Below are 144,179 nucleotides of genomic sequence, written 5' to 3' on the forward strand. Positions count from 1 at the left end.
GGTTTTGGACTGCAAATAAGATATGTGCAGTGTGCATAGGAATTCATTCATATTTTTTTTTCAAATTATAATCCGGCCCTCCAACAGTTCGAGGGACTGTGACCTGGCCCTCTGTTTAAAAAGTTTGGGGACCCCTGCCCTAAACATTCATTCCATGAGGACTATGTGTGCTCTATGGGGATCTCCTATCAATTAAACTATATAGGTGGCAGGTTGTTTGGAGTCTTCTTGCCTGCAATCACAGGAGTATGGGGGTATTTGAATCACTGCTTTGACTGTTACTATAGCAAGAAAATTTTTGGTTGGACAGCTAAGGCAGATTGAATGTATTGTCGAAGGCTGTATCCTACAGTTTAAATGTTTTGAGGGAGGACTGTATGCTTGGGACATATTCCCATTGTCATAATTCCTTAGTCCCTACCTCTTGTCTGAGACGAATCATACATAACTTCCAGAGATAGTGAAAGCATGTCTTCCTCTGGCTCCTCCTCTGCTTCTTTTTCTTCTTTCTTTTACTTTTCATCCTTTTCCTCTTCCTCCTCCTCCTCTACTCTCTGGATGATATAGTCCCATGTAAAAGTTCAGAGGAACACAAAATGACTTAGAATCCCAGTTCAGTAGCAAGGACTGTGATTTGTCTCTTTATCAGTCCTTCAAGTGTCTGTTCAAAAAGAAACTTGCATTGGGGTTAGTGAGAATTTTGTGTGCAATCAAGTTATTTTGAATTTACGGCAACCTTATCATGGGTGAGGTTCTAGGTGAGATTTGTTCGGAGAAGCATGCCATTGACCTCATAGGCTGAGAGTATATGACTCACCCAAGATCACCCAGGCCCCTTCTACACTGCCACATAAAATCCATATTATATGCTTTGAACTGGATTATATGGCAATATAGACTCAATCCAGTTCAAAGCAGGTAATGTGGATTATCTGATTTGATAATCTGGATCATATGGCCTTTGTGCGTTTCCATGATGGAGTGGAGATTGGAATCCTGGTCTATCATGTTGCGTTCCAGCATGCAAACCACTAAACCTTGCTGGTTCTATTTATTGGGATTTACTCCCATGTTGGTGTCCATAGGATTGTGACTTAAAGGAAACTCAAAATAAGTGTGTACACGAATGTGTGAGAGCCAATTCAGCAGTCCTACATTAGATACTTATTGGAGAAATATCCATCCAGACAAACTTAATTACTGGAGGCTGAAGCTAATATTATAAAATATCATATATGATGAAGAAAAATGCTTAAGAAAATTTGTTCCATATCATATTACCAAGAGATTCCCCCACCCCACCCCAGAAACCTCAATTGCTGAAGACTAAACCATAAAGACTGTATTATTGCCTTTAAAACACAATGGCCCATTGATGAAGAATAGCTTTCAAGCCAATTAAAGAGTGGCAGTCATCCTACTCCTGCCAAAGTAATGCTTGTTAACAGTTCATTTTTGTGACACGGTTTTTCAGCATAATTATGCATTTCTAGAAAGCCTATTTAGTGCTTATGAGTATTTTGAAATCTACATTTTATAGAGATTTTTCGCCTTTACTTTCATATTGAGAGGCATTTTAAATGTTACAGGCACCTATATATTTAATATAGGGGAGACAAAAATGTTACAGTGTGTAGAAATAAACTATACAGTTAACAAGCAGTTAATGCCTATGTTTACATTTTAAATATCCTCCAGTTTGGAGAGGAAAATAGACCAGTCAATTTGAGAGACTGTATTATTAGTGGTAACTCTACCAATGGCGTGGACCCCTTTGGAACATTTTGTTTTGTTTTGTTTAGTAATGATATTTTAACACAGTAGTAAGCTTTCATTACAGCTTACTTGAAACAAAAAACAAAAGGCCAGCAAAATTGTTACATTTCATTTACAGCTAAGTCACAGCATACTATGTTTTGTGCTAATTTCTCACACATCATCTTATTACATTTCACTGCTGAAATCAATTATCAGGGGAACTGGAAATAGCTTTTAATGAATACCTGATTTCCAAAATATTAAAGTCAGAAACTATATTTTTCAAGGCGAAAAAATACCTAATATTTTCAAGTACAACATGCACAAGGATGTTTGTACAAACTACAACATTTTTTCCAAACGTTTGTACAATATATCCCCCACATTTGCTGTAGTTAGGGGCATGGGAAAATTGCAATTTAAAAGAACCCCACTGTTTTTTAAACTTTAGAGAAGACTTCTAGCATGACTCTATGATCAAATTCTGATAGAAGTTGATCATAGGGTTGCACTGGAGGACCTAGACATTCCTAGAAAGTATTGCTCAAATCTTTGAATAACTAAATCCACAGAAGTCAAAACTGCAAATGAGGAAGGCCAACTGTATTGTGAAATTTTGAAAATTAAAACCAGTGCTTCTTTATCTTTATGCAGACAGAATGAAGCAGTTATCTCAAGTAAAAGATCTGACATATAAATATATTGTGGTAATATCCCATTATCAGGGCGGAGTTTAAAAGGAGGTGCTAAATAAAGAAGGATAGTCCGTTTTATGGGGGGAGGGGGTTGGAAGGAGTACAACCATTTTCCCCTGATCTCCTGTTATTCCCTCCATCCATGTCGCCACGGTAGAAATAACATTCGTTTAGGAAATGTGAAGCAGGGAGGAGAAATAATCAGAAAAACTCCCCCTCCCCTATAAAATGGACTATCCTTCTCTGTCTAGTGCCTCCTTTTGGCCTCCACCCAGATAATGGAACACTATCCAAATTGTTATTTTGTTATTTACTACAGGGTGGATAAAGTGCTGGCCACCCCACGTGGTGCCCTCCAGGCCCTTTTTTGTAGTCCTGGAAAATCACCCAAACCACATCAGAAACTATACAAAATTATAGCAATTGAATTTAATTTGGCACTCCAACCAGGAAACTTTTAAAAACGAAAGAAAAAGGCTGAAAATCAAACGAAAACAAAGGTTAGCAAAAAAGCAGAAGTGATGTCAAAAATTGTTAAACTTTTATTTTTACATTGTAAACCAGTGCAGTAGCAAAAATGGACTTCACTCCTTGTGCAATTGTGCATATCCTTTAATATCTGCATGAAGCCGGCAGGAGGGACTGCAAAGAGTTTCTTTCATTCTTTCTTTACTTTCTATTTCATTCCAATTAAAGTTTTCTACTTCTAAATCAGTGTCTGAAATCAGTAATGAGCTATGTATGAATGGAACCAATTGAAGGTTAATGGACTTCAACCATCCCAATCTTGTAGAGATGGTCCTGTTTAATCCTCTGTTGTCTACATTTCCAGATGCTTTTAAAATGTCCAATTTTTTTTCCTCACCTCCTTCACTTTCCCCCGCTACATGGAGGTGACTTTGGAAAGATTTTTGAAACATCATCTTGTCATTTGACTACCTTGGCAAACAGCTTCATTGACTACTGCTCTCTTCTAAGCACCACTCGAGCGCTGATTATGAAGTATAACATACCATATGATTTGAACATATAGTAATTTGGGCTATCTAAATGACTATATGAACTTGCATGGACTTAAAGATTCCTGGTTGAGGTAGTTGTCTTGATTTTACCATCTCAAATTTGCCTGCTGTAAGGGAGGGCCTTTTTAAAGGCTGTAGTTAAGTTCTGACATTTTTTTGCCAAGGTATGCTGAGTTAATTTACTATTTATTCTTATCTTGACAATAGTTAAATACATACTGGTAGATATTTGGCACTGGAACTGGTTTGGTGACTCTAAGTGACTCTACATGAAGAAAAGTGGCAAAGTTAGCAACACACTAAGTATGAAATTCTAGGTATAGAAAAAAATTAATCGTGTCTTTATTTGCAATGCTAGAAATATGGAGACTGAAGGAAAATTAAATAGGAGGAGCAATGTCCTCATTGCTGACCTCCACAATTACGTACGTATATCTCTGCAACCATCTCATAGGCACATCAGCAGTTGTAGTCCATTCAGTTAAAATGAGTGGGCCATTATAGTGTTCCAGATGTTTTGGGCCCTCATCTGCTGTGAAGCCATGTTCTTGCTCTGAAGGGATTAAAGAATGACTTATGATAAAAAAGTAGAAAAGCAGGCAGATAGGACAGGAAAGTACATATATCCCCATAAGGAGAACAGAAACAAAACTCACTCACTATCACAAGTGAGTCTGATGGGGACGAGGAGCAGGGCCTTCTCAGTGGTGGCCCCCCACCTGTGGAACTCACTCCCGGGGGAAATCAGGACATCAACATCCCTCCTTGCCTTCAGGAGAAAGGTAAAGACGTGGCTATGGGACCAGGCCTTTGGGCACCCTGACAATTAGATATGGAATCCAGATGGATAGGACTGACAATGTGCGGAAAGTAGAACCTAACTATGAGTCTGTTAAACGCTGTCCAGCAATGAGGTTTGTATTGCTTTTATAGTTTAATTGTTTTAATTGCTTTTATGGGTTTTTTGGATGTTTTGCCGATAATAATCACTGCTTATGTTAATTGTTATCATTGCTATAATTGCTATTGTTATTGATGTTATGTTTTTGTTGTCATGTAATGCGGGCATCGAATTGTGCCTTGTTGTGTAAGCCGCCCTGAGTCCCCCTCGGGGTGAGAAGGGCGGGGTATAAGCGACCGTAATAAATAAATAAATAAAACTGAAATACAAGCAATTAGGAAATATGCGTAGGTTATCTCCTAGACCTGGAACATCAAACTGAACCACCAAACCATGCTTTTCTCTTTCTCCCTCACAGTCTCCTTCCCTGTGTCTGTTTGTTTAAAGTATTACAAATGTGAAGGCAAGAGCATTGTGTGTTTGCTTTCAACTTGCCCGTCGGCTAATGGTAACCCATGAATTTTGTAAGGTTTTCTTAAGTGAAGAATATTCAGAGGTGGTTTTGCTGGTCCTTCCCTTGAAATGCAGCCTAAAGCTGCTGATATAATTTGTCAATCTTCCATACAAGTTTCATACCAAGTTTGGCCCTACTTCACTCCAAAGGTCAGACAGGATCAGTTGTCTTTATAATTTAGACCAGGACTGAGCAAACTTGTGCCTCAGGCCCTAGGAATTGTGGGAGTTGAAGTCCAAAACACCTGGAGGGCCCAAGTTTGCCCATGTCTATGCACACTTTTTTATAAAGCTGCTTTGAGGGTGATTGGTTTATTAGTAAAGTAAAAGAATTGAATACACAATAAAGGATGGTACTGGGCGACACAAAAATGCACAAATCCAACAGAGAAAACAAACCATCCGTACTTTGAAGCAAACTTGGAAACTTTTAGGCTATGCCAGGATTCTGTGAATTGCAATCCAAAAGCATGTTTTCCAAAGCTCCCTTCAAAATTTTTATAAAACTCAATAGGGCTTATTCCTAAGTTTTAATTCTAACTGATCTGGAATCAAGCACCTGTGGTCATATAGACACTTTTTAAAAATACAGTCTGCTTGCGTTGAAAGTTGCAGGAATAATGGAGAAATGTGAATCACACTGATATTCTGATTGTTAAATGAGACTTCTGTCCAGGTATTATTAGCAGAAGGAGTACATTACATCTACAGAAAGAAGGCCTTTTATAAACCATTGGGCATAGAAGTTGGTTTGTAGAAACGTTCACCATGACTCCCACAGCCATGGAATCCTGTGATTTGGGGTTTGGCAGGGAAGGCTAAAGATCTTGGTGAAACTACAACTCCCAGGATCCCATAGAATTGAGCTTTTGTTGTTTATTCGTTCAGTCACTTCCGACTCTTCATGACCTCATGGACCAGGTTGCTCCAGAGCTCCTTGTCGGCCGTCACCACCCCCAGCTCCTTCAAGGTCAAGCCAGTCACTTCAAGGATACCATCCATCCATCTTGTCCTTGGTCGGCCCCTCTTCCTGTTTCCTTCCATTTTCCCCAGCATCATTATCTTCTCCAAGCTTTCCTGTCTTCTCATTTGTGGCCAAAGTACTTCATCTTTGCTTCTAATCTCCTTCCCTCCAGTGAGCAGTCAGGCTTTATTTCCTGAAGTATAGACTGGTTGAATTTCCTTGCGGTCCAAGACATTCTTAGAATTTTCCTCCAACACCACAGTTCAAAAACATCTATCTTCCTTCACTCAACCTTCCTTATGGTCCAGCTCTCACATCCATAGGTGATTACAGGGGATACCATTGCTTTAACTATGCAGATCTTTGTTGCCAGTGTGATGTCTCTACTCTTCACTATTTTATGGAGATGGGTCATTGCTCTCTTCCCGAGAAGTAAATATCTTCTGATTTCCTGACTGCAGTCTGTGTCTGCAGTAATTTTCGCACCTAGAAATGTGGCCAGGAAATCAGAAGACGCTTACTTCTTGGGAGGAGAGCAATGTCCAATCTCAATAAAATAGTAAAGAGCAGAGACATCACACTGGCAACAAAGATCCGCCTAGTCAAAGCCATGGTATTCCCTGTAGTAACCTACGGATGTGAGAGCTGGACCTTAGGGAAGGCTGAGCGAAGGAAGATCGATGCTTTTGAACTGTGGTGCTGGAGGAAAGTGCTGAGAGTGCCTTGGACTGCGAGAAGATCCAACCAGTCCATCCTCCAGGAAATAAAGCCCGACTGCTCACTGGAGGGAAGGATACTAGAGACAAAGTTGAAGTACTTTGGCCACATCATGAGGAGATAGCAAAGCCTAGAGAAGACAATTATGCTGGGAAAAGTAGAAGGTAAAAGGAAGAGGGGCCGACCAAGGGCAAGATGGATGGATGGCATCCTGGAAGTGACTGGCTTGACCTTGAAGGAGCTGGGAGTGGTGACAGCCGACAGGGAGCTCTGGTGTGGGCTGGTCCATGAGGTCACGAAGAGTCGGAGACGACTGAACGAATTAACAACAAAGAAATACGAAGTCTGTCGCTGCCTGCACATTTTCTCCCTCTATTTGCCAGTTATCCATCAGTCTGGTTACCATAATCTTGACTTTTTGATGTTTAACTGCAACCCAGCTTTTGCACTTTCTTCTTTCACCTTGGATAGAAGGTTCCTCAGCTCCTCCTTGCTTTCAGCCAGCATAATGATACCCCCTCACCACACTAGAGAATGAATCCACTTTAAAGCCTCCTTCTGGGCTTTGTAGTTTAGTGGGGCTGTTAAAGGCTCCTCCCTACACTACAAACCCCAGAATTCTGCAGGAGGCAGCAACTGGATTTAAAGTGGATTCATTCTCTAGTGCGATGAAGTAGTAAGGTTGTAGCATTGAGCAGTGGAAGTTAAAAGCGTTGTCAAACTGCATTAATTCGACAGTGCAGATGCACCCTAAATCAGACCTCTCTTAATTAAGAGTATAAAGGAGCAGCAACAATTACACCTAAGCTCTGATTCCCTCCGCCCCTCCAGTACAGTTGTTTTGGTTATCCCCCTAATTGTAATAAATTATTCCACATCACTCAAAAAAGGGCTGCTCTGCCTTGCCTGTCATGGGTTGAGCGTGGGAGTATAGCTGCAGCAGGTCACCGACAAGGAAGCGTCCCCTCTGATTGGTGCCGCGCTTGCTCCGGAAGCGCGGATTGGCCGAGGAGGCTGCCACTACGCAGCTTTGCCCCGCCTCTGCCCGGGCTCTGCTTAGGAAGCAACGCAGGAGGCGGTGCTTAAAGTGGAGGTCGCGCACCGGAGGCGGGGAAGCAGCATGGCAGCGGTTCTAATGCTCCGAGTCTCCGTCAGCATGCTGTACAGGCAGAGGCGAGTCTTTGCAGACAGCGTGGCCATGGGTAAGGCACAGGGAAGAAGTGGAGTGAGCTGGCGAAGTGCATAGGTTGCATTGCATTGGGTTGCAGCCTTTGCAAGTGACTGGGCCTCCTGCTCCAAACAGAAAAGTGAATTACTACCACAGCTGCTCTCCCACCTCACCTTGACAGATCCAGAGATCTGACAGCCCCTTTCCCCTCAATATAGGCCCCTTCTGCACTGTCACAAATTGCAGTTTGAAACTGGTCACCATATAAGTACCTTGAATTGCGTTATATGAACCTACACTGACCATATGAGTCTACACCAGGCATGGGCAGGCTGTTAGGGATTGTGGGAGTTGAAATGTAAAACACCCAGAGGGCCAAAGTTTACCCATGCCTGGTGTACACTCATATAGTCACTGTATACCATGTAAGTGCCTTGAACTGCATTATATGAACCTACACTGACCATATGAGTCTGCACCAGCATGGACAGGCTGCTAAGAATTGTGGGAGTTGAAATTCTAAAACACCTGGAGGGTTGCCCACGCCTGGTGTAGACTGATATGGTTAGTGTAGACCATATAAGTGCCTTGAACCGCATTATATGAACCTACACTGACCATATGAATGTACACCAGGCATGGACAGGCTGTTAGGAATTGTGGGAGTTGAAATCCAAAACACCTGGAGGGTCAAAGTTTGCCCATGCCTGGTGTCAATTCATATGATCGGTGTAGACCATCTAAGTGCCTTGAACTGTATTATATCAACCTACACTTACCATATGTCTACACCAGGCATGGGCAGGCTGTTAGAAATTGTGGGAGTTGAAGTCCAGAACATCCAAAGGGCCAAAGTGTACCCATGCCTAGTGTACACTCATATAGTCAGTGTAGACCATATAAGTGCTTTGAACTGCATTATATGAACCTATACTAACCATATGAGTCTACACCAGGCATGGGCAGGCTGTTAGGAATCATGGGAGTTGAAGTCCAAAACACCTGGAGGGTCAAAGTTTGCCCATGCCTGGTGTATACTCATATGGTCAGTGTAGAGCATATTTGAACTGGATTATATTAACCTACACTGACCATATGAATGTACACCAGGCATGGGCAGGCTGTTAGAAATTGTGGGAGTTGAAGTCCAGAACACCAGAGGGCCAAAGGTTGCCCATGCGTAGTGTACACTCATATGGTCAGTGTGGACCATATTAGTGACTTGAACTGCATTATACGAACCTACACTGACCATATGAGCCTACACCAGGCATGAGCAGGCTGTTAGGAATTGTGGGAGTTGAAGTCCAAAAACACCGGAAGGGCCAAAGTTTGCCCATGTCTGGTCTACACTGACCATATAATGCAGCTTTGAACTATAATCTATGGCAGCATAGCTCAGGGCCTTAGATGCACTTGGCATTGATAAGAAAAAAAATCAAATAGAGTGATGTGGAGATGAAAACAATCCTTAGGATCTCATCACACTAGAGAATGAATCCACTTTAAATCTGGTTTCTGCCTCCTGCAGAATTCTGAGGTTTGTAGTTTAGGGAGGAGCCTTTAACAGCCTCACTAAACTACAAATCCCAGAATTCTACAGGAGGCAGAAACCGGATTTAAAGTGGACTCACTCTAGTGTGATGAAGTGGTAAAATCCTTGCATGACTTTTTGCTGTTGTTGGGAGTAGGCGTTTGGAGTCCTTTAAGCTCCTTTGCTTCTTTTAATTCCTCAAACCTATTATGCCTTGTGTTTTATACCCTTTACAAGTATTGTACACTGCTGTTAAAAACCACATGAGTTGTAAAAATAATTATACTGGGCTAATATCAGACCGTCGATGGGTGTAAAAGGAGGCTGGTGTAATAAATATAATTTAACATGTTTACTTAAAATAACACATTTGGCATTAAAGCAGGCCACAAAAGTTTATGTGACACTAGTGACCTAAAAGTAATCGAGGTCATGGTTAGTATGATCTATATTCAGAGCTGCCTTTCCTATGATTCTGGGGTTTTTACCCATTATTCTGGTCCTGCAATTAAAACTTTGTCACTTTGTGATTTGCCACACCGTGCTTTGTGAAAAGTTAGATATAAGCATTGACATTTTGGACAACAGAAGGTGGTTCTCCTTTGTGGTCTCTGCGGCAATGAAAGTCTGTGCTTATCTACTAAGAAATAATTCCGACTGGGTTTAACAGGATTTACTCTTAGGTAGGTTTGTATAATGGAGCTAAATACCCTAAAGGCAGTCGATCCCATCTTATCTTGAAGCTAAGAAGGATCAGCCTTGGGTAGTACTTAGATGGGAGACCACCAATCATATCTATAGCTGTGGGCTATATTTCAGAGGAATGAACGGGCAAAACCAGTTTCTTGCCTAAGAAAATCCTATGGAATCCATGGGATCACAGTCAGCTGACAGGCATCTTTAAGGCATACACACACAGAGTGAAGCCTATCAGCACAATCCTATCTGCTTGCTCAGAATTAAGCCTGGCTGTGTTCAGTGTACAGATACACTGAATGCAGATACATTTGTATAGGCAGTAGTCTTACAGTGCGGTCTTATGTATGTTTACTCTGATGTAAGCGTCATTGAGTTCAGTGGATTTACTTTCAGGTAAGCATGTTTAGGATTATAGCCTTTGTGTATCATCTGCAAACGGATTATGAGGATTGAAGGCTTCTATTTGCAGTTGGCTTGCTTGAAGGAGCAAACTCTTGGTCAGCCGTAAAGCCGAACAGGGTATAGGGTTAAAGCCCATGTTGGACGGGGTTACAATCTCCCTGAAGACACAAGTTTGCAGCTTGGGGGTTCTCCTGGATTCATCTCTGAGCCTAGAACCCCAGTTTCAGCGGTGGCCAGGGGAGCATTCACAAAAATAAAACTTGGTAAGTAGTTGTGCCCGTACCTTGAAAAGTCAGACTTGGCCATGGTTGTCCACACTCTTGTTACATCTCGTATAGACTACTTTGACACACTCTACGTGAATTGTTTAAGCCAGTGGTTCTCAACCTGTGGGTCCCCAGGTGTTTTGGCCTACAACTCCCAGAAATCCCAGTCAGTTTATCAGCTGTTAGGATTTCTAGCAGTTGAAGGCCAAAACATCTGGGAACCCACAGGCTGAGAACCACTGGTTTAAGCATTAAACAAACCCTGAAGTAAGCTTTGCAGCAGAAGCAACTGGGCAATATGTGTTAAAACATTGCTTGTAGCTTTGAAGCATCATTTGCTTATTTTATCATTTGATCGGGGCCAGAATCAACAGTGGTGAGATAGCTGAACCAATGGTGTAATGTCCAACATTCCTATGGACTTCATTCAGTGTAGCGAACAAAGTAAAGATGATATACTATGGAGAACATGTAAGCCACTTTCTGGAGAGCTGGAATTATCTTTTCCTCTATTTCCTTAGTTTTGGAATTATCTTTTCCTCTGTTTCCTTAGTTTTGGTGGTGAATGGTAATGCTTAAGTAGCGCAAATTATTGGAAATGACAAACTTCATCAAGTCTTCTCTAGCAATTTGTTTGTCTGTGATCTTGTTGCTTACCGTTTCCTGTATGTATGTTCTGGGGTGCAGCTTCCTTTACTCTACAGTTTGTGAGAAGTTATAAAAGGAGATGTAGACCACATGCTCTTTTTCTCATTTTGACTATATGACCTGTTAATAGCTGAATGGCACAAAGAATTATCTCAAACATATTTGAAATTGGACTGATAAGTTTTTCACCTGTGTGTGCTGAACACATGAAGGTTGTGAGTAAACCAAATATGTTAATTTTATCAAAGTCTCCTTCAATTTTGTCTCATGAGTGCATAATGTGACACAAGTTGTTTCATGGGAGAGTAACTTTTTTTGAGACACTGAAATAAAAACACTTCTAAAGCTCTGCTGTTTTTATGCACTGGCAAATCTCTGTTTTCCTAACAGATTAGCGATAACAGGTTATTCAGTCTAACAACTGAAACTATTCCTTTTATAATTATATCTGGTTTTATACTACAAGAGAAGATTCTACTTTAAGGGGTTTTTGGCTCTTCTCTGAAAGGTCATGCTTTTCTAAAAAGTTATGATCTCCAAAAGGTGTTTTCCAAAAAGTTATAAATGCCATTTTCCAAAACAAATGGCATCAGTTGTACACAAAGGAAAAGTATGGATGCTGAACATGTCTAGTGTCCACAGACGTGTGGGAAGGTATGTCACAGTAACAGGAAACTTTGTAATGGCAGGAGAGAAGCTTGTTAATAGAATCCTTAAAATTAGCTATGTTCGCTACAGTAGATCCCACTTTTGCTCTGCACGAGACATTCTATGGAGTTTATATTATTGTGATAGTTATTTTAATCAAGTAGCAAAAAAACTTATCCTACCTCTCAGTTTATCCAGAAACCTAAAAATTGCTCACGGAATAAATTGCAACACATCAATAAAAGCAATGCTGCTATTACATGAAATGCACACAAAACTAATACGATTCAAAATAGTGTTCTGACAGAGGCTTCAGTTTACACTGTGTTGGTACTTTGCTGAATGATGGCTTCAGGGTTATTTTAGCAGCATAAAGTTATTCTGCGATGTTGATACAAGGATAACCTTTATGTTTAGAGGGACAGAGAGAATGTGTGTCCCTTTACCACCAAAGATAAAATGCTTTGATCTAGAGTTTATTCATAGGAGTCTTCTGCTAGGTTTGGAGACATCTGGATTGGAACAGAAGCCCTCGTAACTAACAGAATGCCGTTTCTTTCAGCAGAAACTATTTTGTGTGAACACCGAATTCTTCTTGTAAAATCAGTCATATTAAGTATTTAATTTGCTATACATGTGATGAGGATTATCTGATTTGATCTTTGTGACTTTTGCTAATATGCACATAGTTGACAAAGGAAAAAACCAAAGATCTAGATCTAATGAGATCTAGATCAATCTCACACAGTGTTTGGTAATTCTATATTTTTTAAACAAAAGATCTTGGTCACAGATATTATTTTTATATTGAAAGAACCATTATTTGAATGTGGTATCTATTCCTTACCCAGAGATGTAGTAGTTTCAATATTGGATTAGGGGCCCTTCTACACAACCATATAAGCCAGAATATCAAATACCACAATATTTGCAGGGCCCTTCCACAAAAGCCCTATATCCCAGAATATCAAGGCAGAAAATCCCACATTATCTGAGCGTGGACTCAGATAACCCAGTTCAAAGCAGATATTGTGGGGTTTTCTGCCCTGATATTCTGGGATATGGGGCTGTATGGAAATACTTTGTTTTAAACTGGGTTATCTGAGTCCACGCTGCCATATATTCCAGTTCAAAGCAGGTAATGTGGGATTTTATTTAGCTGTGTGGAAGGGGCCTAGAATGGAAGGAGACCAGGCTTTGAATGCCGAATGGTACTTTCTCAGCCTTAGAGGAGATCAGTAATAAACCATCTCTGAAGAACTCTTGCCTGTCATAACATTGCCATAAGACAGGTTCTACTTGAGGCTACATAACATCAAATCGTTATCTAAGTTTTATATGCAGCTTTGTATGAAATCCCCTTAATTTTCTTTTTGCATATATAGATTAATACAGAAACTCCATCCTTGTATTAAAAGGTGAGACAATGTTGCTCCGAAATCCCTCTGCACCAGCAAAGTTGTATTGGCACTAAAATGGTATGCTGGCAAGTGGAATGTAATTGTGGAATGCAATCAGTGAGAAACACAAAGGGTGAACTTGTTCCAAGGAAGGAATAAACCCACTTGCTTAGGAATTGTTTTTGTCTTCAGGACGTGGCCACTGCATACTGATGCCTAATGCAAAAGGGAAAATGTAACTTGTCCAAACGCATCTCCCTTTACGAACCACTGCGGAAACTAAGATCTTCTAGGGAGGCCCTGCTCTCGGTCTCACCACCATCACAGGCGCTTTTGGCAGGGGGGAGAGTCAGGGCTTTCTCAGTGATTGCCCCCCAGTTACGGAACTCCTTTCCTGGCAATATTAGATCAGCCCCTTCCCTCCTGTCCTTCAGAAGGATGGTGAAGACTTGGCTGTGGAACCAAGCCTGTGGGGCAGTGCAGTGAGGCAAAATGGTGTCCTGAGATGGTTCTAAGCAACTTTTAATGTGGCTATAAGTGATTTTAATGTTTGTATATATTTATGGTTTTATGTTCCAGCATTGAATGTTTGCCGTATATATGTTGTGCTCTGCCTTGAGTCCCCTGTGGGGCGAGAAGGGTGGAATATAAATGTTTTAAATAAATAAATAAATCTCCCTGCCCTGTCAATCCTATATAAAAAGCTGACCAGAGTAATATTTGAATCCTGTTTCAGCCCTAGCTGGGCCAATCATGCTTGTCTGCTGTGATGGCTAAAGTTGCAAAAGAGGTAGTGTATGCAGCATATTCAACTGAACAGTTAGCTCCAGGTTACTATTCGTCCCTCTACATTCCCATAATTACAGTGAAAAATAGAGGTCCCAATTAATTCCATAATAAATTACATCATACCACTTACAGGTCCTTTATGTGTAGTTAGCAGCAAGCATATATCTTTAACATATGAAGCAGAATGTATGTCATTGCATTTTCAAAATGAAACCTCTATCTTCTTAGCAATGCTAGTTTCTTCACAAGCAATGTATTCGTAACATGCAGCTAATATGCTATTTGTGTGTGAGAGAGAGATAGAACAATGTTTCCCACCATTTATCCTTAAAAATAATTTGTGAAAGTGTGTAATCAAAGTTGTTTGTGGCTCTTCTACACAATTTATTGGTGTTGTAAAAGAATATCATGACCTTGTCCCTTGCCTGAAATAACAATTGTAGATAATATTGTTAGTTGTAAAACTTCCTTTCTGAACATTTCTGCCATTTTCCATAGCATGAGATTGTTCCAAGCTACATTCCTATTGATAGAAACTAGATCAGAACCCTGAAAACATTTCATGTTGACTACACACTTTTAAGATGTGCATCACTTTGTGACATAGTAATTCAGCTTTCCTAGCAAAACCGAAGTTAAACCGACCCCTTATAAAATGTACAGACACATACATAAATCGTAATAAGAAAATGCATGAAAAAATTTCATTTATATTTTAAAAATATATGATTATTGCTTTTTTTTACATAGATTTAGATGTTTCTTGTTACTTTTGCGTGACACAACAGCAACTTCAGCCAACATGCTAATGTGTCATGAGACACAGTTTGGAAAGCTCTGACCTAGAGCACCCAACTGGAAAGTTATAGATTGAGCATCACTGGTCTTTCCATCAGTGAACCATCTTAGTGTATCTTGGTATGAGACTTTCTAAGTCTCTCCAGTTAGAAACTGAAGCTGAAATCCATTTTTCTCCGCTGGGCTAAAGCACCACACATAGGCCCCACTTTGGATATGATCTTTGGGAGTTATGGAGTATTTTTATGAATGAGACCATGGAAGAAATAGAAAGTCCTGTTGAGAATCTGGCTCTGCTATTGGAAGCGTAATTTGAGATTACAGGCTTAGCACAGCAGGCAAAATCACTGCAGAAAGATCCTGCAGATCAGAAGGTCAGCAGTTCAAGCTCTGTTTGGGGATGAGCACCCGCCGTTAGCCCCAGCTCACCTGCCCACCTAGCAGGGTCGAAAGCAGAAAAGCGAGTAGATAAAATAGGTACCACTTTAGCGGGTAGGTTATTAAAGGCACTTTTAAGGACATTGATCAGAATGAAGCTCCTTGGCATAGAGGTGGAGCAACAGCTCCCCCCCCCCCCTCCCAACCTTGCAGGAGTCAAGCACAGCCTCCAAAGATGCTGGAAATAAGATGAGGAAATACTGCCTTTGCCTCTTCTGTGTTGTCTGCCCTTGTTAATTGTGTAATCGGCATTTAATGTTTGCTGTATGTGTGTTCTGTAAAGCCACTCTGAGTCCCCTTCGGGGTTAGAAGGGCGGGGTACAAATACTGTAAATAATAATAACAACATCAGTAACAGTAATAAAAAGGAAATGTTGATTTCTAGCTATCAATCCTGCAGAATCTAAAGTAGTGCCTTATAGCATTTGTTTCAGCATCTCTCTAAATTCCCTTCTATATTGACAATTTAATACAGTTTGAAGCTAGCTGTGCTGGCCAAACAACAAACTCCACAAAAATGTGCAAAAGAAAGCCCTTGATGCTTATTTGTGGTTGGCGTAAAACCATCCGGGCCTTAAACTGGTTCCAGGGTTTCCTATGTAATCATCTGCACAGCGAAAATGCTTCCTTCAATACTGACTTGAAATTGCATGAAATAGTGTAGATGGGGCCTAAGACAGGATTCAGATCTCTTTCCATTGATACAGCCCTTTCATTTTGAGCTACAAGGCAGAAAAAATGTCAAATAGCCTCTTTGAAAAAGTAGCTGCATGTTATACTACTCATGTCTTTCCTGTTGGTTTTGAATTGTCTTAAAATATATTTTCTTCCAATGAGTTGCCTGTGCTGGGAGATAAACTGAAAATTGTTGCACATAATGTTTAAGGAGTAAATCCAAACTAATTTGTTAAATTACAAACTAAGTTTACTTTTGGGTAACATTACAGTTACTTGAAGCTGTCCAACAACACAAACAGTTGTTGGAGGCAGATATGGATTAGGATTTTAATCAGGAGGCATGATTCGGGAAATCTGTGTATTAATCATGAGACTAATGGTATTATCTGGAAAGCAGATGCATTTGACTTTGGCTTGCCTGAGGAAGAGATTAAAATCAAACCTCATACGATGAAGTACTGTATAACTAATCTTAGGAAATGATTTTCTAAGTACTCTGTCATTTCCAAATTCTTCAGTGTTAAGTATTTTTTTGTCTTCTTCGCATGTGCTGCTAAGCTCGAAGAGTTTGGTAAATTTTGTCTCCTTTATAAGCTTGTCCTTCATTCATGACAATACACAGTACTATTTCATTTCATTGATTTGTTTCCTTAGTAAATGTTTCTTATTGTAGGTAGTGGTTTATTGGTTCTGGTATATAGGCTCTGGATTAGGGCTGTAATGCCATATAGAAAAAGAAATGATTGTGCTTCTTGTTTCTGATTCATCTATGGCTATGGGTGCATCTACACTGTAGAATTAGTGCAGTTTGACACCACTTTAACTGCCATGGCTCAATGCTGTGGAATTATGAGAGTTGTAGTTTAGAGTGGTACCAGCACTTTTTGGCAGAGAAGGATAAAGACCTTGTAGAAATATAATTTCTGTGATTCTGTAGCCATGGCAATTAAAATGGTGTCAAACTGCAGTGTACATGCACCTTATGACAGAGAGTCTATATCAGGGGTCCTCAAACTTTTAAAACAGAGGGCCAGATCACAGTCCCTCAAACTGTTGAAGAGCCAGATTATAATTTGGGGGGGGGGGGGGGGAAATGAACGAATTCCTATGCACACTGCACATATCTTATTTGTCGAGCAGAAAACACTTAAAAACAATATAATAATGAACAATTTTAAGAAATATAAACTTATTAGTATTTCAATGGGAAGTATGGGCCTGCTTTTGGCTGATGAGATAGGATTGTTGTTGTTGTTGTTGTTGTGTGCTTTCAAGTCCTTTCAGACTTAGGTTGTCCTTGAGCGAGGACCGGGTAAATGACCTTGGAGGGCTGCATCCAGGCCCCGGGCCTTAGTTTGAGGACTCCTGGTCTATATGATATAGTGATATGAGTATTGGACTTTATTCATTTCATGTCAGAAGCATTGCATAAATCAATTAGTATAAAAACTGATAAAACAGAGGGAACACAAGCAGCTAAATAATTTTAGACCAAAAACGGGCAACAGCGACCGCATTGTCTGTAGCTTTAAACAGTTCTTCCTCTGGGAATGAGGCAGGGCATTGTGGGCAAGCATACAGATGCTGAATTGTTTTTTCTGCTCCACAATCATACAAGGTGGAAGTAGTGCCATTTAGCCAGGATTATCTTTTGATCTGCCAACTCCACTTCTGAGTCTATCCAGGGACTTCCAAGTTGCCCATTCTTGGTTTGCCCCTGGAGGAAGACCCTTGTGAGGGGGGTCCATCCAATTGGGATTTCCTGGTTTAGCTGCCCAGAGGGATACTCTTGCTGTGGAACATTAACAAGAGTGGTGGTTCTCGTGAAACTTTTCCTTCATTTGAGTCTAATGGGAGAAGGGTGATAGTCATGCAGTGGGTGGTTTCACAACGTTCAAACGTATTTCTCTCACAGTTGGCAGAAACTTCCAATTGCACTTGGGGGGGGGGGATGCTAGCTAGTTTACAGAGTATTGGTAGGTATAGGTTTGAGACATCCTGTGATTATTCTGCATGTTTCAGTCAGTGCTGTATTCACCTGCTTCATGTGGATAGACTCATGCCAAAGAGAGCAGGCATACTCAGCAGTTGAGTAAGTTGAGTAAGACACGAGAATAAAGACGAAGACCCACCCAGAGGAAAAGTGTTCTTGCCATACATCAAGGGAACCACTGACCGCATTGGGAAGCTGATGTGGGAATGCAACATACAAACAATCTACAGACCCAATAAGAAAAGCCAACAAATGCTACATTCAGCAAAGGACAAGAGGGATCCTCTCACCTCTGCAGGAGTCAACCATATACCGTGCAACTGTGGACAAGTCTTCATAGGGACCACCAAACGCAGCATTGCCCAAACACGAATCAAGGAACATGAAAGGCACTGCAGACTACTTCAGCCAGAGAAGTCAGCCATAGCAGAGCACCTGATGAACCAACCTGGACATAGCATATTATTTGAGAACACAGAAATGCTGGACCACTCTAACAACTACCATGTCAGGCTACACAAACATATGCACAATTTCAACAGAAAGGAAGAAACCATGAAAATGAACAAAATCTGGCTATCAGTTTTAAAAACTCTAAAATTAAAACGGTAAATAAAGAAGAAAACCCAAACACAGGCGAACTCTAGAGAAGAAGAAAAACAGGAACAGCTAATCACCTCTCAACACAGAATTCCCCCAGGCAGGAACAGGGCACACCTAAAAACTGTCAGGCCATCAAATGCTAATTAAGGTGGCCAATTGAAACATTCACACCTATCTCCAACAGACAAGAGTTCTTTCTCCCACCCTGGACTTCCCACAGATATATAAATCCAATTTTCCTAGTTTCCAACAGACCTCACAATCTCTGAGGATGTCTGCGATAGATGCAGGTGAAACGTCATGAGGAAATGCTTCTAGAATATGGCCATACAGCCTGAAAAACCTACAACAACTCAGTTGAGTAAGACAAGGCCAGGGCTGATGTTCTTATTAATTTTGGCTGTGTATCCCATGCACTACCAGTAAGTTTCTGCAGGATCTTATTGCGTGCAGCTACTTTGTGCTTAGTGCAAAGTAACAAGAGAATCTGTGTTCAAGTCCTTACTGCTCTATGAATCTCATTGGGCAACTTTGGGCCAATAACTCATTATAACCTAGTAAATATTGTTCTTAATTCTGTTGAAATCTGAATTAAATGGGAACCATGTAAACTGGAAAAGTGGAGAAAGGTGTGACAATTTTGAAAAACAGAGCAGAAAGCTATGTTCCTTCATGTTAGTCTCAGAAAGGATGCAAAAGGTTTGTGGGGTAGACTTGGCTGTGAATGAGGATAAATGCAAAGTGTTTAATGCCAAAGCTAGGAGATCCCCTTTTGTAATACCTTTTTGTTACTACTTCCCTTTTGAAAAAAAGAGCAGGTTTATGTAAATATTAAATCAGGTTATTCAAAGAACCCTCAATGCTTCATGGAAGGAGGCACCGTAGGTCAAAAAGTGACTTGGACTGGCTATAAACCAACAATTCCCCAAATGCAATATAATAGCTAGTTAAACTATAACTATTTATTGTAGGATGGAAAATTGAGTTATGAGTTCATTGGTTGTAATTATTTTTCTAAATTGCACAAACAGCATATTATAATTTTCTAAACAGTCCATATTGTGCTGTGGTCGATTTTTTTTTCTTGGCAGCTACTCTTGTCGTTCAAATATCTGTCGTCGTCCTAATTTACACAAATGCCAGAGGATAGGTTTCAGATGGCTGAGTTGGGTGATCAAATAACCATGGTGTGAAAGTTGTCCGTTATGCCTTTTAAAATTAATCTTTAGTTCATATAAGCAAACTGCCATAGTGGCTTGCGTTCATTTCAGCTTCTGGTGAGCAGCTGTTTGTATCTTGAATTATGGCTGATACTAACCGGCTGAATCAGCAGTCCGGAAAAGGAAAGGGCACAAATATGCATGGAATCTGAACAATCTCTCTTGACAATCCATAATAAGGATTGGACACATTCTCTATGTCTTGTAACTGGAGAATAATAAGTAATCGAAAGGTACTAAAGAACAATAAATCCAAAACAAACAACAAAGTAGAAGCCGAAACCACCCTTGCAAATGAACTGTAAAAACGAAACACACCCCAGCACACCCAAATAACAACTTTTAAAGAAGCCATATTCATTCAGTTAGAAAAAGTTTTATTCAGAATAGTAAAACTATCCATAATATTATTTGTCAGCTGTTTTCAAGTTCACAAAGATAAAAAATCATAAAATTTGTATGATGACTATTTTTAGGATATTCAAGTATGCCGCCTATGGAAGCAGCCACTTTTTTGTCCACTTCTGAATTTTCAAGAACTCTTACCAAAAAATATTTCATGCCAATAAAAATTACAGAAATGTAATGTTCTGCTGTCAGTTAAAATCTGTTTTTAGGGAAGAATTCTTTTCTTACAAAACCAACACCTGTATACTTCATGGGCTTCTTTGGCAAGTTCTTACTATCAAAGGCTGCAGTTAAGGATGGCATCTTATGCTATATTTTCACAAAGGCACTTGTCTATAAAGCATCTACTGTCCTTTTTTTGCTACTACAGTTTCCTGTGTCCCTCTTTGGAAGATTGGTAAACGTGTGGAAAGCATGGACGGATGGTTTAACTTACAGAGGAAAGTTGGGTACTTACTTAGGTGATCGTTCGTAGCCCAAGGATGATGGTCCTCCAAGTGTAGTGCCTTGGCAGTGAGTCCATAGGTGGCTGTGGAGCCCTATTCTTGATCCGCATGTTCTCCCGCAGTGAGGACATTGGTTTCCAGATGGATCGCTTCTCCCTTTTGCCCTCCATTCATGCCTCTTTGGATTCTGCAGCACTGCTGGTCACAGCTGACCTACAGTTAGAGAGCTCAAGGGCTTCCCAGTTCTCAGTGTCTATGCCACAGTTTGGTTGGGTAGAGATTATTTGGCTTGTTTGCAGCCCCAATCCTAATCAAGATGCCAACTTGCAATGTGTTTATTACGGGTATTGGCAATTCTGACTTTTACGGATTTGATTAAAAAGTTTTTCTAGGAATCTCTCTATCCTTCACTTTAACCTAGAGATTCATAGAAATAACATCTCTCTAGGAATACCTAGATCTGAGGTTTTCAACCAGGTGTTTTGCACTACAACTCCCAGAAATGCCAGCCAGTTTACCAGCTTCTAGGATTTCTGGGAGTTGAAGGCCCAAATATCTGGGGACCCACAGATTGAGAACCACTGCCTAGATCATCCAGTGTGATTCTGTATACATCTTCCAGTGGAAGTCAACCATACTGCTAGAAATTCCTGGAGAGGTGTTCTCGCAGGTAAAAAATGAAGCAATTTATTTATTTGCAGTTTTTCACATTCACAGGGTTCTTGTGTCTCTAAACCCAGCAAACACAGTTAACAAAGCTTCTGAAAAGAAGCCCCCTTTCACATTCCCCAGAAATAGGGAATGACAATAATAATAACAATAACTTTATTTTTGTACCCCTTCTCCATCTCCCCAAAGCGACTTGGGGTGGCTTACATAATAAGTTTATCTCCCCAGAATGTATGTGTGTCTGTACACACACATACATACATAGACACACATACATACACACACACCTATATGTTTGGCCACCAAAACAGAAATCATAAGGAAAGAATAGGTTGGTAAAGTTAAAAAAATCTTCCCTGGGTGTATTTAGAAGAAACTTTCAAGTAGTCATCCTTGGATGCATTTGAAAGAAATGTTCAGGTTTTAATTTACTCTCCGTATGTAAAGCTTATCTGGCTTGGTTGTTTCATTTCCACATGTGTTTATTGTTAGTTTTGAATAAATCTTTCATTAAAATATGTTGAACTTCTCTTTGATGCAGGAACCTGTCCCTATTCTTTGCATGTTTTTCTGCCTCTGGTACTAAATTTTGCTTTAAATCTGTAATGCAAAGGAACACATCTAATTTATTAATTGAGATATAACTATGTTTACATGTTATGTCTAGATCTCATTTGTTCTTCCCAGCCTCAAGGCAACATTCATGGATCTCTTTCTCTTGCTTTATCCCTTCTACAAAAACCCTGACAAATTGAAAGTCAATGACTAGCCCAAGATCATGTAATGACTTTGCTAGATCAGTTGGGTCTTGAATATGGCTCTCTAGTGTTCCTGGTGAACATGGTAAACACCTCATGACCATTTCAACTTCTCTGATGTGGATTGGTGTATACGTTATAGGTCAAATGTTTTTTGCAGTTATCATTGACTATTATTAAGTTTAAATGTACTTACCTGTATGTTGTGCTGAAATCAGTAAGATGGTTTCTTCTGTTGTGTATCACATGCAGAAGACACAGAAGAAACTTAGCTTATTGTCATTTGCTTTATCAATTTAGCAGCTCAGCTAGAGATCTAGCCGTCTATATTGTCAATCTGTGTTTTTCGGTAAGATGAAAGGTATAAAGACTATATATTGTAATGTAGATATGATATGTTTAGAAACTTGTTCCTGGAAAATAAAAATGTAATATAAACACCATGTTTTCGTTCTGGTAAATAAAATAATACCAAAACTTTACCTTATCTATACATATACATTGTTGAAATATTTTTGATGTAACATTATCATAGTAAATCTCTTGAATTCCCATTAGTGTCTTCTAGGGGAATGGCTTCTAAAACCTCTGTTGGATTCATTGGCTTGGGTAACATGGGAACTCCAATGGCGAAAAACCTTATAAAGCACGGCTACCCAGTTATCACATATGATGTCTTTCCAGAAGCATGCAAAGAAATTCAGGAGCTGGGTTCACAGGTATGGTAGTAGATATCTTACTGTTAATTTGGAGGGAGCATGCCAGGTGTTTTGCTGGAAAATTCCTTTAATGCTGTGTCAAGATATAGAAGTATTTCTAAAGCCTACCCTTAATATAGAGCATAATTCCCAAATTTGGTCATCTGGTTGTCGTTGCTTTTAATGAATGAAGACAGATGAGCATGCAAAATCATTGTGGTGTTTTTTTTTGGGGGGGGGGTTGTTTTTTGTGTCAGGAGCGACTTGAGAAACTGCAAGTCGCTTCTGGTGTGAGATAATTGGCTGTCTGCAAGGACGTTTCCCAGGGGACGCCTAGATTTTTTTGATGTTTTACCATCCTTGGGGGAGGCTTCTCTCATGTCCCAGCATGGGGAGCTCATCCGCACTCTCCCAGGATTCAAACCTCTGACCTGTTTGTTTTCAGTCCTGCCGGCATAAGGGTTTAACTCACTGCGCTGCTGGGGGCTCCTATTGTAGTGCTGCTAGATACTAAATTGCAAGTGAAACTGGTGTAGGGTTTGTTGCCAGGATAGCCACAGTATTCTTGTGTCGCAACAACAAAAAGCTTGTGGCACATTGAAACTAACATATTTTATTACGGCAACCACTGTCTTTAACTATATTGTGCTATAACACCATTCATTCATTCCTTAAGGTGACACAAGACTGTCATTCTGCCTGGGATGTTTTTCCTTATCTGAGCTACAGCGGGAAACTCATATGAAGACTAGCACATGCAATGAGTACAGAGGGAAGCAAGATAGGTTGGAACGTCTTGTAGAAATCAAGCACATGCTTCTCATACTGCCTTTACTTTAAAAATATGTAGAGGAACTGGTTGATCCATGGAGTTGGACTCAAACACAGAGTGCATCTTCACAGTAGAATGAATGCAGTTTGACCGCACTTAACTTGACTTTACTATGATATTGGCTATTCCTTGCCCCACTGATTACAGTGCATTTAGTGGTCTGCTGTCCAATTTTAGACAGCAAACCACAATGTCAATTTGGGTTTGTGGGCGGGGGGGGGGGGGGGTTCTTTGGATGCATCTACACTGTAGAGTTAATGCAGATTGGCACCACAGTAAGTGCCATGGCTCAATGCTATGGAATCTTGAGAGTTTGGTGAGTCACCACTCTTTAGTAGGGAAGGCCTTGTTAAATTGTAGCTCCCATGATGTCATAGCATTGAGCCATGGCAGTTAAAGTAGTATTAAAGTGCATTAATTCTGCAGTGTAGATGCAGCCACAATTTTATTTAGAGTAGGTTGACTTTAAAGCCAAATCAAATTAAATTAAAATAAGTCCCCTCCAAGGTGAGAAAGGCAGGGTAGAAATGTCGTAAATAAAAAAATTTAGTCCAGTTGGTTTGAATGAGCCTTCTGTAAGCATGAATCATTTTGGATCTGACACAGTGTTTGTCTATCTCTGGGAATTCATAGTTTGGTCACCAACTAAATCATGAGCACACTTTCCTTGTTATGTCTGCATGCCATCCATTAGCATCCATAATAATAGCAGCGTACTACAATATTTCATTACTGATTTGTGCAGCTTTGAGTACCTGGCACGGTCTGTGTTTGAGTTCTTTCTATTGAATTGCTTTACGACTTGCCTGAACTATTAAACACGAGAGAACAATTTCTATTTCAGTTTGCAACAGCTTGCTGACCTCTTTTTCACCCATCTCCCTTTCCTTAAAAGGTGACAGATTCCCCAGCAGATGTAGCAGAGAGAGCTGACAGGATTATCACAATGCTTCCATCTAATCCTAATGTAATAGAAGTTTACACAGGCAACAATGGAATTCTCAAGTAAGAAATTTCCTCTGCCTTTTCATTTAACATCATAAAAGGGAATGGTTGTTCTAAATCTTGCAAGAAGTGTTACATACTTGAAGTTTCTGCTCGCCTATTAAATTAACATGTTCCTTAATCCATAATGCAATTCAGCAATCAGTGCATGCCGATAATATCCCACTGTGCAACAGACCGTATCCAGCAATGGGATTATACATGTAGAAATGCATGTGTGTTCCATGCGGTAGTCCCAGACAAGGCGATTTGGCTGCATTTGCAATTCCTTGGAACGAATCAAATAGTCTAGAAGTTGATTAGTTCAGACTCATTTCTCTTTGCCAGTGAAACTTGTATGGCAAAGTATTATTGGAAGAAAAAAACAAGAGAATAACATAAAGTTCTTAAAATATGCAGAAATGAGCTGCTAGTGTTTTTTTAAACAGACCAGGATCAGAGATCTCATTCATGATTGGCTCCTTTTGCACACAATTCTAGCATTGAGATTCCACTTGAGCTACCATGGTTCCATTCTGTGAAATCCTGGAACTTGCAGTTTAGGGAGGAGTCTTCAGAATTCTCAGTAATATGTTTCTGTCCCTTTGGAAACTACACATGTATTTTACTGTATTTATTTATGTTGTGAGCTGCCCCAAGTCCCTTGGGGAGATGGGGCTGGGTACAAATAAAGTTTATCACCATCATCATCACAGATCCCAAGCTTCCATAGGGTGCACCCATGGCAATGGAAGTGAACTAATAATTTGTAATGTAAATGGGCTCAGTGACTGACTTTGGGTTACTTATAAAGCAGCCAGCATAATGTAGTGGTTTCAGTGTTGGACTAGGAGACTATGGTCTAAATTCCTTCTCAGCCATAGACATCCAGCTGGACCACAGTTCGAGTCCAGCCAATCTTCGTGACCGCATCTCTCCCTATAAACCGGTGCAGACTCTAAGATCGGCCAGGGAGGTCCTCCTATCAATCCCACTTCCGTCTTTAGTGCGGTTGGTGGGGACAAGGGAGAGGGCCTTCTCGGTGGTGGCCCCGCAACCCTGGAATGCCCTCCCCAGTTAACTTTGACAAACCCCTAAACTACAACTCTTTTAGGAAAGAGCTGAAAACTTAGTTTTTCCAGCAGGCATTTGATAATGTTTAGACAGTAGCCAGAACTTACTGCCAATCACTTAGCACTTTATATCTACATTTTGTGCATTCAGCTGGGCTGCTATATTTATTACATGGATCCTTTAACTGATTCTATTTTAATAGAGGTTGTTTTATCCAATTTATATACCTGGTTTATGTAATGTATTATTGTTTTCATGTTAATCTATTTTATTTTATGTATTATGTATTCTATGTATGGCATCTTTGTGTGCTATTTTGTAAGCCGCCCCGAGTCCCTATGGGAGATGGTGGCATGGATAAATAAAGTATTATTATTATTATTATTATTATTATTAGAAACACAACAAGATGAATCCACAGCAGATACTACGCTGGCCGTTGAATTGGATCACATGTCGGACACTTCCCAAGTGTCTAGGACTGTGTGATGTATCTGCATACAGATCCCAGTTAGGTGCCCTGCAGCTGGCAGATGGTAATTTTGTCAGCACCGATTTTGCTTAAGTGCAGGCCAAGGTCTTTAGGCACTGCACCCAGTGTGTCGATTACCACTGGGACCACCTTGATTGGCTTGTGCCAGAGTCTTTGCAGTTCGATCTTTAAATCCTTATATTGTGCCAGCTTTTCCAGTTGTTTCTCTGCAATCCTGCTGTCACCTGGGATTGTGACATTGATGATTCATACTTGGTTTTTTAACACAATTATGAGGTCAGGAGTATTATGCTCCAAAACTCTGTCTGTCTGAATCCGGAAATCCCAGAGGAGTTTGGCATGCGCATTCTCTGTAACTTTTTGTGGCTTGTGATCCCACCACTTCTTTGTCGCAGGCAGATGGTATTTGTGGCACAAGTTGCAATGAATCATCTGAGCACCGGTGTTATTATTGTTATTGTTATTATTATGTGATCTTGGGTAACACACTCTCAGCTTCAAAGGAGGGCAAGAGCAACCCCCCCCCCCCCCGAACAAATTCTTCCAAGAAAGCTTCACAATAGGTTTGTTTTAGGGCCACACTAAAACCAGAGATGGCTTGGCAACAACGACAGTGATGGTGTGTATCCCAGTGGTAGCAACTGGAATCCAAATACTAGTCCCAGTTAGAGTACAAGTCTTAAATCAGTGGGATTTACATGTATGTCATTGACCAGACAATAATTAAATAAATGATTACTCCAATTGGAATTAACAATTCGTTATTGACCAAAATTGTATTGCTGTTATTGGTGGATTATAGAATTAGTCAAGACATCCGCTAATGGAGTATTAGCTACAGTACTGGACTAGAACTGTGAGAGACTAGAATGGGTCTTAGAACCTGGCCATTAGGTTCGAATACCCATTGACCAGGAAAAATGATGAGGTGACCTTGGGCAAATCGCACTCTTTCAACCTCAGAGAAAGTAGCAAATCCCCTCTGGGCACTCCAATTTAAGGGAGATGTGGACAAATTGGAATGTGTCGAGAGGAGGGCAACTAAAATTATCAAGGGCCTGGAGAAAAAACCCCATGAGAAGCCACTTAAAGAGCTGGGTATATTTAGCTTGCAGAAGAGAAGGCTGCAAGGAGACATGATGTACAAATATGTGAGGGGAAGTTATAGGGAGGAGGGAGGGAGCAAGCTTGTTTTATGCTGCCCTGGAGATTAGGATGCGGAGCAGTGGCTTCAAGCTACAGGAAAGGAGATTCCACCTGAACTTTAGGAAGAGCTTCCTGACTATGAGAGCTGTTCAGAAGTGGAACTGTCCGCTCCGGAGTGTGGTGGAGGCTCCTTATTTTGGGTTACTTATAAAGCAGCCAGCATAATATAGTGGAGGCTTTTAAACAGAGGCTGTATGGCCATCTGTCGGTGGTGCTTTGAATATGATTTTCCTGCTTCTTGGCAGGGGTTGGAACTGTATGATTCTATGATTCTATTAACAAATCATGCCAAGAAAAGTCAATTATAGGGTTTGCCTTAGAGTTATCATAAACTGAAATTTATATTTGAAGGGGAAAAAATGGCACATAGCCACATCCAAAATAATTTCTTGTTTATTTTACAGAACGACGGCTCTCATAAAATTTGATTTCCTTCTTGTTCCTTTTTAGAAAAGTGAAGAAAGGATCTTTGCTAATAGACTCTAGTACTATTGATCCTGCAGTATCAAAAGACCTAGCAAAAGAAGCTGAAAAAATGGGAGCTGTTTTTATGGATGCTCCTGTTTCCGGTGGTAAGTACATTTTAAAACTGACACCAGTGCTTCCAGGATGACACTGCTTCGAAGGAATTGTTCAAGGATCATTGATCAGCAAAATCTTGCTGCTGTATGCTTTCATCCGCTAAAAGAGGCAGATTTGAATGTAAGGTAGTCGCAGTCAAGAGAGTGTGGGGATGGAGGAAAATGTGAAAGCTCAACCAGAAACAATTGTTTATACATGGCTTCCCAGAGTACTCTGCCTTCTATGTATTTCATCACCCATGATCCATTACTGTGGACTTCAATGGCTAATGGAAGCTACAGTTTACATCTGAAGAACTGCATTGTCCCTGTTCCTGCAAAAGGGAAAAAAAACCGAATAGTTGACTGTCAGCCCCTTCTCTCCTTCCAGATCTTCAGTGTTTGTAGCAGTGGTAGTCACAGGCTTACAAAGAAATAGATGTATTATCGAAGGCTTTCATGGCCGGAATCACTGGGTTGTTGTGAGTTTTTTGGGCTGTATGCTTCTGGAACATGGCCAAAGAAATAGAGAACATAATAGAGCACCTACCTTGCTCTATTATTAAAATTTAAGTAATCTTTGCTAATGTAAATCGGAGACTTCTAACAACAGAATACTCCTTCCTAAGAGATGGGGAAGTAGTTTTGCAAATAAGTACACGATACTAAATAAGTATATTATATAAGACAATTTTGCAAATAAGTACACAATATAAGACAGTGTGATGTTATGTTGAATAAATTTGGTATATTGTTCTTAGCTGTCCTTACCTATAACTGGTGAAAAGTTGGATTTCATTGAGGAACATGCTTTATTTTGGCCAGCGCTCAGTTTAAATTCTTGTGTCAAACATAAAACATTATTTAAGGGAGAATATAATCATGACTGTCACAATAGGTCCAATAGGTCTCGAAGCATAGGATATCCAATGTATAATAGCTAATTTAAGAAAATACAAGGTGTTTCAAAAAGATGAAATCACTGTATTTCTACAACTATGAACAGCTCTTTTTTGAAACAGACATGTCTTTCTGGTTTGTGTACCCAGAACTTAACATAGTATTCCACATGGAAACAGAATATTTTCTTCAGCCTGTAGACCAGGCATGGGTAGTCTTCAGCCCTCCAGGTGTTTTGGACTTCAACTCCCTACTGGCTGTTAGGAATTGTGGGAGTGGAAGTCCAAAACTCCTGGAGGGCCGAAGTTTGCCCATGCCTGCGGTAGACTCTGCTTATGAGCTCCAGCTCCCATCCATCAGCCTCAGGCAGTGGTCTATGGTGATTGGAGTTGTCCAGTAACATCTGAGTGGGACGTGCATTGAATTGGCATTGGCAGCAAACCCAACTGGATTGCGTCATATCAGATCTTCCTGAGGTGAAACCGTCTTAGCCCTAAAATGTCCAGAACTGGACATGAACCACTGTCTGAAATATTGTACAGCTTTGGAAAAGTAGAAGAAAGTTTTAAAAGTATCTCTTCTAAGAGTGTGTTTCTGTGAAAACACCCAGGGAATAGGAGAGGAGGATCAGGTTTAGTGGTTTGAGCATTGGACTATAACTCTGGAGACCAGTGTTTAAATCCCAGCTCAACTGTGGGGACCTATTGAATGACCTTTGATGTTGTTTATATGTTCAGTCGCTTCCAACTCTTCGTGACCTCATGGACCAACCATGCCAGAGCTCCCTGTTGGTCGTGGCCACCACCAGCTCCTTCAAGGCCAAGCCAGTCACTTTAAAGATAACATCAATCCATCTTGCCCTTGGTCGTCCCCTCTTCTCTTTTCCTTTCATTTTCCCCAAGATCATTATTATTATCTTCTCCAAGCTTTCCTGTCTTCTCGTTTTGTGGCCAAAGTTCTTCATCTGTGCCTTTAATATTCTCTCCGTGAGCAGTCAGGATTTATTTCTTGGAGGATGGACTGGTTTGATCTTCTTGCAGTCCAAGGCACTCTCTAAGTTTTCCTCCAGCACCACAGTTCAAAAGTGTCTATCTTCCTTCGCTCAGCCTTCCTTATGGTCCAGCTCTCGCATCCATAGGTTACTATGGGGAATACCATTGCTTTGTGAAGCTTCATTGCCAGTGTGATGTCTCTACTCTTAACTATTTTATCGATGACCTTAGGCAAGGCATACCCTCTCTGTCTCAGTGGAAGGCAAAGACAAACCCAAGAAAATGCCATGATAGGTTTGTACCGTAAGGGCGACGATAAGTTGAAAAAGACACGAAAGGAAATGACTAAAACAAGAAGAAAGGAGGAAAGGAAGAAATGGGCTTAAGAGATTGCAAGATGTACCTTTTTTAATCCCAGAGCACACACCTGAAGAATTCTACACGTGTTGTGTCCGGAGAAAAACAATATTAGTAAGCATTTTGGGGAAGATCTATCTTGGACGTCATCTCAATCCAGGGGCGTATTAAGATTGTAACATAATGTGACTATAAGATTGATTAGGTTCTTGTGGGTTTTTTCAGGCTATCGAGCCATGTTCTAGAGGCATTTCTCCTGACGTTTCGCCTGCATCTAGGGCAAGCATCCTCAGAGGTTGAGAAGGTCTGTTGGAAGTAGGAAAATGGGTTTATATATCTGTGGAATGGCTGGGGTGGGGCAAGGAGCTCTTCCCTGCTGCAGTTAGGTGTGAATGTTTAGCTGATCACCTTCATTAGCATTTGAAGGCCTGCCTGAGTCTGGGAAAATCTGTTGCTGGGAGGTGTTAATCTGTGCCTGGTTTTTTCCTCTCTGTTGTTTAGCTGTTATAATTTTAGAGTTTTTTAATACTGGTAGCCAGATTTTGTTCATTTTCATGGTCTCTTCCTTTCTGTTGAAATTGTCCACATGCTTGTGGATTGATTGTTTTGGGGCAGGAATTGCTAAATTCTAGGTTGCTTTGCATTTTGGGTGAGGGGGTTATTTTGTACAGCTTAAATTCATGCATTTGATTGTAGTTGTGTCTTAATAGAATATGATAAGGGCTTTTTCCCATTTCCTAATTTCTGAAAGAAAGATACAGGTTGCTTTTGCTGCTTAGCATAACATGTTATGCTACAAGGTTGTCTATCATGTGCTTTTGTCCCCTGGCTCTTTTAATTCTCTGCTGAACAGAAATATCCATGCAAGGTTCTTTTGCAATATTGTACCAAAGGCTCCAATTTCAAGCATGCTCAACATTTCAGGTAATCCCAGCTGAGTGCTAGACTTCTAGCAAAGAAATTAGGTGGTGACAGTGAAGCTCTAACAAGGGTAGTACTTGTTACTAAATAGTACTTGTGTGCTTGAGACTGAATGTGGACTTTGTGACCTCAGCATTAAACCACTTCTGTCCATTCCCTCTCTTTTTTTAAGACATCAATTCTGGGGTATTTTGGAGAACTTGGACAGTTTCTTACTGTGTTGTGAAATTTTTGGTTGGGCTGAAATAGCTGAACTATTCTGAATATCTCCCTAATGGATCGGCATGACTTTCCCCACTTGACATGTTTCTTAGACAGTATTGTGTACTTTCTATTTAGCTGTTCAGTAGAGGCATTGTAAAAAGGCAGGAGGATTTCCTACCACCTAATGAAGGATATTTATTAGAGGAAGAATAGTGTTTCCATGCCTTCCATCCAGTAGATAAGACTGTACAGTCTTGAAAACTCAGCTCTATATTTTTCTTTCCATTTGGTTAGTTTTTATAAAGTTGCACCCCTTCTGTGGATTTTGAATGGGCTTTACTACAATCTGGTGCTGTAAAATAGTAGAGAAAGCATGGCTAGGTGGGAGGATTTGGATTAAGATCAGAGCAGGACTAAGAAGTGTATATGTATACAGCAGTATAGGCAGCTGGCAATGTGAGACCCAGGAGGGGGTTGAAATAATGGCCAAGAAGCAAAATAGACTTACACCAAAATGTTATCTCAGCTGTGTCCAGCTGTGCTTATCTACTGTTATGTCAGAAATATAGTTACTGTATATAGCTATGTATAAATATAAAGGTTTTATTTAAAAAATTGACCCAAAAGACCCAAGTTGTCTTATCTGCAATCAATTTAAGTACGGTACTTTAAAACTTAGGAGCCTCCAGTGGTGCAGCGAGCTAAACCGCTGAGCTGCTGAACTTGCTGACCAAAAGGTTGGTGGTTCAAAGCTGGGGAGCAGAGTGAGCTCCCACTGTTAACCCCAGCTTCTGCCAGCCTAGCAGTTCGAAAACATGCAAATGTGAGTAGATCAATAGGTAGAGCTCCAGTGGGAAGGTAACAGCACTCCATAGAGTCATGCCGGCCACATGACCTTGGAGGCATCTACGAACAACGCTGGCTCTTCGGCTTAGAACTGAAGATGAGACCCCCCCCCCCCCCCCCAAAGTCAAGCACAATGATATTTAATGTCAAGGGGAAACTTTTACCTTTACTTTACTTTAAAACTTACCAAGAAAGCAACCATATCTGAATAGAGTAGTGAAAAGCAAGAGCTTACCCTATCCTGGTAGAACCTACAAACACTGACCTTTACTCTCTCTGTTGTGGTGCTCTTCTAGCCTTTGTGAATATCAGGCTACATTTAAAACTTTCCCTTGACTTTTAAATAAACCTTGAAGTATCCACAGAACATCTCAAAATCCATAATTTTGGCCCCAAAACCCATCCTCGACTTATACATTAGGAGGACCTATGCATGAGTATATATACTGTACTTATATTTGAGTTTCTCTCAGCATGGCATAATATCCTTTCAACATTAAAAAATTGTAGTTGCAAAGAATCCTCCAATAATTTTATATGAATCATTTTTTTTCTTTTCATGTCAGGAGCGACTTGAGAAACTGCAAGTTGCTTCGGGTGTGAGAGAATTGGCTGTCTGCAAGGATGTTGCCCAGGGGACGCCTGGATGTTTTGATATTTCACCATCCTTGTGGGAGACTTCTCTCATGACCCCACATGGGGAGCTAACAGAGGGAGCTCATCCGCGCTCTCCCTGGATTCGACCCTTCAACCTGTTGGTCATCAGTCCTGCTGGCACAAAGGTTTAACCTATTGCACCACTGGGAACTCTTATTATTTTCTGATATCATCAAACTTCTGAATGAACAGCAGATTTCTGCAGGCTTATCTGGGATTCTCCATGTTGCCTGGATAGGTTTCTTTCCAGCTGCATCTGTCCTGGATGAAGAGAAACAGGAATATGCTAAACCATTTATAGGTGCTGTAGTGACAAGTGTAAACTAAGAATGAGGAAAGTGGCCTTGGTAAGCACAAGAGCAGCTTTGTACACCCCATGTTACCAGTGTGGCATTTGCAGCAGTTGCTAATGTCAAGGCTAAAGTATCTCCTGTGGAATGCGGTGCAAGAATCTGAGTGTATCCGTGTGCATTTTCCCTCTTAATGGAAAAAGGAACATGTTGAATAGAGCCATTTTTACAAACTTTATAAATGATTCCTAGAAGATTGAAACAGTAGGCAGTGGAGCTTGTTAAAGACTTTTTACTTTACAAGCTTTCAAGAATTTAGAATATGGTTTAGCTGATTTTTTAAATATAAAAAACCCCAAACCCTCTTATAGACATCGTTTCTGAGCCAGCATCAAGTCTGTGCTGTGCTTGTCTTTTTAAAACACAAACATGCACTCTTGCTCTTTCTATTTACTGAATCAGAACCCTTCTGTTTCCACTAGCACTGTGTCTAATTTATGATGTGACCACAAAAACTAGAATTATTTATATGTTGGCACAAAACGGCACCACTGTAGTTAAGCGTCTGTTGGCATTTCCATTATAAATCCTCCCTTGGAGAAGTTTATAACTTGGCATTTTTACTTTGCTTCAGGCTCTCAACGTGCTGTTTCGGTCCAAGCACAATTGTGCATACTTTTTTTAATAACAAAATTTAATTTAACTAAGCTTGGGTCACTTATTTATGTTCGAGAGCTAGTATCACAGACTAGAGTTTGAGGCAAGGTATTTAATTTCAATTGCTTATACTTGGTCAAATCTGTGGTGAAATAAAATAATAGGGGTTTGTAAGTGCCTTTACAAACTCCTGACCCCCATACTAAAAGACGTTGGTCTACATCTAATGATCTTTTGTGCAGATTTTGGCACATTGCTACGTATTCCAGTTTTTTCTTAAGGAAATCTGAACCCTAACTGCATGTTGAATATGCAGTTTCTCTGTTAAAGAGGACTTTGTAAAAGTAGCCCATGGGTGCAGGAAATTGTGTTCGTCAGAATGCTATTAGCATAGTAGCTTGGATGTTGTATAGGGTCAAATCCTGTTTAGCTACGGAAACCCACTGGATGACCTTCGGCATGTCACACTCTCTTAGTCTCAGGTGGAAGGCAAGGGGCAAACCTTTCCAAGAAAACCCCATGTTAGGCTCACCTTAGTATTGCCATAACTGGGTTATGATTTGAAGGCATATGACAATTCAGATGACAGAAATTACATGGCATAAAATAAAACTGATAAACAGATAATACAATTACATAAATCATAGGCAATCCAGTAAATAAATACAACATATTCCACTAAAATTACCAGGAAATTATATTCATAAGAAATTTTTATTAAAAATCCTAAAGCTGTGTATGTTTAGGTTGTGTATCTATTATCAGGTCCAAGAAAGCTTTCATCGATATGCCTTACCCATTATGGGTTATCAGGAAAGGCCTGCTTCCATAGGAAGGTTTTAACTTATGCACAAAAGGCTAGTAGAGAGGGGGGCGATCACACTTCTTTGGAAGGGAGTTCCAGAGCCATGGGGCCACCATTGAGAAGGCCTTCTCTCTCATTTCCACCATCCATGCTTGTGACAGTGGTGGGACTGAGAGAAGGGCCTCTCCTGATGATCTCGGGGCTCGTGTGGGCTGGTAGGAGGAGCTCCGGTCCCTCAAGTAGACTTTAAAAAACAGTTCATCCCAGCTCCGGATGTTGCTCAGAACATCAGCTCCCAACCCCAGAAACCTTTAAAGCCTGGATATGTGCTGGGACCCTAGGAAGTGTTTGATGGTACCAGATGTTAATTCTATCTCATCTTTGAGACTGACAGCTGGCAGAGAATTATTGAAACTTTTTTTGACACAGAACAGTGGAAGCACCACAATGCCATAGAACAGATGTGTTGAATTCTGGGGGGATGGAAAAGAAAAAAAATATATGCGCTTCAAGTAGTAAATGGCTTCTTGGTCAACTTTATGTATTACTTCAGGCAGTTCCTTTCCAGCTGTTGACATCATTTCAGTTGGGTGATCCTTTTTCTTAATAGGTGTGTGTATGTGTGATGACATAAGGCAGCCCCATGAATTTGTACATTGTGTTTTTCTCTTCTGCTGCTGTTGGGGCTAGAGCTCAAAAATGCTGTTTCCAAACACATCTCAGTTTAAGAAAGAAATTGCATTCTCAGCATTTTATGCAGTTAACAACTTGAATATCTTCCACATCAGCTGATAAAGTGAAAGTGAGTATTTCCTAAATTATGTTTGAACCCTGAATCTCCAAAATATGTCCCCTTAAATGAAGAGACTTGTGAGTAGAGGAAGGTTTATGAGTCGCAAGGTACTTGTTCAGTAGGAGTAGACTGAAATATATCTTGAAATATAACATAACTTTATTGCTTTGTGGTTTGTCTGGAATTCTAGATGTGTTCCATGGCCAAGTACTGACACAATTAGCCAAATATTGTAGGTTTTGTCCCGAGTCCTAGTGCTGTTAGTTTACTCAGCTGGTTTTGCATTAGGTTATAGTTTTCATTGTCCCCAGCCTGTGTCATGACTCATCTAGAAGTGTTGGTGAATATAACAGAATCTTGACACATTCTGCCATCTTTGCAGGTTCAATTCAATGAGCTCTATTCAGGCATTGAATCTGAATGTGCAAGGAGGGTGAGAGAACCCGATCTTAAAGTGTTAAAGTTGTTAAATTCAATTAAAATTCCTCATACCTTTAGCAATAAAAGAGCTGGAGAATTTGGCCCTTGTATCTTTCAAGGCCAAACGGAGAACTGGAAACCACAGAAGCATTTGCCTTGTAGTAGCAATGAATGCCAGAAGAGGCAGTCAATAGCCTTTAACTATAGAGTAATTAAAATCTCTACCGTGTAATTCCAAGCAATCTACTAGTATGGGGTATTTTTGACCGTTCAGATATTTGAACTGCAGCTGCCACAGTTCTTTTCTATTTACTGTATATACTCGAGTATAAGCCTAGTTTTTCAACCCTTTATTAGGCTGAAAAAGCCCCCTTGGCTTATACTCGGGTGAGGGTGATGATGGCGGGACGGAGAGCAGGGCCTCTCCAGATGATCTTAAAGTCCTTGCAGGTTCATAAGGAGAGATTCGTTCGGGCAGGTAAGTTGGGCCAGAACCTTTTAGGGCTTTATAGGCTAAAGCCAGAACTTTGAATTATGCCTGGTAGCGAACTGGCAGCCAGTGGAGTTGGCGCAACAAAGAAGTTGTATGCTCCCTGAGAGCCACTCCAGTTAGCAATCTGGCTGCTGTCCGTTGGACCAGTTGAAGCTTCCAGACAGTCTTCAAAGGCAACCCCACGTGGAGAGCATTGCAGTAGTCTATACGGGATGTAACAAGAGTGTGGACTACCGTGGCGAAGTCAGGCTTCCCAAGGTATGGGCACAGCTGTCTCACAAGCTTTAACTGCGAATGCTCCCCTGGTCACCACCGAGACCTGGGGTTCCAGGCTCAGCGATGAGTCCAGTATCACACCCAGACTACGAACCGTGTCTTGAGGGAGAATGTGACCCCATCCAACACAGGCTGTAACTCTATGCCCTGTTCGGCCTTATGACTGACCAGAAGTAACTCTGTCTTGTCTGGATTCAATTTCAATTTGTTAGCCCTCATCCAGATCGTCACAGCAGGACCCGAACAGCCTCCTTAGTAGCAGATGGAAAGGAGTGACAGAGTTGGACATCATCTGCGTACAGATGACACCGCACCCCGAAACTCTGGATGATCTCTCCCAGCAGCTTCATGTATATGTTGAACAACATGGGAGACAGTATTGAACCCTGAGGAACCCCACAAGACAATGGTTGTGGGGCTGAACAGGTGTCTCCCAATGACACCATCTGGGTACGACCCTTCAGAAAGGACTGGAGCCACTGTAGAACAGTACCTCCAAGGCCCATTCCAGCAAGGCGTCCTAGAAGGATACCGTGGTTGACGGTATTGAAGGCCGCTGAGAGGTCCAGCAGAACTAACAGGGACACACTCCCCCTCTCTAGCTCCCGGTGTAGATCATCAACTAAGACAACCAAGGCTGTCTCGGTTCCATGACCGGGTCTAAAGCCAGACTGTGCCAGATCCAGATAATCCGTTTCTTCCAAGAATACCTGGAGTTGTGAGGCCACCATATTTCCACTGGTATAGTTGAGAAAACAGCTTTATTGAATAACAGAGTCGGAAGATGGAAATAAGATGTTGCATTATACTTTCCCACTTGAAAGAGATTCAGCTAGCACAACTTGGTCTAAGAAATTCTGTGAATGCAAACCACTTCTATTTTCTTGCTAATATTCAGACACACACACTTATCCACATCCACTTATACACAGTGTTCTATAGAAATATAATTTGCCTTCTTAATTTGGCTTATATTTATCATGCACAATAAAGCAATGTTTTCTTAACATGAGAAGGCATCGTATTAGTGATGTAGCACCACACTTGCTAGGCAAATTATTTGCCATACTGCAACAGATTTATTCTGTTGACTGTGGTGGAAGCAGAGTTGTGCATACAGCAACACTGCATGTTACAATTGCACAGCACACATTTTGCATTGCTTGGAAAATCGCAAATAGCTATCACTCAGGAATATTGTTCATCTGAAGCTACTCTAACTTTATGGTTGATTCTATCTATCTCTTATATTTGAGTAGTAAACTTTCCCACTGTCATCTGATACCAAATGCATACATAGTTGCCCCCCGAAATTATCAAGATGGAATCTCAGTGAATACAGCTTTTTAGAAAACGAAGGAGGGAAAATCCTTGCTTCACATTAAGGTTAAGGTCATTTGATTGTCTGCCAAATAGCTGGTTTTGCAACTGCAGGAAAATTGCAATTAAGTCAACATTCATATTTCCACAGGAAGACCTGCTGTATAAATCAAAATTCTTTTAAAAGCAATAAAATCACCCAATAAAATGCTAACATCAGCTCTCAATTTGCAACATTTTCCAGATTATTAGAATAATTATTTTGCTTCAGATATTTTAAAAGGCGACAGTTGGCTAGCACGCTGAAGTGCACCACAGATCAGGTAAAAAGAAGCAAAATCAATTTAAATATATGCTACAATGGCAGTTAACAGGCAACAATGACATTTTACATCTTCCATATATCTGCAACAGCATTTGTTCACAGATACAGGAGAGTTTCTGACCGGTCACACCTGTGAACCATTTTCTGAAAACAAATATTTTAGATTCAGAGGAGAGTTGCCTCAAATAATGCTGAAAGGTAGTGCCAAGTAGTATTGCCTATTGATGGCATTTTGTGTTGTTTTATCCTTTTGCATTACATATCTCAGTATTCCCCAGACACTAAATCATTTGGATATGGTGGAATTATGGGAGTTGCAGCTCAACAAGTAACATTTTCATGTCCTTCATGCACCCTATATGTAGCTTGTATGAGTTTGTTTGTTTTGTTTTTTTGTGTCAGGAGCGACTTGAGAAACTGCAAGTCATTTCTGGTGTGAGAGAATTGGCCACCTGCAAGGACATTGCCCAGGGGAAGCCCAGATTTTTTTGATGTTTTACCATCCTTGTTGGAGGTTTCTCTCATGTCCCCACATGGGAGCTGGAGCTGACAAAGGGAGCTCAACCCACTCTTCCCGGATTTGAACCGCTGACCTGTGGGTCACCAGTCCTGCTAGCACAAGGGTTTAACCTCCTAGCTTGTATGTAGAAAACTAGAAAATTGAAAGCTTTTCTCCCACAAAAATCAAAAATAGCCAGTTTCCACATTCATTACAACTGGGGCATAGAACCCCTGTGTAAATAGAAAACTGTGGATAAAATAATTGCTATTTGCTTTGCCTTAGAGAATACCTCTCCAGGAATTTCTAGGTTTTCCAACATAACTTTATGGTCAACATCTGCTGACTTTTGTGAATTTGATTATTTATGGATTTGTTTAAAATGTTTCTCTAGGAATCTCTTAAGTTCTCCAGTAGAATTTCCTCCGAAAGCTTGACCTACTGTAGGACCTTGAGATTCCTAGAGAGATATTCTCTCTAAGAATTTCTAGGACCTGCAGTTCTGGTCAACTTTCAAGGAAATTGGTTAGGAATTTAAGAGATATATAGAGATACAAAAAGGGATGAGACAAGGTTGCCCCTTGTCGACTTTATTGTTTATTTGGGTGCTGGAAATATTGAACATTAAAATTAGAAAAAAATAGTGTCATCAAAGGAGTGAAAATAAAAGGACATTAAATTAAAGGCATACATAGATGATAATGGTATGCATTTTAAGCAACCCAATAAGGAGTATCAAAAAGTTAATGGAGACCATCAATAAGTATGGCAACATCTCAGGATTCAAAATTAATAAAGAAAAATCGATGTTTTTAACTAAAAACCTACCCACAGGTAATATAGATAAATTGGGGAAATTATCAGCATGCAAGACAGTAACAAAAGTAAATTAATTAGGACTATGGTTAACTGTTAAGAATAAAAATTTATATCAAAATAATGATGAAAAATGGGAAGGAGGTAAAATAAGACTTAGAAAGATGGCAGAAAGTTCAATTAATCTGGATGAGGAGGTTAGTGGTGAGGCTTACATTGTTTGCCTGGATTTATCTTGCCGTTTTCCTGTTCATGGTTTCAGGATTTTGTCATGTTTCCATGGGACTTTCCTTTGCTGATGCCTTCGTGGATCTTGCTTTTAAGTGTTACCTTGTTTTGATCTTTGACACATTACTCTTGCTTTTATGAACTTTTTATCTTTTACTTTTAATAAACCATAAAGACTACAGTGTGCTGTTTGGTGTCTTAAGCAAGGTGATTCTACTCTGAGGTGCGACACTAGCTTCCTAAGCATCTGGAAGAGATATAAGGAAGGGATGGGATTAAAAACCCCTTTATGACTCCATCCATTGAAAGCAGTACTTAGACCAACACCCAATTAAGAAATAAGAACTTACAGGGAGTATCAAGAGATAGGAATATGTGACTGGTTCTGTTACCAACAATTGCACGATCAATTTAGAAAAGTTCTCAAAGTGGGTTTTGCTATCAGAAAATCAACTTTGCAAGGTATTCTTGAGAAGGGGAATAAAGGCTTAGTTTCTCAATAGCTGGCTCCATCAGATAAAATATGTATAAGATGTTTTATAGATGTGATATAATGCCAGAGACAAAGGCCAGAATGAATAAAACCCAGCTAGGGGGATGCTGGCGGTGTAAGAAGCAGAAGGGCACTTTCCCCCATGTTTGGTGGACCTGCAGGATGGTATAAGATTTTTTGGGAAAAGGTAATTAATGAAAGAAAAAAGATAATTATTAATAAAGTTAAGAAAAATCTAGACATGTGCCTTTTAGGAATATTTAGAAAGAGAATTAGCAAAGCAGATGAGGAAATTTGTCGATATAGTTTTGTTGCAGCTAGACTGACAATCGGGACATCATGGAAAATAGTTATTAGAATATGTTCAAATGGTAAAGCTATTTAATGGTTGTTGTTGTTCATTCGTTCAGTCGTCTCCGACTCTTCGTGACCTCATGGACCAGCCCACGCCAGAGTTCCCTGTCGGCCACCACCACCCCCAGCTCCTTCATGGTCAGTCCAGTCACTTCAAGGATGCCATCCATCCATCTTGCCCTTGGTTGGCCCCTCTTCCTTTTACCTTCCACTTTCCCCAGCATAATTGTCTTCTCCAGGCTTTGCTGTCTCCTCATGATGTGGCCAAAGTACTTCAACTTTGTCTCTAGTATCCTTCCCTCCAATGAGCAGTCGGGCTTTATTTCCTGGAGGATGGACTGGTTGGATCTTCTCGCAGTCCAAGGCACTCTCAGAACTTTCCTCCAACACCACAGTTCAAAAGCATCTATCTTCCTTTGCTCAGCATTCCCTAAGGTCCAGCTCTCACATCCGTAGGTTACTACAGGGAATACCATGGCTTTGACTAGGCGGATCTTTGTTGCCAGTGTGATGTCTCTACTCTTTACGATTTTATCGAGACTGGACATTGCTCTCCTCCCAAGAAGTAAGCGTCTTCTCATTTCCTGGCCACAGTCTGCATCTGCAGTAATCTTTGCACCTAGAAATACAAAGTCTGTCACAGCCTCCACATATTCTCCCTCTATTTTCCAGTTGTCAATCATTCTTGTTGCCATAATCTTGTTTTTTTTGACGTTTAGCTGTAATCCAGCTTTTGCGCTTTCTTCTTTCACCTTGATTAGAAGGCTCCTCAGCTCCACCTCGCTTTCGGCCATCAGAGTGGTGTTATCTGCATATCTGAGGTTGTTAATGTTTCTTCCAGCAATTTTCACCCCAGCTTTGCATTCATCAAGCCCCGCACATCGCATGATGTGTTCTGCATACAAGTTAAAAAGGTTAGGTGAGAGTATGCAGCCTTGTCGTATGCCTTTCCCAATCTTGAACCAGTCTGTTGTTCTGTGGTCAGTTCTTACTGTTGCTACTTGGTCCTTGTACAGATTCCTCAGGAGAGAGACAAGGTGGCTTGGTATGCCCATCCCACCAAGAACTTGCCACAATTTAATGGTATCCAGGGAGAAAATAATGAAGAGTTTGTTAAAAATGGAGGCTGGCATTTGAATATATGAAAAGGAAGACAAATGTGAACTTCAAAATAGCCACAAGGGCAATTTACTAAAAAAGATATAAGGGTAGATTTTATTAGATGTGGAACTCACAGTGAGTAGTATCGGAAGTCATGGGTGATGGGTTCATGAATGGGGAACACGAGGGGAAAGATTTGAGAGAATATTGCAACGTATCTGTTTGGGGGAACAACATACCTGCATTAGATGTATTTGACTATCTATAGATGTTTCTCTTTTTATATTAACTTCACTCAAATATTAAAAATATAAACAGTAAAAAAAAAAACCTTTCAAAGGAAATCATACTGGAGGACTTAGAAATTCCTAGAGAAAATACTTTAATCAAATCCATAAATAATCAAATCCTCAAAAGTCAGGCCCAAATGCTGTAGCAAGGGAGTGCTGCTTTCTCATTTATGACTCATAGCACAATTATTTGCTTTAAAACTTGTTGGAAGACATGTGGCGATTGAATTCCTGAATTTACATGCTACCACATTGTTACCACAGTATATTGTAAACTGTTATGAAGACAAAAGAGAAGCAAAGTTTGGCGGTAGAACAAACTTTTTTAACCAAAACAGATTTTCCTACAGGCATGATACACTACTTGGAAGTAGCTAGGCACAAACAGGGAGTTACTCTTCACTAATTCCAATTTCCAATAATGAAAAATAGAACCAAGTTGCGCAATGACTAATTTTGAAGGAATAGCTATTCCTTGTGCAATGTAATTATTTTAGTTATTTTTACAGTTATGTGGAGTGACCTTACATAATCGCTCAAGAAGAATATCACACGGTTCAAGAGATGGCTTAAGTTGCTACATTCAGTTTTTTAAAAAGTAAATAAGATTGAATATCCATTAGCTGAAATTCCAGAATCCAAAATATTCTGAAATTGTACAAATGGTGACTGAGATAGCGACATCTTTGCTTGGTGATTATTCAGTATACACAAACTTTGTCTTGTGCATGCAATTATTAAAAATACTGTATGCAGACAGTGTTTAAAATTTATTATTATTGACCTTAGTTTTTCCAAATGTACTTTAACCAGCTATAACTGGGATGGGGGACTAATAACTTAGGGGAAGTTTATTGGTTAATGATAAAATGTAAATATAAAAAATATGAAAAAAATTGTTTCTATTGTTTTGCTTTAAAAGGGGAGAGCATTCATGCTCGGCACATGGTAATGTGGTGCGCACGTTTGGACGAGGGAGAGCATGTGAGGCTATAGGGAAACTCGAACCAGCGAGTCCTTTCAAGGCATGAGGATTCTGTGTGAGAATTTGGCCCAATTCTATCATTGGTGGGGTTCAGAAGGCTCTTTGATTGTAGGTTAGCTATAAATCCCAGCAACTGCAACTCCCAAATGAAAAAATCAACCCTCCCTCCAATCCAACCAGTATTCAAATTTGAGTGTATCGGGTATTTGTGCCAAATTTGGTCCATATCAGATATTTACATTATAATTCATAACGGAGGCAAAATTGCAGTTACGAAGTAGCAACTAAAATAATTTTATGGTTGGTGAGTCACCACAACATGAGGAACTGTATTAAGGGGTTGCGGCATTAGGAAGCTTGAGAAACACTGATCTAAGATAACCATTCAATTGATATCAATCCCACTGAATATTAGTTGAAGAGGCTTTTTTACGCTAAAATTCTGGGCATTTCTATAGTTTCAGGTTCTCACTTTGATCTGTTATTTAAAGAATATTTTTTTAAAAACCTTAAAAGCAATTTGGAATAACATTTAATTTTCCACCCAAGGGTAAAAAATATATCACCTGACTCCTTATTTATTAGAATTGTCAAACCTTAGGCTGTAAAAGTCTATACTGTGATCTTATACATTCCTGTATAACAAAAGTACAAAATCTATGTCCAGAACTGCAGATCCTGTCAAACCTATCATTGCTTATGATAACAATGAGAACTCATTTGAATAGTATGTTGACCACTTGTGTGATGCACTGAAGTGTTTGATGGGATGAAACCCCATGAATTCTGTGAAGCTTGCTTCTGAGAAATGCATAGGATTATACTCAACATTTTTGGAAATGTATAAGGTGCAATGAGGCTAGTAACTATCCCTTCACAGAACACCCTGGGACTAATAATGATATGCCTTAACTTGCATGATCAGAAGTGGTTTCTTCTATTGTATAGGTGTCCTTTATAATCAACATTTTATGTGACGAACAAAGATTGAATATCCTTAAATGTTTCTTCACCTTAAATGCCGTCTTACCTCCATTGACGGTTTGTCTTAATGAAAACAAAGCAGTTCTCATATGACTGATTTAATGTCCCATTAATGTCGTCTTCACATGCTGATCCTACATCTATTTTTTAGTCTACCTTCTTTCAGTGTTAGCATAAAATTCAGTAACTACATCTGATTGTTTTCTCTCTCTCTTTGAGAGAAAATGCATAGACGATATTCATAAAAGAGTTCTGTTTCAAGACCAGCCTTACTATCAGATTGCTTTCTCAGGTGGCAAATGAAGTACATGCAAGCAGAGCAATACATGTTCAATGTCAGTTACCTATATCGTGTAAACCTATAGTGTAGTCTTAAGCTGACTCATGTGTAGAACCATTTCTCCATTCCCATCCAGTGACCAAACTCATATTTGTATGTATTGACTATAAATATTTTGTTCTTTCCTGAAAACTTGCTGTAGACTAGTACTTAATAGCTCTGATATTGTATATATATAATTTTTGTAAGCTACTTTGAGCCCTAAGCTGAAAAAAGATGGGATAACAGCAACCAATAAATAATAATGTTATTTTATCCACTTAATTTAAGAAATACTTTTCATCAATTCAGCATCCATAATAAAATAACTATCCATGTTTTGTTATTAAATCTGTTGAGAATAATGACATCTGAATTGCCAGTGGGAGTAGTTTGTTTTCTAAAGGGTACCCATAAAAAGGATCACGTCTTTAGGCCGATACAATGAGAATTAAGTAAGGCATTTATATCTATCTCTTTGAAAGAGTATTATTTTTATGACATCATTAAAACTTGTTTATAATTACTTTCTTTGTAATTCACCTCATCATGTGGCTGCCAAAACTACTTCAGAGATCGACATCCTGCTTCCCTTTAGGCGTTAGACTCAAGCTCCTATCATCCCTGAGCATTGATCTACACAAAGAATAAATAACACTTCAGTTCTTTTGGGTTTTGGCCAGTACAGTTACTGGTCAGCTATTTTATAAGGTGTAATTTAGAAGTCTCTAAAGGAGCATAAGTTGCCAACCCCTGCTGTGAGTGATCTCACACATTCATAGTGAATGTAGAATGTTAAAAATACTCTACTTTTGATATCCCATTCAAAAATGTTACTAATTATCTTTTAAAGCTCTCCATGGTCCAAAGCAGGATGCCAGAAATATCATCTCCTCCTACATGCACTCAGTTTACGAGGCCTCCTCATTGTGCCATCTCAAGGAGATACTGAGTTAATGGGAGAATATAAATTTTCCAAAGATCCCCAGATCTCCAAAGTGACCTACAGATTTTGCCCTTGGAAATCTCCACTCAGGCATGGAGACCCACTGAGTGATGTTGAAGAAACACTTTCAGCCTTAGAGAAGGGCAAACACGAAGCTCCCTCTGAAGAAATTACAAATCCAAAAACAATTTGAATGCATACATCAACAACAAAAACTACCTCTCCCTTTCCCTCCCTCATGAGATTTTCAAAACACTGTTAATGTTGATGATATTAGGGGCTTTCTGTGCTTTGTCTTTCTGTGCTGAGATCTATCAATCTATCCCTTCCCCATATCACCATTGCTAGTATAGTCTGTTGTGTTTTGATTTTAGCAGTCTTGGTTATAAATTGCCTTGGGTTATTCCACATAAAAGGGAAAAGGAAGTATCAGTGTTTTAAGTAAATGAAGACCTGGATTCAGTTCTTTGGTCAGTACTATTTAGAGTAGACTCACTGAATCAACAATAACTAGATAATTCAACCTTTATGTAAATGTGTATCCATCCATAGTACTTACATTTGCCACTTCAGCCAAAAGGGGATCCTAGAGCCACTTACAGATTCCTAATTTAATGGTTCCTTGCTCTCAGGTTTATTGTCCTAAAACAGAAGAAATAAGGAAAGGAAGATAGCAATGATGGAGGCAGAAGGTGGTTGCTCTTCTCTCCATGCCTTAGTCACATCATGCTTGGATTACTGCAATGCGTTCTACATGGGGCTGCCTTTGAAGAGCACTCAGAAGCTTCAGCTGGTACAAGGATCTGCAACCAGAGTACTAACGGGGGCTCCGTACAGGGAGAGAACCATTCCCATGTTACAACAGCTCCACTGGCTCCCAGTTTGCTACTGGGAGAAATTCAGAGTGCTGTTTATGCCTTTAAAGCCCTAAACGGCTCAGGTCCAGATTACCTAGCCAATTGCATCTCCCTTTATGAGCCAACCCCGGCGCTATGGTCAGCAGATATGGCCCTGCTCTCGGTTGGTGGGAACAAGCGAAAGGGCCTTTTTGTAGCTTTCGGCTTTTAAACACTTTAAATTTAATCTTCTAAACTTTCAATTTTAAAAAAATCTGTTAACTATGAAATGGTTATGTGAATTTGTTGGTCTGTGTTCAATTATCTGATTGTCTTTATTGCTTGTGTAAATGTAAATTGGATTTTATCTTTTGGTTTATGTTATTTTGTATTTTTATATAGCATTGTTTGCCTCTCTATAAGTTGCATTTATTTATTTACTTCATTTGTATACTGCTTTTCTCATCTCGGAGGGAGACTCAAAACAGTTTCCAAGATATATATGGCAAAATATGTTGTAAGCTGCCCTGAGTCCGCACTGGGGAGATAGGGTGGGGTAGAAATGTAGTCTCATTCATTTCATTAGAGAATTCATCACAGAATTGGCAGTTGGAATGGAGGAAAGACCACCAGCCACTGGGCTAAGGCTTGATGGAGTAAAGTTTCTCTTCTGTCCATCAGAGATCATAATAATGGCAATTGGAATAGAGGGATGGCCTCTCACCAGGCAGCGAGTCTAAGGCATGATAGATCTGTGCCTTATTCCCCTTCTGTCAATCAGAAACCACATAATTGGCAGTTGGAATAGAGGAAGAGCCCCAGTTACTGGACCAATGCACAGTTGAGCTGTGTCCTTCTGATCTTCTCTTCCTCAGTAGACAGAGCAATGGATGTTGGAGGGAAGGGGCAGGATGACATGGAACTAGGGAAATGAAACTAGATAGATGAGAGTTAGGAAGAAAGGAGTTGACAAGATCTAAATAGGGTTTGAGGGGCTGGGAATGTGGAAAGAATGTGTTGATGTCTAATTGATATATCTATTGGTGTTATTTTCTACAACTGCATCACTATTTTCCTTTAAGGACTGAAAGAAGAAGTTATCATATTCTACTACATTGAACTCATGGATCAACAGTGCTCCTTGTCCAGAATAGCAGCCATCAAAGGCCACTAGCTCTAAGGGGAAAATCCTAATGGTTAAAAAGGCAAGTGATTGGAGCCCAAGTGTTGGACATGCAGGGCCAACTTGGATGAGGGTTCTGTCACATATGCATAGTCCACTCTAGTCGGGACTGTGGCATTAAAGAGGAGGCTGTGATCCCAGAGTTCACATCAGGTCTTTAAAGCATCATATTTGATTCCCTGTTTCCTCCCATCATTCCACCATCATAAGAACCTTCTGAAGTAAGCTGAGTTGAAAGATAGTAACTAGCCCAAGGCCACCCAGTAAGCTTTATAGCCAAGAGGGTCTTTGAACCCTGGTCTCCCCAGACAAAGTCCAACATTCTGTCTACTTCACTACACCTTGCTGACTTAGTTTTTTATAGGTATACGCTACTAATACTTCAGACTGAAAATGGTAAAGCTACACTCTTCAGCTGGTCCGAGAGAGATTATAAACCATTTTGAACAAAATTTATTTAACCTATTAAAAAGCTGACACTAAACTGCAGTTAATTAGTTTACACTATTACCTCACGTTTCTGCCAAGGACTAAAATTTGCTCTGAGTAAAAGGAGCGGTATCAGGTGAGTTCACTGTTGTCCATATGGAACTTTAAGATAATGATGAGTTTAAATTTCCTCTTAGAACTAAGTGAGAATAAAAGTGAAGGCAATAAATACTGTTGGCCAAAGCCATTAAACCAAAAAGCTGGGAATTCTCCAGTTCTTGACTTAAATTGTTTGTTTATCAGCTGGCGCCTAGTCTGGAGTCAAGAGCTGGAGATTTCTATCTGTGACAGAACTTTGAAACTCTTGCAGGACACTTTCATTTTAACTTAAGGTAACTTGAGTTTATAGCTTTGGCTTTAAAGATTACTAATGATTTACTCATTTCCTTACCATTTAACCAGAGTGGACTTTTTTCCCAGGAAGGGATCTGTGTTTATTTAGGGTCTTTGTCTGCGTAGGGATTAAAAGGCAGCCCACCAGCATAGTGAACTTGATGGTAATAAAGGGTCACCAAAACACGCCATAAAAACATTCTTACTATGGAATTAATTATACAGTGTAATTTTACAAAGCAGTTCGGCAACCCGTCTTTTAGGCTTCAGCAACATTTTTATTTTTCTTCAAAAGTTGGAGGTGGGCACAACAATTTTTATTTAATGTTGAGAAACCTAATGCATACATAAACTAATCCAGACATTCAACTTACAGAAACTTGGAACAACGGGAAAATCCAAGTTCCAGTTTTTTGTGAATGTATAGATGTTTATATACTTCATTAGATTGTATGCAATGAGGATACAATTTTGTGACAGATGCAATGTTAGACATCTGCTGCAGTCTCTTTATGTGTGTGCATCTCATCCCACTATTGATGCCTCACGGTTTTCCTCCAAACATCTCAGTCTGTTCAAAGTAATCCATTCGTTTTCCAAACCACCAGGTGGCATTACAACCAAGCCTGGCTTAAAGTAGGAGATGGATGTACTTAGAAATATTGTGACAGCAGCAATGAAGACTTGGAAATTAATTCCTGTCATTTTTTAAAGTTTTGTAGTACCGATACTTGCTGTTTGAGACATATAGTTGAGATATTAGATCTTCATACATCATGCAGAGATGTACTTCTACATCCACAACCCAAATATAATTGCAGGTTTCTGGAGTGAAAAGTGAAGTGGCTGTTGATCTGTGTAAGGACTTTAGTAACGAATTGTGATTCCTGAGTTTTATAGAAATATTCTATATTGGTTTATAGTGTGCCTTCATTTATGACTTATGGCAACCCTAAGGCAAACCTGTCTCCGGGTTTTCTTGGCAAGCTTAATCAGAGGAGATTTGCCACCAGCCTTCTTAGACTTGAAGAGTGTGAGTTGCCAAAGGTTGCTTAGTGTGTTTACATAGTTGAGTGAGGATTTGAACACTTATCTCCCAGAGTCATAGACCAGCACTCTAACCACTGCACCTCTACATGGTTTCGCTTTTAGTATTACTGTGAGAGAAGGGTTTTGGAATTTACTCCTTGTTTTAGTTACTTTGATTTTTTAAACAAAACATTTTCAAGACAACTTCTTTTTAAAACTTCATTTCCTAATCCACTGGGCATGATGCAGGAGGATGGGATGGCTCTAACACCCTTCCTACGTAATCCACTTAGCGTAAGATCCAATAGCATAGATATAGAAAAAGTGGTTATAGAGATAAGACTTGCATACATACTAATGATTGCATGTGATTAAACAGCACATTATTCAGCTGGTATGTGTGAAGGAGAAACCAAACAGTGGAAATGAAATGTGCAACACAATAAATTATTTATTTAATTATTTACTTAATTTCTACCCCACCTTTCCTGACCTGATAGGGGACTCAAGGCGGCTTACAGATTTGGCAAAAATTCAATGCCACACAGGTAAACAATAAAACACAGCTCACAAAAATATAAACTGTCTAAGAATATAACAATTAAAACTCATAACAATCTATCAAGCAGATTATAAAAACCACATAAAGATAATGTCCCTGCCATGTAACTACTATAATGTTTTACTGGATTTATTATATGTAATAATCTTTATGCGGAAAAACTAGCATGTTGTAGTGGTTTGAACATTGGATAATGGAGACCAGGGTTCAAATCCCTGCTTATCCATGGAAACCCACTGGGTGACTTTGGGTAAGTCACACTCATCCACAGAGGACAGCAAAGGCAAATTCCCTCTGAACAAATCTTGCCAAGAAAACCTCATTATAAGTTTGTCTTAGGATCTCTGTAGGTTGGAAGCTACTTGAAAGCACCCAACAACCACAATTGTTATTTAAGGATACTAGTTGCATACAACGGTGTGTAACTAGAACAGATGTTTGGGAGAATATTGGTTTTTTTTTAATAGTTCATATGTAAGGGAAACTTTATAGTCACTCAGGAGGATGTGAGATTATTTTCCTCTACCATTCAAAGTTTGGATACATTTCCTCAGCTATTATGGCCAATGTTTTGATATGAAAGTGGAGATCTGGTCCCTGTAATTCAAAAAAGTAACTTTGCCTGGCATCAGACATATGCTAGATTGAGCCCAAAGTTTATCTGGATCATCCAGTTCCTTTTTTTCAAGTTCTGTAATTTAAACAAACATAATGAAATGCATATATCACAAATATCTTTTTTTCTGACAGGCCTATCCTTCAACAGGATTCTAATAAAAAAATCGCAGTTCTATCTTTTTACATTCCCATACTATGTTTTAAGACCCTTTGATTTTTTAAAACATTATTTGGAAAGGCTGTGCATTTTGCTAAATCAAATCAAAAAGGGGCAACAAGAAAGAAAATTTCTTTCCTGGGAGCCATATTTTACTCTGCCTGTGTTTTATTCTTGCTTAATTCATGAAGGTGATAATTTATCAACAGCTTTATGAAGTGCCATTCATCTTACACCATTACTCTTTCTCTTCAAGTATTTAATGTGTATAATCTGTTGAGAAATGTATATGCTTTCAAAGTAAGTGTCTCTGACCTCCCACCTTGTCCTCAGACCCAAGCATATATCTTCTGACCAGCTTGTACAAAGAGTAACGTGGACATTTTACATCTCAAAACCTAAAACCTCAAATAGCCAAAAAAAAAAAAAGATGCCATATTATAATTTTCATAGGTGGTGTGTTTTGAAATGCTTTTTTTTTGCTTAAAGCACACACATATTTGCCAGTTAAGAGCCGCAGTATAAGGTAATTGTGACTTTTGACCCTCTGCATTACACTTTTAAACTTGATACCGCAGTCTGTGTCTGAGCTTTGTTGTGTGTGATATTGCTACTTGTTTAACTTCAAAAAGCGGTGGTAGTTTGCCTTTATAGATGGTGCCTGTGCTCTGGAATGGCCTCCCGCTGTCCCTCTGCCCTTGCTTGTTTTTAACGTGTCATTTTTTCTCACCAGAGCCCTTAATAAGCAAGACTTTAGCTAACACACTGGGCTTTATCAGATCCAATTCTGCCGAGACTGGGCTTGAGCCACTGCCCCAATTCATTAACACACATAACAGCTTGGTCCCTCTCTCGGAGCTCTTAATGATAGCGTGGAGTAATGACATGCACATGCAGATTTTTACATTGCATGTAATCTTTGTGTTTTCCCACTTTTTTTATCCTTTAAGCAGGCATTGCTTTAGGTCTGGAGTAAATGAGTGTTTTTCTGCTAAGATTCCCCAAGTAAACTGGCCTCATTAAAAATAATGGTCGCTGCAGGAAAAAAAATCCCAAGTTACAAAGTGCAAGCATATAGAGCCACGTAAATCATTGTAGCTACAGTATAGATTCTCTACAAATTCTGTTTGCAATGGCACCAATTGCTCACATGTGTTGCTATGGGAACCTCTGTGCAGAGGTGAAAAAATAAGAAAGCTTGTGTTAAAGAGGAGGGAAAAAAATAAGATAATAGCACTCAGATTTAAGCAATCCATTGCCAACGTCTATAGTCACGATGGGGATGCAATAATATGTGTCATGGAGTTTTCTTCTCCTCCTTGAATATGGTTGAGGATACTTTTGAAAGCATTCCGACAAAAGAGCACATCTATATAAATAAAAATGTAATGTTCGTTTGTGGGATTAACGTAACTCAAAAACCACTGGACGAATTGACACCAAATTTGGACACAAGACACCTAACAACCCAATGTATGTCCTTCACTAAAAAAAATTGATTTTGTCATTTGGGAGTTGTAGTTGCTGGGATTTATAGTTCACCTACAATCAAAGAGCATTCTGAACCCCACCAACGATGGAATTGAACCAAACTTGGCACACAGTTCTCCCATGACCAACAGAAAATACTGAAGGGTTTGGTGGGCAGTGTCATTTGGTATTGGAGTTGTAGTTCACCTACATCCAGAGATCACTATGGACTCAAACAATGATGGATCTGGACCAAACACTACGCGAATACTCAATATGCCCAAACGTGAACACTGGTGGAATTTGGGGAAAATAGAATCTTGACATTTGGGAGTTGTAGTTGCTGGGATTTAAAGTTCACCTACAATCACAGAGCATTCTGAACCCCACCAGCGATAGAATTGAGCCAAACCTCCCACATGGAACCCTCATATGGGCCACAGCAACGCATGGCAGGGGACGGCTAGTCTATATAAATAAAAATGTAATGTTCATTTGTGGGATTAACATAACTCAAAAACCACTGGACGAATTTAGACCAAATTTCTACACAAGACACCTATCAGGCCAATGAGTAACCATCACTCATAAAAACACTGAAAAACGTAGCAGAAGAAACTTAAAAAGCCAAAAAAACACAAAAAATACATTACAACGTATGCGCAAAACCACATATATATGCAAACACACATACACACAAATATACACACATACATATGCACATATATACACACACACAAAACACATATACACAGACTGGGCCACAGCAACATGGCAGGCGACAGCTAGTCAGTAATATATATGAACATGAAGATTTTAAATAATTGCTTGTTTTTATTTGAAAAAATATTTTGGGAGGGGTAGTGGTGTATGGAATATACCTTCAGTAAAAAATGTAATTATCAAAATTATAAAGTTATATTGTGTAACTGTTGGTGTACAACTAGACATTTTAATGGATAGTGATGGCTGAAGTGAGATAGATGGTGATCAACAAGAGTCGCTTTGGTGTGACGCCTTGTTTATAAAATGCTCATCCAGCAAGACTTACCTTGCAGTAACCCCATTGTTTTTTCTGCAGTATATGAAGATGTTTTATTTGGCCAGGCATTCCAGCATGGAGTGTGAATTGCTTGGCTGAACAGGTCTTATCTATTTTGCTGACTTTTTGTACTGCTACTCCTGCTTTGCCGTTCGCCTTAATTGGGATTTTATATTGATGTATTTGCTGTTGTGTTGTATGCAGTTCTGAAGGCAACCAAAATATTTATGAAGGTTTCCACAGGGAGGGTTGTTTCTTCAGATGTGACTTATTGACTAATTTCAGTGGAAGTGCACTTGCAGGATTAGGATCCTTCATATGGAATATTGTCTTTAAATGACAGTGATAACAGGGAATCACTGACTGCATAGGGAAGCTGATGAGGAAATACAACATACAAACTGTCTACAGACCCACCAAGAAAATCCAACAAATGCTATGTTCAAGAGAGATCCTCTCACTTCTGCAGGAGTCTACCGTATACCATGCAGCTGTGGACAAGTCTTCATAGGGACCACCAAACGCAGCATTGCCCAAACACGAATCAAGGAACATGAAAGGCACTGCAGACTACTTCAGCCAGAGAAGTCAGCCATAGCAGAGCACCTGATGAACCAACCTGGACACAGCATATTTTTTGAGAACACAGAAATGCTGGACCACCCTAACAACCACTATGTCAGACTACACAGAGAAGTCATTGAAATCCACAAGCATGTGGACAATTTTAACAGAAAGTAGGAAACCATGAAAATGAACAAAATCTGGCTACCAGTATTAAAAAACTAAAATTACAACAGCAAAACAACGGAGAGGAAACAATCTGGGACATCTAATCATCTCTCAACAAAAGATTGCCCCAGGCACTGCCAGGCCATCAAATGCTAATCAAGGTGGTCAGTTGAAACATTCACACCTAGCTCCAGCAGACAAGAGTCCTTTGTCCCACCCTGGTCATTCCACAGATATATAAACCCCTTTTCCTAGTTCCAACAGACCTCACTACCTCTGAGGATGCTTGCCATATGTGCAGGTGAAATGTCAGGAGAGAATGCCTCTAGAACATGGCCATATAGCCCGAAAAAACCTACAACAACCCAGTGATAACATTGCTTTGTTTTGTTTTACAATGGTTTCATATCCATGAAAATAAAAAAAATGTGAAGTCGGTTGAGTAGCTGGCTGCTTGAGCTTTCTACTGAGATCAAAATTAATAAAACTTAAATTCAATAGACACTAGAAGTAAAAAAAAAAACCCGTTCAGAATAGTTCCATATCATGCAATGTGTTTGATGCGAATGTGGAGAAGAGCAAACCACAGACCACCTATTACAATGCAGTCTGAGCCCTGCCACCTGCACAATGGAGGACCTCCTTATGACAACACCAGAGGCTTTCAAGTGGCCAGCTACTGGTCAACGGACATTTAATATAATTGCCATTTTTTTAAACTTTGTGTTTTTTAAAATACATTACAACTGCACCCATTTTTCGCTTCTGATACAATAAATAAATCTGTGTTTGATAGTTTAACATGTAATAACTGAAATATTCTCAATAATAAGGAATATCTATGACCTGTTAGAGAATTTCTGTGTTTAATTGTATCACAAATCCCCTTTTTCGTATTTATGAAAATAGCAAATTTTCAGTAGATCCCAAAAAGGTCTGCAAACTGGATATTTATTTATTTATTTAGGCTATGATAAATCTGCAAGAAAGCAACATTTTAAACTAGTACGAAGTTAACAACTCAATCTTGGGGGATATTATTCTTAGCTTTGTATTAGTTGTTGCACTTGAAATGATCGTTAAAGTAATTGAAATGGAATGCAACATTAAAGTAATGGAAATTGTTATGAAAAACTGTTGCAGAACTAAAATCAATAAATCTACTTCTTCACTTCACTTCACTTCACTTTATTTCTTAATTAGTCGCTCTCCACCAAGGTGCTCCGAGCGACTTACAATTTAAAATAGCATTTACACAATATAAAAACACTCAACATAAAAACATACAACAGTGACTATTTGGCAAATTAGATCTGATCACTTTACTTAAATACTTCTCTCAAACTGTTTCTTGTAGCCATACCCTGGGTATCAGACTTAACAGTATAGTTCATATTGATGATAGTCTGGAACTATATTTCTTTGCAGAAACCATTGATGATATCTCTGGATGTTTGAAAAAAATCTTTTTTTTTGAGTGGCAACTTCCAAAATCCTTTTACAAGGAGCTGCAGTCCAAAAAAGGAACTTTTCCTAGTACTCAATATGTGATTGCTCCTCTTCCTTTTCCTTTTTTGACATTTATCTAGATCAGTAGTTCTCAACCTGTGGGTCCCCAGGTGTTTTGGCCTTCAACTCCCAGAAATCCCAGCCAGTTTACCAGTTGTTAGGATTCCTGGGAGTTGAAGGCCAAAACATCTGGAGACTCACTGCTCAAGATGATATACGTATTGTTGCTCTCTGATTTCTGTGTTGTTGGCAGCCTGGTTAAGATCGTCTGGGGAGGCCCTGCTCTCAGTCCCACCTCCTTCACAGCTGTGGTTGGTGGGAATGAGGGACAGGGCATTCTCAGTGGTGGCCCCTCGGTGGTAGAGTCCCTCTCCAGTGAGATCAGGTTAGCCTCCTGACATTCAGAAAGAAAGTAAAAGCATGGCTCTGGGACCAAGCTTTTGGCCAGTAGTACAATGCAATAAGTGAAGTTGGAATATGCTCAATAACGACTGAAGCAGCTTTTGACCATGACCATACATTAATTTTTAGAATATAGTTACGTAGCTTTCACGTTGGCACATAATTCAGAGGAGTTGCTCTCATTAACGGCCAAAAATTTGGTCCCAGGGCCATGTTTTCACTTTCTTTCTGAAGGTCAGGAGGGAGTTCTACAGACAAGGGGCCACCAGTGAGAAGGCCCTGTCCCTCTTCCCCACCAACTGCATCTGCAAAGGATGTGGGACCGAGAGCAGGGCCTCCCCAGACAAACTTCATTTCCGAGATGGATCATAGACAGATAAGTTGAGCTAGAACCATTTAGGGCTTTATAGGATAAAGCCAACACTTTGAATTGTGCTCAGTAGCAGGTGAGTTGTATGCTCCCCGTACAACACTCCAGTGAGAAATCAGGCTGCTGACCATTAGACCACTTGAAGCTTCTGAACAATCTTCAAAGTCAACCCTACATAGAGCATGTTGCAGTAGTCTGTTCTCGATGTCACAAGAGTGTGGACCACCATGGCCAAGTCTAGCTTCTCAAGGTATGGGTGCAACCAGGGCCGTAGCCAGAAATTTTTTTTGGGAGGGGTTGAAATTTTCGGGGGGGGGGGTTGAAACCTGCCTCCTAGCTCACACTGAAGCAAAGAGCACAGCAGGGGGCAGAGCAGCCTTCAATAGCCTGCAGCTCCGCCCCTGTCAACCACCTCCACCAAGTCTGGCCTCCTTAATGAGAGCATTCAGCACACACACACCCAACTTGGTTGCTTCACTACATCGGCTATTGCTGCAAATAATGACAGTGTGAATAAATTGTCAATATTTGCTTGAGATAGTGCTTGCAGTTCTGGAGGGACTCTTAATTTTTTGCATCTCATAGATTTAGCATGGGGACTTGGTTAACCAGTGAAAATTAATGAGTAAACCAGTTTTTTAAAAAAATCTGAAACATATCGGGGGGGGGGGTTGAACTCCTAACCACCACCACCCCTTGCTACAGGCCTGGGTGCAACTGGTACATAAGTTCTAATTGTACAAAAGCTCCCATGGCCACCGCCAAAACCTGGGGGTTCCAGGCTCAGTGATGAATCCAGGAGAACTCCCAAGCTGTGAACCTGTGTCTTCAGGAGGACTGTATGAGATATTCAAGTTGAGGTCAGATTATGAAATATCTGAATAGGCCAGAGAGAGTGGGCAGACTGGTTTTACATGTCATAAAGAATAGTATATGTCGTCATAGGGAGACATGCAAATAAAGAGCGGATCCAGTTTAAACTTGCAATGCAATACAAAGCCTTGGGTTTGGGTTTCTTGCCTACAATTTGTTCCAGATCTCCTCTCCACTTACCTTTTATGTTATTACTGACTTTTGCATTCCTAAGGACATCATGTTCTTAAAGCAGGACCTATGGTACTATCCACTGTTTCAACTGACCTCCTTACACCCCCCCCCCCCCCCCGCTTCCTGGCTAGTTCTATTCCTCTTAGAATGTATACATCAAAAATACAGAGAGCCTTTAAACACATATTTTGAGTGTATAGTATTGCATTAAGAGAGTCTTTGTTTTTGAGTAGTGGTGCAGTTATAAGGAATATCTCACAGGCAAACCATATAAAGTAGAGCCATCCTTTTATATACAGTGAGTATGTTATATTAGTAGAACCAAATTCACACCAAAATGATAAAAGATTTCCTTAGATGGACAAAGGAGCAAAGGGTGTTATTCCGAGCTCGTAAAAGTTGCGGTACTTTTTATCAATTCCCAAACCTGTTCTCTAGTTAATATAACTTTTATCATGAATGATCAGGTTGTTGTTATTGTTGTTATTATTATTTAGGATTCTCCTTACTTCCTGTATGTGTATATGTAAGTTTCAGCCTCAGAGACAATACATACTTATTATTAGGGAGTATGACAGTATGGCACTTTTTAAACTTAGTCATGTTTGCAGACTTCCCTAGGCATTTTTGGCCATTATATGATTTGGGGGGATATGTGGCAGGGGAGCAAATGTGGCGGGGGGGGGTGTATTTTGGAAACAAACAGGAGGGACCATATGTCTTAGGAATAGCTTTCTGTTCTTAGAGTGCATTAGTTTACTACTATTGCTGAAACTGTAAGAGTTTCCAGAATGTGTTAGACATCTTTGCCATTTGAACAGTATCTTGGACTAGATGCATCATTGCTGTGATTCTTTATGGTGATTCTTGTGTTTTTAGATGAATTTTGCAGGGGGCGAGGGATGCAAGTCTGATCAGTTCCTAAGAGAGGGGGCTCCATGTCCTATGGTAATTTATTACTAGTCTGTATTGATAAGATGTCATGAGTGATGTATACCATTTTTTCTGGTGCTTATGTATATTACGCCTATAAAATGTTAACATTAAACCATGCTTTAATCTCATCTTTCTATTATCTGCATACACCTTTTCCTCCAACCCACCACACAACTGTGATATCAAAAGCTTTCTCTCTCATTTTAAATTGAGCACATTTGATGGTTTTGTCTGATGACATGCAAAATAGCAGTTAATCCAACACGTTCTGGAAGCTCCTAAATTTGGTGGAAACGATTCATTTTCCTAAATTACAATTTAAAATATGTTTATTGCCACTCGATAAATTTAATATTTAAGAACAATTTGTTCAAATTCAGGTGACATTCTAAACTTCCACAGTAAAAAAATGTTGAACACTTCATAGCCATGCATCAGGCTGATTTTCAGTATGCTGTGCTTAGACCAATATTCTCTAAATAATATTGGCTGGGTTTTTGAAAAAAAAAGATTTTAATACCTTGAACAGGCAAATGTAAAGATTTACAAGACTACTGGGAAGATGTTGTCATCTCAGATTTCCATGTTCACAAGTTAATAGTATAATAAATATTACACATTTTATAGAGAGACTATTGCATCATTGTATTGGGTGGAACAGCTTGTTTTGTCTTCCAAGTCAGAAATGGCATTACGCTAAAGTTTTGCCCTTAGCAGGGATTTGTGCTTCAGTTGATGATTTCCTCCTCCTTCTTTTTTTTGGCATGGTTATGAAGCAAATTGGGTTGAATTTGGTCTTTATATCTTTTCACACTTAAAAGATCTAGCTGTCACTGCAGAGCAGATGGTTTGAGATGCGGTGATTATTTGAAAGATTTGTGTCAATATTTTATTTCAGGCCTTTTAGTGATTTTCCACTCGGCTCTTCATATGAGTCTCAAATACAGGTTTTTAAAAACAATGAAATAATCTTGAAGATTGTTGGGATACAAATGCCCCCCCAAAAGACCACATGCAATTCTATAAGGGGGTGGTACCTCTCTTCCACTTCCCTCAAAAATAATTTCCCACTGCAGAGAGGTTACAGAGCTACAGACTTTGACTGTCCTGTTCTGCATTAATGATACAAGTGAAGAGTTAAGCAGGAATAAATGAGGTACTTCTAGTAAGTAAAAATGTGAACTGACTGTCAGTGTGAGATTGGTTGAAGGAGCAGTTAGCCAGCAGTAATGGGGTACACTTGAGTAATTGAATTTGCATAACAAGGCTTGCTGAAAAGATCTGACAGGCGTAGAGATTTGTCTGGCTGGAGATCTCCAGATGGATGCGACCACACAGCAGCTGGGTGGCACGTAGCTCAGCATGGTCAACAATGCCCGGGCTGTCAGCTGCCCTGTGCAATTGCAAAGCCCTGGCAGGCCAGCTGGTGGCTTCCGACAGCCTCTGTCCCCGTTAGCAGAGTTTTCGTATTGCTTGTCAGCCTACTGGACCTACAGGGACTACTGGCAGCTAATATAAAAAGTCACTTCTGAGATTTGTTTAAAGGTTTGGTAAGTTGCTTCTGTTTGGTGAGTGCAGCTTTACTGCAGAGACACTAACTTCCAAAAATGCTTCCGATTCTTAAACAAAGGTAATGAAGCCCTCTTTGTATATGTTTGCACTACATTTGACCAGTTTTATGAAAAGCTTTTACTACTATAATGTTCACCTCTCCCAAGCAAAGGAATTAGGTAGATTTTAAATCTCTCCCCCCCCCCCCCCAATATATTTATTTGGCATTGACACAGTTAAAATGATTTAGATTAAAATTACTAACACAATAACATAATTAAAATACATTCAAAGTTAAAACACACCAAAGTCTAAGGCCATGCTGTAATCAGTTGCACATATTCCACATTAAAATTACTGCTACCTTATTTTTTTGAAAGCCGGCTCCTAGAGCTAGGTTTTTACTCTTCTTCTGAAGGCTAGGAGGGAGGGGGCTGACCCGGTGTCACTAGGGATATCGTCTGTCTGTCTGTCTGTATGTCTGTCTTCACCATTTTTACCTTTCCCTCATGTGGATGAAGAATACTATCGATTCAGATCCAACCTGCCAGACATTTAGAAAAGATATTTGAATCAATTAAGGTTGCCTACAGTAGGGGCCGTGGTGGTGCAGTGGGTTAAACCGCTAAGCCGCAGAACTTGCTGATCGGAAGGGTTGGCAGTTCGAATCCACAGATAGGGTGACCTCCCATTGTTAGCCCGAGCTTCTGCCAACCTAGCAGTTCAAAAATATGCAAATGTGAATAGAGCAATACCATTTCTGTGGGAAGGTAACGGCACTCCATGCAGTCATGCCGGCCACATGACCTAGGAGGTGTCTACAGACAATGCCAGCTCTATGTCTTAGAAATGGAGATGTGTCCCCCAGACCTGGACAAAATTAGACTTAATGTGAAAGGGAAACTTTTACTTTACAAGCGCGGGGGGGGGGGGGGGGGGCAAGTACTGTTTACATATTTTGTCTTTTTAAAAAAGTGACACATGTACATTTTAGGAATAGCCACATTTCTTTCCATAACTAGGTTTCTGTGTGTTTCACTTAAGGTAAGAGGCACAACTCTCTCCATCCCAGATGTTGCTGCTAGATGTAATTTGATATCTTTAGGCACAGCAACTCTACAGGCCTGTGTTCTCCAGCTTGAGATATTATTTGAGTGCAGCATTCATGGCTAAAACATGTAGCTGAATCATAGGACTGGAAGAGACCACAAGAACCATCCAGTTCAACTCCCTGCCATGCAAGAATACACAGTCAGAATACTCCCAACGGATGACTTCTTTGACTTCTGTATTTCTTCTCCCCTCCCATTTTTCAAACACCTGTCCCATGCAGTCTTTCAGATTTTGTTGGAGTTTAAGACCCAGTCGCCCTAGCCAATATAACCAAGGGTTAGTGGTAGTCCAACATCTAGAGACCTGTGTATATTCCTACTGCTCACTTAGTCTGAATAAGAGTTGTGGCGAACTCAACGTGCAAACATAATTTCCTCATGCCCTAATCAAGATATTGCATGCCTGTGGGATTTTTTAATTGCTCTTTTCTCCATGTTTGTGTTTATTCCAAATACATATTTTGTTTCTAGCTCAGGCACATGGATCTTAGGATTGTACTAAAAAGGATATTTTCTCCATGCCTGATGTTTATACACTGGGTTTAAAGGAACCCTTGGTAACAACATAAACAAACGTCTAAGCTCCGTATAAACTTGATTTCATGTACAAAAATAATACTTGTGTAGGAAGTTTAGGTTTGTGTGGAACAGCTGTCATTTTAAGGCTTCCACTTGTTATAACGGAGAACGGCAATGGAAAAATAGACAACAATTTAGTGTAGGGGCAGAGCTGTGAAATGTTCTAAAAGAAGACTGTTAAACAGTAAGAAGGAGTTGCTGGAGGAGGAGGAGGTTCACTTGGATTGCATATGATATATGCTATTGCTATAACCTAAAGTATTTGAACAGTGTTATCATTTTCCCACAAAAGCTCAGCACTCTTGTCTGATGTTTAAATATAGCCAGTTCCTGAGTTGTTGTGTATTTTCCAGGCTGTATGGCCATGTTCCAGAAGCATTCTCTCCTGATGTTTCACCTGCATCTATGGCAGGCATCCTCAGAGGTTGTGAGGTTTGTTGGAAACCTCGCAACCTCTGAGGATGCCTCAGAAGCTAAATGTCAGGAGAGAATGCTTCTGGAACATGGTCATATAGCCTGGAAAACACACAACAACCCAATGATTCCAGCCATGAAAGCCTTCAACAATACATAGCCAGTTCCTTTATCTCCCCCCCCCCCCCCCCATAAGGTTTCTTTTTTGTACCGTCATTATTTTCCATCAATGGTCACAATTCAAAAATAGCCATGTGCTTCTCAAAATAATTCCTGGGGAACATCTCTGAAAGAAGCTATTACCTGTTTGTGTGCTTCTGCTTGGCTATTGTGGAAATCAGATAGGACTTGATGGGACCTTGGCCTGATCCAGAAGCATTCATTTCCCGACTAATTAGCCATGCTAAAATGAAGGTATTTGTCACTGAGTACATTTTAATAAGCAAATTAGTATGTATTTGTCCATCCAGAGAGTTGGATCTCCTAGAAAAACTTGCACATCCACAGTTACTTAATAGGTAATTAATTCAGTTGTAAAATTCATTTGATAATAGCTGTATTACCTATCACAAGTTCTCTAAAATAATCATTTTTTTGTATGTTTAATTCTTGAGCAATGGAACAATGACAAATCAGTCATGAACCGTTACTACAAAGGAAACAAGATTTTTTTAGTATATGCTTTTGTTTCAGAATTCATATATATTTATGTATATATCTGGAGAGAATGCTTAGCAACAATAGCTATCTTGATTTTCTGAGTCCTGGTTCTAAACCTATGCTATATAGACTATATAAACATAAGGGACATAGGGGAGACCTTCAAGACAGGCATGGGAATGCAGAATAATAAAACAACGTAATGGAATTGCCCACATCAGGTGGAAGAACCCAAAACAGGATAATTCTTAGTCCTCAGAATACCCAGAAGCAACAAAATTGTTGACTGATGATTGGTTGGGAATTAAATGGGGGAGAAATGAGGATGAACTCTAATGCCTGAAATGTTGAACTACAGCATGCTACCTCATAATATTTTGTTGCATTTCCCAATAGTAGTCCAGGTATCTGTGCTATTTCTGTCAACCACTTAATTATTCATAACTGCCCAATTATTTTTGAGAAGCAGTTCTAAAGTATGGATGGAAAATATTTTTTTACATAGCCCTATGGAAATATCCATTTTGTACCTCCCAAGCCTTTCAAAAGAGTAAAATCGATAGAAATAGAATTCTATATGTAGCGTGACCTCTGTATGGATGGGATCAGTATTCACGGGTTTCTTTTATCCATATCCAACAAAATATGTTCTTTCCAGGTATTTTGTGGATCATCAAGGATGTCTTCATTTCAATAGAATCGTTACTATAGATGATTTCATGTATCCACACAAAATCTGAGACCATATTCCCTAGAGATACAGGGGTGGCACCATTCTCCCAAAGACTTAATTCAGTTTGGCCTGGTACAAAAATCATGGTGGTGTTTTAAAGTAGTATCCATCTAAAAATGTATATGTTTAAAAATGCAGATATATACATGTTAATGACTATAACCATCCTTAATTCAGAAATATGCATACCTTTGGAATAATATGTGCCCATATATTTCAATCTGGGGATAGAAATCAAAGTCTCGAATCTGTTACAAAAACAGGATAGGCATATCTGAGGGATTCACATGGCTATTTTTGGATGACTCATTTGGATTGAATCAGTCCTTACTAAAGATGACCATTGATCTTTTTTTGCTTTGTACAAGAGTGGTTTGACCATGGAATTAAATGCTGCATAGTGTCAACCAAATAATTACTTCAGGGCATAGCTAGCTAGTCTCAATAATATATATCTAAAACATATGGGAATTTGTGTTTTCCAGTTACCGACTGCATTGCATAGTTCATACTACGTCAAACCTCTGTCTTCTGTTTGACACAGTTTATAAAGAGTCCTCACTTTAACCAAATACTATTAGTTTTAAAACCTGCATTTGAAATCTATTCATATCAATCCTAGATGTAAGCAAATAAAGCCTTCAAATGTTTTTCATTACCAAACTGTGTGTAAAGTAGGGGTTTCCTAAATATATGTTCAGAGTTAAGATTATAGGCAACGTTCCTGCTTCTCCAGGATTGGAGAAGTTAGACAAACTTGATCTATACTCTAAACATTTGGGCAGAAATGCCCAAAACAGAACTTTTAGCCTTCCAGATGTTTTGTATTACAGTGCCCATAGTCTATGTTAGGTGGGGCTTATGGAAGTTGTAAGTCAAAACACCAGGAGGGTCCATGCATGGTGCATTGTTGAAGTCATTTCCAACTTATGCCAACTCTAAAGCGAACCTTCACTTCACTTCACTTTACCTTAATTAGTCGCTCTCCACCAAGGTGCTCCGAGTGACTTACAATTTAAAATAGCATGTACACAATATAAAAACATTCAACAGTGACTATTTGTAAAATTAGATCTGATCACTTTACTTAAATGCACAACCAAACAGCCAAGTCTTGAGCGCCTTTACAAAAGGTCGCAACTCTGACATTGCTCTAATATATGGAGGCAATGAGTTTGACAGAACTGGAGCATAGATCAAAAAAGCTCTACACCGTTTAGCTTCCAGGTGTACCTCCCTAGGGCCTGGTATGTATAGGAGATTTTCTTGGGTGGATCGAAGTAGCCACTGATGGGAAAAAGGAATGAGGCAGTCCTTAAGATATAAAGGCCCTTGGCCATTTTGAGCTCTAAATGTCAGGATCAGTATCTTCTAAGAGATCCGATGTTCTATTGGTAGCCAATGCAGTTGTAGAATCGGTGTAATATGGGATCTTATAGATGATCCCGCTAGCAGCCTGGCCGCCGCATTTTGGACCATCCGAATCTTCTGAGTTGTTGACTTCAGAAGGCCGGCATATAAGGCATTGCAATAGTCCTATCCTGGCAGGATTTGTTCAGAGGGGGTTTGCCATTGCCTTTCTCTCAAACTGGGTGTGACTTGCTCAAGGTCATCCAGTGGATTTCCATGGCTGAATGGGGATTCAGACCCTAATCTATAGAGTCATGGTCTGATTCTCAAACCACTACATCATTCAGGCTGTACATCATTTTGTACATACAGAATCATATAGTAGTATTGGCATGCTATCAGACATAATCATACCTGTTTGTTCATGCTCATGATAAAAAGTAAGATCAATATTTAGTATATGTTCATAGCCATATAAATTTCACCTTTTTCTAAAATGAGTATCAACTAGGAAAAAACTCTATCATTATTGTTTACTATCTTGTGTATAGCCATTAAACTATAGAACACTACATTTTATGACAGCTTTAATATTTTAATATTTCAAAATGCTTTTTGATATAATACTGTATTTGTTTTGAAATTTTAAAAAGCTCATTTCATTAACAATTTCAACAACCAGTAGTTGTAACATAACGCTTGTTGCTCTAGTATCTATTCCTAGGAGAAGCAATGTATTACAAGCTTGTGTTAGCATCTGAAATACCTGTATTAGGTAGTCCTAAAACGTATTCTCAGAAGAAGTGTTCAATATTCCTGATACCCATAATTTTTTCACTTTTAGTTAATATACTCTGTCAGTGTATTTATACTGTGAGACAGGCTAAATTATATCTTCACCGTTTCTCATGCATTGCATTTTCTTCCAGAACTGCTTATTAGATGGTAATGTGGAAGTAGTATAATAGGTTCCATCAAAGTAAAAATTCATGCCACTTTTCTATAAAATTACAGGTAATAGAATTGCTGCTTGCATAAATTATTATTCCATTCCATTCATCAACTTCCAAATGGAAGTTAAGTACTTTCAACCCATTTATCTTTATGATTAACTTTTAAAATGTTGCACAAACTACATAAACTTACGTAAATTTTTACCTACAGTCCTCTTTCTCCAGGAATTATACATGCATCAGTAGTTTTGAGTTTCTTTTCTACTGCAAAATTGCCTTTAGAAAACCTTAAGATGTACGACATAAGGAATCCAAGGAAATGCCTTGTGTTTTATTACAGCTCGTTGATATACATGCACTGTTCCAGCATATAGTGCTGTAGCCTCAGCTTGAGTAGTATACTAATTTATTCATTTATAAAGCAATTTATGTTAATTCTAGGGTAGTTTGTGTTGCTTTTCCATGTTGGTTTGTGTTTTGAAAGTACAAGTTCGGTATCACCATAGCAAAGAAGGTGCTTGCATAGAATTCAGAGTACTAAATTCCACATGCAGATCAGACTCTGTTTCTTCATTCCAGTCATGTTCCTTTTTTCCTGCAAGTCTACTTTTCAATAGTATCATTTTAAAAGATTTGATTGAAGCTTTTTTACTAACAGCAACTGTAAAGCTTTTCTTCCCTGTGACTCAAAAGGTTTTTAAACGCCCATAAAATTGAAATTAGTGTTTTCTCCCCAACATTCAGAAAAGATCTTAGGAATTTTTATAGGAAGCATATAAAACAATTACAAAAGTCTTGAAGTTCATGCCTATGGCATGTGGCCTCACTAGGTAGATTACAGAATGGTATTCCAATTTATTTGCTGCTTTTTGGAAATTGTACTAGTCGGGAAAGAATATTTCCTGCATTATTCTTCATCATCTGTGGTGGTGCAGTAAAAGAAATAGTAATTTATAGAGAAGGTTAAATTTGCAGGGGCCCTTCTGTATAAGACGTGAGAGTGAGTGAGTTCATCCTTCTGACATAACTGACTTGTTGTATAAAATTAAAGTATATCCAACTCAAGCATACTCTGAAGAGTTTCAGATTGTGGTGGGATGACTACTCTCTTCTCCTCCCTCCCTCCTTCCCTCCCCTCCTCCCTCCCTTCCTCCTCCTCCCTTCCTCCTCCTCCTCCTTCTCCTCCTTCAGTTTTTCCAAGAAAATCCTGGGATAGGTTCACTTCAGGATTGCTATATGTTGGAAACAACTTGAAGGCGCAGGGTAAAAAAAATCACATTTTTCATATGTGTCCTAAAGAGTTTGCTGAGATATAACTGTAGTCTTCCACTTCATTCACTCATATCTTCACTACTTGACAGTTCCATTCAAGTTGTGGATAAAAAACTGTTTTCACTACAATTAGTTAAACATATTCTTTCACTACAGTCTGTGGGCATAGGCAACTTACCACATTTTCTCTTGACTGCTACTACTCCTTGTGACTGAAAAGCAAGAGCTTTGTGAAATAGAAACAAGTGTTAATTTGCTAATCTGTTCTTCTGAGCGGTATGTTTTGTCAGTGCTTGTTCCCTTAGAAAGTGGTTTTCTAAAAATTTCGTGTTGCTGACATACCTTTTTAGACATGTATCATTTTGCAAAATAATAATTCAGTTTTACTAGCAAACTGGAAGTTAAACTAACTCTCATAAGAGATATGGACACACACATAAATTGTAATAAACTGTATGGGAACACAACATATCTCATGAAAACCTTTCATTTATATATTTTAAAATAATTGATTTATTTCTTAGTTTACAGACTCAGAGATTTCTCGCTACACTTGTGCAACACACCTACACACTGCAGCTGACACACTAACGTGTCATGGCACACAGTTTGAAAAACTCTACCTTAGAAGATTGAATAGAATTTGATATTTAGTGTATTTAATATCATTGATTGCAGTACATCTCAGACAACTATGGATAAATATAAACTGCATTCACAGGTACTTGTATTTTCTTTGTTTGTTTTATTAAAAGCATAGCTAGAGACTACCAGTCTATAGTTGATAACTGGATAATGTTATTAAAATGCTATTATTTCATACTAAAATTAATGTAAAGTGATTATTTTATACATTTTCCCTCTAGTCTTTGTTTTATTGTACCTGCTTATTCACTTCCCAAATGAGCAATTTAGACTACTAATGCTTTTCTTTTAGAGTCATACAGAATAATTTTCATAGCTCCCCTGAAATGTAATCTTGGTTCTTATATCTTTTGAGGGAATAATTATACATGGTTGAACAGAAGGTCTGAATTTCAAACCATAAGTCTGCCGTGCCTTCATGGAAGCATATATCTATATAGGGGCATAAACTGACTTCTGAAGACTATTTTAGCCAACAGCAACAGACAACCTCCATCCTTATTAATTTAAATATTAAATAGTACCCTGGGTTCATAGAAAATGACCTATACTGGGTCAAGCTAGAGTTAGACAAAGTTATTTTTAGAAAAGTGTCTTCCAGAAACTTCGTACTAGAATCCATGATAGCTGGAGGGTTGTGGGAGTTACAGTTTATACCGTTCTTTTTCAAACTCTGCATCAAATCTGTAGTCTATCTGTTTTAATACCATCTAAACCAAAGGTTGGAAATTGTAGCTTGATCCAGAATGCCTTCAACTTAACTTTAAGTGTGGAGGGCATTTCAATCATGTTTGGATGCCCTCGGGGTTCACAACAAATGTTGCATTTTTTGTAAAAAAAATTAAAAAATGTAGTTATGTCCCAGAAGGCATCAAAATGTCCACTAGGTCACAAGGACTCTCATTTCCACTAGATTTTGCAACTTCTCTGAAGCAGTTTAAGCACAGGATATATCTTTTTAAAAATCGGAAGTGAACAGGAAATGATTGCTTATTTTCCGTTCTTAAAAATGGCCTGGGAACAACAACAACAACAACAACAACAACATCTGTCTCCTCATGGCTCAAGGCTGGGTACAACTTGGTTAAAACACACAGATAAACTGTAACACTACTAAAATGCATATACACATAACAAGAACATACCTAGAACAAGAATGCAACCAAAACATGTTGAAAATATCTACCCTGGGTATATCTGGAGCCTAAATTATCCTACGGAAGCTGCAAAATCTCATGGAAATTGAGTCCTTGAAGTCATGTTCTCTGACTTGGCGACTGTGGTCTAAACAGACTGGCAATCGCTTTCTTTGGTTTCACAGGGATGTAGAGCAGATATATTTTCCACTGTCCTTCATTCAACTCCCCAGTAGTTGGAAGAAGAACGTACTATCGCTAGGAAACTAATAAAACTGTGGCAAAGAGGTAAAAAAAAATAACAGAGTAAGTTCAATTGAATAGCAAATGTGCATCTACATTTTTAAAATAGCCAAAGAATGTATATCTTCCTTTAAAATAGACTCGTGCTGCTGGGATTGAAGACTAAAAGAAAGATTATATTGGCATTGTTACTAAACATTTAAGGCAGTCTCTGTAACATTGCTGTAGATACAGTCTATATGTTTATGAGATGTATTACTAAATAGGCATGTGCATGGATTCGGAGTGGTCAGTTCCCTTCGGTCAATCTGACTTTTTTGGCTTGGGCTAGCCATCACGTTTTCCTGTCCGTAATGGGACCACGTGGGAGGCAATCACGGCTCCCCCTCCCCTATTCAGCATCATCGTTGCGTCCTTGCTTCAGTATATTTTTTGGCTTGGCTTCTGGCTTGGCCTCTCTCTTGAATCTTTTTGATTTTTCTTTGTTTTCTTGATTCTTTATATTTAGTGGGACTGACTGGGAGTTGAGAACATGCATGTTTGGGGCTTGGAGAGTCACTCTTTTAGCTTCTTTATCTCCTCCCCTCCTCTTCTTCAGAAAATGCTTCTAAAAGATAATAATAATTATTAATAGTAATCCCAGCAAACAAAAAGAAAAGCTTCATTCTTAGAAAATTACTACCACCTAGTTACCTCTCCTCTAGAGTGGAAAATAGAAACAGCTTTAAGGAAGCAGAAAGGTGTGAAAGGGTAAAAAGGCACCACTCCAGGCAGGGCCTGCAGTGCAAATCAAGAGAAAAGAGAGGGCTTTTTAAAGGAAGCCCAGGGTAGGATTGTTGGGTTTCATCCCTGACTGCACAAGTCTCCAGCTCTCAATGAGTAGTTAGCCTAGATAGACTGAGGGATTCCTCCTCAATTTCCTCTAGCTAGTTTATTTTAAGAAGGGGTTAAGAAGGGGGTTGCCTTACTCATTTGCATGCCACTATCTCCTTCCCCTTTGAATACTTAGCAATGTGATCTCTTCAGGGAAACGTAACTTCCTTTTAAAATGTATTTTTATTGCCTTGGGCTGGCCATGTGGCCTGTCTCCATTTTCTGGCTCTCTTCTCCTTTTGTCTTTTCTAGAGTGAGGAAGTATCTTGCCTTTGTCTAGGCAAGATGTAGTAGATATAGTTACTTTTATTATTCTTCCCTTTTCCTTTTCCTTAGAAGATAGCTCAGTGAAGCTAGCTAGCTCCAAGAACCTTTCCTATCTAGAACGGATTTCTTTTATCTTTAATAAACATATTATTTTTGAACCTATGAAGTTGTGGATCTGCAATCCTGTTCCATCCTGTTTAATGGACGCCAATCCTTGCCCACTACATGTAAGTTTCTGCTGCTTATGAACTGTGCATCTAAGCACTCTGCTATATTTTTGGTGGAATCATCCCCAGAGAGGGTTATTTTTGAGCCTAACAGCTCCAGATTCCCAACAAGGATAGCTCCAGGTTGTCACTCTTCCTTCCCTGGGAAGTGGGAAGTCTCCTTAAAATGCCTTGGAAAGCTGCGTACAGGGAAAGGAGAGAGCGTGCATGCCTGCAGCGCCATAGCGCTTGTCTCCCCTAATGTAGAAACAGCTTTAATGAAGTATTAAACCTAGGTCTCCTCTACAGACCAAAGTGAAAGGATCACAGAAAGAGTGGTATCTTAGGGCCTTTCTTTAAACCCGGGTGTCCTCTACAGACCAATGCAGAAATAGTGAAATCTAAACTCTGATGCTTTTTAATCCATGTCTTAATAAAGGATTTAAGGACAAACAATGCAATTGCCTAAAATGACAGGAAGGGGAGCCCAGGGAGCCCCCCCCCCCCATTGCCGCCAATGGGCCAGATCTTGTTGTATTTTCCATCTGTGGTACAAAAGTGGCTATCGGGCTACCCACCGTTTTTGGGAGGCACATGGAAACAGATCGCGGTTCAGCCAAAATGCACAAGCCTATTCCGAAATATGGACGCTGAAGAAAGTATTAGATTATCCTAGTGAGGAAATGCTACATTTTGAAAGTTGGGAAAACCCACACAATAACTGGAGCTCCTTCCACGAAATCTGAATTCCGCACAGCAATTGAGCTGCCATCCATTTGTTTCATAAGTTCTTTGTGGAACAACACTGATGGAAGGGAACTGGGAGGATCTTGATGTGATTTTAAAGTACAACACCTTTAATTTTCTTGAATGCACCATAAGATCTTAGCATTTTCTGAAAACAGCAGTTGTTAGAAAAGGAGCCTGAAGCTATGGTCTTAATTCTCCCTCCACCTTTCTCCAATGCTTCTTTCTCAAACTTGCACTTAATTCCAGTCTTTTCCAAACACATGAATTCTAAAATAATTGCACGGAATCTTATATAAATCATGATACCTCAAGCATGCTGCTTTATAGCTTCTGTAATTTTAATGCAAAAGCTGCAGAGGTTTTTTAAAAAAAATAATTATTTTCCTCTTCCAGCTTTTATGCGTTATTGTTTTATGAATGTATTAGAGCTACCAGCAAGAAAAAAAAGCAAATAGAACCATTAATAACAATATTCGGACAGCAGGGTCAGCTTCTTTTTCTGAGGTCAGCCGTGTTGAGATGAGATTAATCAGATTGACATTTCGTGAGGGTGGGTCGTGAACTAATGATAATAGCATTAAGTGGTGATTCACTTGGTGCCAGAAACACGGCTCTCATTATTCAGCCACTATATTAAATCATCATCACAAACAACTGGAAGTTTTACATGTCACTCTGTTAGCATGCAAAATGGGCAGAGATGGTTCTCCTTGTGTCCCCATTTTTAGCTCCACTACTAAAAGTTTGCCACTATGGGTAGAATATTGTTTATATGCTCTACAAAGGCATTAGAGCTGTGTCATTAGTTCAAGAAGCTGCTATTATTAGAATATTTACTTACATACTGCAAAATTCAAAACCGGATTTGTGTTTGTATTCATAGCTCAAATTTTACATACCTTGATTTTAAAACAATGGACATTGTAGTTTGAAAGTACGAGTTGGCTATATTTTTTTTAATAAGTTGTAGTTTTTTCTGGGTTGTTTGGTAACTTACATATACAAGGATTTCTCCGAGCTCCCCATTGCTTCTCAACAGTGCAGTCCTATTTATGTTTAAAGGTAAAGGTTTTCCCCTGACTTTAACTCCAGTTGTGTCCAACTCTATGGGTTGGTGATCATCTCCACTTCTATGCTAAAGAGCCGGCGTTGTCTGTAGACACCTCCAAGGTCATGTGGCCAGCATGACTGTGCCATTACCTTCCCACAGGAGCAGTACCTATTGAACTCACATTTGCATCTTTTCGAACTGCTAGGTTGGCAGCATCTGGGACTAACAGTGGGAGCTCACCCCATCCCTGGATTTGAACCAGTGACCTTTCGGTCAGCAAGTTTAACCCAATGCACCACTGGGGGCTCCATTTATGTTTACTCATATTTATGTTTACTCAAATATATGTTCCATTGGGTTTAGTGGTGTTTATTTCCAAGAGAATGCTTATAGGAATGCAATCTAAACCTTGTAGATCAAATACCTTATGGCAACAAATGCGTTCTGAAGCTATGTAGGATCATTCCTGGTTAGTACCTGGATGGGAGACTGCCAAGAAAAACCAGGTGCTGTGTGCTACATTTGAAAGGAAGAATGTAACCACTTTCTGAGTATTTCTTGCCTAAGAAAACTCTATGAAAGTCATGGGGTCACCATAAAGCAGACCATGGATTTAAAAGCATGCACGCGTACAACACACACACACACACACACAAATGTCCTCACCTTTGTGGAAGGCAATGTATTGCTATTCTTAGATAGAATAAGCTAACTTGGTTTTGGAAATGCGCCTTATCAACAGTTTTCTTGAGCCACATTTAACGTTTCTACATTGGGTTGGAAATGAGAAACGAATGTCATCTTTGTGAACTGAGAAGATACAGGTTTAACTTTTCATGTTAACTATCTCTGAGGTTAAATCACAGCTCTATAATTTCTTTCCTTTATCTTTCTGTCTCTCTGGAAGGAAAAACAAGCTAGCAGGGGAGACGCCTATGCCACTAGAGGTCAGTCTTTGGTAATCAACCTTTAATGAACCAGAACTGTCAGGAAAGCTAATAAATTACACTGTGGACTTTTCTAATTATGAATTCCTATTTAATCATTCACTGACAAGTTAACTGAGGCAGTAGTTCTATGTACTTTGCATACACCGTTATGCTCATGTATTATTATATTTCTTGAAATGCAGATCTTCCATCATGGGGGCAGGTCATTACCAAAGACTCTCTTATCTAATCATAATTACTGATTATGGGAAATAATTAACTTTGTTACCCTCTTGTTTCTGCTTGCAGCAAAAGAGAACCCCACCAGTACTGCTTTGGATCCCATTTGGGGCTCACTGCAGGATCTAAGTCAAATAAATAAATGAAATGCATACAAAGGCACAATTTGATTTCTATAGACTATATTAAGCACTGAAATGCAAACTCAGAATGGTAGATTCACAGGGAAACAAAAGATGTCTGGTTTGAAATGCTGTGGCTTTATAAATGTAGAGCTTATTTCTAAAAGGTACCAAATCCATGGGAATGGGAATGAAAAAACATGCTGATAAGCATTATCTATATAAATCAAAATGTAATGTTCGTTTGTGGGATTAACAGAACTCAAAAACCACTGGATGAATTGACACCAAATTCAGACGCAATACACCTATCAGGCCAACGAGTGACCATCACTCATAAAAACACTGAAAAACCATTACAACACATGCACAAAACCATATATAAATATACGCAAACAAATATATACACAAATATATACACACACAAAACACATATACACAGACCGGGCCACAGCAACGCGTGGCAGGGGATGGCTAGTTTTGCTATAAAATTAAAATTTCCAAGCCCTCTACCAAAGTGATTTGATATATTTTAATAGTTTGAATCTTTACATAATATTCTACTCCTAGCCAACAATGTCCTGCCACTAATAACTAATTTTTTGATTATTTTTTTTGTATTTTTTTGGAAACAAAGTCCACAAATGTGAAAAGTTTCTGCATAAAATAACATTTTAAGGGGGTGGAAAATAAGGTAGCATTTTTAAAAAGTAAGCCTGTGCTGTTCTAACTGTACTGTTCAGACCTCACAACCTCTGGGGATGCCTGCCATAGATGCAGGCAAAACGCCAGGAGAGAATGCTTCTGGAACATAGCCATAAAGCCTAAAAATTTTACAGCAACCCTGTGATTCCGGCCATGAAAGCCTTTGACAATACATTGTTCTAACTCTGTTTGCAGATTTTGTTGACCGTTCTTAAATTTGGGATTTGTTGACTATTACACTAAATCAGGAATGAGAAAAATGTGGCATTCCAGATGTTGGTCATAACTCATCCCTATTAACTATACTGGCTAAGGAGTTTTAGTTCAATAACACTTGATCCACCTCTGGCCAAAATAAACACTTAGATCCATTTCATAATTAAGCCAATTATATGAGTAGATGATGAAGCAACTAGTGGTTATATCCAGTTAAGTCTTCCACTCATCCTTCTAAGCTGATCAGGAACAATCTTATGAGATCTGTAAATGGAGACTTTTTAGTGGTGAAGTATCATTATGAGACTTCAGAATTTTGCAAAATTATTGACAGAAGTTCTCACAACTATGTCTGGAGTGTGATGATGTCTTGGTTATATAAAAGAGGTATTGGCTGTTATGGAGACAACACAGTACCTGTCAGAAAAGCTTATCAAATTGAGGATATTGATTCATAACTGCCAACTCAAGTGACATACTGAATTGCCCTTTACCATTGTACGAGGAATGCTATTTTGTTGTTTTTTGTGGATCTGTAAAAATAACACCACAAAATGCTTTTTATGTAGCAACAACATCTTTTTGATCCGAAACACTGTGCTGTTTAATAATAATAATAATAATAATAATAATAATAATACTTTATTTGTACCCTGCTACCATCTCCCCAAGGGACTCAGTGCGGCTTACATGAGGCCGAGCCCACAATACAACAATAAACAATAACAACAATAATACAAAACAAATAAACTCATAAGCAAAAATAAGCAATAAACATTAACAATAACACGACGGGTTTAAAACCTATGGCTGGGCCAAATGTAATAATTAAAAAAAAATAAAAATAATTCTGGGCATGACAAGGTGACATGTAACTGGGATAGAAGTTTTGGAGAGGGAAGAAATGTGCAGACAATATTAAGTCATTAATAAAGTGTGTTTAGGGACATATTGCTGGGAGTTTCCTTATTCTGGGAAGGCCCACTGAAACAACCATGTTTTCAGGCTCCTCGTAAAGACTGCCAGAGTTGGGGCGTGCCTAATGTCCTTGGGAAGTGAGTTCCACATTATACACTGTACTTTTTAATATAATGATACAAAAATATTTCATGTGTATATGCCTTATCTGAAATGCTTAGGACCAGAAATGTTTTGGATTTTTAAAAAAAGTTTCAAAATACCTGCATTTGCATATGTGTACATAATAAGATTTCTTGGAGATGGAACTCAAACGCATTTATGTTTCATATACACCTTGTACACATAGCCTAAAGGTAATTGTATACAATATTTTAAAAAAACTGTGCATGAAACAAAGTTTGTGCACGTTGAACCATAAAAAAGCAGAGGTGTAACTATCTCATCCACCAATATAGATAGACAATTTTGGACTATTTCAGATTTTGAAATTCCAGATAAGGGATGTTCAACCTGTATATAACAACACACTACAATAGAATAGTATAATGCTAGAATCAGAGCAGCTCATAATTAGTGCATGTTGACCTCTTTATAAGCCTTTTATCTTAATAACCAACTATATAGATCTAATCCTAATTTCCCCCATAAATTAATTGGCAGGAACTTGTAAGAACTACTTTTCTTAGAGTAGAACTATCAGTGGCTGTGTTTTTGCATCCATGAAATCATATCAAAGGACAATGGAAGAGAAGTGAATTCAGATACTAAGTTATTTAAATTATTATCAGTGGACTCCACCATGCAATCTTTAGTCACTGTTAGCACACATATGCATTTTAAATAAACTTTTTTCTTAAGTTTAAAAAATCACGTAATATTTGAAACAACCACAAAAAACCGCCAAGAACGTTTTTCTAGCACTAATAAAGTAATGAATAACTGGTACTTGGAAATGTATTATTATTACATATAATTACAATATTTGCTTGAAGTGTGTTATTACATCAAGAGTAGCATGTTGCAGGAAGCTAGGTGGATTCCGTAGTGAGAGCTCTTGCCTGTCTTATGAGTATGTTGAAGTGTGCAGAGAACATGATGGAACTGTAAATGTATCACTATGTGCTAGGAACCCAGAAATAGGTAGCTACTAGAGTAAGATTGATAGTTGACAGCACCACTTGGCAGCTAGCTTTGTGCTTCTTTATATTTTGGCTTGTGATTGCAACTAAAGCAAAGTGACATGCTTATGTGTGATCTGGAACATGTTGAATTTTACTTTCAGCAACTCTTTTGCCCGATCACCTAAGATACCTTGTATGTTAGTGAGCATGCATCAGAAAGGGAGGATACACAGATTTGTTGCTTTGGAGTTTCTGGATCGCTACATGTGTTTATGAAAATATTTGTTTTTACTGGCAACAGCATTTGTTAGCACTGTCAATTTTTTTCTTTTTATTTCTGGGAAATAGCGTTAACAACATTTCCCCCCATAAGTCTCTGAAATAGTGCATCGTTTCCAAGTTCTGATTTGGGTTATCGTGTCATTTGACCTCTGAAGCAGTAAATGTGGGTGCTTGTTTTTGGATGGTCTTTTGACATTGGGGATGAAGTGACTCTAAATGGTAAGAGAGCATGTCATGCTAGGCAAGCAGATTTTTTCTTTACAATGTCAGTGTAATTTATACGCTTTCCTGCCACAGTAGGATTGGCCTTTCTTGCCCTACCCAGTAACATTTCAAGTGATATAATTTCTCTTTGCCATTAAGTGACCACTGTAGAGCGTAATACTTTATAAATTGCTTTCTGCTGTCCTTAATCTTCTAGGGATTGTTTCTTAAATGCTGTGGTATCTTGACAGTGTGTGTTCGGTAAATCTTCTGGTATTTGTGGAATTTGCAGTCATAGGACAACATATTTTCAAATCTTCTGATGCATTCTCTTTTTTAAAAACCAACTATTGGCCACATTTTCATTACATTTACTCAGTGTCTTTTCTGTTGTCAAACATCAGCATATATCTAACTTTCTTTGCAGTTTTATTGTTTGTTTGTATTTCCTCTGCTAATGTCCATGGCCAAGTTCAAGCACTTTAATCCTTATGGCCACTCACCACCTTCTTTGAAACATAAATCCTTTCATTATTGTGCTCTGTGGGTCAGGTCACTTTCCTCCCTTATGAACCCCCTCCTCCCTTACTAACTCCCTTAAATGGGAAGTTTTCTTTTCCTCCTTGTTTTTCTAAGCAACAATGAAACAATCTGCGATGACTACAGGAAAAATTCCCTATTGTTTTTTGTTTTTGTTTTTTACAGTATATCATGATTAAATATTTTTGTCCTCCCAAAACTAAAAAAAGAAACCTATACTGAAAACTATCACTGTAATTAAATATGTATACATAAATTAGTAATCATATGCCGTAATTGCAAAAAAAATGTTTCTTAACTCCAATTTCTTAACTTTATTCATCCGCACAATGAACTTTGCATATATTGTCTAGTACTTTCTCTTCCTCCATTTCTATACATGTTTTACATATTTGTACATTCACACTCATTGTTGTCACCCACCCAATATGATATATCATATTGAAATTAAGACATTGAACCTCAAAATATTTATAGTAGAGAAGGGGACAGAGAGACATTTAGACCTCCTGATATGGTTGCACAGGAAACTCCATCAATATTTATCAATATGAGGGAAAATAGGAGTAAAAGTCCACAGTCACACACCTCCTACGCTTATTTTACTATAAATAAAATGTGCTTGATTCTGGGTACATTTTGACCTATATTCAACTGATGCTTTTCTTATATAAATTATTTTTATTGATACCAATATTTTTATACAAAGGTTTAAAAAGGAGTTGGGGTAGCAAGGTTACGCAGGAGGGAAGGAGTGTATATTGGGGGAGAAAGAAAATGAGATGGAAAGAAGGGGGAGGAACAATAAGGAAAAGAAGAAAAGGAATTTTGTTGACCTCCAATCTTTTAAATCTTGGTTTAAAAGTTCTTAATTCAGCTTTTATTTATTTCTACAACTCCAATTTAACCCTTTCTTTTAAGTGTGGAGAGTTTTCCTGTTTCATTTTTTTCATTTTCATTTTTCTTCTTCTTTCAAATAGTCTTTAAATAATGTCCAATCTGTTGGGTTTTTTCGGCCATGTTGGTATTTATGATGAATATGGTCAAGTTGTCTATTTTCAATAGCCATCCATCTATTGATGGGATTTCTTTAACTTTCCAAATTTTTGCATAAGTTATTCTGGCTGCTGTCACAAAGTAATTAAACAAAATGTCCTTTTTTCTAGCTTCAGGTCTGTCATTCCTAACAGAAAGTATTCAGGTTTCAATTGAATTATTATTTTCAGTATCTTCTGGATTCATTCATGTATATTCCTTCCAATAATTGTTCGCTATTTTGCAGGACCATCACATGTGATAGAAAGTGCCCTCATGTGCTTCGCATTTCTGGCATTTATCTTGCATGTTTTTGTAGCATTTTGCCAATTTTGTACCAGTTTTCTTTCAGGCCATATGCAAGGTATACTTTAGTTGTTCCAAATTCTTTCCCACTCTTCCAGCTTAATTGGATGCCCAATTTTATCATACAATCTTTCAACTGCCCATTTTATCATACAATCTTTCAACTGTTTGGTTTCTGTTGTCCACTTCAAAAGGGTCTTGTATATTTTGGTAATAGTTTTCTTTTCTGTCAGAATTATTTTATCCAATGTGGATTCTTTGTTGGAGAGTCTATTTCCTTGTCTTTCTTATAGTATTCTTTCAATTGCCTATACTGAAACCATGAAATGTTCTTATATAATTTATTAATTTCTTCTTGAGTTTTCAATATATACGTTCCATTTTGTTTCTTCATTTTGTATTTTCTTGTGTGTAGGCCTTTTTTCCTAGCCTAGTTCCCCCTTTGTATAGCTTCTAAGGGTAACTGTAGTTTGATGGCTTAAAAGTCAACTATTGTTTAAAAAAATGAGTGCCTCCCAATCCATACTTTGGCATTCGGGAGGATGGATGTGGTGTTGACCTATAACTTACAACAGGGAACAACAGCCAGAGCTGTTGGCAATAATAATATTGTCCGTTTATCAAAACCATTTTATTACTGCTTATTTACTGCAGAGAAATGTACCGGCTGTATAATGCTCTTGCCCTAAATGGAAATATTTGTCAGTTGAGTTGATCGCATGAGTTCTTCCATGCAGACACACTCTCACGTGATATTTCTCTTTTGCCCATGATATTATTATGCAAATGTTTGTTTTTCTGTAGGTCTCCGTGGTGGCACAATCTTAGTTTGATTCCTGTTCCCACTGGATAGGGAGATCATTATTCTGGTGACATGAGTACAAAGAGAAGGACCTGGTAATGCAGTCGAAGATTATGAGCCTAAAGGTTTAACAAAATAAAGGAGTTAAATTAGATGAGTGGCTAATCTGTTTTAATTCTGGATTAACATTTTAAAGTATGCTTTTCTCAAGGAACTTGGAAAGTGTGTGTGTGTGTAATTAGAAATGCAGTAGTAGAAATAAGGGTTAATGTGTTGTGTTTTAGAATAATGTAATGAAATATCAAGAGTAATGAAGGTTGATGCATGAGTCTTTTCTGAAGCACACTTGGAGAGCCCTTGCAGGTCTTTACCTATCTTTTGTAATATTATTATACATGTATATTTTTAAATGTGCTTGCACTGCACAGTTCTTTAGATCTCCTCTGCATATGGATAGTTCCAAAGTCAGAACAGCTCATCCTTTACAGTGCTCTCATGCTCTTTCAGCAGAAGTCGGGCCATTGTGATATTTATCTGAATTCAAACAAGGCTAATTAAAAGAGCTACTGACAGTTGTTGTGATCCGACTTTGACTGCAGCTTGATGGTCATTATGGGTAAATAATGAACCAGGCCTGCAAATGTAGCAGCTGCCAACTTGGGGTAGAAGAACAGCTATTGCTACCAATTTAAAGATCTATCGACCACTTCTTTTTCCCCCTACAGATTCTCTGCAGAAAAATAATGCTTTCTGCTGCTTTGTTTGGTCATTACCAAACAAAGCGGCTACTGTAGAGTTATTATATGATTCCTTTCTTAATATTTATGTTACTGTTTGAAATTAAATTTTCTGATTGAGAGCCTGCTTATTTTGGGAACAATTATAGCAACATGCTGTTTGTATGCATTGCATATTGTTATAAATGGAATTGATATATTCAGTTGGCTGATGTTTCTTTACATATAGTTTTCTGGAATAGTAAAACTGATTATTTTTCTAGCTGTTTCTGAGTGTAATTACCGTAATAAGCTGCAGTATTAATGTCAAATCTTCTTCTCTTTTACATTTTGAGTATATCAGCAAAGTGAGAAATGATCTGATCAAGAGCTTTGCTTGTCAACTGCAGGAAAACGGCTGTTTTGTTCATTATGAGGCATTTTAAATTGTCACTTCCTTATGCTTTGCCATGACCCATTAGGAAGCAGAAAACCTCCAGTAAAAGGAATGGACAGAGAAATACTGTATTCATATATGAATCCAGCTTCATGTTCAGAATCCTACAAATTAAAAGTATATATCAGATTGTAAACGTCCTGTTGTAGTTTCATAGATTGTGCCTGTCGTGTTAAGAGTAGCTATGCAACATTTGTTTTAGCTGCCATTATTAAAGGTAGTGTGCATTAGACAAAATGTAAAGGGTGTGCTTAAACATCGTGCATAATGCAGCAGAGCCAGAAATCTTGCTGGGAGAAAATGATCCCAAACATGCCCCCAAAAGACAAGTCTTTTCTTGAGAAATAATGATGAAAAATTGCTCATTTAAATGTCTCCTTGTTTTTCAGAAGAATACGAAGTTTATGTTGTTGTCTGCACAACCATGTTGCTTGTTATTTAGGGAGATGTACCATAAGTCTTTATGTGTGTGCATTGTGCATGCACACATGCATATGCTTCTACCTTTTCTTTCCTGGGTGGAACCAGCAGTATATGAAAACAGAGGCTGTGTTGTGCTGGTTTATGTTAAACCGGATCACCCCGAAACATGTGTACAGCCATTCATCTGTGTCACCAAAACCCAAGAGAACAGCTGACATCGACTCTGAAACCAAAACAGTGATCACTTACAAATCAAACATGGCACGCTCTAAACTGATTGTTCACGGCAATCTTTTTCTAGAAAGGGCAACTAATTGAACATGATAAAGTGTAAAGTTAATTAACGCCCTTAAATTTGTTGATTACTTTTCACGGGATTATATTGTTCTGTTGAGTAGCAGCTTTCTGTCCCAGCTGTCGCCTTTTTAGCACGAATGTCACTGGTAAACAATAGAGACACCATAACAAGTCGTAAATGGTCCCTGTGACAGCAGACCCTTGTGAGGCTGCATCTGTAGAAAATGATTAAAACAATTGCATTTTAAAGACAGTTCACATAGCAGCCTGCTCCCCTCGGTCCTCTTCGTTATCTCATCTGATGGCAGACTAGTTAAAACATTTAAGTGCATTTTAGTAAATTAAGTGATTTACTGGCTTCAATGAAGTAGGCTTAAATGTTTGTTGAAGGAGCTGTCCTATTCAAATTGCTCATTTTCAACCTGAAGTACATCTCCATACACATTTCATCCAATCTAAAGTGAAATGAAATGAATGATTACATACGATAATTTATGAAGTTGTAAACTAAATTTTTAATCTATACAACACTATAATCTAAATCCCTTAAATATAGGATTGTGTGCGCACATGTGTGTAAACACACACACACATTTATGTATACATATATACACCTATACACAGATTCTTAATGGCACAATTTGGTTTCCCACGTGAGTTGTTCAAATAATTCATGCTTTATAGGAAAACATGTAGTAAGTTGTACAAGTGCAATCTTACTTCTTAATATGGAATGTTTTTGACCCAACCTGCCAAATATAAATCTTGCTACAGTCATCGAGGCCTCGTCACAACCAGATTAGACTACTGAAGTGCATTTTCCATGGATCTGCCTTTAAATCTGGTTTGGAGACTTTGGTAGGAACAGAATGCTGATGGTCACTACCTATATACTTGAAGTCACATAACATCGGGCTGAAAGATATTGCAAGAAAAAAGTTTAAGAAGCAGACGATCTGGGTTTAAGAAGTCCTGCTTTAAGACCCCTTCTAGACAGCCATATAAAATCCAGATTATGTGATTGAAGTGGATTATATGAGTCTACATTGCCATATAATCCAGTTCAAAGCAAATAAGCAAATAGGTATAAAAATCAAACATTTACTGATGATAAATCAGCATTTGCAAGGCCTGCTAAACAAATTTTCCTTTTTGCAGATCAGAGCTGAAGCATTTTCTTCCAAGTCCACTGTAAACACTGCACATTATTGCTAACATATATGTGTAAATGGGTGGCATTCAGAAACCTTTTATTTTTGCCAAATTTTCATGACTCCAACATTGAGCTAAGAAGGTCCCATTTGGGGTCAGGACCCACAGTTTAAGAAGAAATGGCCTAGGAAGACTATATGATCAAAACAGATGATGCTGATTGTGTTCCACATGCACCCATTGTCACTGAGTTTGTGGGCTAAATTTAAACTGCTGGCTGATCCCATTAAAATCCTTGAGTATTCCTTCAACCATGGTGCCAAATGGGAATGGTACTTCAGTGTCATTAAAAATGTTGATAGACATTTTCAAAGCTTATTTGAGACATGTTCATACATATATCTTCCGGACAGTTTTTCCCAAACTCCAGGAGTTTTGGATCCAATCTCCCAGAATCCCTGATCATCGAACAAAGCATCTGAAGATCTTTATGTTCAAAATACTAGAGTTTTAAGACAAAGATTTTACTTTCAATTTTATCATTCAGTACTTTAAGATTTTTCACTTTGCTCACCATTGCTCCAACATAACTAATAGTTTTATGATTCTTTTACTAGATATATTAATGTGGTCTTTACCATTGCTGTTTCCAGTTTGATAGCAATTGTTTATACTATTTTGAGGGCAAGTAACTGTGCCGTCACTTTTGTCTTAGTTGGTATGTAACTCCTAACTGAAACTTTAGGTGTCATGAGCATCTAATTTGGAAAATTTAGAAGGGCTACTGTTTTGAATTGGATGTCCAAATGGCCAGAATGTCGCTTCCGGTAGTGACCCTGCTGGGATTTGTAGTCCAAAAGATAATTTTACCAAATTTACCAAATTCTGGATTACTTGAGATACAACAAATACTGGATCAACAAAGTCTTGTATACACTTAAGAATAACCATCCTTTAGTTATGTTGGATTCCATGTAATACACAGGATTTAGAAGGAGATCTAAACTTTTGACTCCATATTTTCCTGCATCAAGTTATTACAGTTCGTGGAGAGAGAGAGAGAGATAGTAAGAACATGGATAATGAAATCCTACTTGAACTTTTTATTTTGAAACCAATTGAGAATAGTTGAATATACATACAACACTATTTCCACAGCCTCATTTATTAATATGCAACCAGATATTTTCTGGGTCCTCCCCAGCACTCTAAAATGACTATAAGTGAGCTTTTAAAAATTGCCTCCACTTTCCATCTGAAAAGTTTTTTATCTAATGGTTTGCAGCGTGGAATACATGAAATGCAGTTGAATACATATTGTTATGTTATTTGCTGCAACTGGTTCTTAAAGACGTGTTCTAATCCTGTCAATTGCTATCTGCAATGCTTAGTTTAGTTAAAACTGCCAGCCAACATAAGGCTGCAATCCAATGTACACATACTTCTAAGTCTCACTGGACTCAAAAAGATTCACTTGTGAGAAAACACACATAGGATTAGGCTGTAAAACTTAAGCCTGTCCTACTGAACTGTTTTTATTACCCTACCAATGATTAGCACAGTGGCCTTTTGATGGACATTTATGTGGTTTTGTCTATAAACAGTTACCGGTTTACTAAACTGAACAGGTGTGGGAAACAACCAGTAATGCCATTCTTTTTTCTTTTCTTTTCTTTTCACTTCAGGTGTTGGAGCTGCTCGTGCAGGAAACCTTACATTCATGGTTGGAGGAGTAGAACAAGAATTTGATGCTGCAAAGGAGCTACTCACATGCATGGGCTCCAATGTTGTCTACTGTGGAGAGGTTGGAACCGGACAGGTACAGTTTGGCTCACTCTTAAAACATCCAGTTTAACTTTTGTCTTTCTTTGGCCAACTCTTTTAAGAAATCTAGGGAGATTCTCCACTCTTCTCAACCTAAGTTTTACACCAAGATAGGCTATTCACTGAAGTTTCGTTCAACTCAACTTTACTATGTATATTAGCTTAGTTTTCTTAAACAAGAAAGTAAACTTTCTTTTCATATAGCTCTAGACCTCTTACTAAAGTTTTGTGTTTCTCATTCCCTGCTCATGTTCCAGAGAGGCATTTTCTTCATTTTTCATTGTGTGCATGTGTGCTTTTTGTGAACGAAGAAACATGCTAATAACATGTAGCTCAGTCACTTGATTCCTTCTGGAGGAAAAGTAGCTGAACAATGCTCCATGGTTTGTCCACAGCTAAAAAGTGTTTTGTCCATAGTTGGTTTGGTGTAATATCCAAAGTAGACTCTCTAGCTGTGAGCAAAGCCCTTGGGCTGTTTGGTACCATAAACAGAAGGTGCCAAATGGCAGTCCAGCATGCACTGTTGTAACTTAGCTTTCTGCATACAGGGATATTCTGCAACAGCATTATATCCCCAATTTCAAAATTGTCCACATGAGTGCTAAGATAATGGCATCTTTGCTTGCTGATAGTTCAGTGTATACAAACTTGGTTTCATGCACCAAATTATTAAAATACTGCATGTGTGTAAAGGTGCATTTGAAACAAAAATGAATTTTATGTTTACACTTGGATCCTTTATCCAAGATACTTCATTATGTATATAGAGGAAGATTCCAAAAAACCAAAACATTCTGGTCATTTTGGATAAGGTATACTCAAACTATATACTACTGGATACTGTCTAGTATTTTTCCCTGTATGTAATTCATAGGGTCCTTTATCGACTCATGATAATCCAATGAATTTCATATGGTTTTATTAATTAAAGAACATTCAGAGGTTGCTTTGTTGGTTTCTTTTTCTGAAATTAGGCTTACAACACCTGGTATGCATCCAAGTAGTAACCAGAGCTGACCCTGATTAGTTTCCAAGATCAGATGGGATCGGGTGCTTTTTAGGTGTTTTCTACATCCCTTCTAAAAGTACAGATTCAAGTACCCATTATATTGGAAGCACACTAGAGTTTCAGGATGAACCCACTTCCTGGATTGCAACAGGACTTTTTTCTTAGTAGACTTACAGGACTTCGTTGCAAATGAAACTACTGTGAATGTATGTCTGAGTCATGTTTTGCATTTTTATTCCACAATGCATTGAAATGTTGCTATCTTTACTAGAGAGTAGTTCTGGACTACCATAAAAGCATTTGTAATAAAATTAAGTTCCTGTTGGATAGTTATCTGGGTGACAGAAATTCAGATCTAATTGAATTTTTTTCAGGCTGCAAAAATCTGCAACAACATGCTGTTAGCCATCAGTATGATTGGAACTGCTGAAACCATGAATCTTGGGATCAGGTGTGTAGAATTCTACAATATCTATTTTACACTGGCATTGTTTATGCGATTTGCTGATAGACTTTTCTATGGAGAAATTGTTTTTCAAAGAAATAGCATAACAACTGCATCCCAGGCTGAGTACAGATATACTTCAATTATTGTTCTCCTGAGCATTACTTCTTTAACAGATTTGGTACCAGAGGCAGAAATAACATTGAAAGACTATGAATGGGATGACTTCATTTTTTTCAGCATATTCTTAATGTTTCTATGTTGCTGGCTGAGCATCCAGTTCTATGTTTTTTTAATACATGGGTGGGAGTACGCAGTGAGGGAGGCTAATACCTCTTCTTTCTGTTTTTCTCTTCACATTTGATCAGTTAGGGATTCCGGGGGCAGCTGCTGTTTACCTTGCCTGTTATAGTAGGGCACACAAAGTGACACTTCCATTGGCTCAGGCCCGTAACCAGGATTTCGATTCGGGGGGGGGGGGGCTGAGTTTGAGTGAAAGAGGGTCTAGCCTAGCAAATCTTTTGTATCATTACCCCAATACCCTCATGCATATGGGATATATTGAGTATGGTGATCAGATCATGATATGAATAAACATAACAGTTTAAATAATGCACCAGTAAGGCCTTTTCACGAACCACCATGAGAATTTGGGGGGGGGGGGCTGAAGCCCCTCGAGCCCCCCCCCCCCCCCCCCGCCTACATGCCTGCATTGGCTAGAACAGAATCCAGTTCTTTAGTGCAAACTTTATTGCACTCATTGACCTGCTTCTGCAAGCTGATACTCAAAGTCTTTTTCCTCCTTCACCATCTTTCCAGTGCTGATGCTACTAAAAGGTTCCAGCTAGATACAGTACTAAGATATAAAGGAGAGGTCGGGCAGGTGTATAATGGGGCTTCTTTGTCAGAGACTTGTTTAATGGAAGCGTGTTGAAATTTCAATAATGCAGTTTAATGCTTACTTTTTTTAAAAAAATGTAATTTTGATTGGATTTCAAGAAGCAGGGAAGTCTTTGTCTTAGGTCAGAAATATAATATGTAAAATACCTTGAAGGTGCCAGATCCTGTCTGATCTTGGAAGCTACTATGAGCTTGATAAACCCATTTCGATATCTTATATCTGCTAAAAGTAGGTTAAAGAGGCACCGCTTTGGGCCAAACTCTATAGCAGTGGTTCTCAACCTGGAGTCCCCAGATGTTTTTGGCCTTCAACTCCCAGAAACCCTAACAGCTGGTAAACTGGCTGGGATTTCTGGGAGTTGTAAGCCAAAAACATCTGGGGACCCCAGGTTGAGAACCACTGCTCTTCAGGAAGCATGCTGTATACAACATCGGGTCACAAGTTTGACAGAAAAATTTAACCCGTCTTACAATCAAAAATATAGTTGTAGCTCATTGTGATAAGGATTTTAATATCTGAAGTTACTTTATTAGCTGTTCTGGTATAAAGATTTTTGTTAAAGGGTCAAGTTTGGAAAAGTATTTACAGCTGGACATTCACTATGTTTTTCATGCTATACAGGCTTTTGGCATTTCATTTAAATTTGCAATAGTTTGGCCTATCTATTATAGTGTATTGTGTGTCTGATTTTCCACTATAGAGCTTGCAAACATTTTAAACTACACAGATTTAGATGTGGCCTTTCAACTGTTCACTAGGAACTGTATATAAATATCTTTAGATACAAAAGAATAAATTTGTTTTCTTTTTATAAGATAATGGGCAACACAAAGTTTGTGTATACATGTGTATGCATGCAAATATATAGGTTAACACATGCACACACATGCACCCCAAAGACAGGATAATGGATTCACATTTCCTCTTAATTACCATATCAAGATGCAGTTGTTTTATTGAATTGCCCTTGTCTCAGATGTTAGACTATCTTGACCTATTAAGATGTCATGTTGTAATTGAGATAAAAGAGGAATTTGCTTTGCATCACTGCTAATTGGTTTATCAATATCCTCTACCATTTACATTTTAAAATTGAGCATCTGTAAGATAGGGAAGCGTATCTTTAACAAGCCATAATAAAACCCATAAGGTGGTATACTGCCGTTGTAATTGAGGATTGTAAAGCTGTATCATAGTCAGCTTTAAGTCATGGTTTGCTTAATGAAAAATCAATCACCTATGACTACTCTGTATTTAGTTCAAGTTGAAACTCACATTTCCTGTTATAAAAAAAATTCAGCAGGCATGGAGCACTGAAAGCTCTCATGCTATAATAGTATGCAAACCTAATTGGGTTTGCAACCACTGTAGCATGCAAGTATCTCTGGCCTTTCATATCCAGGTTAATGTGAGAGGAGGGACAGATTCTGCAGAGATGGTATTGTGAATTTAGACTGTTAAAGTTCTGATTGATCTGATTAATGTCAAGGAGGTATATGTGGTAAGAGATCTAGCCTCACTGGCTTTGACATTTTCACCCTTTTTGTTGTCGAGGACTGGTATTTTTTCCCCTAACGTGTCAAGGACAAGTACAAATATGTGCCATTTTATTATTCTGATAGTTTCCTGGAATCTCACAGTGGACCTGCACAGTGTTTCATAGGCTGATAGTGGTCCATGGACCACCACTCAAAGTAGCACAGATTTTAATTACCCAGCTTCTGCGAGCCTCTTTCCAGCCGTAATCTGCCCATGTTGCAAAATGTAATAATGACAGAGATATTACTGCTGAAAGAAGGTAAATGGTAGCAAAAGACTTTTCAAGACATAATCTCTGCTACTGGATTTATGTGATTTGGTCTAGTTCCTCTAGAAGCTTGCATTAGGGTGAATGCTGGTGCACATTGGCATATCACATCCACTGCTAATATAGATGGCTCAACAAACCAAACACCTTGTGTCTGTGGTTTGATTCAATGTGTCCGAAGATGGACCAACAATACAAAGAAATAAACCCAAAACGAACCATGGTTTCTGTCACGATGCCAGGGCTCTGCCGATACAGAGGCAGAGATGAACCAAACAAACTTCCAGTTTGTATCAAACAGTTTAATTAAAGCAGCACTTACTTCCTGGCTGTTCTAATAGTCCAAAATATAAAACATAAAGATAGCACTCAGCCACAGAATATAAAACAAAAACTGATAGCAAACGCTACACTTTACTCAAAGGGTCCAGTCCAGTGGTCAAATGCTAAGGGTTCAGTGAGCAAAGTCCAGGGATCAAGAGTCTATACCAGGGGTCCTCAAACTTTTTAAACAGAGGGCCAGGTCACAGTCTTTCAAACTGTTGGAGGGCCGGATTATAATTTGACAAAAACATGAATGAATTCCTATGCACACTGCACATATCTTATTTGTAGTGCAAAAAAGCACTTTAAACAATACAATAATTAAAATGAAGAACAATTTTAACAAATATAAAGTTATTAGTATTTCAATGGGAAGTGTGGACCTGCTTTTGGCTGATGAGATAGGATGGTGGTTGTGTGTTTTCAAGTCGTTTCAGACTTAGGTTGACCTTGTGCGAGGGCCGGGTAAATGACCTTGGAGGGCCGTATCCGGCCCCTGGGCCTTAGTTTGAGGACCCCTGGTCTATACCATAGTCAAAAGCCAGTACAGAGATTCAAGGTTCCAGGATTCAGGAGACAGGATACCAAAAATCCACAAATCTGGGGGGGGGGGGGGGGGAACAGCAGCATCTATCACCAAGATAAAACAAATACTTTTCTCCCTTAATTGCTTTCACCCGTTAACTCTTACTTACAGATTACTTAGCCCTTTAGAACTAAGACTTACATTAATCCTTCCATCACCAGCGGCTAGGCCTGCCACCACCAACCACCATCAACTGCAGAATATGATACATGACAGTTATTTGAGGGGGAGACTATCCAAAACACCAAGTTCAAATCTTAGTAAATGCACCACAAACAGGAAGTTTATGGTTCAGCCACCATATTGAGATCCTTATATCAACAGCGATTAACCACTGACACTAGCATGTTGGGTCACTAATGCTATCCCATGTTCTGTTCTGGTTTTGGTACTTTGGTTTTGTGTAAGCTGCCCCGAGTCCTTTGGGGAGATGGTGATGGGATTCAAGAATAAAGTTGTTGTTGTTATTAATTCAGAAATCTGATTTACCTACAGCAGAGTTTCTCAAATTATTCTCCCCCAGATGTTTTGGACTTTAGCTCCCACCATTTCTAACAGCTGGTAAGCTGGCTGGAATTTCTGGGAGCTGAAATCCAAAACACCTGGAGGAGCACAGTTTGGGACGCACTGATCTACTGATCTTCTCCATCTGTGTTATTACTCATACTAGGGAAATCTAAACAGTCTTACTTTCCAAAGCTGATGATAAATTGTACTTCTTTTTCTTTTCCTTCTGCCACACTCTACAGCAGTGGTTCTCAACCTGTGGGTCCCCAGGTGTTTTAGCCTACAACTCCCAGAAATCCCAGTCAGTTTACCAGCTGTTAGGATTTCTGGGAGTTGAAGGCCAAAACATCTGGGGACCCACAGGTTAAGAACCACTGCTCTACATACATAGCACATGCAAATGTGAAAAGATGGGTTCAAGAAAATATTGCTGCTATTAGTTTGGCATATAAAACAAGGGTTGAGGGTTTATTTTTATATGTACAATTAGCAGTGAGATATATTGCATAACATCTTTCACCAAAGCTCATGGCTTTTTATTGGTTTTCCTTTATATTGATGGATATCATCGTATCCATGTCCAGCTCTGAGCAATATATCTTATACCTGATCAGATCAATGATCTGCCTAGCTCAGTCTATAATTTCTCCACTCCTGGCACTTTGTTGTTAGGCTTTCAGGTCGAGATTTTCCCCAGCTCTGCCTGGAGATGCCAACATACAAGCTGTACTACAAACTCTCTCCTACAATTTCCTTAAACACATCCCAGTCTAATTCACCTAGAAAATATGAGATATCTGCTTTCTTTACTATTTTATCTGTAATAGCTCATGAAACCATGCATCTATTGGTTATGAAATTTAGCAATTTACTTGTGATAACCATTTTCCACTGAAGTCCAGGTTGTGTGCATTGTAATAACTCACTAGAGTTTGGCTGTTTTCCTTCAGAATGATTAGCAGGGCTTATTAACTTCTAGCAAAAGATGGACCATACTTCACTCCATGCTTGGCTGCTAAGTCATTATGCCGTTTTGTCATCTGGTCCGTCTAATTGTACATATATTCAGAAACAGTGATGGTCTGTTGTATAGGAAAACTACACAAAGGATTTAACAGCTGAATGGGGACAATTGGCAATTAATCTTACTCTTTAGGACTTAATGAGAGTTGATATTTCTGTTTTAAAAACAGAGCATCCCTGAACTTGTGATTGTTGGTTTCTTAGCTAAGGAAAAATAATGCAAAATTATGTTATTGAAAGATTGAATATGGGCATACATACTGCTTCAGTTTTCATCCCATCAGACCATACGCTTTATTCCTGTAGAGTAATATTTTGCTGCAGAGTTCACACAGAACAAAATCATTTTTGTCATTATCTTCTGAAGAATTATAAACCACGAGCTAGCTTCTATATACTATTACATTATTATTATTATTATTATTATTATTATTATTATTTATAACCTGCCCTAACCCCCCCCCAAGGGGACTCAGGGCAGTTTCCCACAAAGTAACAAGTGGTAAACATTCAATGCCAAGAGCAAACAAATAACAAATCAAACAATAGATAAAACAAACTCAATATAAAATTATAAAACTAACCAACCCCCCCCCCAAAAAATTAAACATTAAATAAACATAACATAGCACATCACACACATTTACCACATGATAAGCTCTTAAACATTAAATTAAAAGACATTTAAAGCTGAGATGGTTTATAGCATTCAACAGGTGACGGTAGATGTCAAATATTTAGGCGAGAATATATATGGAGATGTAGTAGTTGTTTTCCTCTCTGTAAGCTAAAGTGCATAAGTACGTTTTTAAAAGCTTTTTAAAGGAGAGGAGAGATGGGGCCATTTTTAGTTTTCTAGGGAGGGATTTTACAGAGGTGGGGAGCAATCACAGAGAAGGCCCCCTCTCTTGTTCCCACCAACCATGCTTGAGATGGAGGTGGGACTGAGAGCAGGACCCCCTCCACAGACAGCAGTGCTTGTGCTGGTTAGCATATGGAGATGTGATTTTTCAAATAGTCTGTGACCAAACGGTTTAGGGCTTTATAGGTAATAACCAGTGCTTCGTAATTAGCGCAGAAGCAGTCCAGAAGCCAGTGGAGCGGCCGTATCATGAGAGTTGTCCGCTCCCTGTATGGCACTCCAGTTAGTAATGTGGCTGCTGATCTCAGAACCAGTTGTAGCTTCCGAACTATCTTCAAAGGCAGCCCCACAGAGAGTGTTGCAGTAGTCTAGGCAGGATGTAACTAAAATATAATTTACAGATATAGTACTATTTTAGTACTACAGAGAGTGTTGCAGTAGTCCAGGCAGGATGTAACTAAAATGTAATTTACAGATATAGTACTATTTTAAGACATCACACTTCTTTTTTGCAAATAGGGAGGCTGACAGCTGCTCAAAACAAATGTTCTGCCTCTTATGAACATTTGAGTTCTACCTGTAAACATTTGGGAATTGTAGGGTATGTGTCATTCTGGAGCTACAAATATTCCTTTGAATATATGGCATTTCATAATTCTGCAATACATTGGGATTTTCATTTGGGTCGGCAAATTTATTTATTTATTTATTTATTTACCTTATTTATACCCCGCCTTTCTCTACCCCAGGGGGACTCAAGGTGGCTTACATGTGGCACTTACACAGTGCCTTAAGACATACAAATATTAACTTAAAATAAATTGGATCCAAATTAATACATATTAAACATAATTAAAATACATTCCAATATTAAATTGGAATGCCAGATCAAAGTACTTTTTTAGTGTTTGCATGATGATTAAGCATCAATAATATGTACATTACTACTTATTCAACTAATAGAAAATACATTCATATTAAACATTTGTTTCTAAATAAGAAACAAGTGCTATGAAATTATAGCTCTATATAGAGAGAGAAGGCATGTGTGTTTGAGGACAGCCTTACTGATACTGGCTGAAGTCATTTAACTTCCATTGATTTCAGTGAGTGTACCTAAGAAGGACTAGGTCTGGATCCAGCCCTGTGATTAAGTGTGGCAATCCAACATTGTGAAGGATTGGTTTCTAGCCAAGGTTCATTGGCAGAGCTGTTCTCCCATTAGGAAATGCATGAGCCGGTGCAAATGAGCATGAAAAAAATGACACAGAATGGAGAATTTGACCATCTGCCTTATTAATATTTTTAACCTTTCTATAACTCTACCCCATTCTATACCACTATTATGCATGATGAGTCAGGGTAGTCATATATATTGAAAAATCTTTTTTCTTGTTGACAGTAAAGATCCTGACTGCATGTCATTCTCATACAGACAGTTCGTAAAAGCAACCGCAATCCTGGCTAATGGCAAGACATTTTGCTGTTCTCCAATTGGCATAAGAAGACTGTGACTTGAACTGATTCATTTTTCTGACTCTCAGATTTGCTATAGTGTTCTTTGCCTGCAGAACTGACACTTCGCACATCTATGCACATGAATTCTAGCAAGGGAGCACTTATATACATTCTTTAGGTAGTTTAAAATGAGTAAAAATGAATACTTCTGCTACCAATTTCTTTGGGGCTGACAAGCGTGTTTCGAGGTGACAGAATTGCTCTCTAATAGAATACATATTTATAATTTATAGAGCTTTCACAAGACCAAAAAAAGAAGATTTTTATCAGCAAGTATGAATTTCCTTTCTAATAAATTCTCTCTGGAAGTATATTGTCGTTATGTGACTACATTGATATTCTGTTTATGTCACTTGACTGTTCAATTAAAGCAAAAGGCTCCTTTTCTTAAAAGAAATTTCTGTTTTAAAATGGATTGAGGAAAGGTAGCCAAACATTTCTAACCAGTCAGATATGAGCCAGAAGAAAGCATGCATATAACCCCACATGACACTCTTTTTATTAGTGTCCACATTTATGTAGAAACAAGAGGAAATCTAAAGAGGGCACACTATTGACATAATGAAATATATTGAGAGAAATAAAGGCCATATTCTGACACTTCTTTCCTTTCCTTTTCCTCTTTCTTCCATCCCCTGAAGTCACTATAACTGAACCCCAGACAGTTTTGATGGGCGGGTTTTTGAAGAGTACAATGGATTGAAATAGGAAGTGGCGATCCTCATACACACAATTATGCTGGGTTTTTGCATGAATGAATGTTTAGCACAATTACAGCACGATCTATTATGGAAAGTATCACTCAATTTTACTCATATAACCATATACAAATGCTTCCAAGCATATATTGGGGGGAGAGTGGAGCTGGAAATTGATCTGTTCCATCAGAGACTAGGTTGAAGCCATAAGGAACAATCATTGTAATCAAGGGGATTTATCTTAGAAATGTGTTGTCGAAGGCTTACATGGCTGGAATCACTGGTTGCTGTGAGTTTCACCCATATCTGTCAGGAGATAATGCTTCTGGAACATGGCCATGCAGCCTAGAAAACTCACAGCAACCCAGTAACATAGAAATGTTTAAATCTTACTGTTTGTTGTTGTGTGTCTCCAAATTACTTAGAATGTATGGTGACCCTATTGTGAACCTATCATAGTTTTCTTGACAAAATTGGTTCAGAGAGGGGATTCCATTGCTTTTTTCAGTAGGTTTCTGTGCCTGACCAGAGTCCTAGTCCAACATTCAGTACATTACACCACCCCAGTTCTGCATTAATCTAGAAGGGAGTTATAATAGACTCATTTTAGATGAGATTTAACACCTGGAGATAGGTATATGTTGAAGGAATGAATGGTGAGAGCAAACATGCCATGTGTATTCTAGTATTCTCCAAATATTAAGATGTTGTGGGAAAAGAAAACAGAAGGTCACAATGAAATAGCAAGGTAAAAGCTGGAATTGCAATTCATTCATTGTTCTTTTTAGAGATGGTGAGAATGAGGTACCTCTGGAAGATCAGGAAATTGCCAGTGATTTGTTAACTGCTGCCTCAATTTAGAAAAGGTAACAAAAACAAAGGAATGATAAGGAGATTCCACCTGAACATTAAGAGGAACTTCCTGACTGTGAGAGCTGTTTAGCAGTGGAACTCTCTGCCCCGGAGTGTGGCGGAAGCTTCTTCTTTGGAGGCTTTTGAGCAGAGGCTAGATGGCCATCTGTCAGGGGTGCTTTGGATGTGATTTTCCTGCTTCTTGGCAAGGGGTTGGACTGGATGGACTGGATGAAAAAATGTTGTGCAGACATTACAACAAATACTTTATTTGGAAAATATTATGGTTCTTGTCTTGGCATAATTAAGTGCAAGATCACTTGCACTTTAACATTTATTGAAATCCTTGTAAGGAGGGAAGACTAATAAAGTCATTGACATTTAATCTAATAATAATATGAATAATTGTAAAGTGAACTGTTCAGTGCACAAAGTCTGACACTAGATTGTATTTAAAACAACAAAGATTCTTGTACCCTCTAAAAGGTGATCAAATTTATTATGGCATACAGCTTCACTTCACATCTTATAGGAGTGGTTCCCAGACGCTCCTACAAATTGGCAATAAGGTAATAGAAGCACAGTAATTTCTCAAACAGGCAACAGTTCCATGACTATTAAAAGAAAATGTTGAATTCTATGTCATTTCCTTAGCATCCATATATATAAATGAGTAGTAAAATTTAAAGAACAGGAAGAGTTATTCAGTGCAATGTATTCCAAGAAAGCTTTGTAAATTCATGACTTGTACTTGAGTAGGATCACAGCATACCCCTTATTTTCTTCATATGTCTTGTGCCTCAAGCACAGAATAGTTCTCCTGTCATTACTAGCCCTTTAGCAGAAACTGGTTGTGTCAAGGTCTCAAACTCTACAGAATACTAGTGGTTTGGAATCCAGTTAGTTAATCCCAACTAGAGTACGCCCATGCAATCAATTTTTGAATTGTAGGCCATCACAGATTAATCCCGTTGATTTGATGGGCCTTAGGATTAGCTACAGAATCCATGCCATTAGAGTGCTCTTGTATTTATTGGATGTCACAGGGCTGGTGGTATGGTGCTTCACCGGTGCAGGGGTCTTGGAAAACCACTGTCCGCAAGAGGGCTTGTATTCAGAAGGAACTAGGTAGGAGCGTGTGGTGGGAATTTGGAGGCCTCCAAATATGATATAGTCATTTGAGTGTTGGACTAGGACACTGGGAGACAAGGTTCAGATCTTTGCTCAACCATGGAAACCTGCCGGTGACCTTGGGCAAGTCACGCTGTCTTGGCCTCAGAGAATTACAAGAGCAAACCCCTTCAAAGAAAATTGTGAGATAGGTTTGCCTTAGGGTTGTCATAAGTCAGAAAGGACTTGAAGGCACACAACAAGCACCAGGCATTTCTGAACTATAATGCTGGCTAGGTCTGCTGAAAGTTAGCAACAACATTCAAAAAGCCAAACTTTAGCCTCTGACGTAGAGTAAAGCATTTGCATATTTCTGACATTCTCATACCCATGTCAGTATTGAGCACAAGGCACAAAACTTTCTAATAGGTGGTAACCATTGTGAACTGCTCATTCCTTGGAGTCAAGAAGCCAAGAGGATTCCTTTAAAAGTGACAAGACTAGGAGCCCTAATAAAAAGAGGGCTTTCTCTTTTATCTTAGGAGTTGCTGTTAAGTCTTTTAATACTTAACTTGGGTTTGCTGCAGTCTTCATCCAGTTGATTTCAGTATGTCAAAAAGGAGATGACCAAAGTAAAGAGAGAGGTTAAAAAAGAGAGCCCCTGAGCAAAAGGTGCCTTCTGCCACTATACAACTTTCTTTTTATTTAATTTCTGTTTGACTCAAAACGCTCTGTCCCATTCTGTACTAAGAAGAGGTTCTCCATGACCTATTTGCTCTTGATCAGATCGTGTCTTAGAATGCCAGTAACTAAGACTTGAAAATGTTTCTTGCACCTGCTTTTAGGTGAAAGAATGAAAGAATGAGCTAGGAATAAGATGCTGGGTTAGCTAGCTCCAGAGCAAAGGCAAAGTGCAAACCAAGGTTTTTGACAAACAGTAAGACAAAATTTCTAAATTAGCATATAGGCTCAAATTACATTTTATCACAGGGGTGAAAATATGTATAAATTGAATTCAAATCTGACCCTTTTTGTGTGTGTGTGTTTTAAATAGATTTACTGTTTTGACAGTTCTGAATTCCCTCTTTGTTTGTGATGAGCATGAAGAACTTGAGTGTTGATTTCGTGTTCCAATTATTGATGGGGTCAAGCCAAAATAATATGGTGCCTTTTCTCCCCTCTACCCCAAAAATGGAACACCTGGGTAATTGTAAATGCATGCGCGCATGCACAGTTTTACCATGTCCAGTGGCAAGTTATTATGGGGACTGACAGACTGTCATCGTTTTGATAGCTTGAGCAGTATATCTCCTGAACAGCAATAGAGCTCTTATGCAGAAAGTATCATATGTTCGGAGCCAATTTACAGGGAAACAGCAATAACATTTTATCATGGTTGAGAGCCCAGTAGCTGCTTCCTATTAAACTTGCCCTTTCAGATACCTGTCTTGGATTAATTTGTTGATTTCAAATGGAAACTCAGTCTTCTCCACTGAAGCATGACTTTCTAGGATAGACTCTTACTGAATGACAATTACTGTATATTCTACCCGCTTTCAGACCATTACAAGCTCTGGGCACAGTGGTAGACAGAGGACTTCTTCAGTAACTGATTTTAATACGTGTCTAATTTTAGCTGTCAGTTATCTACGCACCAGTAGATGAATCCTCAGAAAGATGAAATGCAAAACACCTCTAACTTGCTCCTTTTAATGATATACTTGCTGCAAGGGATAAAAAGAGAAGGATTGGAAGGGGAAGGGGTACTCTAAAGTCTCTTGAAGGAAGCTGTGCTGTGTATAAGAATGAATAATTTTGATTTGTTTTGTTTACATAATTCTTTTTAGAAATATACTGACTTTGTCTATAAGAACTTAAGGGACAAATGACATTAAAGGCAATTCACAGATAGCTGATCTGAGTTGTGTTCAGTCTGAGGACAGAAATGCATATGTTTTTGCTCTATAGGAATAGCTCCATCCCCTATGTCCCTAAAATTTATATTCCAGTTCTCTGAGTCCCTTACTATTGGCCATTCTGGTTGAACAATATTTGGTTAGCAAAGGTCAGTTGCCAGCTTTACGTAGCCTATAAGACATTGGTTCCCAATCTTTTTTTGACCTGGGACCACTTGACCAGGGACCACTTTAACTAAGGACTACGCTACAACATTAGTACCAAAAGGGTAACAAATCAGTTTTTGGTCAACTTTAGATTTGGTTTGGTTGTTTGGGGTGCTGATTCAGAAAATTGCATTGAATAAACCACATCAGCTCTAGTTTCTGATACAGTACATATCTCATCCAGTAGTTGCCATCTGCTCACCCACAGAAAACCATATTTAATAATCTAGAGCTGATGAGGTCTATCCAAGGGGGCAGGGCTGGTCAGCGACAGGGAAGGAGTGGCAAGCAGCTCAAAAGGAGTGGAAATAGATAAAATACGATAAAATAAAATAAAGAGGAAGGAGGCTCATGAACTAGATTTTCATCCTCGTGGCCCACTGGTGTTCCGCGGCCCACAGGTTAGGAACCACTGCTATAAGAGAAGTCTGAAAGTAAATTGAATTCAGTGGAATTGATTTCTGAGCAGGCATAGATAGGGTTATGCCATAATTCACCATGCAGTGTGATCCAGAAAATTCAGTGTCCTTTAGATGTACAAAGAAGTTGACTCTGGAAGTGGCATATAGTGTTAAAATAACCCAATCTTGAATTTTTAAAGAAGGGCAAGTGCGTGAAACCTCATGTAATCTTTTATCACTGCCAACACACTCTTAATTAACCTTTCAATTGTCTACAATCATTTTTTCTTAGTGAGATTGCTTGAAGCATCAATAGGAGCATAGTGTCTAGATCTAAGGAAGTAATGCTACCCCTCTATTCTGCTTTGGTTAGACCACATCTGGAATATTGTGTCCAATTCTGGGCACCACAATTCAAGAGAGATATTGACAAGCTGGAATGTGTCCAGAGGAGGGCGACTAAAATGATCAAGGGTCTGGAGAACAAGCCCTATGAGGAGCGGCTTAGGGAACTGGGCATGTTTAGCCTGAAGAAGAGAAGGCTGAGAGGAGATATGATAGCCATGTATAAATATGTGAGAGGAAGCCACAGGGAGGAGGGAGCAAGCTTGTTTTCTGCTTCCTTGGAGACTAGGACGCGGGGCAATGGCTTCAAACAACAAGAGAGGAGATTCCATCTGAACATGAGGAAGAACTTCCTGACTGTGAGAGCCGTTCAGCAGTGGAACTCTCTGCCCCGGAGTGTGGTGGAGGCTCCTTCTTTGGAAGCTTTTAAGCAGAGGCTGGATGGCCATTTGTCAGGGGTGATTTGAATGCAATATTCCTGCTTCTTGGCAGGGGGTTGGACTGGATGGCCCATGAGGTCTCTTCCAACTCTTTGATTCTATGATTCTATGATAATATGTTGCGTGGTGAATAATGACTAGGAAGCCATATGTACATGGTATCTTACTGTATTGTTTTTTAATATGATGCCTGATTTATTTATTTTTAAAGGCAAAATATTTTATTTGTGAATTAATTCTTAAAATGGAGGCTGTTTCATGATACTGGAGCTGTGATCATGTGAAAGCACAATTCAAATACTGGTGTTTAACTTATAAAGCAAGTGTGGGGAACCTCTTTTAGCCTAAGAGCCGGATTCAGAGACTGTTAGAAACCATAAGCTAACGTACGTTGGTGGGTTTTTAAAAGCTTTTTGGAGGAGATGAGGGAAGGGGCATTTTTAGTTCATTAGGGAGGGTGTTCCAGAGGCAGGGAGTGATCACGGAGAAGGCCCCTTCTCTTGTTCCCATCAACCGTGCTTGAGACAGGGGTGGGACTAAGAGCAGGGCCTCCTCCGCAGATCACAGTGCTCGAGCTGGTTTGTATTCAGATATGTGGTTTTTCAAATAGTCTGGCTTGAACCGTTTAGGGCTTTATGGGTAATAACCAGCACTTTGTAGTTCGCCAGGGAGCAGTCTGGCAGCCACTGGATCTACCGTAACATGGGAGTGGTCCACTCCCTGCATGGCCGCTCCAGTTAGTAATCTGGCCGCCGATCTCTGAACCAGTTGTAGCTTCCAAACTATTTTCAAAGGCAGCTCCACGTAGAGAGCATTGCAGTAGTCCAGGCATGATATAACTAAGATGTGGACTACCATGGCCAGAATCCCAAACAACTGCTTCTACACAAACTTTGAGATTCTTAGCTGAGACATCGCATCTGTGGTGTGCTTTCCCAAAGGAGACATATCTGACATCCCTGGCACTTTATTTCTCATAGGAAATAAGTTTTTGGTTTGCCTTTTGACTGCTGCTTATATCCTATCTATGGGAACCCCCGGTGATGCAGTCGGTTAAACCCTTGTGCTGGCAGGACTGAAGACGGGGCAAGTCGGAGATTCAAATCCGGGGAGAGCACAGATGAGCTCTCTCTGTCAGTTCCAGCTCCCCATCCAGGGACATGAGAGAGGCCTCCCAAAAAGATGATAAAACATCAAAAAGCATCCAGGCAATGTCCTTGTAGATGGTCAATTCACTCACACCAGAAGCAACTTGCAGTTTCTGAAGTCGCTTCCGACACGAAAAAAAGTATTTATTGCTTTAGTGCTTGAAATTTGGTGTTTCTTACACGAGATGAACGACACATACCATTTGTGAGGCAAGAAAAAAAATTGCTTATTTTGCAAACCATGAAATGGCCCACTCAAAACCTTGAATAATAGAATCCTTGCAAAATGTTGTTGTAAAGAGGGATCCTTGTAGAACAATTTTCAATTCACAGTGTTCGTGTTATTATCAGAGAAGGAAGCCTCAGGGGTTTTTCTTTTAAGTAAGTATGTACCGGATACATCTTTCTTTCTATTTCCTTCAGAATCTTTGTCTCTATTTTTAATGAGGTTTTTGTGAAACTATTGAAAGCTATTGTAATTGCTAGAAAAATTGCTGCACTATGACACTGTACAACATGAAAGCAACAATCCCAGGAAGATGTAATTGTTTTTGAGTTTGTGGTTAAAATATTCACTGTGTTTAAAATCTACCCACAACTGTGAGGTGGTTTATGCTTTCAGCTCAGTGATGGGGATAGAACAAATGATGTTTCTGCTTGGACAAGCTTTGTTTTATCAGGATCAGTAACCTTCTCAGCAAGTGACCCAGAACTATAATGCATGTCTTTGAATAGATAGAGAACATATGTCACTGTGCAGTGTAGACTTGCCTTTTGAGCAGGAGCGTATAATAAAGGTTTAATAATAAAAAAAGAAAGTTTGCAATAGTAAAATGTCATTTAAGGAGGATGTATTTTAGTCTCATTTCTGATGGCAATGTCGCATCTGTGCTTTAGATTTTTCACTTCATGGCTGTTGGTTGGAATGATTTGGCTAATGTCCTATTTGAATTATAAAATGACAAAATATTCTTCTCATATAGATGAGATAAAGGGTCCCACTCAATCCACTGTGTTGTCTACTCAGTGTTTCTGCTTTCACCCAGTAATTTGCATGCTGGACATAACATGGGGAACTGATGACCTTTAATTTAAAGAAGGGTCTCCCTCTCTTAATATTGGTTTTTTGCATCATTTTTCAAGCTCGTAATACAAGTGAAGAAATGACAACAAGGTCCCAAGATATAAAAATAAGTCACCCATGACGTGTGCCTTCTGACATGAACACTTCTCTTCTTTTGACCTTTGACAGGTTAGGGCTTGACCCGAAGCTGTTGGCCAAAATCTTAAATATGAGCTCAGGCCGTTGTTGGTCAAGCGATACTTACAACCCTGTTCCCGGAGTCATGGAAGGGGTACCTTCTGCTAACAATTATCAAGGTGGATTTGGAACAACTCTTATGGCCAAGGTATGTATGCATATTGGAGGTAGGGACAACTGGTTTCATTTTTGGCTGAAAAATGATCATTTAGGGGAATCTCACCAAAACATCATGTTGTCAGCTATTTGCTGTCAATTTGATCTCAGAGTAATTTGTGGCATAATATAAAATAAACCATAAGTAGTTTATTTATTTATTGATCAGCCCACACACTGCCTTGCCAGAGAAAGAAAATATGCCACACAGGTGAACAGTAAAGAACAAGTAGTTTACTCTTCTTAATTCAGAACAACATATGTACCATTGATCACCTGCAACAACTCACATAATGTCCCTTTAGAGAGATTTAAAATGGTATTTCTTTGTCCATGTGGAGAAACTCCTTCAGCAGCCAAGAAGCAAATCAGTCTGTCACTCTCTGCTTCTCTCTTCTTCTCTCTGCACCTGCATAGCTCCAGCCTGAACAAAAATGTAACAGTATCCAAAAGTCCCAGGCTCAGCCATCACCCTGGGCATTGTCCGCTCCATGCATTTTGACACACACACACACACACACACACACACACTCATCGATTTCTCCCATGCTCCAACAACATTTTCGCTATAGAAGCCCCCAGTGGCGCAATTGGTTAAATCCTTGTGCTGGCAGGACTGCTGACCGAAAGATCAGAGGTTCGAATCCAGGAAGTGGGGTGAGCTCCCATCTGTCAATTCCATGTGGGGACATGAGATAAGCCTCCCACAGGATGGTGAAACATCCTGGCATCCCCTGGTCAACATCCTTGCAGACGGCCAATCCTCTCACACCAGAAATGACTTGCAGTTTCTCATGTCTCTCCTGACACACACACAAAAAAAAACTCCTGCAAAAAGGTGACTTAGGGCTGTTTTCAGGGCAGCCTTAACAAAAAGGTAGACTGTATTGGACTGTAGCCCAAGCTATCCCACGCTTAATGTGTACCAAAATATAAATGTACTTATATAGAATAAGTCTATATATTCAGAGGTGGCCAGGTGTTTACCATGAAACAGAATACAACAACTTTGAATACTTAGAAGCATCACTCAAAAGGGACTCAATGTGTTAGGCAGACCCCTAGTTGTAGTTTGTTCAGACTGCCTGGGGCTTTGTCTAGTCCAGTGTTCATATACCCTAGGCGTGAATAACTTATAGGCCCTTCAGGACCCATAATCCAGATCTTGTTGAATTTCAGATCCTATTAGTCCCAAGCAATATGGGTAATGGTAAGGGATGATGGGACTGACTTATATGTACAGTTACAGGTTCTTCCAGCTCTGGCATACTCTGATTGTGCCTTTCTGGTGATTTGAAAAACAGAACTTTTGCACTCTGTTAGGTTCTCTTATATAATTAAAACCACAGCTGCTTTTATTGCATATATTTATCTTTTCATTGTCTCTCCTTCACCTTTGGTCTGTGAATATTTGTATTTGTCTTCAGGATCTTGGCTTGGCCCAGATTTCCGCTACCAACACGAAGTCCCCAGTCCCTCTTGGCTCTTTGGCCCACCAGGTTTACAGGATCATGTGTGCCAAGGGCTATGCCCTGAAAGACTTCTCATCTGTGTTCCAGTTTTTACGTGAAGAAGAAAACTTGTGAAACTTTTCTTTCGATAATGGACAATATTAGAAACCAAACCATTTAGGCAACCTCTTTACAGATTACTCAATAAATATATAGATATAAATGAATGATCATGAATCATGATCTCTGCCACCTCTGTCTCCTGGGTCACAGGATTGCCTCCTGGATTTATTGTCTCCTTTTTGAAAGATTGTTGGGAAGGCTTTAACATGCATAATAATATGTAACTGTCTTAAAGAGAGAAGCATAGTAGGGTTAAAGCAGAATCCATTTTACATGTATTGCACACATGACTGATTGCATAGTTACATACTGTGGAAACATAACTGTGATTGAAGGGTCTAATGCTGAGTTTCCTACCTAACTAACAAATTATTTTTCTTTTTTTAAAAAAAATGAACAGAAACAAAAATTATTGCAATTAATAATTTTATTTTTTTAACTTTAGCTTTGACCTAAATATAAATGGTGGAATTGCATTAAAGTGGGGTGAACGGTTATATTAAGAATTGTTTGCAGGTTATTGGAAAGTTGCTGCTCTTATGATTTTAAGTAATGGATATAATTACATTCTGGGTGTATGAGTGTGCATACACATTTTTGAACACTTTTTGCTGATGTATTTTTAAATACTTTTTAACCTTTTCCATACATTTTAAAAAGGTTAAACTCACTGATACACACTTAGTTTACACATATTCTGCATTATTATAAACCTAGTAAATAAATCCAATTTTACTTTGAAATAAACTTAAATCCAAAATGATGAATGGTCATTAGAAAGTGTGTGTGTGTCCCTTTCATTCTGTTTTGAAGGAGGAGGGGAGAGGGAGAGGACAATTGGAGTCTCTGCTTACAAACCAGAACAGAAACGCATTTAAAAACAGATGGAATCAAATTCTGTCTTGCATAGACAGGTACATAAAATATATAAAGATCTATAGTAAAGGTAAAGGTTTTCCCCTGGTATTAAGTCCAGTCATGTCCAACTGGGGGTTGGTGCTCATCTCCATTTCTAAGCTGAAGAGCTGGCATGGTCTGTAGACACTTCCAAGGTCATGTGGCCAGCATGACTACATGGAGCGCCGTTACCTTCCTGTCAGAGCGGTACCTATTGATCTACTCACATTTGCATGTTTTTGAAATGCTAGGTTGGCAGAAGCTGGGGCTAACAGTGGGAGCTCATGCCGCTCCCCAGATTTGAACTTGCGACCTTTCAATCAGCAAGTTCAGCTCAGCACTTTAACCCATTGTGCCACCGGGGGCTCCTATAAAGATCTATACCTTGCTATATTAAAGTTTTTATAACTGTGTTAGGGAGCAGTCCATGTCTTCAGCATAGAAAGCCACAATCCTATGCAGTAAGACCTCTATTTTTTGTTATAAACATTACTTGTGGATAAACTTTGTATTTTTTTCCAGAAGTGAACCCTTTGAATTTATTAAGAGAAACATGTAAAAATTAATCCAGACTTGTCCATTCACAATAACTTTTATCTGGGCTCTAAAGCAATTAGTTATAATTAATTTGATTTTAGTTGGTTCCTTCTCATAATCTAATTTCATTACTTTGCAGTATAATGTAACTGTTTAGTTATGTTTATCATGCAGGATGGCCATCCTCAGTAGCGGAATATCAAATAGTTGAAGTGTTCAGGCTGAAGATTCAAGCAATGAAATAAGGCATTTGTGTTTCATACCGTAGATCATCAAGTTGAGGTGTTCATAATTTTTTTTCAAAAAGGATAACCAAAAAGGCAATTGCTTTCGTTACTTTGTGGAGGTGGAAAAGTAAATAGTTGCTTTGCAATAAAATGAGCTAAAAGTGTTAGCTAATTACTTTGTGGCCTTGGAACTATATCTGTAACTACTTTAGAATCATAGATTTGGAAAGGGTCCTATAGACCAATATCCATTCATCCTGCTCAATGCAGGAACTCCATCTAAAGCAGTTGTGTTCAGCTTTTGGTCCTCCAGGTGTTCGGGACTCCAAACTCCCAGAAGCTTGTCCATTGCTCAGGAATTCTAGAAACTGAAGTACAAAACACCTGGAGAACCAAAGGTTGGACACTACTGATCTAGACGAGTGTCCTCAATAGATAGCTGTCCAGACACATTTTGAAAATGTCCCAAGAGACCTCACCATCTCACTAGGCTATTGCCAAATTGCACTTACTATCAAGAAGTTGCTTCTAACGTTCAATCAAAATCTATCGACCTGATCTTTAAAACAATTAGATCTGGTCCCCTTCTCTAGGGCATCAATGAACAACCTGCACTCTGTGACAACCATTTCAACACTCAAAAAAGACAGTCATTTCACTACTTAGTCTTCTCTTCCCCAGTCTGAAATTGCCTAACTCTTTCAATCATTATAACCGTATACAGTGTTTCCTCGCTACTTTGCGGTTTGCTTTTTGCGGACTCTCTGTTTCACGGGTTTTTGCTTCTCAGTTTGTGAATGGTTGCTGTTGCCCAGAGTAGCATTCTAATCCCACCTCCTGGCAACGATGGAGTGTGGAAGGGGGTTTCACCCTCCCCCTCGGGAGAGAGGCAGCCAATCAAGATATATTGCAAAGCAAAGCAGAGATAGTGGAGTGTGTGGTGCCTTTAAATATCTCCTTGCTTCTGCCTCACCCTTGGAATGCTATATACATATATAGCGTCCCTACTTCACTGATTTTCACTTTTTGTGGGTGGTCCTGGAACGTAACACCAGCAATAAGTGAGGAAACACTGTACTATTAACTTAGCAGCTGATGAAAAGGTCCTCTGGATGGTGGTTGCCAGCTGGGTTTTGGCTAGTTTGAGTAACTAACCCCCCTAAGTGTATGGGGCAATTGTATGGGGGAAGGCAATCCTTTAAATAATTTGGACCCAGACCATGTGGGGCTTTAAAGCTCAAACTCAACACCTTGTTCTTTGTCTGGAAACTAATTGACAGTCAGTGAAGTGACTTAAGGATAGGTGTAATATACTCACTCCTAGATGTTCCCATAACCAATCTTGCGGCCATATTTTGAACCAGCTGGAGTTTCCAAACTTGGTACAAAGGTAGCCCACTGTAGAGTGTATCTCAGAAGTCCTCCCTTGAGGTTAGCAGTGCTTGCACTACCATCTTCTGGTCCTCCAAATCTAGGAAGGAGCGCAGTTGGCGTATCAGCCGAAGCTGATAGTAAGCACCCCTGACTTTGCATCTACCTGGATTGACATTTGGAGAGACTGATCCAGGAGCACTCCCAAGCTGCAAACAAAGTCTTTCATGAGCAGTGTAACCCTATCAACGACAGGTTGGCACACCTCCATCCCCAGATACTGGATTTTCCTTTCAACCAGCTCTCAGTTGCCCTGTAGACCAACTGCTGGTCTCTAAAAATGAAATCATTCCACCACTATCCATCTACGGATCTCCTAGAATTCAAAGGAGAGGGTTGTCAAATAAATGCAGACTTGTACTTGTACAGGACAAGCACCAATTTAACAATCAAAGAAATGTGTGACAGGATCAAGCCAGATAGAAGTGGAAATCTTGCTTGTTTGCTTGAGTTTGCTCCCAGTATAGAACCCAAATCAGCTTAAGTCACCTTTGAGTCAACCCCTAGTTTCCAAATGGAGATGCTTTATTAAGATTACAGAGAGAAAGGGGAACTGATAATGCAATTTTTAGTTAGCCCAAAGAACACATAATATTTAAAAATTTCATGGGATATTGTTTCAGCCTTCCTGCTCCATGGCACTGGGGTTAGGGTGGCCTGATAAAACTATTTGCTGTGATTGGAAGCTGCTGTCGATCAAAAATACCCCTGTCCTTAAGCCAGCTTCCTTTTTTGTAAGTAAATCTGTGGTGGGGGGTAGTAAATCCATTGTTTCAACCACAGAATATTCTTCCAAATCTCTTAAGAATCTTTCTGTTTTAAATAAACTCTTCTCCCTATTCTTCTTGAATAAGGATCCAATCCAATGCACACCACAAGTGGAGAGTTTTATTTTTCACACTACTACTGTCTTCTAGTGTTGAACATGTTAAAGTCTCAAAGATGCTCACTTTGTTAAGTAGATCACATAAAAATGTAAATGGTTTGATACAGACATCCTTGTTAACTGATGTCATATTGGGAAATGTGTGTCTGTGTGTGTGAGAGAGAGAAAGAGCTTCCATGAGTTCAGCAGATGGCCCATTGAGTCATCTGAATACCTTTTTTAATTGTGCATTTAGCACTTAAATGACTGGTAGTCATAAACATCTGGTTATTTAACTTTAAAGGAAAAGAATGGAATTCTGTTAAAATAGTATGGTCTCCTTGACATAATTAATTAATTGTAGCAAAAACAGGACTAGATTTATCAAAAGATTTTTTTTAATCCAAAATGACCAGTTTCAGCTCATACGAGGTATTTTAATACCTGAGGCTGAAATCTGCAAGTTTCTACTAATGAATTTTGAATGGCACCTCTTTGTAGATGGAGATAAAGAGAGGACTGAGACTGCCGTGCCCCATTCTCCTTAACTCTGACCTAGAGCCTTCCTTCTCTTTAGGGGTCGGAGGTAATTATTTATGTCTGCTTGTTAAATGTTGAGGTTTGCTCAGCCAGGTTCTCAGGAAGACAGGCTATTTGTGTGGCAACTGTATAGTTTATTAGTCACCAAGTTTTCCCTTTGAGTTGGGAATAGATGAGTATATATGATCTGTCCTTTTATATGACAAATCTCATAGCACTTATCTGATCTCGCAGTTCACCAACTACTGAATCACAGCAGTTATGCTATTTTAGAGTAGGCCAACCCTCTGAAGATACTCTTTTCAATCCTTTATGTGCTGAGTTGTGTGTCTCATTGATGTCTCGCCCTTTCTGCCCCTCCCTAATCCAGAAAATGAACTATATACATATGAAGATGCAAATTTTGGTATACATACATGTTTTTAATCTACAGATTTCAGGCACCAGATTTGTCTAAGCAGGGTTTGCACTTGGATGGAAGACCTCCAACAAATACCATGTGTTGTAGGCTATATTTCAGAGAAAGAAATGGCAAAAACATCTCTGTATTTCTTACCTAGGAAAACCCTATGAATTTCATGAGGCCACCATAGGTAGAGGCACTAGCACTCTCACAGAAAAAGGCTAAAGATCTAAAGTGCTACAATAATGTAGTGTGAAGGAGACCTATATCAACCAAGCTGAAATAGTATATATTGTTGTGTACCTTGAAATAGTTTCCAACTTATGGCATCCTTAAGGCATTCCAATCACAGGTTTTCTGGGGCTGAGAATGTGGGTGTTCAATCACTTTACTACACTGGCTCTCCAGTATATATATTAACCTAGAAGTAAATCCCATTTAGTCCTGAATTTAGTACTGTCTCTACATGTGTAGGATTGTACTGTTCATATAATTGTGAAGAATGTCTCCCAATACGTATGCTGTGGTTAGAGCACAGTTTTGAATTTTTTTTTTTTAAAAAAACCCCACATAAATACAATTTGCCATTTTTTTATATCCAAGAGAACATTTCTAGATCCAGCAGAACTCTTTGGTCAACTTATCCTGGAAGTTTTCTCTCTTCGAGGTTTATCAAAGAGTTGTACTGGAGGACCTAGACTTTCCAAGAGGGAACATTTTATTCAAGTCTGTGAATGATTAAATTTGCAAAAATGAAACCTATAAATGTGGAGGGCTGATTATAAATTGTAAAGCTGCGAGTTGGTAATTGTCTGATTAACAATTTCTAAAATGCTCTGGGAGCTCTTTTGTTTGAAAGGTAGGGTATAAATGCTCAAAATAATAAATGAACAGTTCAGGCCCAGCCTACTTGAAGGACCGCATCTCCTCTTTCCAGCCCACTCAAGCCTTGAGATCGTCAGGAGAGGCAATTTTACAAATTAAGCACCAAAACATCATGTTTTGCAACAAATCAACAGAAAAAGCAGGTCAATACAAGTGCGGTTGGTGGGAACAAGAGAGAAGGGGGCCTTTTTGGTGACTCCGGAACACCCTTCCTAGAGAGATATGATTGACACCTTCCTTGCTGGCCTTTCATTCACAAATTAAGACTTTTTTTCTGGAGCTAGGCCTTCCAGATGTGAGAGCTGGACCTTAGGGAAGGCTGAGCGAAGGAAGATAGATGCTTTTGAACTGTAGTGTTGGAGGAAAATTCTAAGAATGTCTTGGACCACAAGGAGATCCAACCAATCTATACTTCAGGAAATAAAGCCCGACTGCTCACTGGAGGGAAGGAGATTAGAAGCAAAGATGAAGTACTTTGGCCACAAATGAGAAGACAGGAAAGCTTGGAGAAGATAATGATGCTGGGGAAAATGGAAGGAAACAGGAAGAGGGGCAAACCAAAGACAAGATGGATGGATGGCATCCTTGAAGTGACTGGACTGACCTTGAAGGAGCTGGGGGTGGTGACGGCCGACAGGGAGCTCTGGCGTGGGCTGGTCCATGAGGTCACGAAGAGTCGGAGACGACTGAACGAATGAACAACAACAACAAAGGCCTTCCCAGATGAATTATAATAGGCACCTGCCAGTTAACTACTGGTAATATTTACCTCTGAATGCTGTATGGGACCTGGCAATTGCGACACAGCCTAATGAAGTTTCTTAGTATCTTGAATAACCTGTTTTACAAATAATCTCAGTTGCCTGAAGTTAGGGAATTTTTTAATGTTATATGTTGTAAGTGACTAATTTGTTGTGTATGGTGTAGATAAATTGGGTTACTTGTTTCAACTGGCTTTGATGTTCTAGCTGAATATGTATTTTATGTATTTCTGCTTTTTAAACATTTGTTCGCCACTTTGAATCTCACACATGGGAGAAAAACAGGATAAAAATGAATTAATATTAATAATAATAATAAAACAGCCAGCATAGTGATCTTGTTTGCTGTGTACTAATCTTGTTGTGTTTCAAATAATAATGATGATGATGATGATGATAATGATAATAATAATTTGATACTAGATATCCTCCAGCTCTCCCTTTTTCTTATGCGTAGTAATTTGACTGTTTGGTTGTCCAAATAAAAGTCTTATTGCATTATGGATTTAGGAGTTTGTATGGCCAGATATCTGTCCCTGTATTTTGTACTTAACATGACTTACATCTCCCTTTTTGAATTGGTCCTTGGTTTGGGAAAATAATACATGTTTACAATCTCAGTGAAAGGTATCAATGGGGAGGATAACAGATGTATCATATGCTTATCTATTAATCCAATAATGAGTATCAATCCAAACTTATTAAGAGAGAAAGGGGCTGCTTGACTCACTTAGATGTGTCTATTTACAGTGTGAGTAGTAAAAAGTGACTTCTGTCACAAAATCCAGGACAAAAGGGTTGAGCTCTATCCAGGTTGTCCACAGCCCCCCTGAGGCTACTGCTTTGGCAGCATTGTCTGTTTTTTTGTGTGTCTGTGTGTCCTGGTTGCCAGAAACCTGGTGACTTGCTTAAAGTCAGCCTTTGTTTAAGGCCTAATGTAGCTATAGGTTTCCAGCTTGGATTGAATTAAGCTTTTCAGATCTCACTGTTTTACATATGTACACAACTGAGCTGACAAATGTATCTTTAATGTGTTGCCCTGACTCTATGAGTCACGGATATTCAATCTGCTGTGAGCCAAAACGAAAGGAGGCAGTTGCGGTGTCAGCCAGAGCTTGTCGGAAATTCTCTCTGGCAAAACACACATTTGCAGAAAACACTTGGGAGCACTTTTTGCCTTGGTGGAAGGCCAGAATTTCATTTCTCTTGTACTATACACAGAAAAGTAATTTACAGATAGATGTTAGTATCATGGAGCCAAATTAATTTCATATAATATATGTAATGTGTTAGTTACATTATTTCCAGAGGGAATAACTGTACCAGTGAGCTGGCACAAGAAACTAAAACCAAAACTTGTTTTTACAGCACCATAAAAACTTAACATCTTTGATCTGACATAAATGTATGCAAAAATGAAATGTATTGCCTTAAGTATTCCTTTAACGTAACAACAACAACAATAAATAAATAAAATCATAACATGACTGTCATCATATTGTAACACCAGGCAACAATTCTTATATAGTCAAAATCCTTTGTATTCATGGATTTTGTAGCCACAACTTGAAAATATTTAAAACAACAACAAAGCAAACCTTGATTCTGCCATTTTATACAAGAGACACCATTTTACTATGTCATTGTATACCATGGGATGCCTATTGTACTATATAATGGGCTTCCTTTGATTTTGGAATCCATGGGAGACTCTGGAAGCAAACCCCAGTGGATCCCAATGAGTAGCAAATATTCAAGCTTATGAAAACAAAGCAATACATCACATACAAGGCAATGCATTTATTGTGAGAAAAAACTAAAAATGCTTCCAAAATGTGTTCTGTTCCATTCATCCTTTGGTTTCCAGGTGAATTTTAAAAACCAACCACCTATATGAGAGGCTCATAGATACTGCGTTCTGGGGAAAACTATTGTAAGTTCACAGCAGCAGGGAAAATATTGTCATATACAAGACATAACTTTCTTATAGTTCTTGCTTCACTAACTCCAGAACTGGGCAAAGCTCAGACCACATGTCACACTCTCCCCCACAACTTTTTTATTTTCTGCATTCAGGCTCTAGATTTTTCCCTATCGTGATTTTCCCCAAGATCTATGTGTATGTGTGTTCTATTAGCTGCTTTGCCATGGATACGTTCACCTATTCCAGGCCTCTCTGGGACTTTTTTTTCCAAAGTAGGAACTGAGTTTGGAATAACTTTATTTAAATAATGCCCTATATTTCCAATCAAAGCTAAACTGCTGCATTTCTGCAATGTCATGTAGGCAACGTGTGCTTATCAAATGCATGTTAGTAAGGGAGAAGGTCATGTGAGCAATGTATCAATGTCTATGCTTACAGAAATAATACCCCACAGATGGTACCTTCTACCTATTGGTTCCTCAGCCAAGCACACACACATATGTCTGAACCTGCAGTTCCTCTCATACTGAGCAAGGATTACTAACCCTTGGGGTTCCCTAAGGATGAGCCCTAAAAACACAGAGAGATAGTAAATTGCTTGGAACAGACTTCAGAGCAGGATCTGAATTTATTCTATAAGTATAGTCAACTCTCCATATCAATGGATTCTGTATCTGCAGATTCAACCATCTATAGCTTGAAAACATTTTTAATCCAAAAAGCAAATCTTAATTTTGCCATTTTATTTAATTTAATTTAAAACTTTTATATTCTGTCCTTCTCACCCCAAAGCGGACTCAGGGCGGAGCATAGCATATATACGGCAAACCTTCGATGCTGGGACATGAATTCATTATATGCATACATAAACATTAAATACATTTGTCTCAATATTAAAATACATTATTTAAAACCGTCTTATCATCTGCGTTGAATCTAATTGGCCTGGTAAGTTTTCCTATCACTGCTTTATTGCACTGTCCTGAAAGCTTGGTCCACAGCCAAGTTTTTATCATCCTTCTGAAGGAAAGGAGGGAGGGGGCCAATCTGATCTCACCAAGAAGGGAGTTCCATAGCTGGAGGGCAATCACCGAGAAGGCCTTCTCTCACATCCCCACCAATCGCACCTGTGACAATGGCAGGACGGAGAGCAAGACTCCTCGGAGGATCTTAATCTCCGCGATGGTTCATAGGGGGAGATGTGTTCAGAAAGGTAATTTGGGCCCGGGCCATTTAGGGCTTTATAGGCCAAAGCCAGCACTTTGAATTGTGCCCAGTAGCAGACTGGCAGCAAGTGGAGCTGGCATAACATGGGAGTTGTATGCTCCCTGAATGCTGCCCCAGTTATTAATCTGGCTGCCTCTTTATATAAGGGACACCATTTTACTATACCATTGTATACAACGGGACTTAAGTATCAATGGATGTTAGTATCCACAGGAGGTACTCAAACCAAATCCCAATGGATACCAAGAGCCCACTGTATAAATAAAATCAGTGTTGGAAAATGCTAAGGGTCCTTCCACACAGCCATATAACCCAGTATATCATGGCAGGTAATTGACAATATCTGCTTTGAAATGGGTTATCTGAGTCCACACTGACATATAACCCAGTTCAATATGGATTTTATACAGCTGTGTGGATGAGGTCTAAGAATAAAAGTGTTCCAGGAATTAGTACTGACTAAAACAAGAATCTGAAAGTTGAGGACTTGGATACTTAAAAGTTAGTAAGAAAGACATGAAAGCTGAATCTCAATTTTTCACTTTCATCTAGATAAACCACTGAAATAGTTTGTTTTTTAACTGTGGGCGAAACATCAGGAGAGAATGCTTCTGGCAATACTGCCCGGAAAACTCACAGCATCCCACTGTTTTTTGGGTTTTTTTTACTTTTTGCTATTAAATCCTTTTCTTCTAGTATGCAGGCCAGACTGTATGAAGTCAAGATGAAATGCTATGATGCAAGTCCATTTCAGTTATAAGATTTCTGCCCCCACCCCCAACCCCAACCCCCAAATCGGCTCCTGGGTCAGGCTGTACCATTCCATAAATATATTCAAGAATATATTAGAAAACTTCTCTGTTTCTGAAACAAGCAAATCTTGATATAAATTGGCACCTGTGCTATTAATAATGCAAATCTGCAAACAAGAAAGTACTAAGTAGAAATAATGCACTGGGTTGAGAAGTAATAAACTCTTTGATCTTCCTTTGAAGACTCAGCATAGGCTTAAACTACCTATTCAGAAACAACCAGATGCCCATAAAGATCGGTACTTTGCTTTGATAGAAAATCACTGAGATCTGCCCAGCTGTGCTGGTTTGTAAACAGATTAGCTGAGTGCTCATCAGCCCTGATTTGCATAGTATAACACTCTCTCTTACAGCCTTGCAGCCATCTCCAACAAACTGGGAAACCTCTTTGTTTTTGGGAGAGCTATCAGGCTGCTGTTGGCCTGAACCAGATAATTATGCCAGAAGGAAAACAGTCATTAAGTGAAGAGTGGAGTTGTTTGCTCTCCATTTACAGTAGTTCAGCAGGAACGTTGTTGTTGACCCTTTAGAAATCTTAAGAAAAAGATTTCTTTGCATTTGGCTAAATATTGGATTCTTTCATATCATAAACAGAGTGTTATGATCTGAAAGAATCCATTCACAGTACATTATGTTCACAAAAGCTCACTAGAAGTCCTTAGATCTTGGGGTGCTCTTTTTAAAGCAGTTAGTTATCATTCTAAGCAAAGCGTCATTAGTTACTATGATAATAAAAGTTGTATAAATGAATGTTTTCGTGTTGAAAACATATTCTCTGAAGTACCCACAAAGGAATACCAAAACAGTAGCATAAAGCATCAGTCAGCCATAGGTGTATATAATATTCCATCCTTTTTGGCTGTACCTCAGCAATGATTAAAACAATGATTGAACAACTTTAGATTCGTTTTGGGGTTCTGATTCAGAAAGTTGCATTGGATAGACCACATCAGCTCTAGTTTCTGATACAGAACATATGCCATGGTCAGCAACAGGGAAGGAGTGGCAGGCAGCCGAAAGGAGAGAAAATAAATAAAGAGGAAGATTTTCTTCCTCGCAACCCACAGGTGGTCCATGGCCCACAGGTTAAGAACCATTGGTTTAAAGTAATTAAAATTTCATTTTGAAAACAAGGGGTGTTATCCCTCATTAAAGTGAAATTATAATGAAATTTCACTGTGCCTTAATTATTGGTGAAGGACTTAGTGACAAGGAACTTGTTTAGAACTAGTTACTTCTAAGCTTTGGAGATACCCTTCTGAAGGAAATAATTGCTTCCTATTGCCTGTAAGATGAACAGTTAGCAGGTCATAACAAGAGATGACAGGCCTAGATATCAGGGTGTCATGTGGGAAGATTCGCAAGAGCATAGCTATGCTTGTAAACATTTTGTGTAATAAAGTTAGTCCTATGCAAAGCACCATGAATCTTCTGAATATCATGAAGGTAAAAGTCTCTAGATCTCATCATAAGAAGTATGCAGATGGCAAAGCAGCATGGTAACATTATATCATGGTGTAATATAAATATCGTAATAGCTATTAAAATAGATACATGTATACATTTACTAAAGTTATGATTCCAAATAAGAGATAGTGTTCACTGCAGAGTTAGGCGATAAGGTAATGTGGGCAACAAATACATTGTTGCTGTTATTATTTTCCCACTGCTATGTTATAGATTCTTCAATAACATATGCTTAACATTATTCATCAGATCTAAAGCCAGCTAGACCTGGTCCAAGTCCTAAGAGAGTTTAAGGTAGTTTGTGGAATGTAGAGTCATCGCAGGAATGGTCTGAGTTAAATTAATATCATTTACACAGGTATCTGCAGAATGGCTGCATGATGTGAAGGACAACATGTACATCTACAGGCTACTCTGACTGGTAGTCCAATCTTGTTTTTTTTTTTTTTTTAACACTGTGGGAAGACACCATCCTCCACTAGTTCTGTGGGTAGATGAGGCTGGGCTGGGGGAAGGGGGGGGGGCAAAGGCTCCAGGCTTATTGCTTCTCAACACCTTGTCACTATTCTCCATCCTCTAGTACTCGCTACATGAAGCATCTGCCTCACTCAAGATGATGGTAGACCTGGCTCTCTTACATTCACTTCCCGAATGTTTGATATGGAATGTTTTATATGGATTTTAAATAAGGAGTACAAGTTTTATATGGAATGCAAGATGTGATTATATTTGTTGTTGTGCCGCCTTCACACTCTTTCCTATTTATGGCGACCCTGAGGCAAATTATCACATGCATTTCTTGGCAAGATTTGTTCAGAGGGGGTTTGCCTTTGCTGAGGGAGTGTTACTTGCCCAAGGTTACCCAGTGGGTTTGCATGGCCAAGCGGGGAATTGAAACCTGTTCTCCAGTTATACAAAAAACTACGTAACATCATTCAATTCAATTTTTTTAATTTGGCTTTCTAGCCAAGACAACTGTTTTGTTTATCTTTAAAAAAAAACATTTTATACCACTCTTCATCAAATAAGGCTTCAGATCTGTGTATCATATATGCAGACCTTAATACAATAAAATTGGAATAGCAATCACATCACAGACTGAATTTTTGCATACAGTAATATTAGTATGCATTAGGAGCATTTTACTGCCACTCCATAACATAAAGCAAGTTACGGTTAATAACTATAAAATATCCGAGGGTTATCCGGAAAGTAAGATTACAATGCATGTAGCTCTCGCAAGGAATTTTCGCAGGGAAAGTTGGTATCACTGCCGTTTAGCGGGAAGCCAGCGGAAGCGAACGAGCAGTGCCAGCTCGTGAACTGGCATTGTGGTGAAGGTTAGAGATGAGCATCCTCCTTCTGCTTCCCTACAAGTGCGAAGATCATGCTATAATATGCTACCTAAATGCTAAGGGCATAAACAGTGCTTCAATTAATTGCGAGAAAAAATGTGGTGTCAGTGTTTTGGGACAGAAAGAGGGTTCTGCTCATTGATTTTTTGGAAAGAGGCGAAACAATCAATGCTGAAAGATATTGTGAGACCATGAAGAAACATGGCAGAGCCATCCAAAACAAACGTTGTGGGATGCTGACAGCAGGAGTCTGTCTCCTTCATGACAATGTGCATCTGCCCATCGCTCATGCAACACAAGAGTTGTTGACTTCATTTGGTTGGTATGTTTTAAGCCACCTCTCTCACAGCCCTGATCTCGCACCCATTGACTATCACTAAATTGAAGGAACATCTGGGTGGAAAACACTTTTCCAATGACAACGAGGTCAAAATCAAAGTGACAAACTAGCTGAATAAGGTAGTGGGAGACTTCTATGACACAGGCATAAAAAACCTCATCACTCGGATGACAAAATGTATTGAACTGAATGGTGATTATGTGGAAAAACAATGCAATACCCATGTTATAATCCATGCACATTATGTTAAAATATATTCATTCTTTGTATTTAAAAAAAAATCTTGTAACCTTAATTTCTGGATATCCCTCGTAATATGCAGGTATATGTCTATACGCCTTTATGGTGATTCCATGCACTTCATAGGGGTTTTTAACACAAGGAATAGTCAGAGGTGATTTTACCAGTTCTGCCTCTGAAATGTAGTCTGAAGCACCTGGTATTCATTGGTGGTTTCCCACCCAAGTACAACACAGGGCTGGCTTTGCTTAGCTTCAAGATCAGTCAGGATCTGGTGCCATTGGAGATACAAATAAGCTTGGAAAACAACATCTTCTGTCCACATATTTATTCCTAAGAAAGTACTTCAAAGGCCCAGATGTCATCATGCACTTTGCAGTCAATGGCCTTTCAACAGCTTTCTTTCTTCATTCATTAGCATTTCATGGCAATTGAATCTTAACAGTGTTCCTGCTCTTTAAATAAGTTGTTGCAGATGGAAGCTTTACAGTTAAATTCTCTGCCTTTTGTACTGATTTCCATTGGTCTCACCTTTTACCCCTTATCTAGATCAAAAGGCTAACCAAATGAGATATGGTATCTTTTTTTAAAAAAAAAAGTGCTTCCAGCTAAATTTGTGACTCCTAGATGAAGTGTGAAGGATAAAAGAAGGAGAGGGAGAAGAAATGTTCCAAGAAACTTCAAGGAAGAGAAACCAGTTCCTTCCCCTGGACCAACTATGCTGGTCTGTTAATTTTATCTCTCTATTTCTAAAACGTAAATGTAAATATTGGTATTTACAATAGTGCTTTGTTCTGCATCCTATTATAATGTAGCACTCTCTTCCAATTTCCCTTTGAAACGATACCTTTGGGATAAAAAAAATCTGTGGAATCAGTTCTCACCTGTACCTTCTCTGTAGTTGTTAGATCCCTGCTTCAGCTTCAAACCAGATATCCAGCTTTAGTAAGCTCATCCCTCATATGTCAACCATGTACAACCATACCCTAATGAAGGACAAAATGGATACCTGTTAATTTTTAGTCTTCCTCAGAAGCTTACACGGGAACTCTGTCGTAAATTATTCAATATGAAATTAGACATCCAGTTATTCATATTATTTGTCTCTCTTGACAGATTTATAGCATCTTACAACATTAAATTTGGACCCAGCCAGATGAATTTTTAAACACATAGAACTAGTAGTTGTTGGGTTTCATCCCTGGACTCCACAAGTCTCTTGTGTTATCACATTTCCAGACCTCAATGACTACATAGATTAGAGAGGGATTCCTCCCCTACATTCCTATGCATGTTTACCAAAAGGTCTTTGTCTTTCCTCCTCCTTCTTGCCACTGTCTCCTCCCCCTTTGAAAATGTAGCAATGGAATCTCTGTGAGGGAACTTCCTTTTTAAAGGTATTTTATTGCCCTTGGCTGGCCATGTGGCCTTTCACTACAATTGTTCTTTCTTCTGCCTTTTCTTCCTTTCAGTGAGGATGAACATTTTACCTCTCTCTTTAGGCAAAATGTAGCTGCATTGATTTTTTTTAAACTTTTTACCCTTTTACCTTTCTTAGAAGATGAGACTTCGGGCCCTTCCACACAGCCCTATTTCCCAGAATATCAAGGCAGAAAATCCCACATTATCTGAATGTGGACTCAGATAACCCAGTTCAAAACAGATAATGTGGGGGTTTTTGCCTTGATATTCTGTAATATAGGGCTGTGTGTAAGGGCCCTTAGTAAGCTAGTTAGCTCCAAGACCTTTTCTATCAAGAATGTATTTCTTTTACTTCAATAAATACTTTTGAACCTAAAGTTCTGACTCTGCAATCCTGTGCCATCCCATGGAGAGAAAGCTTATCCTAGCTCACCACATGTAAATTTCTGCTGGTTATGAAGTTTACTTCTTGTACGCTGCGATATTTATGGTGGAATCACCCCAACTGTGGTTTGAGTCTAACAGCTGAGATTCCCCAACAGCTGTCATATTAGGTAATATCAATTTGTAGCAGATACAATTTCCAATTTAACATTTGTTCTCTAATTGATATTTGATCATTATTAAGAAACAAGATAAATGGAATTTTCTTCAAAAGAGAGAATTTCTCAGGAATAAGACTGAGGGTGCAACTACACTGTAGAATTAATTTAACTACCATGCCTCGATGCTATGGAATCATGGAGTTGTATTTTGACAAGCCCTTTAGTTTTTTTTCTGTCACTAAACTACAGCTCCCAGAATTCCATTGCAGAACTGACATATTGCAGTTAAAGTGCTGTCAAAGTGCATTAATTCTATTGTGTGGGTGCACCTTAATTTCCAGCAATTTCTTTGGAAATATCAAGAGTACATTTTAAATAAGATAAGATCCCAAATACAGATTTCTGTAAACAGCAAAACACTCTGAAGAAAGAGGTCTCCCTATTTGATAAGAAAACCCACTGAAGCACAAAGCTTACAAGGAACAGAACAGAAAACACAAATGTGTCTTGCAAAATGCATTGCACAGAGCTTGGGCTTCCAGGACATTTTTTTTTACTAGAACCCTAAAATCCACCAATGTGGCAAAATTGCTCATAAGAATGGATTGATGGGTACTTGATGACACAAGAGACTTGTGCAGTCCAGGGATGAAACCCAACAATGGGCATAGTGTTTTGAAACCCAAGTGATTACATGTCAAGGCCAAGAATTTCACCGCCTCATTACTCAAACTGGAACTTTTATTTATTTGCGGTATTTGTATTTGCAGTATTTATATACCCCCCTTCCCAACCCTGAAGGGGACTCAGGTTGGTTCACAGTTTTGTCAACAATTCAATGCCAATTCATCTCCTTTCACTTCACCAGCTTTCTTGATTTCAACAAGGGAATGATAGGTATTTTGCCTTTATTTCATTTATTTAGAACCTACCCCATATCCCAAAGTCTCAGTAATGGAGAGGCTAGAAAACAGTATCGCGCAACCCAAGATGACGTAAGTTTTATTGCTATTATTTGATCCCTGGGAGCTTGGTGGACTGCTAGTAGAGCCTGATCTTTATTTATCTCACTATTCATTTTGAAATGGCAGGAAATCTGAATTAGTCACACTGGGAAGATGCACATTGTGGAAAGATGAGAGAAAAGTGAGGAATCTTGTACCAGAGAGCCACTGTGGATCTGTCGGGGAGAGGAGACTATGGCCACAGGATGATAAACTGACATGACACATACTAGTTAAAAGAACTAATTGGCCTTACAGTTACATAAAGGAACAGCAGCAAACCTCATCTTGGGAAATTACCTTTGAATGGATCTCCAGAGCCAAAGAAAGAGATGTTATGGGATAATACAGGAAACAGAAGCACCATAAATTAGAAGCCAGAGACGACTTTCTTGGGTAGCCATCACCTTTTATTGTTATTGGCAGGGGCCTGCAAGGTACTGTAAGATATGGTGTATCCCGCTATTTACTACAACAGAGCTGCTTTCAGAGCTGTAGAGTGCTCATTGCCTTTTTGGCAGTATTTTCTTTTTGTTTTTCAGTGCAGAGGAAAATGGCAAGGAGATTATAATACATGAAAGCCAGATAAGATATTAATTAGTCTTTATTGAATTGACTTTTAATTCCTCACTTGTCACATGAATGCTTGTAGTATCCTATGCTACACAATTTGGCTTCAATGGATTGATTTTTTAACACCATGTATCAATTTCAGTATAAAGGAAGAGTTCAAAGAAACAACCTATATATTAATAAACTTAGAGATTAAATTAAGTTGAATTCAAATTGTAAATATAGTGCTACTGTAGTTAATTTTCCAATTCTGATGGACATGTGGTAAATTTTATTTTATTTTATTTTATTGAAATGTGACTGAAGCATAGATTAAAAGTGAAGCATAGATTGAAATTGTGTCATAGATTAAAATTGACAAAGATGTCAACTCTGTCTTTCACCAGTAATAAACACTAGTAGGAGACTTATTGAAGATTATTACTGGCATTTAACTCCAGCAATAGGGAAACTGAGATCCTCCAGATATTGTTGGACTAGAAGTCCTAAAAGATCAGTAGTCAAGAGGAATGGGAGTTCTAGTCCAGCAATATTTGGAAGGTTACAGAGTCCCCATTCCTAAATTAGTCAAACAAATGTGTTTTTCATATTTCCTCTCTATGACTTTCCTCATGGAATACTGGGGAAAACCACTGGGCTAATAGTAATTCCATATAATTCAAAAGCAAGTGAAAGAATTAAGATGGTAAATCTTCAATGGCAATCTATATCAAATACACAGTGATTAATGGTATTCCTCATGATGTTAAATTTTGGGACATAGTGAGCCTTTGATATGGGCGATCCTGTAACCCAGTGGTTCTCAACCTGTGGGTCCCCAGATGTTTTTGCCTTCTACTCCCAGAAATCCTAACAGCTGGTAAACTGGCTGAGATTTCTAGGAGTTGTAGGCCAAAACACCTGAGGGCCCACAGGTTGATGACCACTGGGTTACAGGATTGGTCATAGATACCAAAATTCATGGATGTCAATACCTGTTATATGCATATAGCATATGTGTGTATTATTTGCAATTAATAAGAACATTAGCCCTGGCATTGTCCTACTCAACTGCTGAGGATGCCTGCCTTGTCTGGTATAAATCTGCCCATGCAAAGCAGTTGAATATAGCACTAAATGAGACATACAGAATAATCACAGGATGTCTTAAACCTACACCTGTTGATAGACTCCATAAGATAGCTGTCATTGCCCCCCCCCCCCCGATATGCAATGGGAAATTGTGCCAATTATGAGAGAAATAAGGTTGAACACTGTGAAAGCCACCCACTATATGGCTATCAGTCTTCTCCCAGTAGACTTAAATCAAGGAAAAGTTTCATGAGAACCACCACTCATCTAAATGTTCCTTCAGCAACAGCAAGAATATCCTGTGGGCAGCAAAATCAGGCAATTCCAATTGGATGGCCTCCCATAAGCTTCTTCCTTCAGGGGCAAACCAAGAATGGGAAACATCAAAGTCCCTGAACAGACTCAGAAGCAGAGTTGGCAGATTAAAAAACAACCTGAAAAAATGGCACTAAGAAGAATCTTCCACTTTATGCACCTGTGGAGCAGAACAAACAACTCAGCATCTGTATGCTTGCCCACAATGCCCTGCCTCATGCACAGAGGAAGAACTGTTTAAAGCTACAGGCAATGTGGTCGCTGTTAGCTGTTTTTTGGTCTAAAACTATCTAGCAGTTTGTGATCCCTTTATTTTATCAGTTTTAGACTTCTCTATTCATGCAGTGCTTTTGACATTAAATAAATAAATAAATAAATAAATATGCATATAATAGGTCTTGAACATCCATGAATGTTATATGCGTAGTAAAATGGTGCCCCTTAAATAAAATGGCAAAATTGAGGCATTTGCCATTTTTGGAATTTTGTGGGGGGAATATTTTCAAGTCATGGATCATTGAATCTGTAGATGTGGAATCCATGGATATGGAGGGCTGAGTGTAATAAAACACAGAGCCAGCATGATGTGGTTGTTTAAGTACTGGTCAATGTCTCTGGGAGACCTGGGCATAGAACCCCTGCTCAGTCATGGAAGCCCATTGAGTGACTGTGGACTGAGAGAATAGAGCTTGCCCAAGAAGAAGACAATGGCAAACCACCTTCAAATGATTCTTGTAAAAAAAATGCTGGAAGACATGTAACAACAAAGATATGGTTATATTTGTATCATATATGGTTAAAAAGATGTGCAAATTGGTGACTATTGGGAGCCAACACAGAAAAAAGAAGGTTTTGGAAATGAAAAATAAATACAGATGGTAGATTGATGTAGACAATCTGATTACTTAGGATGCCAAAGGCTTATCAAGAGGTTGACTATAAACCATTGCAAAACTGCAGTTTGGTAAATGATGTTTGTATCCATCTGATATTGGAATCAGACATTGCATCAATCAACAGCCCATATTCACAAAACTGTATTGACTTAATGTTTTACTAAAAGTATGATTGCTATGTTTTAATTGCATGCGTTATTTTCTTTCCTACCTTCTGCTTTTCCACTGAATAAACAAATGGTTTGCAAAGCAGTGTGGTGTGTAAGGGAGAAAGGACAGAATCACTTACATCAGGGACAGGGAGCATTTGACTCTCAAAATAATCTTGGGCTATAATTCCCATCCCCTCTCAACATTAGCTATACTGGATATGGCTGATGGGAATGTCAGTCAAACAACATTGATAGGTCCACACAACTCATTTTCTCAGCTTGCCTGAATTGAACGTTTGATCAGCTGGGGCTGATGTTAAATAGGGATAAAACACTCTATCAGCAGGATAACGGGTGTGTTTTGGTTACAATGTGATGCATATGTCAAAAAAGAAGATAAAAGGACACTATGTAGCAGCATTTCAAAGGTGCTTGTGGCTCATAGATACTTGCATAATAAACATGAATGTCTTCCAACTCAATTTTCATAAATTTTATTGATCTGATTGTAGATTTTACTGCTATATTTTATGTCAAACTGCATATTAATTGAGAATTATCTCAAAGACATGATATATTGTTGGTTGATTTCATTGTCAGCATCCATGGCCCTGGACATATGTCTGTTTTCTGGGAAGTTCCTCCTAGTTTGGTAGCACATACAAACAGCATCATTGTACATTATTAATTTTCGTACACTTATACTATTTATTTGGGTAAATAGACATTCAAGCATATGCAACTGGGTTAGTGGGATTATGCCACTAACTGGGTGGCAGCCACAAGTGCCACTCTCTCTTTCTCTCCCTCTCTTTGAGATTCATGGCTAGCCAGTAGCCACCATGAACAAGGATTTAAACTGGGTCCAATGCTATTTAAAACTATTAAAAAACAGAATTTGGGTCTTTGACATCATGTCTAGTTTCTCTCACATAGCCTTTTAATTTTTAATACAGGGTTAGTCAAAATGAATAGGCCAATAACCCATTGATCTTTATCTTAACCTGGCCTATTCATTTTGACTAACCCTGTACTATCCAATCTCAAGAAGAGTTCAAAAAGCTTGCTTGTTACTTTATGACATTTTCGTTTGTCCTAATAAAGGTATTCTTCCTACTGTGCCCTTTTGATTTACTCTGCTTGAGTAATTCTCTCTTCTGTCATGAGCTGTAATTCAGTTATCATTTGAGATTTGTAGTTCATAGCTTATGTTATGAATGTAGCACAAGAAATTAAGCAGGTGATGGAACAACAATTTTGAATGTAATTTATTGAACCGGGTTTCTGTGTAAGTGATTTGGATTTTATATTGCAGTAACAACTTTTATGTTTATGTTTCAAGAGAAATGGAAAAGATCTTCATCTACAAGTCACTTAGAAAAGCAACAGGGCTCCTCCGGATGACTAACAATCCCAGTAAATATCAGATCAATATGTTTCTGGATTGCATACCTGATACCATTTGTTTGTATGCCTGCATTCTGAATCCTGTAAAAATATTGGGGTTACTCCAGGGGTCCTCAAACTTTTTAAACATTGAAAGCTTATGTTTTAAAAGAACGTAACTGTGTTTAACTGTGAATCTGTCAACTTTTCTTGAACATACAAACTAGAAGTATGTTTTTTACACTTGACTTAGATTGGCCTTCAGTACTCTATATATTGTGGATCCAATTTTAGTTCCATTAATGCAATCATATAATTCAATTGTCTATAGAAAATAAAATAATGACTTTAGTAATGGAAATTGTTAAGAGATCATGTAGCAAAGTTCAGCTGACACGCTGATGCTCTCCCAGAGTCAGATGTCTCACTAGACAGGGTTTGCCATGTGGAATTAATTTTGGTTATCTGGAATAGCATTGACAAGTAGAGTCACTATGATAGCTAAGTGCCAGAAAGTCTGAAAAGTCTGGATTTCGTTGTCTGCAAAGTGAAATGTATAACAAAATGTGATTTGTGCTAGTGTTGTATAATGTATAATTATCAGAAAACATTCAGAAAGCAATTTGGACTGGCAGGGTTCACTTAATGACAATGGGAAGATGGAAAGAAGACCAATGGGGGCAGGTTGGTGAAGGAAGCATTCAGATACAAAGCTGACATCCACTCTATTGTTAGAACAGAGTACTCAAACTAAGGGTGGCCACGTAGGTATTATAAGATAAAAAGTAATATAGTTTTACCGAGCAAGCAAAAGATAGCATATATTGGCAGGAAATGCGAAACATTTTTTTAAAAACTTTTGTTGTTATCTGTCCGGCATGGCAATCATATCACAGGTTTTCTTGATAAGATTTATTCAGAGAAGGTTTGCCACTTCCTTCATCTAACGCTGATAGTGTGATTTGTCCAAGGTCACCTGGTGGAGTTCAATGGATGACTGGGGATATATATTCTACCACGATAGTTCTCTGTTATACAAACATAGGCAAACATAGAATGAACCGCTGGTATCCTATTAGTATCTTTCTCCCAATGGAAGACAATCAGGAGCAGGACAAGAATGAGCCCCTTCTCTGGGATTCTTTTTCTGCCTAAGGTCTAGTAATCTTGGCATTCTTGGATGAAATGGATTAACTAGATCAGTGGTTCCCAATGTTTGCTCCTGCAGGCATTTTGGACTTCAACTCCCACAATTTGTAACAGCTGGTAATTAATTAATTAATTAATTAGGTAATGGATTAGACCCGGGTTTTCCTGAAAGACCTGGGTCTAATCCAGTATGGGCCCTGTGTGAACTGCCCCATCAGTAGTCCTGGGAGTACTGAGGAGGCATTCCACACAGCCCTTCCCAGACCCCCTTAAAACCCCTTAAAAATAAAATAGCTTACCCAGCTGCCATTAAACTGGGGCCAGAGCTTTCCTGGCACATAGAAATGATGCACCAGGAGAAGAGGGTGAGGTGGAAAATCATCCTTGCCCCCTTCTCTTGGCGTGTCATTTCTACACACCAGGAGAACTCCAGCACCAGGCTAATGATGGCCGGGTAAGTTATTTTCTTTTTTAAATGGGTTTTTAAGGGAGCTTGGGGAGTGAGTTAGGGTGTTTGGGTATTCTCCCAGAAGGTTCCAGGAGTGCATCTAGACATCCAGCACCAAAAGTGTGGGCTTTCAGGCTGGTGTGGGGATAGAAGGTCACATTGACCCAAGTTTTTTAAACCCAGGGCAGTGCAAACCTCTTTCCTGTCTGGAACTGGCCTTGGATAACTTTTACCCAGTGTTAAATATCCCTGACCACTCAAGACAGCTCTGCTGGGTGACATTGTGTAAATAATGTTTTCATGGCCCCACACACCCTCCCCCTCTGGAGTATATATTTGTGGCAAGAATTGTTGAGCAAACCAAAGATTTCCTGTTCCTATTTTACACACCAAACATACCTTCTTTCAGCGAAGGAACATTAGCCGAATTCCACCTAATAATTACAATAAGTACCAGATTTGAGCTGGACAGTGCTGAATTTGAAGAAAGAGATGGCCTTCTTGAGTTATTAAACCTGACTTGACCATCATAATCCATACTACCAGTAATCTACAAGTTCAAGCTTTACTTTAAGAGGGCTGTAGAATGACAGAAAGTACAGATTGAGAGTCAATGGCAGTATTTGTTCAAAACTATCTGGGGCACATTTTGAAAATAGCATTTTTCTACTTGTTTTTTTTTCTACTGGGGAAATATATAGCCAACCCTCTCTGAAGAACTAACTTCCTTCTTCTCCAAGGTGACTAGACATTATGCAGTACTATCTATCAAATCACCCAATAGGATGCTTCTATAATGGGAACAGCATTAAGTGGCCATTAAAGAACAAGTCAAAGACATTTAAGGGACAGTTGTAACTTCAGATTTAAGTCAGCCATCAGGCTGTACTCTTGTTTCTCAATACAACCCTTTGCATCTCCTTCTAATTCACCAGTGCTTATGGGAAAAACTAAACCCAGTTTGTGTATAAGCTTTCTGATTCTCTGAGATGTTTGGAGATAATGTTCATTATGATCTATGCCACTGCATTATAAGTGGCATAGATTACAATGAGGGGCAATGGGGGCTACAAAACAGTTATGGAAGTGACATGAATTTTGTGGACCACATGTTGTCCATCCCTTATCCATGGTTTAGTGTTATAAGTATTATAGAAAACTGAACCTTCCAAAATTATCAATTATGAAACATGGCTCCTTTGGAACACATAGTGAGCTGTGTAACCTTTCTGTTTATCCTGTAGTAACCTCCATAAATTTTCCTTGGAATATTCCCCCACCACACCCAGGACTTTAAGCACAATTATCACAATCCCCTCATAATAGCCTAGGATGACTCAAGGATCACACAATAGGCTTGGGTCTGGGGGTCTTTTCCTGTTTCTCTCAGATATGATCTGATTGTTCTTGGAAACACTTCCTTGTCCTCATCACCGAACTAGACTTCTCTCTGAGGCTTCCATTTATAAGAGCAACACCCTAAGCACCACTTCGTCTCTCTAGACTGATACCCATTATATTAAGTGTACTGAGGCATTGAAACCCATTTCATCCCATTATCACTTGCCCAGACACATTCCTCCCCGATCATGCCCTTTCCGGAAAAGATCAATAAATGGACACAAGTTTGAAATCATCCAGTGAGAGTTTATTAAAGTTTTCTGCCATGGCGAAGAGCATGTAGCTATGACATCAGATGAAGCCCTGCACCAACTAAGGAATGGATCCTAGTTGGACACTTTCTGAACCAATCAGGAGCTGGTGCAGAACTCTTGAAGAATAGTAGACAGTGTTTGTATGCAGCGGGAGGGAGGGCGGAGTATGTATGTGGCAGCGTTCTGATTGGCTGCCACATTTACAGCTTTCTGATTGGCTGCCACATTCACAGACCACTGCTAGGCCCCAAAAGAGAACACCATCTTCCCTCTTCAGCATTGACCCAGGAAGGCAGCTTGCCTGGGTCATTTGAACAGGCATTGTGCTTCTACAAGGTAAGGCCCTACTTTGGCCAAAAGACAACAGGGAAAAGAATCATTATCTTTTTAATGATGTCTTTTTATGCTTATGAACACTTTTAGCCCCCAGACCTCCTGTCCCAGCCTCCTCTGACCCTTCTGCTAAATCCTTGAAGGCAGGCTCCGCCCTGCTAGGCCCCAAAGAGGACACCATCTACTCTTTTCAACATTGGTCCAAAGAAGGCAGCTTTTACCAGGGTCTTTTGAAAACTTATTGTCCTTTTACAAGGTAAGGCCCCACCATGGCCAATTGTGAATACTGGTGGATTTTGGGGAAAGTTTACCCAAGATTTTGGGAAATGTAGTTTATCCACATCCTTATGCATTTCCTAATGGGAGCATTTATAAAAAAACAAAAGCAAAGACTGAGTTTTTTTTCTAAGACATAGCATAACAAATGACAAAACATATATTGCCTAACATCCAAAAACAAACAATACCCCTTTCCTTTTTTTTCTTTCTTTTTTCCTTAAGGAGTCTTTCCTTTTTAATGCACCCTCTCAGCTACTTTTCTCTATTTTCTTGGAGCCCTTGATCTGGCTGGTGCTGCACGTATGGCTGGCAGCCTTTTTCTTGTCCACCGTGAAAGTCAGGGAGCGGGACTTGGTGCTGAGGTTGGCGTTCTTCAAGGAGTCATTGGCCTGGGGTCCGCAGATGGCTTCCAGTGCCTTGAGCTCCTTGGTAGGCTTCTTGGCGAGGAATTTGATGACCCATTGCACCTTGAGGACTTCCAAGATGTCGAGGTGCTTCAAAGCCAGGCGGAGGATGTAGTGGACCAGCTCCTTGATCTCCTTGTTGATTTGGAGTTGGCTAGGGAAGTTGACCTCCTTCTGGGTCTCACGGAGCAACGTCTTGAGGTCGGTGTCGTCGAAGGACAGGTAGGCCACCACCAAGGTGTAGAGGATGACCCCCATGCTCCAGATGTCGGAGAGCAAGGGGTTGTAGGGCAGTCCTAGGAGGATCCTCCTGGGACTGCCCTACAAACAATACCCTTTTCAAATAACCCGGGCACCACCGGGTCCCCACCTAGTATGCAATAAATATGCTATGTGTCCGAAATTCTGGTTAGTCAGTTCTTTGTAATGCTGTTTTCACTGACACTCTTTCTGGCCATTGAGTCTTTGATTTTGCCTTCAACCCTGTGTCTCATTCAGCTTTCTGGAAAGGTTGACACACCTGAACCCACTGTCTTAGATGAAATCACAGAACATAAGGAAAAACTTCAACAAGCTTTTAACTGTGTAAGCCCCTGCCCCCATCCCCCAACTGCTTAGCAATGTCTGAAAGGAGCTGCTGAGAGGGCTGATGCTTTTATTTTAGATTACTGTTAAGGCAGCTTTGAAGGAAATATACAATGAATACTAAAGTTAGGATTGTCCATGATTGTATTTTCTATTTTATGTATGGTTGTGAAAACTGAACAGTGAAGAAAGCTGATGGGAAGAAATTGACTCATTTGAAATGTGGTGCTGGAATAGAGTTGTACAGTTACCACGGGATGCTAAAAAAGAGAAGGCAGTCAGCATGGTGTAGTAATTTCTGCATTGGACTCTGGGGACCAGGGCTTAAATCCCTACTGGCCATGGAAAGACACTGGATGGGTTTGGGCAAGTTACATGATCATAGCCTCAGAGGAAGGCAATGGCAAACTTTTTCTGGATAAATCTTGCCAAGAAAACTTTGTGACAGGTTGACCATAGATCAGAAAGAACTTGGATGGACCCAGAGGTGAATGGAGGTGGCACAGGATTCTAGAAAGGACTACCATAAGATGACAACTGAAAATTGCATTTGGAGGTCCTACTTTATCTGAACAATTTTAGGTGAAACTTTACTGCTAACAAATTGGATATAGTGACATTTTCAAACTAGACAGTTGGTGGGGAAACATGGGGATATTTGGGATTTGTTCTCAGGACCAGTAACAAAGAATGTAGAAAAAACTATCCAGGAGAGCTAAACTGAGCTTGCTACTTTTTTTGGTGGGGGGAGATCTAGGCTGCTTGCCTTTCTTATCAGTATGTGTGAGAGAAGCTAGAATGATATTCTCTGTTCCATCAATCAAGTCAGCAAAGTCAGGCAGTGCACTTCCGTTGACATCAAGGTGGTGGTGACAATTGCAGAGTGTAATGCATTCCTCCTTAATGGAATACCATAAATCTGGATTCAGAGCTGCCAAAGGGATAGCAGCAATTCTTGTGGAAGAAATGGCAGCTTTCTCCAAATCCCCAGAGGCTAGCCTGGTTGTTACAAAAGCCAATCATTTACATCTATCCAGGAATGGCTTAATGAAACTTGCAAGTCAGACAGCCAATGACTTAACTCACCTGAAAGGCAGTTACCTATGTGAACTGCATTCAGTGGAACTGTTCAGCAGTGGCATGGCTATGGCAGGAAAGGGAAATTAAGACATTACCCCCAAATAAAAGAAAATATGGCACCTGAATTATATTTTCCTTCAGACTCCCAATTTTTTTGCACTGCAGAGAATGAGACACTGAAAATCATTCAAACATGGAACTCTACTGAGTTCACATTCCCTGTTACTACCAAACTAAACATTTGGGAACTGAAGGAAAATTTCATGGTGGGGCAGAATTTTTATAAGGGGAAGTAGGTAAGTAAATAAATAAATATTTTGCTTGTAAATCTCCAAAGTCTAGATATTTCTCCTCAAAATTGGGATCATGGAGTTGGATGGAACATCAGGGGAAATCTAGTCCAACTGTCTTGTCATTCATACACATCTCCTGAAAATGCCCGTCTAGCGTCTATCTGAAGACCTCCAAAGACTCTCTGAAGAAATCTGTTCTAATGTTGAACAGCTGTTAAGTTGGAACCTTTTTTTGTTGTAACTTGAATAAATGGGTTCATGTCCTAAACTCTAGAGCAGCGGGGGTTGGGGTCGGGGAGAGAAACATGCCTCCTCTTCTAAGTCACTCTCAGCTTTGTTTTATTTCTGCCCTGAGCCCATATTTGTCAACCAGTCTTGAGTTAAGGTTGTAGGGAGCCTTATCTCAAAGCAAGATTGCTTATGACGCTCCATTCATTGCAAAAGGGCAAGAATTCAAATACATGACTGATAACATTATCATGCAGGTTGCCAGAATCGCCACAGATTGTGATGACTTTGATAATGCCCATCGGGAAGGCATGGGGAACCCATTGTCCCACACCACACATTTCTCAGCTAACTAATAACCCCATCCCATGAGGGGCAGCTTTGGCTGCCCAGCTTCCTCCTGTGCTGCTGCCGTCAGGGCATATGGCTGTTCTGCGATAGTTTAGTCACAGAGCCCCGACGGAAGTAGTATTACACTGTGGGATGGGAGCTGGTGGGCTCTGTAGCTAAACTATCATGGAACCAGCGTATGCTGCTGAAAAAAGCCTTGTCTTATGAGGTCACAAGATTCGCACATGCTGATTCCATATTTGGTTCTTGTCTCACCCCTTTGTTTACTCCCTACCCATATATTAACTTACCATGCTAAAGGCAGTGGCACCTTTCTGCTGTTATTAAGAAAACCAGTTCAGGAGTTTTATAATCTTCCTTTCATACTTTTGATGTTGCCCATTTATTACAGCATTTAAACACTCGCTTTACAGGCAGGGATATTTTCCTAGTTGCGAAATCCTAAGAACAGAATGCGCCTGCTAATTGAACCACATCACTCCTTATTTCCAATTTTCTTCTGCAGCACAAGTGTGATTTTGTCCTAATTTACCTAGCACTTAAGCAACACTTGATGCTGTAAGCACAGTTACTGGGAATGGGATGATCAAAAAGCAATTCACAATCACCTGCCTTTCCAAAGGGATGTCAAACTCTTTTATGCCTTTTCTCATGAACATATAAACTTTATTGATAAGGCTAAAGCACTGAAACATAGACCAATGTGCACCAGTGGTACAAGGAGCCCCCAGTGGCGCAGTGGGTTAAACCCCTGTGCCGACAAGACTGAAGACCAACAGGTTGCAGGTTCGAATCCGGGGAGAGCTTAGATGAGCTCCCTCTATCAGCTCCAGCTCCTCATGCGGGGATATGAGTGAAGCCTCCCACAAGGATGGTAAAACATCAAAACATCCGGGTGTCCCCTGGGCAAAGTCCCTGCAGACGACCAATTCTCTCACACCAGAAGTGACTTGCAGTTTCTCAAGTCGTTCCCAACACAACAAACAAACAAACAAACAAACAAACAAAAACAGTGGTACACAAGTCAGGAAAGCAGGTTCTTGGTTCACTACTTTCAGACTGGATGGAAATATACTGGGAAAGAAAACTGGGAACAAGGTCATTCCAAGATATTTTTCTGCCTGAGATAGTAATCAAGGTCAATAACATAACAAAAGCTATTTTGGATCAGACCAAGGACCTATATAAGTCAGCATTTTATTCACATAGTTGGATATGGAAAGCAGGACTGGAAAGCTAGAATCCTACTGGCTAATCCTATTTAGAATAGATCTATTGACTTAATAGGACCTACCTATAAGTTTGCTTGTAATTCTATCAATTATATCTATCAATTGGTCTGCTTTCATTGAACCAACCAATAGGATTCAACATGAGTGCAACTGTACTCTTTAGTTTTGGCTAGATTGGTAACTTACATGGAGAGGCATTCTGCCTCTCCATGTACTCATCTAGCCGATGCTGACTCTAGTATTTGAGGAAGTACATATCCTCCTGATTACTAAGTGTAGATAGTGTCATCCTTCAAGAATGTATCCAATCCTTTTACACGATTTCCAGCTTGGTGCCCAGTATACATTTTGCAGGAACACAGCTCAGTTTAAATATATGCCCTCTCTAGAAGTATTTGTTTCTTCTTGCCATTGGAACAGATTCAAGAGGACTTTCTCCCAACAAACAATCTCTTAAAAATGCTTTTGTGGAAAATTAGGATCCCTAGTCATTATATTTGATGTGGCTCTTGGCCTTTTTGAAAATGGAAAGTGTGAAAATGTGATGGAACTCCAGAACACAAAATATGCTACCAATAAGCACACCAACGTTGTTGAGTTTCATCCCTGACTGCACAAGTCTCCAGCTCTCAATGAGTAGTTAGCCTAGGTAGATTAGAGTGAGGGATTCCTTCCCCAATTTCCTCTAGCAAGTTTATCTTAAGACGGGGCTTACAAGAGGGTTGTCTTGCTCATCTTTGCATGCCACTATCTCCTCCCCCTTCAAATACTTAGCAATGTGATCTCTTCAGGGAAAAACGTAACTTTCTCTTTAAATGTATTTTTATTGCCCTGGCAAAGCCATGTGGTCAGAGTTCACCATACTGGCTCTCTTCTCCTTTTGTCTTCTCCAGAGTGAGGAGGCATCTTGCCATTGTCTAGGCAAGATGTAGTAGACGTAGTTACTTTTATTATTTTTCCTTTTTTGTATCCTTAGAAGATAGCTCAGTGAAACTAGTTAGCTCCAAGAACCTTTCCTATCTAGAATGGATTTCTTTTGACTTGAATAAACATTTTATTTTGATCCTATGAAGTTGTGGATCTCCAATCCTGTTCTATCCTGTTGAATGGAAGCCAATCCTTGCTCACTACATGTAAGTTTCTGTTGCTTATTAACTGTGCATCTAGCACTCTGCTATATTTTTGGTGGAATCACCCCCAGAGAGGGTTATTTTGCGTCTAACAGCTCCCGATTCCCAACAAACATTCATTCTGATATCTTGAGCTTCAAGACAACTATTCTGTCTCTATTGAAAACATAGGGATGAGAGTGTGATGAATCATAAATAAAACCCGTGGTTTCCTGTTGCTATTGACTAAAGGCAATTTTCTGAACTTCACAAGGTTTTCTTAAGAAAGAGCTGCTGAAAGGTGGCTTGCCATTACTTTCTTCCAAATCTATTTGATCTCAAAATATAGAATTCTATCCTGAACATGTCTATCCAAATTGATTTCGATGTTTGAGAATGGCACTCCATTGCAAACATGTGAGATGTTAAATGGACTCATTAAACCAAAGGCCTTCCTTTGCTTGGCCAACAAATGGCTGCTTTCCATTGCTTCCCCCTTAAAATTGGTCACTGTCAGGTTGATCTTAAAAATATGACTCTTAATAGCTTACAGTGGAACAAACATTTGCATAAGTGCTACCTCAGAGCCCATAACTTTGAGCTAATTGGCTGCTGGTGATTAAAATGATTAAGTGATTGTAATTTATATGATTAACCAATTAAACTGTTCTCCAGCGAGCTTGGCCTAGGTGGGCTTGGGGATGGGAGCATGTTTCCCAGCATGCATGCCAGCAATACTGTAGTAAGAAATATCCCTTTAAACACATTTTCTCTCCAAGGAAACCTTGCCAGCAACACTCAAGGTGCTTGAAAGGTACTTTAATCACCCTGTACCACTTGTACAGCAGAGAGGTTCTTGTAATGTGAGCGCAGCGGCACATGAATTATTAAAAGCAAAATGAGAGAGAGGGAGAGAGAACACAATAGAGCTTGGGAAGGACGAATTTCAATTGGCTTAATTCTAAGCAATGCCACTTTGCACCAAGTATGGATGTAGCCTTCCATCTTTCACAAGGAGGACCTTTTGCAGTTGGCATAAACATGTTTTGGAAAGTTCAAAATGGTTTGGGAAGGAGACGTGAGAGATCTGGATGACTTTCCACAATATTATGACTGAATTTGCCAAGTGGGAATACGTACTCTTTAATGGAGTCCTGGCTGTTGAAAAAAGTAGGCAGGGGGCAGGAAGTAGCAATTAAACATATTACTCTTTGTCAGTTTCCTGCAAGGCGCACTGAGGAAGAAACATGGCTGTGTTAGATCTCTCCTTCTCCTTCTGCCTCCCTTCCTCCCTCTCCCCTGCTCACTGTTGTCCGAATAAGACCCTGTTGTCCATTGCAGTCCCCTCTCTGTAAAGCCACAAAAAAAGCTTTAATTCCTGCCTATCCATGTTTGTTTGAGCTTCAGCTGCTGGGTGGGACCTGCAATTTTAAAAAAAATATTTATTTTGGTTTGGCGGGGCAGTATTGTATCATGTCTTGCAGCACAAATATGTTTCAAAGTTGATTTCACATCTTTCTTGATTGCCTATTCAATATCATCACTTTATTGTAGAAATCCTATCCACACCTCCCCATCCCCACCCCCACCCCAGGTACCTGAAACTGTGGTTGCCCATTTATTGCAGCATTTAAACACTGCAGTAACTATTTTGACTTGGGCTGGAGGCTTGCCATATAATTGCACTGGAGGACCAAAGGAAATCCACAAATACTCCTAGGAGAGTGGATATTTTTAGACGTATGGGTAAGTGAAACTAAATATCAGACCATGGATAAGAAAGTCATGCTGTCTACACTTTGATGTGCCCCAAATTATGTAGAACAAATTTTATAGTTTCTTTTTTACATTTTGCTCCTGAAAGATATAAGATGGGATCCAGCATTGGGACAAGTAATTGGGGCTGGCAGGAAGGGAATTGCCCATGATGGCTCCTCCCATGTTACATAGAAGGTTTGTGAAACTTGCTGAATAGAGTAGGTAGATAACAGAGTATTTGGAGGTAGACATTTGGTGTACCTGAAATTGGCCCCCATAGACAGAACAGAGTATAGCCAAGGTGCTCTAACTAGTTTAAGGTGATCTGACCACCCACGCTTGCCTATGCAATTTAGTGCCCTGTGATGGTGGTTACATCTTCTATAGCAGTGGTTCTCAACTTGTGGGTACCTAGGTATTTTGGCCTATAACTCCCGGAAATCCCAGCCAGTTTACCAGCTGTTAGAATTTCTGGGAGTTGAAGACAAACACATCTGAGGACCTACAGTTTGACTCTTTCAGTCAAACTCTGAATCACATACTTTGAGAAAAGAAACTTTTATTTGATGGTTAGACATACAGCAGATGTGCAACTGGAGAAGGAACTGGTATAAATGGCTGCAGGAAGCCTTTTAGGTCCAATCTACACTGCCATATAATGTAGTTTGATCGCATTGAACTGCATTATGTAACTGCATTATACGGCAGTGTAGATGGGGTGTTAGTGACACAGCTGGTGAGTGGCATTAGAAGGAGAAGCTAGGCAGACAATTGGTCACAAGTTGCTGGACATTTTTGCATAGAACTGGCAACTAATTGCACATTTTCACCTTGATAATAGGTTGTAAGTACTGAACAGATAAGTAGACTGGGGGAAAAACTGAGAATTAGAGTCCTGGGGAGCAAACAAAGTAGAAGTAACAATTAAAAGAGAAAGTGACTAAGCAATGAGAATTGTCCCAGTCAGAGACACTGAGGGAGTCCCCATAAAGACTACACTCAGGTCCAATTCAGCATCAGGCATACTGGATTGGGCCCATGTTAGATGTCAATGCAGAAGGGCCCTTGGTCAGTCCGAACCTCATTTCATCCCACCATGATGGGAACAACTCCAATTCTTGCCCAGTTTATTTATATTCAGAGCAATTGTTGTTGCTGTGTTCCTCCAAGCTGTTTCCGAAATATGGCACCTGTACAGCACAATGAAGGATGTAAAATTGCAGGTTTATGGAGATCTGTTGCACTGTCAGTGTGGTACCTGTCTAGATCTTTGGTTCAAACAATCACAGCTCAAAAGTTACTTTTTGACTACAGCTCCCAGAACGGTGGAGGATTCTTTATGCTCTGCAAATTACTGCCCCATAATAGTAATTCTGTGGGATTCTCACATCATAAAAGTGGCAAGGACAACACAGTCAGGTAAAAGTCGATTTTTTGGCCAGCGAAGAAACCAAACACATAATGGAAATGTGAAACCTGCTGCCTTAACACCCATGGCTGGGAAAAGCTGTTTCTCTGCTTAATTTTCTGACAGGTTTAAAAAGATTATTTTTTGAAAAGCCATAAAGTTTCAAAACACATGTTTAAGTATCTGTCTAAAACGAAGTCCAGCTGGCCTAAAGAATCAATGAAGCAGCATTACTCAGAAGTGCTGAATTCAGACTATGTTCCTGACTAATCTATATTTCAAAAATGAGATTGAACTCTTCAATGATCTTTCCATAGATTTGATCTGATCCTGGCAGTTTTGAGAATTAAAAAAGAAAAGTAACAATAGCAGGAATGCAGAAGTTATCTTCTTCTTTGGTCTTCTGATTAGTTCCAATAAAAGTGGACTGTGATACTCTTAAAGACCATTATTGGGAACAAGATGAAAGATAAAACAAAGAGCACCAATTTATGTCTGCTCTAGGATCCTCCCCTAGTAAAAAACAGCTTCATTAATTTAAATTCAAATTTGTTCCTTCAAAATTCCATCTAGCAGAAGTGTCAACAACATTTTTTGCTTCTTTATAATGCCACATAATTCACATTTTAGAAACTGTATTATATACTTGGGCCAGCAAGTGGCTTACTTTACCATAAACCCTATTAATGCCAGCATAAGCACAATGAAAAAATTGAAATGGTTCAAGATTTTCCATGTATTGGCTTAGTATTTAATCAGAATGGAGAATGCAGTCAAGAAATTAGAAGAAGATTAGGAAGGGCAGCTATGTAGGAACTAGATAAGATCCTGAAGTGCCAAGATAAATCACTAAATATTAAAGTAAGATATGTCCATACCATTGTTTTTCCTCTTTTCTCTCTTTTAAAGTTGACCAGAGAAAAATGGAGAAGGGAGGAAAATCAATTCATTTGAAATGTGGTGCTTTGAATGCGATTTTCCTGCTTCTTGGAAGGGGGTTAGACTGGATGGCCCACGACGTCTCTTCAAACTCAATGATTCTATGATTCTATGATGCTGCAGGAGAGCTCTGTACAGAGGCGGCCCTAGGTAATTTTCAACGGTAAGCAAACAGTATTTTGGCACCCCCCCCCCCCAACCAATCACTGATATATATTTTCTGTTTGTCGTGGGAGTTCTGTGTGCCATATTTGGTTCAATTCCATCATTGGTGGAGTTCAGAATGCTCTTTGATTGTAGGTGAACTTTACATCCCAGTAACTACAACTCGCATATGTCAAGGTCTATTTTCCCCCAAGAGCACCACAAGAGCGCCCCTGGGCAAAATCAACTATACTTCAAATGCTTACTTTGCGTAATGGATTGAGCCGCCGCTGGCTCTGTGGATACATTGGGCTGCTAAATGGGAAATAAATGGGTCCTAGAGCAAATCAAACTCTCCTTAGAAATAGCAACACACAAGCAGTACATTCACTCCTTTTGCTTCCCATTTGTGTGAGTGGGAAAACAAACCAGATGTGGTTAATGTGGGGATTTGTAAAAGACACCGTGATGGGTTGACTGGAAAGACATGTGTCGGCAGCTGATTGGCTGAGCATGCCAGGAGCCAGGATTCTGATTGGCTGCTGTCTCTGGCTTCCTGCTGGGACAAACGGTTTTAACTGCCACTTTCACCTCGGAGAGAGAAGAGAGAGCTGACTAAAAACAGTCAGGAAGGAAATGGCTGCTAACTCTCTGAAGCCTGTTTATTTCTAAGGCATGAGGCATATTTTAAAGACTGTTTAAAAAGGACTGTTTATTCCCTCCGTTCTCTGCATGAATTCATCCCGTGTAGACTACTGCTGTATATATTGTTGCCCTGTTTGATTTTCTGAACTGAAGTAAATATACTCTTATTACACAAGCCTGAGTAACACTTTATTATACTGCAGGGTATATCTTGGTTCAGAAACTGTGGTAAATCTTCTGTTTATTTACATTTACAACCCCCAACAGTTATCTTATTGTTATATTGCCACCTGGGATTATGAGTTATGAAACCTGATTTCCTTGGGTTTTCCCATTCTATTATCTTAAGGGCATGACCTTGCATATGACAATGCTAAAATGTAAATGTACTTGCTGACTGTTTAAGCAAAACACTTAGATCAATTAGAATAATCCTTGCTTGACAGAATATTTCCCCACATGCCATCATTGTTCATCTACAAATTCTGTCCGAAGGCAGTTCTATACAATATATAATGAAATTCAAGGTGGAGTATCTTCAAAATGTACACCTCCCCTATACATATTACAGCACACATTAAGCTGAAAATAAAATGCAGTTTAAGTGCATTGAATTGCATTATATGAATCTACACAGCCATACAATGCTGTTCTTTGCGGTTAAACTATTGAGCCTGGAACCCCAGGTCTCGGTGGTAGCCAGGGGAGCATTCACACAATTAAAACTTGTGTGCCAGCTGTGTCTGTACCTTGGAAAGTCTGACATGGCCATGGTAGTCCACACTCTGGTTACATCCCGTGTAGACTACTGCAATGCGCTTTACATGGAGTTGCCTTTGAAGACTGTTCGGAATCTTCAAATGATCCAACGGGTGGAAGCCAGATTGCTCATCAGAGCAGCATTTAGGGAGCATACAACCCCTCTGTTACTCCAACTTCCATGGCTGCCAGTTTGCTACCAGGCACAATTCAAAGTGCTGGCTTTAGACTATAAAGCTCTAAACAGTTCCTGCCCAGCTTACCTGTTGGAACGTATCTCTCCCTATGAACAATCTAAGAGTTTAAGATCGTACGGGGAGGCCCTGCTCTCAGTCCCGCCTTCTTCCCAGGTGCAACTGGCGGGGACGAGAGACAGGGCCTTCTCAGTGGTGGCCTCTTGGTTGTGGAACGTGGCTATTTGAACAATCCTTCGGAATCTAATGCAACAGTCAAACACGGTATTAGACAAAAGTGAATATTGGAATGGCTCAGATGACGATTTATGAACAATGAGACTAACAATGAAGGCATTGGTTTTATATTTTGTTGATTGTTTATATTGTTTGTTGGTTGTTAGCATTAGGAAGTAAACATAGCTTTAATTCAGAACTTGGACTATCACTTTTTCAAAGTAATTCAAGTGTTATGGTTTTTAAGCTCACCATCTAATTAGCTACCAATTTAATTGCAGTTTAGTATCGTTTCAACCCTCAACACAGAGGACAAAGTCCAAACCTGTGCTTCACCCTATTTGGGGAAAGATTTCTGGACAGCTCATTCAAGGTTCAGAGTAAAATCCAAAGCAGATTTACTACCCCACTGATAAAGAAGTCACCAGCTGCTACTACTGTACTCTGCTATTTGTTTCAGTAAGATTAATATCCAAGCGCATCCTGTTGCTGTTCCTTTCTTGGCAATTATGTTTACATGTATGCACATGGGGGATGGATGGAAGTAACACACAGCGCCTTATTGGTTGCTTGGTTGTGTCAGATTTAAAATATGAGAGCCCTATGAGCTCCTGACTTCCTTGTGTTGCTTATACATTATCCTGACTGTGCACCAACCAAGTTCTGTGCAATAGCACTTCATTATTTTAATTAAGCTTATTGCAAGAGTAATCATCATTGCCATCAGTATCAATCATCGGCAATATTTCCAATGATGGCTGTAAATGATGAAGGCCCGAGCTGACAATAAATGATCATGCTGCCATCTTGAGCTGACACTTCATTGGACTTTGCAGGGCTGCTCTAAATACTCCTGGGCTTGCTACATAAAGAACTATTTATCTATGACAAAAGCTGGGTCTACAGCATATTTGTTTTTTGCTCCCCAAATGGGTACATTCATAATGCTTGCAAAATTTACTCTTCTCCTTATGGCAGTCACTGCATCTGAAGCACAGTTAAAGTATGTGAAAAACAAAAACAAAACCTGAGCAATAAAAATATTAAAATTAGGAAAGGTTCCTCCTTAAATAGATATTAATTGTGTTGTATGGTTTTCCTCTTTGAAAAAGAAAAGAAATGAAGTTGTTAAGATGGCAACTTTCTGCACTTTCTGATTCCCAATTATGAAAGGAGAAGAAAATGTGAAAGCCTACGGGAATACAATTACGTCGCACATTTAAATTAACTACTCTTCTTTTGAAAGGGGGAACTCTTTCAATATTTAAATAAGCTTTCTTCAAATTGTCATCCATGGCTGTTTATTTTGTTGTTGTTACATTTCCACGGATGAATCAATTCCTAATCCCACGGAATTTGTTCTACAAGTATTTTTAATTGGAGAAGGGAGCCCTTGGCATTTAAAAAAATCACATTTCATTTATGAGACGGTTGGAAGATGCACACTTATAGCCATGTTCCCTAAATTGTTTGCGGACTGCATACTTTTATTACTTTTTAATGGTCCACTATTCAGAACCAATCCTCACGTATTTCCATCAGGGTGAGAGGATAGAAGCTGAAGAGGATGAGGAACAATGTTTGCATTCTGATAATGTCATGTCTGCCCATTTCTTTTCCCATAAACAAAACAAAGATCATGGATTCAAAAACATTTTCTCCTGATGTTTTGCCCACATCCTCAGAGATTGTGAGGTCTGTTGGAAACAAGGCAAGTGAGGTTTATATATCTGTGGAATGTCCAGGGTGGGTGGAAATAACTGTCTGCTTGAGACAGGTGTGAATGTTGCAAATGACCACCTTGATTAGCACTTAATGGCCTTGCAGCTTCAATGCCTGGCTGTTTGCTGCCTGGGGGATCCTTTGTTGGGAGGTGTTAGCTGGCCCTGATTTATTCTTGTCTGTTATTCCCCTGTTTTTCGGGTGTTGCTCTTTATTTACTGTTCTGATTTTAGAGGGTTTTTTAAATACTGGTAGCCAGATTTTATTCATTTTCATGGTTTCCTCCTTTCTGTTGAAATTGTCCACATGCTTGTGAATTTCGATGGCTTCTCTGTGTAGTCTTCATGTGCTTATAGATAATTGTATTTCATTATTAAACAGTTTTTTTTGTGCTATCATGCAATGTAAAAAGCCCAGCCTGTTTTGCCCCCATATATTCTTGATTGGCCTTCTTCTAGTGTCTAATCCATGATCATTGACCACACAGCCCAGATTGTTTCATGTCAGGAATTCCCCTGTTTTCAGAGTGTTGTTCTTTATTTATTGTCCTAATTTTAGAGTTTTTTTAATACTGGTAGTCAGATTTTGTTCATTTTTATGATTTCCTCCTTTCTGTTGAAATTGCCCACATCCTTGTGGATTTCACTGGCTTCTCTGTGTAGTCTGACAGGTGGTTGTTAGAGTGGTCCAGCATTTCTGTGTTCTCAAATAATATGCTGTGTCCAGGTTGGTTCATCAGGTGCTCTGCTGTGGCTGACTTCTCTGGTTGAAGTAGTCTGCAGTGCCTTTCATGTTCCTTGATTTGTGTTTGGCCAATGCTGCGTTTGGTGGTCCCTATGTAGAATTGTCCACAGCCACATGGTATACAGTAGACTCCTGCAGAGGTGAGAGGATCCCTCTTGTCCTTTGCTGAACATAGCATTTGTTATATTTTCTTACTGGGTCTGTAGATAGTTTCTAAGTTGTGTTTCTTCATCAGCTTCCCTATTCAGTTAGTGCAGGCCCGTAGCCAGGATTTTGATTTTGGGGGGGGGGGGGGGGGGGCTGAGTTTGATTCGGGGGGGGGGGGGCTGAGTCTGAGTGAAAGAGGGTTTACCCTAGCAAACCTTTTGTATCATTACCCCAATAACCCCATGCATATGAGATATATTGAGCATGGTGATCAGATCATGATATGAATAAACATAACAGTTTAAATAATGTACCAGTAAGGCCTTTTTGCAGACCACCATGAAATTGGGGGGGGGGGGGGGGCTGAAGTCCCCAAAGCCCCCCCCCCCCCCCCCGGCTACATGCCTGAGTTAGTGGTTCCCTTTATGTATGGAAATAATACTTTTCCTCTGGGTGGATCTTTGTTCTTACTCTCATGGCTTGTTCTTGGACTTGCCAAGGAGAACATTGCCTAGTATTCAGCAGCATCCTTTACGTTCTATTAGCAACAGTCTCAAACAAAACTATTTAAGCTGGGGAGTACTTTCATAAATGTTTATAGATGGTATTGAAACTAGCACTTATTCTGTTCAAAGTCCAGACCTTATTGCTTTCCAACATGACATGGCTTTGGAATCTTCCTCACTCTATCATCATCCACCCATATTTCCTTGCATCCATGATTCCAATATTTCCATGTATGTTTGTGTCTTTGTGTCTTCAAATGACTTGATGACTTATGGCAATTCCATTAATTTTCTAAAGTTTTCTTAGGCAAAGAATACTCTGAAGTAGTTTTGACAGCCCCTTCCTCTGAAATATAGCTACAGCACCATGTATTTATTGATAGTATCTCATCCAAGTGCTCACCAGGACTGACTCTGCTTAACTTCTGAAATCAGATGGGATCTGGTGACTTTAGGGCACAAATTAATTTTCTAAAGTTTGTTTTAACTGAAGATAAATTATTTTGCTGGGAAAACCTATTAATTCCCAAAATAAAGACAACAAGTTTGTGTATTGTTGCACCCCTTCACGTAATTTCTGGCTTATATTGATCTTAAAGCAACCCTATCATGGGAGTATTCTTGGCAAAGTTTGTTTAAAAGGGGTTTGTTTTTACCTACCTCCAAGGCTGAGAGAGCTTGACATGCCCAAGGTCACCCATTTCATATATCAACTAGTTTACTGGTCTGGGAAAAAAACACCCAAGAAAATCTTTTTTGGAAGACATTTCAAAGAGTTAGACCAAAAGACAATATGATTTTATTTAGACTGACTTGAGTTAAAATATTGGAAGCGAACTTTGAGAAGATGCAGGACCCTTTCTTATGCTTAGATAGTCATAAATCATCCAAATGATTTTTGAAAGGAAAAACAAATCAATATTGAATCCTTACCCTCCTTTTTACCTAATCATGTCAGCCAAAGTTAAGAACAAAGAAGCAGGAAATGAGTTAATGCTAATTAATTAGATTAATCAGGAAATTACTTAAAGCTACATTAATTAGATTATAAATAAGTCTTGAAGGTGAAATTACAAAAACTTCCTCCAGGGACAAAGCAATAAATAAGAATGGTAGCTTCCCTTTGGAATTACAAGTCAAGTATGACTACTAGCTCTAGGGTCATTTCAGCACAGTAATTGTCTGGGCACAAGTAAACCACAGTGGAAACACATAAATGAGTCGATTTCATTACTGGGAATTTAACTCTTATTCAAGTTGCCTTACTGTTTGCATTAATGAATTAAAATTCATCATTGTATAGAAAAAAGGAGTTCATTCTTTTTTCCTCCTTTTTATCTGAGGTTCCCATTCCTATCCACACAGCCTAGTGTTTTGATCTATGTGTCTGCACACCTAAGAGTCTGAGGGATTGTCTACCTAGGCAAAAACAAATCCTACTAATCTCATTTCTAGTGCTGGCGTAACATACAACGTTCTTAAGGATTCAAA

General features: G+C 39.2%; 1 protein-coding gene across 1 annotated transcript; it reads left to right on the forward strand.

The window, feature by feature from the left end:
• Window positions 1-7,571: 7,571 nt before the first annotated feature.
• On the forward strand, window positions 7,572-103,848 carry HIBADH (3-hydroxyisobutyrate dehydrogenase). The gene is made up of 8 exons (XM_060782022.2): window positions 7,572-7,712; window positions 22,634-22,794; window positions 24,501-24,610; window positions 27,813-27,934; window positions 83,857-83,990; window positions 85,379-85,455; window positions 101,347-101,503; window positions 102,939-103,848. The coding sequence occupies exons 1-8, from the start codon at window positions 7,631-7,633 to the stop codon at window positions 103,095-103,097; spliced, it is 1,002 nt and encodes a 333-aa protein (XP_060638005.2). The 5' UTR covers window positions 7,572-7,630; the 3' UTR covers window positions 103,098-103,848.
• The last annotated feature ends 40,331 nt before the right edge of the window (window positions 103,849-144,179 follow it).

This window comes from Anolis sagrei, chromosome 6, assembly GCF_037176765.1.
Source record: "Anolis sagrei isolate rAnoSag1 chromosome 6, rAnoSag1.mat, whole genome shotgun sequence".
Classification (NCBI taxonomy): Eukaryota; Metazoa; Chordata; class Lepidosauria; order Squamata; family Dactyloidae; genus Anolis; species Anolis sagrei.

Coding starts and splice junctions, on each gene's coding strand:
- HIBADH (XM_060782022.2), top strand. CDS start 7,631: ATGGCAGCGGTTCTAATGCTCCGAGTCTCCGTCAGCATGCTGTACAGG. Junction 22,795..24,500: donor TTCAGGAGCTGGGTTCACAG/GTATGGTAGTAG, acceptor TTTCCTTAAAAG/GTGACAGATTCCCCAGCAGA. Junction 83,991..85,378: donor GAGAGGTTGGAACCGGACAG/GTACAGTTTGGC, acceptor AATTTTTTTCAG/GCTGCAAAAATCTGCAACAA.